Source organism: Tachypleus tridentatus, chromosome 13 (assembly GCF_004210375.1).
Source record: "Tachypleus tridentatus isolate NWPU-2018 chromosome 13, ASM421037v1, whole genome shotgun sequence".
Taxonomy (NCBI): domain Eukaryota; kingdom Metazoa; phylum Arthropoda; class Merostomata; order Xiphosura; family Limulidae; genus Tachypleus; species Tachypleus tridentatus.
The window spans coordinates 15,478,440-15,622,618 of NC_134837.1; the positions used below are offsets into that span (position 1 = coordinate 15,478,440).

The following is a 144,179-nucleotide window of genomic DNA, read 5'->3' on the forward strand; positions in this document are numbered from 1 at the left end:
CTTACATGTACTCATCATCCGTGCATGTTTTCAATTATAGATAATAGAGATAGTGTATATTATAAACATATATGTTATATTATAAAAAGATAATGCTTTGTACATTGTATTAAAATTTGAAAGAATATACGTCCAATAAAGTACTAATGATATTCATTTTCAGTCGTGCCAAGATAAATTATTTTGATAAACAAGGAAGCTAAACTATTTATAAAGAAAGAAATCAGACATATATATATAAATCCATAACTTGATCGATTGTTTACTTGTTTGGGAACAATATGTTTAGAAAAGATGCGGTGAACGTGAAGAAACAAACACATATATATTTATATTTTAACATCTCTAGTACAGTCTATTACAATTTTTAATGTGCTTCTAACTTTTCAGGCCTTCATATAACAGGTATATATTTATACTATAATCAACCACAAAGTAATTTCCAACTTTCAGATCAAAAACATCTATCAAGAATGTTTAATTCGACGAAGCGTCTAGTTCTCAAGTGACGGTCTGTTGAACACTATAACACATGTTTGTCCTTCATAATCAAGGTGAAAAAATCGGCCATGTAGGTTATAATAAACAGTTTTAAGAAAAATACGTATGCTTAAAGCAAATGCATGGTAGAAGGTACAGAACTATGAACAGAAACATCTTTTACAGCTTGCCAAACCTAGAGTGTAGCCTACAAATTAGGCCTAATTTAATACCTATGACTCAATAATAGTTGTAACGATTTTTTGTTTCTATGAAGCAAAAGTACAAACTAAATTATTCCAAATAACTTGATTTCTAAATTCTTAGAAGACGCTTGTTGTTTCCACTTTCAATTGAACGAATGAAACTATGTTATCCATTAAAAAAAAAATGAATACAGACGACGTTGAATGACGGGAAACATTAAACTGAGTGACTGTAAAAAGAATAATATGAAACTTAATAAAATTGTATTCTGATGCAATTTTCTCGTTCTTCTGAATATACATGGACGCTATTTTGTTGTCGAATATCATTATTTTAAAATGATATTCTGTCAAAGCTATGAAGCTGAATCAGTAATGTTTTTTTTTGGGAATTTCGCACAAAGCTACTCGAGGGCTATCTGTGCTAGCCGTCCCTAATTTAGCAGTGTAAGACTAGAGGGAAGGCAGCTAGTCATCACCACCCACCGCCAATTCTTGGGCTACTTTTTTACCAACGAATAGTGGGATTGACCGTCACATTATAACGCCTCCACGGCTGAAAGGGCGAGCATGTTTGGCGCGACCGGGATGCGAACCTGCGACCCTCAGATTACGAGTCGCACGCCTTATCACGCTTGGCCGTGCCGGGCCCAATAAAGGTGGAGACAGGTATCACATATCTGTTTATTGTCATGTGATATAAAATTAAAACTCATAATTAAACAACCACATACATATATATAACAATATCTTATTGCATTAAGCCTTTCTTGGTACACACGTGTGTTAAAGATAATATCAAATATAATTCCCTGTTGGCTAAGAAATAAACGTCAGTAATGGTGAAAATGTCTAACAAATATACACGGACAATGATTAAAATGTCTAAAAACATACATCGGCAATGATTAAAATGTCTAACAAATATATACGGACATGATTAAAATGTATAAAAACATACATCGGCAATGATAAAAATGTATAAAAACATATATCGGCAATGATTAAAATGTCTAACAAATATACACGGACAATGATGAAAATGTCTGACAAATATACACGGACAATGATGAAAATGTCTAACAAATATACATCGGCAATGATAAAAATGTTTAACAAACATATATTGGAAATGATTAAAATGTCTAACAAATATACACGGACAATGATTAAAATGTCTAACAAATATACACGGACAATATTGAAAACGTTTAACAAACATACATGAACAATGATGATGAAAATTTTAACAACCGGACACCAGTATTGATGAAAATGTCCAACAACCACATATGAATAGCCATAGATATGTTAACAAACAGTCATCAGTGATGATCAAAATGCCCAACATCACTTTTCATCATAGTTTCGATATGTACGAGATATTTCTTCAACTGTTTCGTGAACTTACTATATCGCTTAGTTAAAATGTAACTATGGTATTACTATTGTCATACGTAGCAACTGCTCTCCGATAAGTCAACGAAGTGTTCATTGTTTGTTTGTTTTGAATTTTCGCGCAAAGCTACACGAGGGATATCTGTGCTAGCTGTCTCTAATTTAGTAATGTAAAACTAGAAGGAAGGCAACTAGTCATCACCGCCCACCGTTAACTGTTAGGCTACTCTTTTTATCGACGAATAGTGGGATTAATCGTCACGTTATAACGCTCCCACGGATGAAAAGATGGACATGTTGGTGTGATGAGGATTCGAACACGCAACTCTTAGATTACGAGGCGAGCGACCTAGCCACTTGTCCATGCGGGGCCAGTATGGTGACACATTTGTAAAATATAGGCCAAACATTTACATCCGTTGTTGAAACGATAACATATTTACAGATGGGGTTTTCGTTGATTTCGGGTGATTTTGTAAATTTGGGGCGATTTTAATTGATTTTAGTCATTTACAATAGGGCGACTTTGGGTGATTTCACAATTTAAAATGCTCCAAATTCTCGTGCGAAACGCTTACCTCTCTCATTGTAACTGCCAATTGTTTCTGTTTATTTGTTTGTTTATTATTAACCACAAAGTTATACATAGCGCTATTTTTGCGCTGCCCACCATGAGTATCGGAACCTAGTTTCTTACCTGGAGTTTTCTCGAGTAACGTGTTTCTAGTTTCTTTTAGGGGAAGACTATACTGGCTAGCAGTCAAAAGTTATTTTGGACGACTAAAATTCGCAAAACAGGTGAACAGTCCAAAAACTTTAGGACCCTGGATTGTTCACCTGTTTTGTGAATTTTAGTTTTGAGTTAGTACAGTGAAAAACTCGTAAACAGTTCTTAACTAATTTTTGTAATGGACGACGATTTCGGTTCTTTACATTTTTGGTAGGCCGTTCTGGCCTTCATGGTTCTGAAAACTCGCCCTTTCAGCCGTGGGAGCATTATAAATATGATAATAAATCCTACTATTCAACTAGATCAGACCAAGAATTGACTGTTAGTGATGTGAACTAGCTGCTTTCCCTCTAGCCCTAAGCTAGGGACTGCTGTCACAGATAGCTGACAAGTAGCTTTGCGCGAAATTAAAAAAAACAGAGAAATTTTTTCAGTCGTTTTTTGTTTATATTTGACATAGCGATAGGATATTCAATTATAAATACAGTTATAAAGATAACAGAAACATAATAAATTGTTACATCAATTAGAATTGAAGTTGTTTTCTAAACATAACCTAGTTTTGCTTGAAAAGAAGCATTTTTATCTACAAAAATAATTATTTTCGATTACGAGTCGACCTGATTCTAAAGAACACACTGATACATGGATTTTGATGAGCGTTAGAACTCCGAGTAATACAACTTGACGTCATGAAACATGTATTTCAGTGAGTAAAGCTCCCACCGCTAAAAACCAGGTTTCGATATCTGTGGTGAGCAGATTTCAGATAGCCCATTCTGCAGCTTTGTGCTTAATTCTAAACAAACAAATAAACAAGTAAAGCACTTCCTCCAGTGTCACAACGGTATGTCTGCGGACTTAAAACGTTATAAACCAGGTTGCGATATCCGCGGTGGGTAATGTGAAGATAATGCAGTTTTGTGCTTAACTTTAAACAAACTTTCAAACAATAAGTAAATCCAAATAATAAAACTGAGTAAAATTTCATATTTCAATTCTCTCAACAGTTCGTGACTGTTCACCAATGGTGGCTAATTTTCGATGCATTTTTCATTTTGTTGGCAGTTAGATCATGTCATAATTGTTTCAACTGGTTGCAGAAAGTAGTAATGGATAATCCCCTCTGCAGACAACCATACTGTCACCATGACCTTTTGGGGTGCAAAGGCGGTTTCGACGCATGTTTTGGAAGTTCGTCTGCATCTAACCATTTTTCGTATAGGAACCACTTCTCGTGGCAGGTAAAGATTCGCTTCAACAATGACTACTTCTTGTTCTTAATCAGTTTCTGCTCTTCCGTCAATTCGTGCGGTACACATTTGTCCAATTGTTTAACCTTTCTGATTGCAGCCAGGTCACAAGAAACAGCTGTACTGGAAACTCCTAAGTCCACTATAAGTGTCCAAACTGTCGTATGCGAATTAGTTTCCACAATAGCTCCTAATCTTTCTCCATTCACAACATATTGAGGTTTTTCTCGGGGTACCTTCTCGTGGCTATATCACAAGGACGAAATTTCTGGAACCAATGCTAAATAGTCCGTTAAGAAGTAGTTCTTTGTCCAAACGCCATATTGATATTTTTAACGGCCTCAGTTTCATTTCTTTTACAACTTGAACCCATACAAAAAAAGTGACTCAATTCTTTTGAAGTCGTCATCTCGTATATGGTTCCAAAGAAACACAAAAATCATTATAATAGAACTTGGCACAACAAACAAGTGAAAAGCACAACACTGTCATCAGTACAGAATAATATACAAATTACTGTATCGAACTTGCAGTCACTCTTCAACTCAGCGAAGGTCGGCCATTTTGTATAAAACTAAAGTCGGCCATTTTGTATAAAACGAAAGTCGGCCATTTTGTATAAAACTAAAGTCAGCCATTTTGTATAAAACGACCTGAGAATTCAATTTTATTTCTTTGTTTTGAATTTCGCACAAAGTTACTCGAGGGATATTTTCGGTCATCCCTAATTTAGCTGTCAAAGACCAAAGTAAAAGCAGCTAATAAAGTTGACCATCACATATTAACGCCCCAACGACTGAAAGGGTGAGCGTGCGACGAGGGATTCGAACAAGCGACTCTCAGAATGAGTTAATGAAATTTATACGTCTATTCTTATTCGATATGAACATCAGACTTTTCGAATCCGCGCAATTAAAAAACATGTTAAAAGGAAAGACAACACAATCAAGGATGAAACTTGTTTTATGAAATCAAATAATTTGGTATAACTTGAAATATCACTAAATAGGTTGGCCCGGTATGGCCAGGTGGTTAAGGTAGTAGACATTCTCGTTACTCCAGACATGCTCTCTCTTTCAGCCGTGGGGGCGTTATAATGTGACGGTCAATACCATTATTCGTTGGTGAAAGAGTAGCCCAAGAGTTGGCGGTGGGTGGTGATGACTAGCTGCCTTCCCTCTAGTCTTACACTGCTAAATTAGGGACGGCTAACACAGATAGTCCTCGTGCAGCTTTGCACGAAATTCAAAACAAACCAAACCAAATAGGTTTAAGATTTTTTCCGAAAGTTGTATCAGTTTCGGTTATCTGTACAAAACACCGATAATAGGTAAATTATTGGGATATGGACAATGTCTCACCCAAATATTTTTCTATAGTCCGCTTTTTTATTTATTTTTTATTAGTCATTTCAAGAAATGAGTGTTTGTTTCCAAATGAGAATATAATTAGGAAGGTAATTTGGTGATTATATTTTGTATTTTTCAAGATGTGAATTATTGCATTGTTGTAAAAACTTCAACCCTTTGTTGCATAAAATTGGCGTTTCGTTAGAAAGAAATATTTCTGTTTCAATAAGACAATTGTCACGCACATTTTTGTTGAATACAAGAGACTAAATACTTTCAAAAAGTGGTTAGAAAATACAGAATACATACTTATACGAAAAGAACAATTGTCTGAACACAAAACAAAAATATGACCATTCAATTTATGTAAAGACAACTTAGAGTAATTGCTGACATTCGAAAAGTAAAAAAAAACAAAAAAAAATTCTTCTTGAATATTTATAAAAATTACAGAAATTCTGGTGGTCGACTTCATTTGATTACCGCATTCATGTCTTATAGTTTTAACTTTTCACAAAGTACGCATCTTATGCTTTATCAAAGTAACGCCAAATTTTTGTAACAGAGTATCAAATTTTTGCAAAACCCTCTATTTGTAATTAGGAATGCAACATAAAAAGTTTGTTTATTTTTTATTTCTCTAATTTTTTACTCCGGTGAGACATTGTCCTAAATTATTACTAGTATTTCCAGAATGTTTTTTTCTTGCCCAAAGCGCACTTCTTTACCTCCACAAGCGTTTGCGCACAGGATTGTGAACAATAAAACGCACATTATGAAGATGATTGCGTTACTGGAGGAACTGTTAGTAAGCCAAGTATAGTATTGTTTGTCACATTCTCTGTCTCTCTATTTTTATTGTAATTTTATAAGCCTGCCAATACCCTGATCTAATAGATGGTTTCTAAGTTGACAACGACCTTGGTTTTGGGAAAAACAAGGAAAACATTCACCAAAAATAACAGTATATGCTACCCTCTAGTGGACAATTTTTTCCCCTTTCAGAAAATTTCGAGAACGTAGTTTTAAGCAAGACAAACTACTTAGACTGTGAACTTATTACGTTGAAAAACAGCCTCACTCTATAATTACCTTTTGGACACCTTGTTTATTCAAAAATAATACCTAACAAAATACCATACTTACAAGGAAAACGATATAAGGCCGAATTCAAGTAATATATACAAATCCTTTATTTTAAAATTTCATTTTGCTTTGGTATTATCTTAAGTATAAACACACAACAACAATAACACATCAGCATGCACCTGACTCTCAGGAGGATTTGTTTCTTTTGAATTTCGCGCAAATCTACTCGAGGACTATCTGCGCTAGCCGTCCCTAACTTAGTAGTGCAAGACTAGAGGGAAGGCAGCTAGTCATCACCACCCACCGCCAACTCTTGAGCTACTCTTTTATCAACGAATAGTGGGATTGACCGTCACATTATAACGCCCCCATGGCTTATAGGGCGATCATGTTTGGTTCGACGGAGATTCGAACGTGTGACCCTCAGATTACGAATCGAACGCCTTAACTCATCTGGCCATGCCGGGTCTATTCTATCACGAAGAACTGTAAGTAGCTCCACCTATACATTTTTTTCGTCTGCACAGCTGAGTTAAGTTAGTTAGCTGCTTTTCGAGTACTAATTTTTAGTCGCAGCAAAACGGCTTAGAGAATGACTCTGAGCTTTTTTTTTTTTTTTTTTTCAAGAACAAACTTTAAACTCATAGCTCTGCCATTTCTTAAAAGATCTGAGATACGGTTTTGAGTTCAGCAAATATAATCCTTTCGATTCATGTCTCGTGGATTATCTTACTCTAAACCTTCCTGAAAGAATTTCAATTTAAGGGTAAACTGGATGAGTAGTAAGATTGAATGGGTTATAGGCTGTATCACGGTCCGTATTATTGGCTCACAAAAATATAACTACTAAAAGCGAAACAACAACAACAAAAGAGTCATAGATTAATTTGCTCTAATCCTGCCTGAAACAATTTCAAGTGTCGTGTCTATTGGAAATTCCATCTTGTTAAATTGTACACAAGTACTTCAATGAAAAACTCCTCAAAAAACATGATGTTTTGGCTGAAATTCAAAATTTAGAAGCGATAGGAATCAGAGAATAGCACAGTTCTAACAGGTAAATGGTATGAACATTTTCCGTGGCGAAAGATCAGTATTTCACTTTCACTCATTATTTTTACTCAAACAAATAAAGTTCTTGAAGTTTCTAATCGTATACTATTTTTAACAACTCCAGTGTTTCAGCGGTAAGTCCGAGGGCTTACGACGCTAAAATATTTGTTTTGATATTCATTGTGGGCACAGCAGAAATGGTTCATTATGTAGCTTTGCCCTTAACAACAATCGAACCATTATTATTTTTACCCAAGTCTATCATGGCCAGGTGATTAATGCATTCGACTCGTAATCTGAGGGTCGCGGGTTCGAATCCCTGTCACACCAAACATACTTGCTCTTTCATCGGTGGGGCGATATAAAGTTACAGTCGATCCCATCATTCGTTGGTAAAAGAGTAGCACAAGAATTGGCGGTGGGTGGTTATGACTAGCTGCCTTCCCTCTAGTCTTACACTGCTAAATTAGGGACCGATAACCCTCGAATAGCTTTGCGCGAAATTCAAACCAAACTATTTTACCCGAGACAGTTGTCAGAATAATTTGATTTTATTAATCTTAAAATATAATAACACAAAATATATATTTATGCTTTGGACCTTTCACAAAATCATCAAGATAATTGTTTATATTTGTAAGAAGGTATGTTATAGTAACTACATGGAATACTTAAACGGTTGATATGCAACAAAATCACTGCTGTATGAAAATATAAATAATCCGAACTCACTCATTATGTGGAAACAGATCAATAACAATCTCATTCACTGGCCAAACAGATGATGTCTGTAGGTTATCGCCTTTACTCGTGTTATACAAGCACGATGAAACTCATGGTGATGTATATCAATTAGTTGTATAACCTAGGTTGATTTCTAATAATAAACTTTATGTTTTATTATTCTTTTATAATTCACTCGTCCAGAAGAGGTGTAATTGTTGAACTTTTTTTTTTTTACTTTTAAACTAATATAAAATTTTTTGTTTACTTTACATACATAATCAGCTTGTTTATTCTTTTATCTTAGGCCTGACATGACCAGGTGTTTAAAACACTCGACTCGAAATCTGAGGGTCGCGGGTTCGAATCCCTGTCACCCCAAAAATGCTCGTCCTTTCAGTCATGGGGGCGTTATAATGTGACGGTCAACCCTATTATTCGTTGGTAAAAGAGTAGCCCAAGAGTTGGCGATGGGTGGTGATGACTATCTGCCTTCCCTCTAGTCTTACACTGCTAAATTAGGGACTGCTAGCGCAGATAACCCTCGCGTAATTTTGCGCGAAATTCCAAAACAAACAATTTTTATAATTTTTAATCCATCACATATATAAATACACAGACAATATGATTAATAAAAAACAACATTAGAGGAGACATCTATAAAGAATAACTAAAAAATGGTATTTAAACGAAGATTTTTGTAATGTTCAGCTACAGTTTCAAAAGTTCTTTAGATTACAATATGGTAAGATTAGTAGCCCGAAACTGTAGCATCCAATGTTAACTAAAGCTGGAGACTGTAAACAATATAATTTACAAGCTTTGTGCGAAAATAAAAACCAAACAAACAAACTTGTTCTATGGGTCTTCTCTCCTTTTTTAATTTATATACCACCCTTCTGCGAAATAGATACGTTAATGCAAATTACTTATTACAATACAAATTCTACTGAATATGTTTAATTTTATAACCTTGTTTATATCTGAAGTCATAAACTAAAAAATCGGACTCGCTTGGCACACCTATCTGGGACGTCTTCTTTGTAACAATAGCAAATAATTCTTCCTGGCATGTTATACTATATTATTCATGTCAAACAAAGTTCTAGTATCTTGAATTACGTATAATGCTGGACAGTTTTCTGTATAGGATATTAATGAATTTGCTTTCAACTATAAATTTATTTTGTAGTGTTATGATCTAACAGCTAAGTGGATTCATTTAAACCCCTTTTGTCTTAGTTAGAAAGTTATAATATTTATTTATATTGCCTTGTTTCCTTTGTGTTGGTTATTACTTTGTGCTCTTTTGCTATATTAAAGTATATCAAAAGTATTCAAAGATTTCAGTTAAAACATAAATATGTATATCCTTATTTATATATAATTATAAAAAATATTAAAATTCAGCAAATAATAAACTAGTTAGCTTATATAACGTTATATTAGGTGAGAAAAGAAAATATAACAATAAGCGTTTTTTCATGGGGTGTGTATCAGCAAGCATCTTGTTTGTTACGTCATTCAATATGGTAACGTGAACTGTGGGTCTGCCAAGTACTTTACAACTTGTAAGGTGAGATTATTAGTTAGACATAGTTGAAGGGTTATAAAATTGAGAGTAAACAGATGCAGACTGTTACTGTCTATTTATGATAAATAACTACAGCTCCCTGTCACAATCTGCAGGCATTCTAGAAGGAAAAGAAAATGTAACTTAGGTTTATCTTGCATTTTTATGACGGTCTACAAGGCCGGTCAAATTGGTCGAGTACATGTATAGTTAGAATTAAAAAAATATAAAATGCTAGCGAGAAAAACATTTCATATTTAGTAAGGAGGTTTTAGAGGTTATGCAAATGGAATTTGAAAATTTTCACATGAAGAAAAGTATTTTAACCTTAACAAGAAAACCACTTTACAGTTCGAGCAGTAACTCTATGACTTAATACGTTCATGGGCAAATCTTTAGTAAAAATACTTATTTAAAAAAGTATACTGTTTTATATACGAAATAATTCTAATGCTTAAAGTAAGCTTGCAAGATTTGGAGACGACAAATAAAACATACTAAAAGCTATAGAATAAGAATTCCGATAGTTATAGTGGTGGAAACATTTATTGTATCATCAATTTTTTGTTCTTTTCTTTTGAATAAACTTCTGTTTTAAGGTTCCTAAGGCATGAAGGTTTTGATTTGGTTTGTTTTGAGTTTCGCGCAAAGCTACACGAGATCTATCTGCGCGAGACGTCCCTAATTTAGCAGTGTAAGACTAGAGGGAGGACAGTCAGTCATCATCACCCACCGCCAACTCTTGGGTTACTCTTTTATCAACGAATAATAGGATTGACTGTCATATAATAACGCCCCCACGGCTGAAAGAGCGAGCATGTTTTGTGTTGACGGGGATTCGAACCCGGGATCCTCAACTTATGAGTAGAATGCCTTAACTACCTGGCGATGCCGGACCTGCATATAGATGCAAAGGTGTTTCATGGATGATGTAATACTGTCTAATTATCAGTTTGTCCATGATAAGACAGATGAAAAGCCACTCTCTAAATAGGTCATTTATTGACCTGAGCATCAATGTTGATGACTCAACTGGTATGGTTAGTAATTATTTACTTTTTGAAATAAAACAGTCATTAGTATAAGTTACCAGTAATTGAAAGGTCTTTGCAATTCTTCATTTCTGAGCTGTTAAGCAGTTTCACTAAATGAGTTCTCTACTATATGTTAGATGATATATAGCTGTTTGGTTAGCAGCTAGAAAAATCAGGAAATTGTGTTGACTGAAACGACAGGATATTTCTTGTTTTATAAACAATTGGATGGCATGGTAAGATACAAAATATGTGTTAAACTGTAAAACTGTCACTCCATTATTGGTATTTAGACCAGTTGTTTATTAGCATATCAATAGCTGAAATTGCTTTTATAACCTTTACTTTCTGAATTATCACGTGTGTTACGTATCATAATTTATCTCGGACGAGTCTCCGATTACTTATGTTATGTACACTACGTATTAACATAGCAAACAATTTTAATTTTAATTTATAACTTATTTGAATTTGGACATATATCAAATGTATGATATTTACAAGCATTGACAGATACTTACGCATAATTTTCTTTCTTAACACAAATATATTTTAATATACAAACAACAATACAATATATAATAATGGTCACTGAAAATAGTTATTAAAATATTCGTTTATATACAAACGTTTTACGAACTTACAAACTACTCTGAGTCTTCTATCTGGTCTGGAACTGAATATTTTATGTACGGCCTAAGTTGATATTGTCACACCTAACATAAGCTAACTAGCTGTCTTTTCTTGGCTGGCCTCACGGCGCTTACAAGTTTACTTTTTGCTGATGAGGATATTTAGTGTCCTTGTAGATTCAGGTTAAGTATTTAGCTCACAGAATAACCTAGAAAAAGTTGTAATATTTTCAAAACGATACCCAAAACTCGAAGTAGAATAGTCAACTATTCGAAAGCGTTTGAGTTTTGGTTCTCGTTTGAAAATATAATGTCCTTGTAGAAATATTAATATCCGAAGCTAATTCACTGAAGTTTGTGATGTTCAACATCTATAATGTTTCCAGTCAAATTCTTTATTTTTCCGATTAATAAGCGTTAATCACAATAATAGCTTTCGATGTTTATAGTATACTGACTGTAACGAACCAAAAAATATTCTATTACTATGTCTTGGCTATCTTTCATACCAATGAGGCGAGATTCTCGAACGTTCAACAATGTTGATTCTTGATCTCAAGAATCTCATACTTAAAGAATAGGTGGGTCTTGGACAATACTCATCCAACAATATACGTCACATGCATCAAACTGAAACAAATGTAGATATTCAAATAAATATGTTTACTAAATCCGTTAAACATTTTTACATTTACAATTTAATTTCCTTTATAATTTAAAACGATCATGAGAGTTTGAAAAATCAGTGAGAACACACTACAGCTCTTACTTTCTGGTTAATTGAGTGAAGATTCTCATGTGAAATATTAGGAGTTGATACGAATGAAGTTAATTGTGATAATTGACCAGAAAAGTATTATCATTATATTCTGTTTCCATTAATACCATTACAATAATGTTTTAATTCCAATGGTGAAATATTAAATAGTTAATGAATGTACATGGACGAGTTAGAAGTAACAAAGAGTCTAGTTTAAGATCCGTAAAAATGTTTTGTGACCAAAAGCTGTAGATTAGAGTCGGAATTACGTATTATGTCTGTACAATGCACTCGGAAGAATTTTTGACCAACTAAGATTCATCCAACATTTCAATTTAACCTGGACTTTTATTGATCAATTTCAAGTTTTATCCATGGTCAATCTTTTTTTTTACTTATCAGCCATAGGTTTTCCTTTATTTCCAGTATCACTATGTTAAAACCTTACATTTCTTCATCATCATGAATTATTCTTAACACTTTGAAGCTACCAGGTTCCTCAGAGATGCCGAAAACTTCCTGTTCAGCAAGATTCCTGATGATGCAGGTTCCTCAGAGATGCCGAAAACTTCCTGTTCAGTAAGATTCCTGATGATGCAGGTTCCTCAGAGATGCCGAAAACTTCCTGTTCAGTAAGATTCCTGATGATGCAGGTTCTTCAGAGATGCCGAAAACTTCCTGTTCAGTAAGATTTCTGATGATGCAGGTTCCTCAGAGATGCCGAAAACTTCCTGTTCAGTAAGGTTCCTGATGATATTTCTTTACCTATGACTTCCAAGACCTGTTTAGATGTTCCATTTGATGGTGCCCATAAACAACAAGAGATTGTGGCAGATGTGTTTCTATCTCTTATCCCACAGCCAAATAAAACCTTTCTGGATATTGGACCCTCTCGAAGATTGACTATTTCTCAAGATGATAAAGACGGGACAGGTACGTGTAAGACAAGAACGAAGCCAAATGTCCCCTTTATTATCACTAACATTATGAAGAAATTGAGCACATCCTGTAGGCCAGACTAAGTGAAACTGATACAAATGTTGTATATATGTTACAAATGTTATATATATATGTTACAAATATTGTACATATATGTTATAAATGTTATACTTACATATGTTACAAATGTTGTATATATATGTTACAAATGTTTATATATACATGTTACAAATGTTGTACATATATGTTATAAATGTTATACTTACATATGTTACAAATGTTATATATCTATGTTACAAATGTTGTATATATATGTTACAAATGTTGTATATATGCTACAAATTTTGTATGTATATGTTACAAATATTAAACATGTGTTACAAATGTTGTATATATATATGTTACAAATGTTTTATATATATGCTACAAATGTTGTAAATATACATGTTGCAAATGTTGTATATATATGTTACAAATGTTGTATATATATATATATATATATGTTACATGTTTCCTTTCCTTATCTAATTAATTTAATTTTCAATGGTAATTTTAATTTTTGATGTATGTATTTGTTTTTCTCCTTTTATTTAAAAGTGTTTATTTTCCGTTAGAATATTTAGGTATCGTTTTACAGATGTAAACGAAATTCGTTTTTCATGTAAAAAGTTTTATTTTTCTAATATTATAATTTTTTATTGATTGAGACATAATACTTTTAATGAATTTTAAGACTTCTTTTGTTTTCATTTTGTAAAAAGAGTTTATTTCTTATATAACCATTTTGTTATTTATCAATTCAAGGTTTCATTTTCGTCATTTTATACGTGCATGTATTTTTTAAATTTGTAATGTATCTTTTTGTGGTTTAAATGAGACATGTTTCATCTGGGTTGAAAGGATTTTCATGTTATTATTTTAATACGTAGTTTGTTTGACAATTTTCTCTTAAAATAGATAGGTTATCTGTATGAAAATTCGTCTAATACATACGAATATTAATTAAAGGATATTTTAACGAAATTAATTGTTAAAATGTTATCATAGCAGTTTACGTACATTGCTAATGTGTTATGTCCGTATTGCATGTATAATATATCTTTGTTAGAGGGTCATTCATATATCTTTCCATTTTAACAGTTTTTTTTATTGTATTGCATTGAAGTACATCCCAAAAATGATATGGATTGTAAGAGGTTCTCACTTTCTTATTATTTTGTTATGTATTTTGTTACACTGAAGGATTTTAGTTTTAGTTATCTCGACAGTGTATTACATTTTAAGATCAAATGTGTTATATGTTGTATTAAATTATAGTTGAAGGGTTTATGTTGTATAATTGTATAATGTATGTGATTACTCTAAGTTTTTTCTATTATTTTGTATTTTAAATTATTTCTATACTAATGTATTTAGGTGTGGTTCTTTGTTTGAAGGTTATATTATGTGGTATAGTAGTTTACATGGATAAGAAGTTAACGTACGTTTTAACCACATAGCGAGTATGAATTTTTTAGTTTTGTATTTACTTTATTTCGACGTTCCATGATTGAACTTTGAATTAGTAATTTTAAAATAATGTTTAACGCTAATTTACTATTATTATGACTTAATATGTATCTCACAAAAGGGTGGTCGATCAACAAAACTTCAATTTCTAACCTTAAAGAATACAATTTAGTGTTTAACCTGTACAAGAGAAGTTTGATGTTTATATAACACACGAGTAAAATAAAAAAAAACTTCACAATTTTAAAATATGTCATAACGTTGTTTATCGCATTTTGAAGTGAGTTAATTCCAATGTTAGACGTGAATCTTGAGTAAAACAAATAATAAATTAATTGTTAAGTACAACAAAATTTCATATACATTTTGAATATTTAGTGATGTTATGATGTAAGTACACGTAACAGGAACATGGCCTGGAGGATATCGAACGATCATAACTGTATATTATTAAAAGTCTAAAAGGTTTACTATTCTGTTTTTTACAAACACTTTACTCTCATTATTGTTGAAAGTTTCGTTTTATAGGTTTAAATTACATTAAGTCAAATCATTACAATTCTTTGTAAGAAGTGGCCCAGCATGACCAGGTGGGTTAATGCGTTCGACTCGTATGGCTAGCGCAGATAGCCCTTGAGTAGCTTTGGGCGAAATTAAAAAACAAACAAACTTGTAAGAAGAAAAGGTCCGTACTTTTGGAAAACAATCCTCAGGTACATTCAGTAATCATTATCGGCTGTATAAGAATATTACAATTGTTGTTGTTGTACGTAATGTCTGTAATAATAAAATATAAAGAATATTATAATGAGTGTAATAAACTCCAGATTATGATGAGGCAATAGATTTGTATAACAATTTCATTATACATTTAATAAGCAAGTAAGATAGTTTAGCTTTTAAACGTTAAAGTATGCGAACATTAGTTCTACACTTAAAGTCGTATTAATTGAAAGGACTGGATTAAAATGTCTGTCGCATCTAAGGCTAATTACACAATGTAACAAAATGTTTATTTTTTCTTGTTCCTGGGCAGAAAGTGTTATTTCCCAATTGCTTATGCCTAAAGTAAGTGGAAAAGACCTATTTTTTTTCTTTTCAAACTTTGTTTTTGTGACCTGGGAGCGTACAACGAAAACATGATTGTAGACTATATTTAGGGACTCATACGTCAAAGTGATTTACATTACAGTCGCAAATCTCGAAAACGACTCACTTCTAAACATTTTTTGTTCATTTTTGTATAATTTTAGTGTAAATACATGTAAATCTTAATTTGTATGTTGTTTTATTCAGACCTTATGTAAATGAAAATGTGCAAATTTGCCCGTTTTTACATAGAAAATAGTTAATTTCTAAATTTCATTATTCGGGTTACAAAAGCAAAATTTAAAGGGAATAATGGCCATTTTCTGTACTTTTACAACATAAGCAATTAAGAAATAACACATACTATCCAGGAACAAAATTTGTGTTACATAGTGTTATGGACGTAAGTACTTTTAGCATAATATGTAAAAGTGAGAGGTATTGGGTACAATATAAACTTATTAGTGTGTATTAGCAGGTACAATAGTTCCACAACCTTAGTACCTGTTCCAACAAGCCCGTGTAACGAAAATAGTTAGTGAATTTATCGAAACGTCATGTCTTTTTCTTAAGGCCCAGCATGGCCAAGTGGGTATAGGCATTCGACTCGTAGTTTGAGGGCCGCGGGTTCGAATCCCCGTCGCACCAAACATGCTCGCCCTTTCAGCCGTGGAGGCGTTATTATGTGACGGTCAATCCCACTATTCGTTGGTAAAAAAGTAGCCCAAGAGTTGGCGGTGGGTGGCGATGACTAGCTACCTTCGTTCTAGTCTTACATTGTTAAATTAGGGACGACTCGTGCAGATAGCCCTCGTGTAGCTTTGCGCTGAATTACAAAGAAATAAACAAACTGTTTCTCAAACATACGGCAACGTAACGTGTAAAAGAAAAAAGGAAACAGTTCCTTTATATTTAAACAAACTGATGTAGGCTATAAGTAAATTTACTCAAACAATGAATCAATCATTTATTCAGTCAAGTGTACAATTAAAATTCAGTATATTATCTCTACAGCCACGTAAAGGTGAATCAACAAACTTGTTCGTTTGTTTTTTAATTTAACGCAAAACTACATGAAGGCTGTCTGCGCTAACCGTCCATAATTTAGCAGTGTAAGACTAGAAGAAAGTCAGATAGTCATCACCACCCACCGCCAACTCTTGGGCTACTCTATTACCAACGAATAGTGGGATTGACCGTCACATCATAACGCACCCACGACTGAAAGGGCGAGCATGTTTGGTGCGACGGGGATTCGAACCCGCGACCCTCGGATTACGAGTCGAACGCCTTAACACACTTGGCCGTGCCAGGCCTATATGTACGTTTAAGGAAGTTTTTATGGTGAAGATGTGTAATCCTCGGATTACGAGTCGAGAATGAACAAGCTAATGTTCTTTTACAAGAATCTTTCCTCTCTTGCAGTAAGAATAGAAACAGTTTATCCTCTGATTCATATAGAAGAATTATTTATATAGAAGCATTATTTATATAGAAGCATTATTTATATAGAAGCATTATTTATATAGAAGAATTATTTATATAGAAGAATTATTCCCTAATTTCTAACAGAGTATCAGTAAAATAATCCATTTCTCATTGGTCAATCTGTGAGCCGTTTCAGTGGTCATGAAATACAACCACCAATAGGTTCTAAAAACCAAATAAAAATTAAAAAAAAAAAATACGAAATTGTACTGATATGTAAATTAAGTTAAAAATCCAAGGGTAAAATTTACCTATTTGCCCCTTGGTCTCCAAGGTAAGACTGAGGGCATATCAGACAAAAAACTTAAAGTTTGATACCCGACGTGGGCGGAGTACAGAGGTTGTACACTGTGTAGTTTTTTTGTTTCTGCTTAGCAAAAACGAACTAATTATGACCCATTGTATAGTCGCAGATTTAACGTATGGAAGCAGTGGTTTACAAGTGGCTTGCATTCCTTCACAGTCTGGTTTGTTTGCTTTTGGATTTCTTGTAAAGCCAGGTGAGTCAAGTGCCTTAACCACCTGGCCATGCCGGGTCAAGATGAAGTGAAAGTTACAAACACAACAATTCTCATAGCCATAGGAATACAGATCAGAAAATAATGTTAATTAATCCGTCAAACAAAATCACTAAGACAAAGTTGAAGCCATTGAAAGGCAAATTTAATCAGCTGTTTGAATATTGTGTCTTACGCTCATGAAAGAATAATAGAATCATTCGTATGTAATGATGTAAAGTTTGAGTATTCCTTACCATTACTTACGAAACCCCATAATAATAGAATCATTCGTATGTAATGATGTAAAGTTTGAGTATTCCTTACCATTACTTACGAAACCCCATAATATATTTCTCCAATAATTTGACACTATAACAACTTTAAAGAAAGCTTAAAATCCAAGTTCTTTGTTTCATAACAGAGATAAAAATATGTACTATTAATAGATAGATCATAGTTGAAATATGGTTTATACTTTTATAAACTAAGAAATTATCATTTCCTTATCATGGTACGTTTTGTTATTTTCATGAATAAAATTTTACTCCTGTAAGACAACTGACTCTGCAGATAAACCTTTGACTTGTTTTATTTACATATTCAGTCATGCGCACAAGAAACATCCCGTAGTTGTTTAATACTGGATTTGTTTAAACTTTGTATATAGCTTAACATATGACAGAAGTCTCATTCAGGAAACAGATATCATTTCAACGTTAAACGTAAACTGTACAAGTGAATATAGTTTGTGTTCATATCCTTTTACCGCGTCTGTCGTCATCAATGAACTGTAAACAACATTACTTGCCATCCGAATCAGAGACAGTCATATATTCTCGCATACTTTCTCTGCTGTGATACTAATATTACTTTCGTAACTTGAAACTTTACTGCTACAATGGGGGCTGTAACGCTAACTTCAGAAAGTAAGGTTTTCTTACTAAACCCCTCCTCATTGGTTGGTCAATGATATAGATGTGGGACGTGGTGGGCTCGAGCACCCACATCTTCCTCTTTTAATTTCTTTTACTTTACTCTCGTACTGTTTCTGTTTACACCTGAGGCTTTGTAAAAGGAGGTATATTCCAACCTCTATGTGGGTCGTACTTTTACAGTCACTTCCAAAAACCAGAAGACATCATATACTTTACATTACAGTAGGGTATATCATGCAGCGTTGTGCTTCAAACCTTGTTTTGTATAGTAAATATATATATATATATATATACGTGTGTGTTTGTGTACGTATGTACCGGTAATACTTGAGTAACTATTTGTGTTCGAAATATGTACAGTCACATTTTCATAAAAAAAAATGGGTCCATCGACAACTGAATACAACAGAAGTTATGATCGCAATATTGTTGTTTCATTCAAGTGAGAAATTATGTAAAAAAAAAACCTCAGCAAATAGTATCTTGTAATGGAGAAATATTCGACATGAGCGTACTACAAGGGACATGACCCAGCATGACCAAAATGAGCGTACTACAAGGGACATGATCCGGCATGGCCAGGTGGTTAAGGCACTCGACTCGTAATCCGAGGGTCGTGGGTTTGAAAAACCGTCACACCAAACATGCTCGCCCTTTCAGCCGTGGGCGTTATAATGTCACGGTCAATTCCACTATTCGTTGGTAATAGAGTAGCCCAACAGTTGGCGGTGGGTGGTGATGACTAGCTGACTTCCCTCTAGTCTTACACTGCTAAATTATGGACGGTTAGCGCAGATAGCCTTCATGTAGTTTTGCGTGAAATTAAAAACAAAAACACTCTCTTAATCCTTTGTTGCTTTGTCAAGCGACGCCTTCTGTTCCCAAGGGAATTTCAATATATTTTTAGACTACATTAAAACTTATAGTTGACCAATGTTGCTATGATACAGATATCAAAAACAGCAAATTGATATTTGAAATCCACATGTCCTTTTGGATCAGATTAGTTCGCATCTTCTACAGAATTCTGTATTTTCATGCGTTTACATTTTGTGACAGTTACTTTGGTAAAAAAAAACAACAAATTACTCTCTAAAGTAGAAATCAAAGTCATCTATCAGTTAATCTGTAAGTCACAGGTTCTAATCTTGTGAAATATACTCGCCCTTTAAGCTGTAAAGGCGTTATAATGTGTGGTCACTCCCATTTCTTAATGACAGCGGGTGGTGTTGTCTAGCTGCTTTCTTTCTATTCTATTACTGTTAAGTTATGTACAGCTAGTTCAGGTAGCCTTCAAGTAGGTTCGTATTACTGTTAAGCTATGTACAGCTAGTTCAGGTAGCCTTCAAGTAGGTTCGTATTATTCTTAAGTTATGTACAGCCAGTTCAGGTAGCCTTTAAGTAGTTTCGTACGAAATTCGTAACAAACCAAATAAATCCTTTCGTTTAATGTTATATCATTTTGTTTTCACCTCCCTACTAGAATTAGTAATTCTGAGTATCATATTTTGTAAATTAAAAATAATATGTTCTCCTAGAAGTATATCTGTCGTGGAAGGTGATAAGACGATTTGAACATTTTTTTATTATTATCATCAGTACATAATATAACTGACCAAGCATCAGTACATAATATAACTGACCAAGCATCAGTACATAATATAACTGACCAAGCCAAAGTAAGTTCGTTACATCCATCTACGCTTGGTGGCAGGGATTATGTTTTCACTTCAGTGTATCAGCGTTTGTTTGTGTATTTGTTAGTAATATTTATCAAAAACGGCTAAAACGATTTAAACAAAAGTGGATATATATCAACCAACATTTCTTAAGATAGCCGAAAAAATTTTAACGTGTTTTGAATTTAAATTAAATTTTGAATAAATGTAACATTTCTGTTTTACTTTGTGGTTTAGGAGTAGCTTAAATCTCTCAAAATGATGGACTTTTGGTATACATTTGGACTATGACCTAATAGGGAGCGATTGTTTTCACAGTTTTCATTCTATAAATCATTCAATAATAATCAAAGTTTGAAGAAACCTGGTAGACACATGTAGAATATTATTCGTATTGTCGTGTTGAAATTGTTCCGTGTCCTTTGATAATGACGGATATACGGACAGGTGTTCGTACTTTTTTAGAGTAAAATATAATCATCACTACGTGACCGAGGTATACTCTGTACAGAGTGCCCCCTGGTCTTTATGAAGTGCATATTCCGTGACTAACATCAAATGAATGAATATGTCTAAATAGAGTATCTCTTTACTTAAGTGGAAAACAAAATATTTATAAATGTGGTAGAGAAAACGAGTTTTTATCACAATGTTCTGAGAAGTGAAAATGTTGCTAATCATTCCAGTGAACTTGTACACGTAAGATGTTTATATTGAGTATCCGAACAAACGAGAATGGTAAGCGTCAGTCTGCTATAGGTACAAAGTGCAGTAAGGGTTAACATCTCTTTATTCTAAACGGTGGGAACACATAGGGAGAATGCTGGAGTTCATGAAGGAATTGTTTGTTTTACAAATAAATTGATTATATTTTTAAAGGATGATAAATGAGTAGCAACACTGACAAATGTATTTATAGCTTTATATATTTGTGTGAATGTACTTGGTCTCTTTAAGAACACTGGTACCTAATTTTCTTCTTTGTTTTAGGTTTAAACCCTGTATGTGATTGTATTACGTAACATCATAATAAACCGAACAGAAACATAAAGAACAAAAGAGTGGAAAGGTACATCAGATGTGACAAATACAGCACTTAAAGAAAAGTTCTAAAACAAGAAACACTACCTTGCTTAACGTTGTACAACACAATGTAACACAAATTATGTTCTTGTATAGCATGTGTTATTTCTGAATTGCTTATGTTGTAAAAGTACAGAAAATGACCATTATTCCCTTCAAACTTTGCTTTTGTGAGCTGGATAATGAAATTTAGAAGATAACCTATTTTCTACCTAAAAGCCTTCCGCTAGTACAGCGGTATGTCTCCGGATTAACAACGCTAAAATCAGGGGTTCGATTCCCCTCGGTGGGCTCAGCAGAGAGCCCGATGTGGCTTTGCTATAAGAAAACACACACACTCTACGTAAAAACGGGCAAATTTGCAAATTTTCATTTACATAAGGTCTGAATAAAACAACATATGAATCAAGATTTATATGTATTTATACTAAAGTTATACAACAAATATTTAGAAGTGAGTAGTTTTTCGATACTTGCGACTGTAATGTAAATCATTTTCACGTATCAGCCCCCGAATATAGTCTCCCATGATGTTTTTGTTATTCGCTCCCAGGTCGAAAAAGCAAAGTTTGAAGAGAAAAATAGGTTTTTTTACATTCACTTTAGGCATAAGCAATTGGGAAATAACACTTTCTGTCCAGGAACAATAAAAACTAAACATTGTGTTACATGTGTTATTTATTCCATTATTTGCGTCTCGTTGTTGCTAAATTTCACTCTGCACATTGACCCGTGTGTGCGTTATATGAGTGTTTGTTTGTTTAGAATTAAGCACAAAGCTACACAATGGACCATCCGTGCTCTGCCCACCACGGATATCGAAACCCGGTTTTTAGCTGTGTGAGTCCGCAAACATAGCGCTTTGTCACTGGAGTGACAATCAAATACCACTATTTCGTTAGGGTTGCACGAATGTTGCAGTAATTATATGTCTCTCTGTTGTCCTTCAGTTTAAAATCAGTGATCCACTGTGTGGCTTTAACGAATATTAGAAATCAACATATAGTTATTTTATATATATTTTTCTCTCTCTAGTGTGGATCATATCCCATTGTTTTAATATTTCCTATATGTTTTTTTTCTTCTTTGGCACTATGAATTATTGTAGGTAAATTGTTATTAAATCATTTTATATATCTATTATGTTTCTCAATTTACACTTTTGTTTATCTTTCTATTTCTAAAGATGGTGTAACTGGTGTTCACTATAGGTGTTTAGTTGTGTAATACCTGCAGTGGTATTGTTTTCGACTTACAGGTACTGTCATGACTCTATCCTCTTACATATCCTGTCTATGTCTTCACAGAGACTTCTCACAAATGAGAAAGGCCTTGTGTCTGTAATTTTCCTCCTCCTTATTCTAGGTGTCTCTTTCGTTATTTTCATTTTAACAAGTGTTCACTGTATCAGTTATGAAAGACGGTTGGAGCGATGTGCTTTTCATATTGGGACACAGAAAATTTAAAACGCCCGTAATTATAATTATAATATAGGTATTTAACCAATCTCCGTCAGTTTCTTGCAAATGTCTGTGATATATACTAGCTACATATATTAGTATTCATCACGACGAAGATCAGGGATTATTCTTTTATTTCAAATGTAAATTTTTCTCAGATGTTTTGTTTGTACAGGAGGTCTATTAATAATGGATTCTTGGCTGTAATGTGGTCATATTACAATCTATAGCCAACATATTTCAACCAAATTCCGGGTCTTAGAGTAACTACCTTGAAGATGTTATCTTTGAAGTGTTCCATTTAGAGGTTACTGAACGTAGATAATGAGGGTGACTCAATAGCTAAGGTCAGTTGGTAGTTGATAATAGTTACCTTCAACTTGGAAGTAAGTTGTGCTCATTTTCTTGCTATATAAAAATAGGCTTTTTAGGATGTTATAAAAATAATGTTAATATGTTTACGGACGTGTGAAACATAAAAGAGAGAAAGAAAGGCTTACATATCTGATCTTTGAGACCCCTCTTGAAGGCCCAATCAGAATGTTTCAGTAGGTAATACTGTTACCAGAATTGCATTACATTTCAAGTCGTATTTGGATATTTACTACCAAAGCAAACTATATCTCCATATTAAAGTAATATTGCTTTATCCATGTTCATTGTGTCACTTCCTTCTTTTGCCCAAAAGATTAATATATCTTGATTTAGATACATTCCAGTGTAAGTATTTGAAGGTAATAGATAGCTGCTACCAGTGGAATACATAAAAGTGATCGCCCTGTCTCCAGGTTCCAGTTTACCCACCTGAGTTCCATCTCGTGAAAGGTCCACTTATGAGACATATTAATTAATGTGTTTTGTGCCCAGGGTCCATCTGATGATACTATATTCGTCGTCGTTTCTGCCCTCTTATGAGATACATAAACTTAACACTAGAAAACCGTCTGATATATAGCTGTAAGTTGTGAAAGGTCCACATGTGAAGAGAGTCCAATGTTCATACACACACATACATGTTATAACATTACACAAAGCAATCGGAAACATTATTTTATTTTACCTAGACCCGGCATGACCAGGTGGTTAAGGCACTCGACTCATAATCCGAGAGTCGCGGGTTCGAATCCCTGTCACATAAAAAATGCTCGCCTTTTCAGCCGTGGGGTGTCATAATGTGACAGTCAATCCTACTATTCGTCGACAAAAGAGTAGCTCAAGAGTTGGCGGTGGGTAGCAATGACTAGCTGCCATCCCTCTTGTCTTACACTGCTAAATTATGGATGGTTATCGTCGATAGCCCCCGTGTAGCTTTGCGCGAAACTCAAAAAACAAACAGACAATTAATCGATTATTTTACGTAATTAACAGTACTGGGGTTGGGCTGTGAGGGATACTCTTGCCCCAATAACTTCAAAGTTTAAAGTACGCCACTGGGCTACAGCCAATAATTATGAATTAACTTTCAACTATTCATAACGCAGATAGTTCTCGTGTAGCTTTGCGCGAAACACAAAAAGAAACAAATCAATTACACTATGTAACAAAATGTTTACTTTTTCTTGTTCCAGGACAGAAAATGTTATTTCCCAATTGCTTATGCCTAAAGTAAGTGGAAAAGACCTATTTTTTTCTTTTCAAACTTTGTTTTTGTGACCTGGGAGCGTACAACGAAAACATGATTGTAGACTATATTTAGGGGCTCATACGTCAAAGTGATTTACATTACAGTCGCAAATCTGGAAAACTACTCACTTCTAAACATTTTTGTTCATTTTTGTATAATTTTAGTATAAATACATGTAAATCTTAATTTGTATGTTGTTTTATTCAGACCTTATGTAAATGAAAATGTGAAAATATGCCCGTTTTTACGTAGAAAATAGTTAATTTCTAAATTTCAATATCCAGGTAACAAAAGCAAAGTCTGAAGGGAATAATGGTTCATTTTTCGTAAAGTAGAGGAGTTGCTTTGAGTTCTTAGACGTGTATAATAGTGTAATACATATCATGCACTTTTTTAAAATTCTACCATTGCTTGAGAAATATGTTTCTTTAGTTCACAGTTAGGTCTACCAAAACCAGTATGTTTTCTCCAAGTTCCTTCAACGCCGAACTAGAATCATTATGTTTATAACTATCTGTATCTTTTTTTTTTAATTTCGCGCAAAGCTGCACGAGGGCTAACTGCGCTAGCCGTCCCTGATTTTGCAGTGTAAGACTAGAGGGAAAGCAGCTAGTCATCACCACCCACCGCCAAATCTTGGGCTACTCTTTAACCAACAAATAGTGGGATTAACCGTCACACTATAACGCCCCACGGCTAAAAAAAAAAAAAAAGGTGAGCAGGTCTGGTGCGACGGGGATTCGAACTCGCGACCATCAGATCAGGAGGCGAACGCCTTAACCACCTGGCATTCCAGACATGAATATCTGTTTTATTATATTTAATTTAGTAACTCACTTAATGTTACTAACAATATTCAAAAATATTTACAACTAAATAAACTCACATGATTGTCTGGATGGGAAAAAGCGAAAACTTCTGATTGGGATTAAACTATAACATTACTCGAGTTATAGGATCCTAGAATTAACATTATAATCAGCTGGGATTAAATGTATGTGATCGAATTACATGGTTATGGAGTTAGACGTTATATGTTACTTAAGCTATATGGTTCTGAGATTAAACTCATAATGTTACTTGATTTATAGAGCTTTGTTTCAAGTTTTATATTTTTTTCAAAGCCTTGGAAACCATCATTAAACATCACATTTCTGAATTAGGCAAGGTGTGATTTGTAACACGAAATTCATCACAGAAACGTAAGTTGGTTCACGAAAGTCATCACGACGATATGAATCATTACGTAAATGACCATACGAATTGATAAAGGTCAGCAGTGACATTTGTATTGATGGAATACCTAACAGTAGAAATAATTACAAACAACTACGACATTCAGTTGTTATAGTGATTTGGTATCAAACTGAAACAGATACAGGAAACGTAACGTACAGTTAGTTAACTGCAGGCTACAATATAATAAGATTTATGTTTACGTCGTACGCCACGTCATTGGAACTACTTGGATGTTACAATAATTGTTATCTGGTACAAATTAAGATCGATGTCATGATACGCCAGAGACATTTTACTTTCAGAAAATAGTTTTCTTAAAGAAGTGAATTTACTGTTTGACAGATTTCATATACATAGTATTTCATATATATAGTATATCATATACATTGTATTTCATATATATAGTATATCATATACATAGTATTTATATATATATATCATAGTATTTCATATATATAGTATATCATATACATTGTATTTCATATATATAGTATATCATATACATTGTATTTCATATATATAGTATATCATATACATAGTATTTCATATATATAGTATATCATATACATAGTATTTCATATATATAGTATATCATATACATTGTATTTCATATATATAGTATATCATATACATAGTATTTCATATATATAGTATATCATATACATTGTATTTCATATATATAGTATATCATATACATTGTATTTCGGTGTATTTTAAATAACAGGTTATTTTGGTGTCATAAAATATTATGACCATTATGCCATTTTATTTCAACTCGAACAAAGAGCAATCTGTTTAAACATATTTTAACCGTTATGCCATTTTATATCACCTCAAACAAAGAGCAAACTGTTTAAATATATTATAATTATTATGACATTTTATTTCAACTCGAACAAAGAGCAATCTGTTTAAAGATATTATGAACTTTATACTATTTTATTTTAAATCGGACAAAAGCAATCAGTTATATTATGTAGAACAGAACTGCAGTCCCTGTGTTCATTCATATTATGAAGAACAGAACTGCAGTTCCTGTGTTCACTCATATTATGAAGAAAAGAACTGCAGTTCCTGTGTTCACCATATTACGAAGAACAGAACTGCAGACCCTGTGTTTAGTCATATTATGAAAACAGAACTGCAGTTCCTGTGTTCACTCATATTATGTAGAACAGAACTGCAGTCCCTGTGTTCACTCATATTATGAAGAACAGAACTGCAGTTCCTGTGTTCAGTCATATTATGTAGAACAGAACTGCAGTCCCTGTGTTCACTCATATTATGCAGAACAAAACTGCAGTTCCTGTGTTCACTCATCTTATGAAGAACAGAACTGCAGTTCCTGTGTTTACTCAAAATATGTGGAACAGAACTGCAGTCTCTATGCTCAATCATATTATGTAGAACAGAACTGCAGTTTCTGTGTTAACTCTTATTATGAAGAACAGAACTGCAGTCCCTGTGTTCAGTCATATTATGAAGAACAGAACTGCAGTTCCTGTGTTCACTCATATTATGTAGAACAGAACTGCAGTTCCTGTGTTTACTCATAATATGTAGAACAGAACTGCAGTCCCTATGTTCAATCATATTATGTAGAACAGAACTGCAATTTCTGTGTTCACTCATATTATGTAGAACAGAACTGCAGTTCCTGTGTTCAGTCATATTATGTAGAACAGAACTGCAGTCCCTGTGTTCACTCATATTATGCAGAACAAAACTGCAGTTCCTGTGTTCACTCATCTTATGAAGAACAGAACTGCAGTTCCTGTGTTTACTCAAAATATGTGGAACAGAACTGCAGTCTCTATGCTCAATCATATTATGTAGAACAGAACTGCAGTTTCTGTGTTAACTCTTATTATGAAGAACAGAACTGCAGTCCCTGTGTTCAGTCATATTATGAAGAACAGAACTGCAGTTCCTGTGTTCACTCATATTATGTAGAACAGAACTGCAGTTCCTGTGTTTACTCATATTATGAAGAACAGAACTGCAGTCCCTGTGTTCAGTCATATTATGTAAAACAGAACTGCAGTTCCTGTGTTCACTCATCTTATGAAGAACAGAACTGCAGTTCCTGTGTTCAGTCACCGTGAACAAAATGTTTAGAGGGCCCCGCGTAGCTGGATGGGTGAGGTTCTTGACTCGTAAGATGAGGGTCCTGGGTTCGAATCCCCTCCACACCAAATATTTCCCCCTTCAGCAATGGGGGCCTTATAAGATGTCGATCAATTCCACTATTTTTCAATAAAAGAGTAGTTTAAACGTTAGCAGGGTGTGGTAATGACTAGTTGCCTTATCTTTCATCTTACGCTGCTCAATTAGGGACAGGTAGCGCAGATAGCCCTTGTGTAGCTTTGTGCGAAATTAAAAAAATAAAGAAACGAACACTCTACCTTAAAAGTTAAAAGCAAATTTAAAACTTCATCTTCATGCATCAGTGGTTTTTCTAACTTTTATTTCACTTTTCAAAGTTCCATAAAATAAACTCAGGTTTTTTAAAATTAAATTGAAATTTTCATGTTTTTGGAAAAAAATAATAAAAGTTTAAATGAAGTAAAAATGTTTACTTTTATATTAAACAATATTTTTGATCCATTGAAAGGAAAACGTTGATTACTCACTTTAATTAGATCAGTTTTTGCGATTGCATCACATACTCTCCAAGCATGTTCCTCATTGGTAGGGTTAGCAGTCTACGGATTTACAACACTAAAATTAGCGGTGCGTTTTCTATAGGGGAACTCAACAGATAGCCCGATGTGGCTTTGTTATAAGAAAACACTCACACACTTTCCAAACAAATATAAAGAATACATAAATATTCTATAAAATGAGATTTCATATGTTTTCACCAAGTAATAAATTTAAAAGGCCTAAAAATATCTTTCCTACACAGTTAAGTACTTTTATATTTTCTTCTCCAAACATATGAAAATTAAATAGAATTGTTTTCTAAAATAAATTTATTTATTAACAGTTGTTATTAAGGAGAAAGCTACAGATAGCGCTACCTTCTGCCAGTTCCACCACGAGTATTGAAACCTGATTTCTAGTGGTATTGGTTCGCAGACATACCACTGTGTCACTGGGAAGAAGTTATTAATAGTTATTTTAGTGTAATTCACTGATATCTTTACTTTATTAAAGATTTAATAAACTAATATGAAAAGCAATAGTAATTCTGTTTCAGTCTCGTAAAAATTCTGATTACCGATTCTATGAACAAATACCAAGACTGAAAAAATTCACTGCTTTGAAGTCAGAACAACTACATGAATCACTTATTTTAGGTCCTATTGTTAAGAATATGTTTAAATCTTTACTTATCTTTCAAATTTATCTTCTTGTATAGTTACTTCCACAGGTTTATTCTTTAATAAGACAACGTTGATACTGAAGAGGACGTATGAATGTGTTGAGACTATTTCCTCTAATATCAGGATTTCTGACGAGACTATTTCCTCTAATATCAGGATTTCTGACGAGATATTTCCTCTAATATCATGATTTCTGACGAGACTATTTCCTCTAATATCAGAATTTTTGACGACACTATTTCCTATAATATCAAGATTTTTGACGAGAATATTTCCTCTAGTATCAGGATTTCTGACGAGACTATTTCCTCTAATATCATGATTTGTGACGAGACATTTCCTCTAATATCTGGATTTTTGACGAGACTATTTATTCTAATATCAGAATTTCTGACGAGACTATTTATTCTAATATCAGAATTTCTGACGAGACTATTTTTCTAATATCAGGATTTCTGACGAGACATTTCCTCTAATATCATGATTTGTGACGAGACATTTCCTCTAATATCTGGATTTTTGACGAGACTATTTATTCTAATATCAGAATTTCTGACGAGACTATTTTTTCTAATATCAGGATTTCTGACGAGACATTTCCTCTAATATCAGGATTTCTGACGAGACTATTTCCTCTAATATCATAATATTAGAATAAATAGTCTTGTCAAAATCTGATCAGAAAATCTCGTCAAAATATTTCGCGAGACTATTTCCTCTAATATCAGGATTTCCGAGAGAAGTGTTCCGTTTTTTATTTCATTTTATTTTTTGCTATTCTCTTAACTGTTAGGAATAATATTGTGTTGTTTTATGATAATGCCTGCTTGTTCCATTCTAATCTATTGTATATAATGTGTATGGTATGTTACCATGTTGATTATTGTTGCTATATTACATAATAAGTATCAGTACTGGAACAAGGTAATAACTGGGACTATTATAAAGGTGGTAATGTTTTTATCAGTCATTATCCTATATATTTTTTCCCATTTTAATGTTTAAATGATGCTAATTAAATCACATATTTATAACAAATATTTGCTTAGAGAATTATACAAGTTTACCAGGGACTACTAGATTTAAAATTCCACCAGGCGATCATTTCTTCAAATGCATCATGAGAAACATAAAATAAAATGTTTAATTAAATATTTATTAGCAATATTTTTGTTTTAAACTCCAAAAGAATGACATTAATGAGACTTTCTCACGTGGATACCATAATTTGCAAGAATAGCATTAAATAGTTTTTATTGTCCGAAAATTATGAGATATAATAACCTTTTATTTGAAGGTAATTATATTCTTATGAAAGGCCATACAAAGCAGAAAATGAATTGATTGAAAAGAAATATATGTACAAGTGAATTGTAAACTCATCTCTGTTCTAAACTATTCTTCATATTTGTTGTTATGATGTTTGACAACTGTTAATACAAAGAAAGAGTACTGAATACACTGTTCGAAAAACCAGAAAAACCATAACTAAAGTTTGAACAGTGTATTCAGTACTCTTTCTTCATATTTGTTGTTATAACGTTTGACAACTGTTAATACAAAGAAATAGTACTGAATACACTGTTCGAACTTTAGTTGTGGTTTTTCTGGTTATTTTTAAAAGGTAAGAATGTTTTAAGTAAGAAGTACAAAATAAATAATCAAGTATTTTATTGGTGTAAACATTAGATTACAGGTTAAGTTGAGTTTGGTCAGGTTAGAATGTGATTGAAAATAATAGCAACTTGTATGAAGTTTGAACCAGTGCTTAAACTTTGTGAACAAATCAATCCCCGGGAAATATGATAATACAAAAAGGTGAATTAGATATATTAGTTATATCAGGTGTGGAATTTCGAAATTTAATTAATCAAAACTCAGTTTCAGCTCCTTAGACATGCAGTTCATGTTACTGAAATGACACATTTAATACACAGTTTGGCCACCTTGTTCTAATGATTATTCACTCTGCTACTTTGACAACACAGGCTGTCATTGTGGACATCAATGTTCTAATACACTCTCCATCTTTCAAATCCATTTTGGTACAGTGTTATGTCGATTTGATGCAACTCATCAAAAAGGTGCCATTTAAACTAATCTCACGTGATTTATTTTGCAATCATGTTTAGTAAAAGAGTCATTGTTTGTAATATAGTTTGTCACTTTAATGACGTATGTTTTCAGTGCAAATGATAAGGATAATAATTATGTAATCCATGAGACTGTTTTAATGACAAAAATAATTAACCTTTAAACTCAGCTTCTCAATTAATAGAGAAATTAAATAATTGTTTTTGAAATAATATAGTATTGTTATTATTTGATATTCCTTTTAATAAACCTTTGAATTTGGACATGATCAAGTGTTTATTTCGCCATCAGTTGCGGAGCTACTTGTGAAGAGGTAACACTATTCAGAGTGTACGTTTTTTAGTTACGTAAGAAATCAGTAAGTCTAAAACACATATGAATAAATAAATAAATAATAAAGCAAACATAAATTACTAGGCCAACGAGTTCAAGTACAACCAGATTGTTTGTTCATGATAACAGAGCAGAGTGACGTGACATTACTCACAGCCCGCTGGGTGTTAAATACAAATTGAACTAGTACACGCAATGCCTAAATTAGACCGAGTCTTCTATCTTATTAATGACAAATTAAACAAAATGCCAACTATTATTTAAACAAATAGTGATGAATGGCTATAAATAACATAACTTGCTATCCAGTGCAGCTTAAATCTTGTTGTAAATGTTTCTCAGACAGGCAGAGTAAAATAATATAAATGCGATAAAAACAACAATATTTTATAACTTGATAAATGAACAAATACATAATTAATTACCTACAAACTGGAATACTCTACTGATAATCACTATCTAAGTAAATGTTCCAGAATTGTGTCTGTATGTTTGAAGTTAAGCTCAAAGCTATTCAATAGACTATCTGTCAACCATATCTATCGAAACCTGGTTTCTAGCGTTGTGAGTCTGCAGACATACCACTATGTGAGAGGCTGTTCCAAGAAATTATAATTATTGTTAAATTATCACGATTATATCGAATACATTTGGCTGTTGGTTTTTTAGCTAAAGGTACACGGCATACTATCTACACATTGTGGGGAATCGAATCCCAGTTTATAGCATTGACATACCAGGTGACCAGCGAGCAAGATAAAGATTTTATCGGAATTTACGTTTATTTCAGTTTTAACATCGATTTTTAATGGCATGTGAAACATATATAAATAAAAGAGTAACGTGTGCGAGTGAGTGAAACGTTTAGTTTTTTTTAAACTTTATTTAATTAGACAACAGTGACCGAAGGAGAAGGGAATCCGTCACCACACGTGCGTGAAAAGCTTTTTAAAATTCTTTAACCCCTTCCGTAACGACTCGACATGGCCAGGTGGTTCGAGCTTTCGACTTGTAATCTGAGTGTCGCAGATTCGAATCACCTTCACACCAAACATGCTCGCTCTTTCAGTTATGAAGGCGTTAGAATTTAACAATCAATCCCACTATTCGTTGGTAAAAAAGTAGCCCAAAAGATGGTGATAGGTTGTGGTGACAAGCTGCCTTTTCTCTAGTCTTACACTGCTAATTTAGGAAGGGTTTGTTTGTTTGTTTTGAAATTTCGCACAAAGCTACTCGAGGGCCATCTGTGCTAGGCGTCCCTAATATAGCAGTGTAAGACTAGAGAGAAGGCAGCTAGTCATCACCACCCACCACCAACTCTTGGGCTACTCTTTTACCAGCGAATAGTGGGATTGACCGTAACATTATAACGCCCCACGGCTGAAAGGACGAGCATGTTTGGCGCGACTGGGATGCAAACCCGCGACCCTCAGATTACGAGTTGCACGCCTTAACACGCTTGGACATGCCGGGCCAAATTAGGGAAGGCTAGAGCAGGTAGCCCTCGTGTAGCTTTATGCGAAATTCAAAACAAATAAACTTTCCGTGACTTATCAGAGACAACTCGAGCGTCCTCCAGTTTCAAAAAGATATTTGTCCGAGTTAATATGAACAAACAATTTGTCACCGTACTTTTAATTTTCTCAAATTTATTTGCATGTATCGTTTATTATAATTAGTTCTTGCTATATGGCATCATAAATATGTGGTTTTCTCTGTTGGACTTGTTCTAAATAATTCCATAAACATACAACTTCTTACAATTTTTATTAGCTGCAATCATCCAACCGTAATAGACTGGAATGCGATTAAAAATAAAAACAACTTGCATGATGTATCCTTCACCTTGAATTCAAATATCTTGATTAGACACAATACCAGTTCTTGTGTGTGAGTCAAAATTGCCATTAGTACCAACCAGCCGACTACCCATGGCGCCAGTACATTAGATCCGCGTGTGACGTATTCATGACGTCATATCTGCACCCTGAGAATGGAAAAAAATAAAGTTCTCAGTTACGGAAAACGGAGGCAAAACGGGAAAATCGTGACCCCTATTGCAAGTCTACATAAACATAAGATAAAACTTTTGTGAAGTTGGGAGTTACACATAGCGTAATTAAAACGTTTTTCGAGTATCATTTAAGCAAGAATTACATTATGGTATGATATCCAATATTTATTGAATATTAGTTTGTATATATAAAAGTAAAATCTAGTCATTTGCTTTGTTAAATTCATGACTATAGAATAATGTGAAAGAAAAATCAATAAAGCGTACAACAAGGACGCAAAAGTCAATTTATTACATAATTACTCAAGAACTAGAAATTTGTTCCTACATTCAATTGAAAGAAGTTAATTCACACCTTAACGTATACGACTCGTATCATTAAACGATGCTTTACCTCAACAAGCACCATGTTACTTCTAGTCGTTTTTGTTGTAATTACTTTTCTTAAATGTTAGTAAGCACGAGAACTAATCAAAATTTTGCTATTTTACAAAAAAAGCGGGATGTGTATTAGCTTCTAAAAGCCGAACATTTCAATTATTAAGAGTTTAATAGAACTATAATAAACATAACATTTTTATACAATGATGAGCTCCCATATGTTTCACCTCAAATCATTGGTTCATTATGCAGGTCAAAGGTTAGTTATGCAGATTAAAAGATTATCTGATGAACATCAAAGGCATCTACATAAAGTATTAATGAATTTTTGAGGCCGTCATTAACATGGATATCAAATTTTTTGTTGTAATGACGAAAATACCCTATCTTATCTTCTGTGGGTCTTGTACTTATTGTATCTAGTAACTTGTACTTATTGTATCTAGTAACTTGTACTCATTGTATCTAGTAACTTGTACTTATTGTATCTAGTAACTTGTACTTATTGTATATAGTAACTTGTACTCATTGTATCTAGTAACTTGTCCTCATTGTATCTAGTAACTTGTCCTTATTGTATCTAGTAACTTGTCCTTATTGTATCTAGTAACTTGTCCTTATTGTATCTAGTAACTTGTACTCATTGTATCTAGTAACTTGTGCTTATCATGTAATCATAAAAATATCAAAACTAGAAGTTGTTACTCGTAAAATGATGACATCACACATGTCATAATATTGTCCAATTCATAATTATCCTAATGATATTTTACTTTAACATATCAGTTATCCTCATTATTTTTATCATTACCCCTCAACCACTCGTTTAACATTATCACCAAAGGCAATGTGGACATGAAGTTCCGCACAAACAACAATTTTTTTTCTCGCAGAAGACACCTTCCTTCACATATTGTACTTTTTTCACCCACAATTCACATAACGGAGAATATGTTCAGTTGAAAGTTTACAAGCCCTCCAGTAATGAACATGTCACTGTGTTACTAGTAAAGCAGAAAACAACGCTTCGACCTTCTGAGGCCATCTTCAGGTTAACAGGTTTTTTTTTGTTAACCTGAAGATGACCAAAGAAGGTCGAAACATTGTTCTATGCTTTGTTAGTAAAAGTGTTAATACCAATACCAGCCGTTATGAGATACATTTCTTCTTCAAGTGGGTTTCTCGTTATCACGAAAAGGTCACTCTATTGCATTGTCCAAACAAATCTATTTGAAATTGGTGTATTTATAACATTCGCTACAGGACGACACTGATTAACGCCTTTTTCGAATGGACCAGAAGCGAACATAATGTCTTAGGCATAAGTTTTTCGTTAGTATGCTGAAACCATAAAAGCTTCTATCTTCCTTCATTAAATAATCTCACAATAAAATCAGTATTAACACAACTAAACACATAAAGTTGGCCAAAAATTAATAAGTCAGTACAATCTACATTAGAATGTTTTAATTCGTATCAATAAACCTCCTGTAGTAATCAGGATGGTACATAATGTGGGATGTTTCAGTATTCTTACAATGAATGTCTAGATTTAATGAACAAACTTTGGCGAAACTCTGGTCTACAACCCCTAAATACTGACAATTTTTGTTAGCTTAGCAAAATGTACCCAATTATGTTTTTGTAAACTTTTTGTTTTCAATAATTCCTCACATATGGGCAATCAATACACTTGAACCTGTTTTTTTATGACATTTTGAGTAGTTATGAGTTTGGAAATACAGGGTACTCACTGAAAAAAAATTAAAAAAGCGTATTTCTATGCGGAGTATTTACCTTATGTCACAGTTCTAAAACGTGAGAGCTACTCGAATTACAAGGTAAGAATGTTTGTTTTTAATTAGATCTAATTACGTACCCTTCAACACGTTTAAAGTTTCGAAAGTCTATCTCTACCACTATAATTTCTACAAATGAGAGATTTCTATAGTTACTAAATGGCCAATCAACTCACATATCTTACAACGACATTAAACCGGATTAGGCCCAGCATGGCTAGTTGGATGAGGCACTCGACTCGTAATCAGAGAGTCGCGGGTTCGAACCCCCGTCACACCAAACATGTTCACCCTTTCAGCCGTGGGGCATTATAATGTGGCAGTCGATTCCACTATTCGTTAACAAAAGAGTGGCCCAAGAGTTAGTTGGTAAGTCGTGATGACTAGTTGCCTTCCCTCTTGTCTTACACTGCTAAATTAGGGACGGCTAGCGCAGATAGCCCTCAAGTAACTTTGTGCGAAATTAAAAGACATAAAGATTTCATTAAAGAATTAAAATTTATTACCGTGTTTCGTATTCTAAATTACAAGTTGAATATAGTTCATAGGTTATACAAAATGTTTATTGCATTATGGAACAGAAGTAACGGAGTTATTCAATCGGAGATATTTTAATAGTACATACATGACACCATGATAGATGTTAAGAAATAATAACGAACTGGTTAGTAAGAAACTAAGCACTAAATGGGCGTAGCATTTCGCCTACTAACTCCCATTAATATAAAGAGAGATATTAATTTCATAATGTCAAATTCAAAGCATGTGGTTAATAAAATTGATAAAATCCTAATTTTAAGGTAAAAAGTCAATCGATAATAAAAAAAACTCATAAGCTTGAAACTGCGTTTTCTGCCTTTATTAAAAAAACATTCTTGAAGTTAATAAAGAGGAATTTGAAAATTTAGGTTTTGGAAACACATTAAGAAAAGGATAAGATTCATCCATCTTAAAGGAACATGATAAAAATTATCAAATTCATCCAACAGTTCACTGTTTAGTTCTACACTTCAAATGCATACAAGGTTTTCCTGACACACCTGGATGGCTGGGCGCAGTATCTCGTTATCAGTAACAAGAAGTGTGACCTTGTATATTCAAGGGAAAAGGACAAGACGCATATTCTCAGAAAATTTAAAAAGACATAACTACCAGGTAAATAATCATCGACATAAATTTATATATAATTTCAAAAAAACAATTTTAATTGGTTCTGTGACTTTTTTTTAATTAAAAGGTGAGGCTTAAATTCGGAGAAATAAAATATTCATTTACTTAAAGAAACGCAAACCAGGGTGAAAAAAATCACATTTTAACTTCCAGTGTACTGGTGAAAAAAAAAAGACAGATGATATATATATATATATATGTTGTGTGGTCTGTGAATAATGTGGTATATATATGTTGTGTGGTCTGTGAATAATGCGGTGTATATATCTTGTGTGGTCTGTGAATAATGTGATATATATATATGTTGTGTGGTCTATGAATAATGTGATATATATATATTGTGTGGCCTGTGAATAATGTGGTATATATATGTTGTGTGGTCTGTGAATAATGCGGTGTATATATATTGTGTGGTCTGTGAATAATGTGATATATATATGTTGTGTGGTCTGTGAATAATGTTGTATATATATGTTGTGTGGTCTGTGAATAATGTGGTATATATATATTGTGTGGTCTGTGAATAATGTGGTATATATATATTGTGTGGTCTGTGAACAATGTGATATATATATCTTGTGTGGTCTGTGAATAATGTGGTATATATATATTGTGTGGTCTGTGAATAATGCGGTGTATATATGTTGTGTGGTCTGTGAATAATGTGATATATATATGTTGTGTGGTCTGTGAATAATGTGATATATATATGTTGTGTGGTCTGTGAATAATGTGATATACATATATGTTGTGTGGTCTGTGAATAATGTTGTATATATATGTTGTGTGGTCTGTGAATAATGTGGTATATATATATTGTGTGGTCTGTGAATAATGTGGTATATATATATTGTGTGGTCTGTGAATAATGTGGTATATATATATTGTGTGGTCTGTGAATAATGTGATATATATATGTTGTGTGGTCTGTGAATAATGTGATATATATATGTTGTGTGGTCTGTGAATAATGTGATACATATATGTTGTGTGGTCTGTGAATAATGTGATATATATATGTTGTGTGGTCTGTGAATAATGTGATATACATATATGTTGTGTGGTCTGTGAATAATGTTGTATATATATGTTGTGTGGTCTGTGAATAATGTGGTATATATATATTGTGTGGTCTGTGAATAATGTGGTATATATATATTGTGTGGTCTGTGAATAATGTGGTATATATATATTGTGTGGTCTGTGAATAATGTGATATATATATGTTGTGTGGTCTGTGAACAATGTGATATACATATATGTTGTGTGGTCTGTGAATAATGTGATATATATATGTTGTGTGGTCTGTGAATAATGTGATATATATATATTGTGTGGTCTGTGAATAATTTTACATATATATATGTTGTGTGGTCTGTGAATAATGTGGTATATATATGTTGTGTGGTCTGTGAATAATCTGGTATATATATGTTGTGTGGTCTGTGAACAATGTGATATACATATATGTTGTGTGGTCTGTGAATAATGTGATATATATATGTTGTGTGGTCTGTGAATAATGTGATATATATATATTGTGTGGTCTGTGAATAATTTTACATATATATATGTTGTGTGGTCTGTGAATAATGTGGTATATATATGTTGTGTGGTCTGTGAATAATCTGGTATATATATGTTGTGTGGTCTGTGAATAATGTGATATATATATATATGTTGTGTGGTCTGTGAATAATGTGATATATATATATATATGTTGTGTAGTCTGTGAATAACGTGGCACTGGTCAAAGAGGTCGCCGTTTGTGATATTTCTCACGTGAACATCTCTCCTGTATTATAAATTATTACATTACGAAATATACAGATAGACAAATATTTCATTAACCTTATCAGCTCCTTCTATAAACTTAGGTTCATGGTTGCTCACTCTACTTTAATTCAAAGAAAATACTAAACAAGTGTTGTTTTTTTAATTACCATTGTGTTACTGTAGTTAATAAATCTGTTACAATTACTATTTATTTAAAAACACTAAGAATATGTAGCCGATAGTTTTGCTTACGTAGCTAACTCGAAGAAGTTCAGAAATGAAACTGCCCCAAGTGGCACAGCGGACTCACGCCGCTAAATATCGGGTTTCGATACCCGGGGGGCAGAGCATATATAGCCCATTGTGCAGCTTTTGAGCTAAATTCTAAACAAACCAAACCAGATGTGAAACAAAAAGACAGAGACAAGACACATAAAAAAATCTCTTAATGTTTCAACACATTTTTCATTACAGTTTTATATGTATACAGGATTTATAACTTAAACGTAGGAAATTACATACATTACTATCCGTTATTGTCATAATTCTGTTGTTCTCTACCAATAAAGGAACGTTTCTTGCAGCAGAACTAAATTTTCTTAACTTATAAAAGGATCACTTACATTTAAACTGAATCTGGATCCAAGATGAAGGGAGTGTGCTGAATGTGAGTGAAGGTAAGCGTAGTAGAGTTAATTCACTGATTATTTCCATAAAGAGCTTGGTTTATCTATTTTTTTTTTCGATAGGGTTAAACCAGTTCTCTCTGGCGTGCGGTGATGCATAATATAGCCGGAAAGATGTTCGTGGAATTTGCACGAGAAATCGTGATAGTTGATATGCGAAAATGTCCTTATTAGATGTTGACAGCAACCAAACTTTGCCTTTTCATCTAATGAAGGGTTGTTTGTTCGAATTTTGCTCAAAGCTACACGAGGGCTATTTGCTCTAGCCGTCCATAATCTCTCAGTGTAAGGATAAAGGGAAGGCAGATAGTCATCACCACTCATCATCAACTCTTGGGATACTCTTTTATCACCAAATAGTGGGATTGAATGAAACATAATAAAGCCCCCACGGCTAAAAGGGGCGAGCATGTTCGGTGTGACAGGATTCAAACCCGCGATCCTCAGATTACGAGTTCATCGTTCTAACCACCTGGCCATAACTGTCCGTTTGTCTATTAACCATAACAAGCAGTAGTTAAATATTTGTCTTATTTTCTTGCTAAAGCAATTCATCGATTACTTTTTCAGAAGGTCGTTTGTGCCATGACCTAAGGTTAACACACTGTATTTCTTCCTATCAATAGTATACATCGTTAGCTAACTATACTGATTTTAAAAAATCTTCCAGCTTGCCTCTAAGAAAAATGTTAATAGAAGCATCATTTTAAAAATTCCTCACACAGAAGTTCTTCGAAACCTAGCTAACCGTGAAAGTTTCTTCAGTTTTAACCTTCTACTTAACCCTTCTTATCTAAAGTGGGAGAGATGCGTATTTTTAGTTCATACAGACCTTTACTAAAGTGTTTATTTGTTATGAAATTCGCGCAAAGCTACCAGAGGACTATCTGCGCTCACAGTCCTTAATTTAGCCAGTGTAAGACCAGAGGGAAGTCAATTATTGATCACCACTTACTGCTAACTCTTGAGCTACTAAATTTCCAGCAAATATTGGATTGACTGTAACATTATAACATCCCCAAGGCTGAAAGGGCGAGTATGTTCGGTGTGACGGGATTCGAACCCGCTCCTCGCAGATTGCGAGTCAAGCGCTCTCAGCCACCCATCGAAAAGTAATTCCAATAGGAGATACAGTTTTTAACAGGTATTATTTTTAATATAACTAATTCAGATCTTATAGAAATTAAAGTTTTCCGGAATATGTGTCTCGAGAAATGAGTTTAAACAGTAACATAATATTAAGCAGAAATCAAGCAAAGCTTTGGTATACAAATGTTCTAGAGGATGACTCGGTCCATAAACTTTACAATAGAAAATCCTTCAAAATAGAATAACTCGTTAAAACTAAACTATACCTAGAAAATCTATAAGTGTCGAAATTGCACAAGTTTATTTCACAATATATCTTGTCAACCTTTTCATAACTCAAGGAGCTCGGGAAGAAACTTGGTATTCATGTTATTCAGTGAAGTCGCTTAGCTAATCTACGATTGAACTGTTGAAATGGACGCTGGGAAATCGTCGTTCTCGTGTAATTACTGAAGTCATAATGAACTGTAATTTTTAGTAAGTATGTGTTACTCACAGGTAAATGCAACGTGCTGCAGCTCTTGACCTTTAACCTTAAGCTAGCATGTGTGTGTTTCAGTACGGATTTCTTGGAAAGCAGTTTATTCCAACTGGTAATACAGAAACGTGTACAGTTGGCTTAACATACGGCTGTATACAGTACACTGGATGAATCATGTAACCCATGGACTTGTTTCATGGATGAATCATGTAATCCATGGACTTGTGTCATGAATGATTTTTTTTACTCACTCCGTTGTGTGAGTCAGGTGTTTCCGTAGTTTTATATCTAACCATACATTTTTTATTGTATTAAACAGCAAGACAACTTATCTGTTAAGATAACATGTCGCTGTATTTATGTGTCAAATTATGAGTTTTATGATAGAAACTACATTCGTGGTTGTTCATTTTCCTTTTTTCTTTATACATGTCTAATTCATTCGTCATTTAATGATCCTGAACGTTTTGGCTTTTTGCTCGATACAGTGAACCTGAATATTTAATACATGCACTACATGCGTTACGAAAATCAAACACAACAAAGTTGTGTGTTTTCAACATGAAAAAGAACAAAATTTTTATACACTTGCAACAAAATACAAATGAAAAAAACGCTATCATAAAACAATGGAACATGCAAAAGGAGATATATAAAAAAATAAAGAATTGTTATATAGATTTTATTCTCTAGAAAATCAATATTAAGAAATATATAAATTAATTAATTTTAAAATATAAATTCAATTTGTTCACTTTCTTATTATCTCTTATATTATTAGTATTTATTCCATATTTTCCACGCCTTCATAACTTATTCATTATTTGATTGTATGATTAGTGGTATACATAATTTCGTGTCAGTTTTATAAATATAAATTTCTTTATTTCTCAAAAGGCCCTCCAGTGGCACAACGGTATGTCTGCGGATATACAGCGTTGAAAAACGAATTTCGATACCCCTGGTGGGCAGAGCACAAATAGCTGCTTGTTTATTTTTGTGCTTAATTCTAAATAATCTAATTTATCAATAACTTTAGAAATTTACGTATACTAATTATTATTTTTTTTTATATAAAAATATCCATAAGTTATTTATTTATTTCATAAATGTTTAATATATTAATAATATGGAACAATTGCTGAACAGAATAATATATAATGTAGACCTAAAATTATTCTTATAATTTGTTTTTGTAAGATCCACAAGGAATATAAATTGTTTTCAGAATTTCTCCAAGAAATATTACCATATAATAAATAAATGTATATAAAACTGTAATATTACTACAAAATATTAGGTTAGAGTTTTTTAACAGTTAACTTTTTCATTAATAAATATATCTAAATACTTTGCTGTGGAACATCTCTCAAGTTTTACTCCATTCCTGTTTATATTCATATCACTGTTATTTTATTTTTATAATAAAAAAGATAAATTTATCTTATCATGACACACATACGTTATTATCAATAAGCCAAAACTTTAATTTATCACGATATAAGTCAACTCTTTCTTCTAATAAATTAAGTCGTTATTATGAGCAATAATTACATTATCAACAAAACAAAAATATTTTTTAATATAGCATAACGCTTTGGAACAACATGGGACCTATTGGTCCATCTCAGCTATTCCATCTTCTAAATTAAAACTATTAATTAATAAATTGAAAAAAAAATATTATAGCCAGCGCTTATCGTCCACGTACTTAGCAAGCTTTCTCTTAAGCCTACATTACGGCTTCCTCAACATCCGAAGGCAACTTATTCTAAAGGCCAACCATCTTGTTAAAAAACTAAAACTGTCTTAATTGAATATGACTCTTACCCTGCAAATATTTACGTTTCCTAGTCCTACGATTCTCACTGTTAAGTATGAAAAGAGATAATTCATTGACACTATCAATTCACTTAACAATTTTAAATACCTTAGAGAGATGCCCCTAACTATTGCTTTCGCAAAATAAAACAACTTCAGAAAATTCAACCTCTCATATGACAACCCCTCTATCTAGACACCATTCTGGTAACCCTTTTTTAAAACCTTTCCAATGACTCATCCGCCAACTCTTGAGATGCTCTTTTACCAACGAATAGTAGGATTGACAGTTACATTATAACGCCACCACGCCTGAAAGGGCGAACATGTTTGGTGTGATGTTGTAAGGAAGCAACAATATCACAAATGATTGTTTTCATAACATCTACTGAAGCATTATTATCAATACCAATTATTCTGATATTTTTCAAGTGTTTACAATACAAATAAATCTATTTATGTATTTTGGTGTCACAAATATACTTGTTGTATTACCTACATAACTTTGAAATTCATACTTGTTACAAGTGTGGTTAATTTTCTCACACATTGTTTAATATGCATTTTATCCAGTTAAGCTATTATTTATAATAGCATTATTCATAACATTGTTATTAGTAGGTTGTTTTTGTTGATGTATTTAATATTTTATTAATACAATTCAATTTACTTTTGATATCATGCTGAGATAAAAGGATATTGTTATTATAAATTTTCTTTATGTGTCTAACTATAATTGTTAATCTATTGGCCATTTAGATACGTTAAATTAGACTATCGAAAAATCAAATGAATTCAGTCTATCTCTTTGCATCAGATGCATTGACTATAAAAAGGCATTTGACTCAGTCGAGAATTATAACATCTTTGAAGCCCTGCAAAAAGATGGAATAAACAAAGTATATTTAAATATTCTTAAAGGCATCTACACTGACGCAACAGCAGGAATCTACCTGGACAATCACGAATCACACAATTTCTTGATTGTCACGGGTATGGGATAAAAAGCCATTACGTGACCTAAACTGTTTATAGTAACACTGCAGATGTACTAAGCCTCACGGAAGGGAGAGATCAAGGGGTAGACCACACAGAAGATGGCATGATGACATCATTTAAAAGAGGGCGTTGCATGGTTGAGGAAAGCAACGGATATACAGACTTGGACATTTTTGGCAGAGGGCTACACCATGTTGTGGGAAGACACAGCCTGGGATGAACGACTGATGAATATACACACCTTGCTACACAGCAAGGCAGACAAGTCCAAGAGTTTTGTCTGAACAACAACAAAACCACCAGGGCACACAATGTAATGTGGGGTACATAATGTATTTTGGTTTTTGGAAGTGACAAAAATAGTAGGAGAGTAAAGTAAGAAAAATTAAAAGAACAACATGTGGGTGCTCAAGCTCACAACATCCCACATCTATGGCACTCTTCACTGCCTGTAGACAGTTGTGGGAAGGTGACTGCTTTCAAAAGAATAAAAGTAAACAGTTAATAAGTTATGAGATAGACATTACCAGGAATGGAATGCTACTGTTACAGCTCTGAGAAACTATAAGAGAGAAAGTTGAATTTGGTTACCATCTAGCGGGATTGCAACAAATAACTTACACATGAAACTGTGGTAACCAATGTGAGTTGAATAACGTTACACTGATACAAGTGATTCTCATTCAATTGAACATCTAGAGCACTAGGGATGTATCCAGTGCTAATTTACAGTGATTTTTAGAGGATGAAATCATAAAGTCTTTCAAAATCTAATGAAACCTGCAATGAGAAAAGTGGCTGATTGAAGTCAGGAATATCTTATATTTGGTTGCACATTTCAATCTTTAGTTGAAAGCCTGAAAATGATATTCGAGCAAATAAAAATGGCAGAATTCAATTAAAAACCATACAAATAATCCCTTTATAAACTTAAATGTGGAATTTATCAATAATATTGTGGGTAAAAAAAGAATTTTGTGATATTGCTGAAATAGCAGCAGTGTGAAATTGCTTATAGCCTATGACGAAAGAAAGTTCACAATTATTTTTTTTGTTACATTACAAAAAGACCTGTGGCCAAGTTCTTGAAGATTACCTCGCCATTAAAGGTGTTGCAATGGAGTGAGGAATACGAAATATGCACAGTAGCCCATAACGTGCACTTTAGTACAATTATTAGCGTTAGTATATCTGTGAAGGATTTTAACTTCCTGTTAGACACTAATGACAGTGATAGCGTATTCAGAGCAATGTTGTCATCATTGCAGTACAAAGTAGCACGTGCAGTCCCATATTGTAATTTCATTTGAATACAGATGTTGTGCAAGTACACAACTGCTTATAGTTTAGTTTTGTGTTTTGTTTAATCTTCGTTTTCACCGCTTCTATAGGCCATTTTTGTTGCTTGGAATGAGCAGATACCATTATTATACCTGCTCATCTCAGGTCTTTTGATCTTTTCCAGGATATTGTGAGATCATATCTAACAATGTTTGATTGAATCTTTCTACCAAGTTGTTAGCAGCGAGATGATAAACTGTGGTTTCAGTTTTGTCACTTCCAAGGCCTCCTCGCTAGTACAGCTGTAAGTCTACGGATTTACAACGCTAAAATCAGGTGTTCGATTACCTTCAGATAGCCTGATGTGGCTTTGTTGTAAGAAAAACACACACACTCCCAGGGTTTGATAAATTCCCTTCATTAAGTGAGAAATAAAGTTACTACCTCGACATGTTAAAAGATACTGAAGCAGTTATTTGATTTACAAATACGTTATTGATTTTCTCAGCTTTCTGATCTGGTAAGCATATAGTTTCCGGATATTCTAGTTAACTAGTCTGCTAGTGCTAATATATACTTATTTCCAACAGAGAATGTTGATAGAGGACCTAAAATATCCATATCTACTAACTGGAAGTCTTTGGTTAAATTTGGCATTCTTTTTAAGAGAACCTTTTTTAACTGTGGGCTTGTTCTTTGTTTTCGAATTCAATAAAAAATTCACAATAAATTTTAATATTTTTTCTTGTGTTTCTGCAGCTATCACGCGACTCAAACATTCTGCTTCGTTTCTTTAAAAGTGGTATTTGTTTGGTTTAAGCTTTAGATTACAATTACACAATCTGTTGAATATGTGTTTCAGTCTCTCTGAATGGTCTTCAAAGATTGCTGCAAAAGCAATAACGTTCATTGTCTAAATAATAGAAACATTCTAAGTCCCGATATCCTGATAACAAAATACCCATCAATCCCTGAACTATGGAGAAAGTATTGCATCATTCAAATGACATTCTCTTTGATTGGTGTTTACCTGAAGGTAATACGAAGCCGTTTTTCCCTTGTCTTCTTCTTCCAATGTACATGCCAGAAACCACTTTACAAGTCTATAGATGAAAAATATTTACTATTACCTAATCTATGTAACGTCTTCTCAATATTGGATAATGGATACCAGTTTTTATACCAGTTTTAATTTTCAAAAGTTCACGCAAAACCTCATACCACCATCTTTCTTTGGTACTAGTACCACTGGCGATTCATAAGGACTGGTATTATATTCTATTACACCTTGATCAAACATGTCTTTCACACATGCTTTTAATTCAATTCTGTGCTTCTCTTGCATTCTATAGGAACTTTGGTATAGCTTTAACCTACTTCTTCTAGTTTTAATATTCTTAAAACTATTCTTAGTTTTCTCACTATTACTGTCTCTTTTGCCTAGATTTCTCAACTAACTGTTTATCTTTTTACCTGCCTAACTTTATCGTGTATTACTGCATGAAAGCACATTGGTGCTACTTGAAGACTTCTTTAGATCCATAGCCTTGTTACAAGCAGTTGGTGTCTGACTATACGTGGTTAGCGAAGACGAATATGTTTGCTTCAGTTACAGCACATAAGTTGAAAGGTGTAAATCTCTCAAAACGTAAGATCTCTTTTGGAACATGCAACTTACCCAAACTAAGTGAAATATTGGTATCATAATCAAACAAAAAATATTGCCTCAAAATACCATTTGTACCTACATATACTTTTTTTACACATGTAAAAGGAGTGACCAATTTCATTTTTCCTTTTGTCAGCTGTTTCCTATATTTACCTAATGTCTTCACAGGATATTCTGTGATAAAATGTAACATACTATGAATTACATCTTTTCATGTATTATCAAGAACTGTCGGATTTCTTTTAACAATATCTTCACGTAGCAAAGAAGAACGAGTGCCTTTATTCACCAATAACTGACATACCATGTTTTCTATCTCTACTACTACAACTGGAGACACTTTATTAATGTACCTTATGTTCGCTCTTTTGTTCTACATTGCCGAACTACTTCTGACGTGTAATTCTGACAGAGTCTACGTCCTTTTGTTTGTCTTCAACGAACTGCTGAGTTAGTACTTTCTGGTAACTTTCACGAATACATTACAGCCTTCTGGGATTCGTGTTTATTCATTTTCGTTCTTGCCATGTAGGTTCTTTAGATATAACACTGGAGAACATGGGATCTTCATTTGGGTTTTCTAATGACAATTTTGTTCACATTTCCTAATGTACCGCAGTAAAAGAATTTAGGTAATCGTCTTTAAGTTGAACTGGGTGTTGGTAGTCAGTGTTATTAAACTTCTGCTTTCTAATCATGCTTACAGTTAAATATTGCTTCTTAAATATTCGTTGTTTTTTTTTTGTAATTCTTCCCTGGTAGAATATTGCAGAAGTTCCACTTCTGTCAGATCTAATAATGTAACATCGGGTGTGGTTTTCGTAATTCTTCCCTGGTAGAATATTGCAAAAGTTCTACTTCTGTCAGATCTAATAATGTAACATCGGGTGTGGTTTCCTCATTTACGTTTCTTTTTGTTACATTACTAATTAGCCCATTCTTATAATTTAATTTCAGGGTATACTGAGCCATCTCTTTACCGGATAGATATCTGTATGCTATCACTCTCTGATCTGCTTCCTAAATTCTGCAGCTTGTGTGTAAATTTTCAGACCAATTCGCCTTTTACTTGGACTACTGCTTGTATTATTTTCATTATTGTTTTAGGTCTTTCATCGAATACTATATTCTTCTGAGAACTTACGAGCTACATACCCGAAATCTGTGGATTTTCTCATTTGTGAATAAGCCCTGATAAAAGGCTGAGCGTTAGTGGTTGCTCTTAATTTCAGTATATTTGTTATTTTTTTACTAGCTATGTTTTATGCCAAGCTTATTCATATATATATATATATTAATAATAAAGTAGTTTAATTACATTTTTAATGTAACTCTAACCAACACGTCATGAGAGCAGTTAAGAGTACAGAAAGATGTACTCTACCAAAGTTATAAGTCTATGAACAGTAGCTTTAAGCTTGAGTTACAGCTAGTGGCATTCAGAACTTTGGGACATAGTATTATTCAACAAAACTTTCGAGGACACTCAGATATTAATGTATTTGTGTTAACGTTCTATTGTGGTTCTTCTAGCTGTATTTGAGTCGAGACATTCAGTGTTTTTGTGTGCTATGAAGAAACAATCAGCTTAAACAGAGTAAATTCCAATAACGAATTGTCAGTTCTCCTCAATACAAAATATCCTTGATAATTACTGGTTCATTCTCAGAAATAGAACAAGGTCATCTGTATATAGTCATTATTATCTGCTTTTTCACAAAGTGGGCCAACGCTTTTCTGTTGGTTAATACTTCTGAAGTTTATAGTGATTGCACTGATGGAGCAATGGATAGCTCATTTCAAGACACTTGAAGCGATCTACACAGATAAGGGAGCTAAATACAACAACCAACTGTTTCCTGAGATGTGTAAAGTGTTAGGTAAGGTGAATGTACTTTACTTAACATTTCAGTCTAATGGTTTAGAGAAATTGATGATATCGACTGTCAAACTTATGGTTATTAAGTTTGTTAAACTCAACTTAACCCATCATAATGATGATGTCTCTAAACAGAAACAAACAAGTTTTTCATAAATTTACTCATGTGTAGTGAAAACCTCTTTTGCCCTGTAAATATGATGTATGGTTCAAAATGTCCCTAAGAAGATATGGAGGTTAAAATCTGCATCAGTAGTTTGCACGTTGATAACTAGGTAAGGCTGCCATGTGGTTAAATAGATGCTATAATAAACCAGCAGATATTGTGTATAGCTTTGATACACGCGAGCAGAACATAGTCCTCTTGGCTTTATCTGAAATGACCTCAATTTGTCTTCTGATAAGTTGATTATTAGTGCATAAGTCACAGCAGCCAAGGGGCATATGGACATATGTATTACACATAGATCAACTGTGTCTGTCCATTACTGTTGAACTGGACGAACCAAGAGCTACAAAAGGAAATAGATGAATCAGATGAGGAAAAACCTACATTTTATCCAAATCCATTACTGAAGATGTGGAAGAAATAGCTGAGAATCCTTGTCTGACTGTTCAGCATGATTCAGATGGAGAAGTGCCAGATCTAGATTTAAGACTCAGTTCTGACTGTCTGTATTGATAATGACCTACCAGTCAATATGGCTGGAAAAATCAGCAGCTATAATAACAGTCACTGACTGTAGGATCAGTGAATAAAATAATTGCAACCCTTGAGTTTCAAGCTATCAAGTAATTTTTAACATGTAATGTATTTACTCCATTGTGTACTCTTTCACCTGATTACCAAAATCGACGATAGTTGGCGCCAGTAGATGTAATGCCTCATGCATTAACACTTTGGACAGCTGTAAATAATAGTTGGAAGTTTAAAAATTGGTTGAAAGTATTGTGTGACATTTGCTTTATGAGTTAATTTTTGAATAGAAATAGCCAACAGTGATAAGGTTAGTGCACGCACTGTGACAAGGAAATCTGTTATCATTATGCCTACTTAATACGATATTTTCTAAGCGTGGAACAAAATACCACAAAGGTAATTTAATTCTGTTAACCTTAAGATGACCTAAGAAGGTCGAAACGTAAACGTTGTTCTGTACTTTATTTTAATTAAAGTTTTAATACCCGTCTTGAGAATTCAGGTTTCAACAGCTTTTCAAAACGCTTCTTCTACTTAATTGAAAGTCTCAAACCCCAGTAAAGTCTCCTCATTTTATCTTCACTCGTTTGAAACATAAACAAAGATTGTTTTTGTGTCTGATCACCTTCTTTGCCAAATCCAGTTAAACATAAGAAAAATCAGATTTTGTCCTTCAGAAAAATCTTAAATTTTGACCACTTTCCAGATGAGGCCCACATACTGTGTTATGTTAGGTTATTCAGTGATTTTGCCTAAATAACTGACAAATAAATTGAATGAGATCACTTATTTGTTATATAATAATACATAGAGTAATCTATCAGTGACAAGTGGGAACAATAGAAATATTGATCGCATTTTTTACACATTTTTGTATGATTTGGATGTTATTACGGACCATGAAATCCATTACAATACAAATAATACACCCTTCTGCAAATTAATTGAAACAAGACGAAAAATTACTATTTTTTTATTTTTGCGTTTTATTTCTGAGAATTCAAAAATTACTCACAAATTAATACATGATATGACCGCCTTTATTTTTAGGAAGATCATTAATTCGCTTTGACATCGAGTCCACGAGTTGACTGCAATCTTTACTAATTTTTGGATCTCGGTACCACACCTCAATTATGCCCTCAATTAGCTTACCTTTTGTAGTACAGACTTTTCCCCGAAGTCTTTCTTTACAAATCGCCCAAAGATTTTCAATAGGATTTAAGTCCGGAGAGTTTCCAGGCCAGTCCAGCACCTTTTTTCTCGTTGTAGTCATAAAATGCTTCACAAGTTTCGATGTGTGGCACGGAGCCAGATCTTGATGAAAAATGCCAGATCCATCTGGAAAACTCTTTTTCAATTCTGGAACGACTCTTCTCTGCAAACCTTCGATATATTGTGGTCCTCGCATCATACCTTCTACGATATGTAAGCCTCCGACGCCATAGCAGCTGACAAAGCCCCAAAACATTTTCTTCAAGGGATGTTTTACGAACTGATTGATGTGAGATTCTCGAAGTTTCTTACCTGGAGATCTGCAAACATGCAGACTTCTTTGACCCTGTACGAAGAAATGAGTCTCGTCACTGAATAACACCTTCCTCCATTGTTCTTGTGTCCAGTTCTTGTATTTCAGACCCCATTGATACCGTTTTTTCTTCATTGAGTTGATAAGAAATTGTTTTTTGATTGGTCACCTTGCTCTTCTAACGCAATTTTGAATGACGTAATATTCCTCAAAACTTCGTCATATATCCCAAAAATAGATCGACCGTACTGCAAAACACAGCTAATGACGCCGTCTGTGTGAAAAAAATGACTATTAAAGGAAATCAGCTGGTCCAGCGAGCCTACACCGGCCGCCATGCTGAAAATATTGTAAAATGACTATTTGTTTCAATTAATTTGCACAAGGATGTAAGCTGCATAAGTTAAAAGGCCGATGAAATCCTATCTTTACTTCTCGGATAGGTATAGTTAGCTAGACATATAACTGCAGTAAATGTTTGGAATTCTAATGATAAGTTTTTATTAGCATCCAATAAATTAAAAATACTTGCTGATGGATATCTTTACAAATTTACGAACATAAAGTTCATACAACTACATACAACATATACACACGAAATAATCAATTTTTAAATCGGCCGTCAAGCTGTAGAATGTTTAATAAAATAAATGTTTATATTACCAAATCACTGTCTGTAAACTCTCAACTACTTTTTTACTCAATAACTTATGGAATCCGAATTCAATGACACCTACATTTTAATTTTTATACTTTTGGCTGGATATTGGATTAGATGTGTTGCCAACGTTTTGGTATTGTTACAACTTTAAACCACTAGTTACAATCAGAACGTAGTGTTTTCTTTGTAAACTTCAGGCGGATACACAGTTTTATTAATTAGGCTTAACATAACTATATTTCAGTAGTGTTATTAAAATAATAATTAAAGAACATAAAATAATAATTAAATAACATAAAATAATAATTAAATAACATAAAATAATAATTAAATAACATAAAATAATAATTAAAGAACACAAAATAATAACTAAAGAACATAAAATAATAATAACACTGCATGTGTTAATTCATTAAAAATATAATCTAAAACTTAACGTTGAGATAGTGATGGTGAATAAAGATTATTCTAGGTTAAATAGGGTTTGAAAATAACTGTCACAGTATATATAACTAGATAAGGTTTAGTTTTGAAAATAATTATGTGAAATTTAAAGACAAGAATATGGCCCGGCATGGCCAAGCGCGTAAGGCGTGCGACTCGTAATTCGCGGGTTCGCGCCCGCATCGCTCCAAACATGCTCGTCCTCCCAGCCGTAGGGGCGTTATAATGTGACGGTCAATCCCATTATTTGGTGGTAAAAGAGTAGCCCAAGAGTTGGCGGTGGATGGTGATGACTAGCTGCCTTCCCTCTAGCCTTACACTACTAAATTAGGGACGGCTCGGTGGAGTGGGCTAACAACCTTCTCACATAAATACCTGTTGAAAAATCCGCAAGCGATTGCGGCCCTATGTTCCTTGATGGAATCGAGAGGTGAATGAATGATGAATGAATGAATGAAAGATAAGAATAGTTGAGAAAATAATAGGCTTTCTTATTACGACGTTATGAGTTTTAGAAATAAAATGGATGAGCTCACGGTTACAGTTGCAATGAAACAGTATTGTATCAGAGGGTGTGGAAGTTTTAAAAACTTCTGGCCCAATGGACAAAGTGCTAGAAAAATATATTTGACTTTCTTAAAAATCGACTTACCCGCTCCCAGTCTCATTAAACGCACACAAAACGTAGAATGGAACTTTTAGGATTTTTCCCTCCTACTATAATAATGATCTATTATATGTGTATATGTATCTTAGCAACCATCACCCAGAGATGGCTGTTTTGAGTACCGTAATTAATGATATGGTAACTGGAAACTCTCTGACGGTGTGTATGATCTTGTTTTTTTAGGACATTTGCCCGAGGGAAAGGGGGAAGGGATAAAAACCTGAAAAAGGGCACATTTTAACTTTTTTATAAACCTTTAACTTTGAATTTAAAGACACGAGTGGTTACTCAGTAAAGTGAGTCGATTATTATCTTCCACAAAGTAGGCAAACAATTAGAATTTAATTATTGTCTTTATGTAATTTTTGTTTGTTTAAAGGGTATCTCGTTAAATATGAGGCCAGTTAACTGCTCAGTTTTGTCAAATTTACGCTAAAACCTTGAAATCATTGCATTGATTTAGATGTAGATTTGTGAGTTAAATAGATAACTATATAAGTGTGACCCGGCATGGCCAGGTGGTAAAGGTCCTGGACTCGTAATCCGAGGGTTGCGAGTTAGAAACCTCGTCACACCAAACATGCTCGCCCTTTCAGCCGTAGAAGCGTTATATTGTGCGGTCGATCCCACTATTCGTTGGTAAAAGAGCAGCTCAAGAGTTGGCGGTGGGTGTTGACGACTAGCTGCATTCTCTCTAGTCTTACACTGCTAAATTAGGAACGGCTAGTGCAGATAGCTCTCGTGTAGCTTTGCGCAAAAATCAAAACAAACAAACAAACAATATATGTGCAAATACTTTTGGTTTGATGTTTATAGATACACGTTTTGAATATTCCGCAGTTCAAAATTTCAAGATTAATTTTCTACAACAAACTATGCGAAAAAAAAAACACACACACAAAATCTTTATTTACTTGTCAAGCAAAGTATAACTTGTTGTCCCGGGCGTTGGGCAATTGGAATTCTCCACCCTGTATACATCATGGTAATTACTGGTTAGATTTGTAGAACAACGTTTATGAGTTATTTAATAGAGGTATGCTTTTAAGAGAGGCGGTGGAGTGACTTTATACAGTGGATGAACTGCTGCATGGTAAGATTGAAGACAAGAAAGAATGAATTGAAGAGGTTCGGTTTATATGAATTACCACCAGAAGTTTCATGGGTAAAAAAAAAGTTTCTAATTGGCATTTATTACAGGGTATCCGATAATACAAATGGAGTCAATGAACAAATTGTATAATGAAATACGAGCTGTTATTATTGATGATAATGCTGAAGCAAAAATAATGGAAGACTTATTTTGAACATACTAATTTAGACTATATGGAGTAAAGTATTAGAGGGATTGTTTGTTTCGTTTTTCGCGCAAAACTACACGAGAGCTATCTGCGCTAGCCATCCCTAACTTAGCAGTGTAAGACTAATATGAAGGTAGCTAGTTATCACCTTCTTCCACCAACGAATAGTGGGATTGACCGTCATATTGTAACGCCCCAACGGCTGAAAGGGCGAGAATATTTGGTGTAACGGGTATTTGAACTCGCGAACCTCAGATTACGAGTCACGTGTTTTATTTAGCCACCTAATCATGCTAAGTGTTTAGGGAAAGAGATTTCTGGAAGTGATTTAGGATAGTTTTCTGCATTACAATGTTATAAATGTGATTTTAGTTTTATTGTTCAACTACTAATGAGGGTATGGTTATAATAATGGACGTAGGGAAATGTTTGACGAAAGTGGTAATTGCATAATTAGATCTGACGCTTTACGTCCACAAGTAAGTACAACAAAATGAAATTTATTTCATAATTTTGGGAAAGGGCCTAAAAGAAGAAGAAACATTTACCAGAGAATGTCACATCGAACTGGCTTATTAAAAGAGAAGATGGCAGGTAAATATTGTAAGTTTGAATCTACAAATGAATTGAAAGATTTATAGTAATGTAAAGGTTGGAGATTTGGTTAGAAAAAATAAATTAGAAAATCCAAAACTTTACTAGAAATGGATGGATGACAATATTAAAACAACGATTACTTTGCAATGTTTTTATGTAAGAAAAATTTCAGAACATGTAACATGATGTGAACGGCAAGGATTTTGATCAATACTATGATATGACTCAGATATTAAATGTTTTGTTCTTTAATGTTCGGTCCGGCATGGCCAGGTGGTTAAGACACTCGACTCGTAATCCGTGTGTCGCAAGTTCGAATCGCCATCACACCAAACATGCTCGCCCTTTCAGCCGTAGGGGCCTTATATTGTGACGGTAAATCCCACTATTCGTTGGTAAAAGAGTAGCTCGAGAGTTGGCGGTGGGTGGTGATGACTAGCTGCCGTCCCTCTAGTCTTACACTACTAAATTAAGGACGGCTAGAGCAGATCGCCCTCGTGTAGCTTTGCGCGAAATTCCAAAAACAAAACAATCTTTAACCTGTTGACTGCCAAGTATTTCAGCTGCTACGTCAACTCCGAACCAAGTTCAAAATACAACTCCAATGCTTCCTCATTTTGTAACTTTTTTGTGGCTCCATTTTGAATTGAAAGTGAAACAATTTGTAAGTAGTTCAAATGCATGTATGATTGTGACATCTAGCGTTGATGTTAGGTATTATTGAGAACGAATTAATTCGTCCGTGGCACTGTGTTACCGATCAGCTTGGACGAGTTATCTCTTCTTCGGCACTGAACGGGTTAATGTTTTCACAAGAGAATACATTAATAATATTTCTTGAGACTAATGGTACTATATGAGATATTGAAAGTGCCCAAGTCAAGTAGATACTAATTATTAAGTGTCAAATAAAAGTACTGATAAATTAAAAACACACATAACACGAAAATCCGAGAAAATATTTTCCAGGGTTTAGAAAAAATAAAAACATCATATATCTGACTCTCTATCTTTCATTTTTTATGGACCAGTAGACAATGAGTAAATAAATACCTGTGAACTAAAGATTTATTCGTGTTATTCCTATTTTCAAACGGAATAAAAACTGCACTGATTTTAGTGTTGTTGCTCTTGATTTGTGGGAAAACTGTACAGAGTCTGTTACAACTAGCTTCACGAGGTTCGATTCCCCTCGGTGGACACAGCAGATATCCCATTGTGGCTTTTCTGTAAGAAAGCACACACATTTTTTTCAGGATGCTGATTATTGTTTGTTTGTTTTTTGGTGGGGAGGGTGATATGTAAAGAGTGTAAAAGTGACTAAAGTATTTATAAAACGTATTACAAAGTTTGTTTATGCGCCCCAAAATATAGTAACTAAAGAAATCGCACTGGTTAGTTTGTAAAATAAGACGGTTTATCGTATCGTAGGGTAGTTGGATCAGAGAAAGTAGTAGGTTGTTATTAGTATACTGAGATTAAATTTCACTCTTGTGATGCACCTCAAGGATCGGTACTTGTACCTTAATAGCATAGATGTATGATATTAATAGGGACCACAATGTGTAAATTAACCAAGCTTCCTGATGACGTTAAGCTCTTGAGTTTTTCAATTGAATTGAGAATTCTGAGGAATTACAGAATGGCTTGGATCAAGTGCTAAATTGGTTTGCTTAGGGTTTGAATTTCGCACAAAACTACACGAGGGCTATCTGCACTAGACGTCCCTAATTTAGCAGTGTAAGACTAGAGGATATGTAGCTAGTCATCACCACCCGCCACCAACTCTTGGGCTTCTCGTTTACTAACGAATAGTGGGATTGACCGTCACAGTATAACACCCCACGGCTGAAAAGGTGAGCATGTTTGGTGGTACAGAGATTCGAAGCCACGACCATCAGGTTACTAGTCGAGTGCCTTAACCACCTGGCCGTGACGAGCCTTGATAAATTGGACAAATATTTGGCAAGCTGAATTTTTATTATAGTAAACATGAGGTAACGCAATTCGATCATCATAAATTGGATCACATGGGACTAAAACAGAGATCTTGACATTGTAATGGATAAGACACTCAAGTCACAGAAACGGTGGTCCAATGAGTAGCAGTACTAATAGTTTTTTATGGTGTGTTTATAGATATTTCGATATAAAAAAACAAATATCTCTGTAAAAGTAACTTGTTCGACTTTATTTGGAATGCTATATACACAGTTAGACTCTACTTCTTTAAGTTTGGAATTGACATGTTGGAAAACATTCAGGGAAGCCCTGTCAGAATGATTCATGAGATAAGAGAAATATCTGACATAGACAGGATAAGATATTTTAGTTTCTCTTCAAACGTGTGTGTGTGTGTGATTTATTTTCGCACAGCCACATCGACCTATCTGCTGTGTCTTCCTAGGGGAATCGACCCCCTGATTTTAGCGTTGTAAATCAATAGACTTGCCGCTGTTCCTGAGGGGGAATTCTCTTCAAAAAGAGGTCACGTTATTGACGTTTACAAGAATTATCGGAACATCGAAATAATCGAGGCCTCTGGTTGATGAATGTTATATTTCGAAAATAAAAGAGCGAAAAAATCAAAGCTTAATATACGAAGAAGACAAACTAAGTTTCTGTAAAAGTCAGTTTCATTTCCTTAACGTGTTGATTTACCTGTAGAATGAGTTCCATTGGAAGAAATGGAAACGTGTTGATTTACCTGTAGAATGAGTTCCATTGGAAGAAATGGAAACGAGTTGATTTACCTGTAGAATGAGTTCCATTGGAAGAAATGGAAACGTGTTGATTTACCTGTGGAATGAGTTCCATTGGAAGAAATGGAAACGTGTTGATTTACCTGTAGAATGAGTTCCATTGGAAGAAATGGAAACGTGTGGATTTACCTGTAGAATAAGTTCCATTGGAAGAAATGGAAACGAGTGCTTTAACGAAGAAGTGTAAGAGGTAAATCGATTATCTCGTGAAGAAATGTTTTGTTTTAGTTCTTCAAAGGTCGGTACGCAAGGGCAACTTTAATGGACTAAATGGTTCATTTGTCGTACGTATGATGTTGGACAGCCTTGAAGAACCAAATGGGTTGTTGTTAACTAAACCAGTATATTGGCATCATAGTTTCTCTTTATCATTTTGATGTTTGTTACAGTTTATTAATTCTTGAGTCTTGTGCTATAACTTATAGTACTAAGTATTTCATCATTTTTATGCACTAATTAACGTAAAATACCCCATCTCTGTCGTGGAGTTCAAAGCCCTCACTTCACAAGATTCACAATGTATCGATCAGGCTCCTTCATTATTCTCAGTTACTTTTATAGCTATCTGAAGGGGGAAGAAACACATACCGTTAAACAAATCCTGTTAAAATACTCGCTCCCAGAACCTGAGCATGTTGCCGTGTTTGGTCTCTCTAGTTTGTAAATGGGGTCCAAAATCTGCTGCCGGGTTGAGATCCATCAACCCTGGAAACCTACTCGTAGACCCTCATCAGGTCTGGATGACCTTCCGGATACGCTATAAAGACAGGGATAATTCCAAACCACCTCGATCCCATCTATGAAGTTTGGTCCCGCAAGCTCTAACACTGTGAGAGGATTTTCCAGAATAACAAAGAAATTTAACACAGAAGGTAAATTGAAATAGAACATCAAACTCTTGTATAGTTTTATGAGGTTAGTGACTTTTAAACTTAACTTAGAATCATGTAACAGTTTTTATTCATTGCTTTCTCTTCATATTTTTCTGCCATAGGTCATATAAATATATATACACACAAATATATGCTCTAATCACTCGCATATACGTATGTTTGATTCACCTATGCGCAATATATTTATAAACTATATTTTCCAACCTAGTTCACCTTGAAGCTGTTACCATGGTTAGAGCTCAGTGTGTTTGATTTTTGTGTCACCGCCGTAAGAGCAAGTCATTGGCCTCTTTCTATATATACACATCATGTTGTGTTGAACTTGTACCACTACTTAGGTTCTCACTCACACACGAAAGCGTCATAACACCTACTAAAACATAGTAAGACGAAGGACTTGAGGTACCAGTGCTGCAAACCTGTTTCTATAATGGTTATCAGTGGTTAGTCTTCAATACACAACTTTGAATATGTGTCTCCACGTGTATACACAATGAATAGTTTTTAAAACGTTGTGAACGTATTGATGATTACGTTATCTCTAACGGCTTTATTTATGGTGAGGCACTATTTTTCATTTTATGATTCGTGTGTTTTTAATAAAATTATATCAAAGAATTTAAATACATATATAGGTACATCAACACTCGCATACCCGATAACAGGCGTGGACTGGTAGTTGGGATGTTTGGCTTCCAATCTGCGGGTCCCAACCTCGAATTCAGTAGTCACACCAACTCTCCCTTTCAGATGTAATGGCGATATAATGTTACGGTGAATTCCATTACTCGATTGGAGCAGCCCCGGAGTGAGCAATGGGTGGTGTTGACTAGCCGTCTTCCATTTAGTTAGCCCGGCATGGCTAGGTTGTTAAGGCGCTCGACTTGTAATCTGAGGGTCACGGGTTCGAATTCCAGTCGCACCAAACATGTTCGCCCTTTCAGCCGTGGGTCAATCCCATTATTCATTGATAAAAGAGTAGTCCAAGAGTTGGCGGTGGGTTGTGATTACCAGCTGCTCTCCCTCTAGTCTTACATTGCTAAATTAGGAATGGATAGCGCAGATAGCCCTCGAGTAGCTTTGCGCGAAAATCAAAAACATAACAAACAAATATAACAGAAAATAGTTTAACGTAGACAGTAATTAAGTTTAAAATTGAATCAATATTTTCACTACCATTATATATATTATGCATTTTGCTTTAAGCTGGGTATCTCACATTATGTCTTTATTTTAGGTTTACTATACCAACACTCACTACACTTACAAGGTTTCACGGCTCTCTTGAACCCTTGCTACTGAAATCGTAATAGGCAGACAGTAATCGATCATTCTTGCTTGTTTGTTTTGGAATTGCACGCAAAGTTACACACGAAATGTCTGCGCTAGCCGTTTGTAATTTAGATATTTAAGACTGGAGGGAGAGCAGCTAGTCAGTACTACCCACCGCCATCTCTTGGGCTACTCTTTTACCAACGAATTGTTGGATTGACTGCTGAATTACATCGCCCTCATGGCTAAACAGGCGAGTATGTTTGGTATGTCGGAGATTCGATCCCGCGACCCTCAGATTACGAGTCAAACGCCGTTAATCACTTGACTATGACGGGCCGGATCTATTCTATCTGAATAAATGCATTTTGGCTTTTATGACTCCTCCAATTTCGAGAAATCAAGAGAAATGAAGCGTGACGTGACACATACTGGCTCTTATATAGGTTAGAATATATGTGTCAAGGATAAATACGCCTCTTCCTTAAAGTTCTGACTGAGAGTACGCAATATACTAGAACTGTAGTCTGGCAAATGACAGTGATAATTGTAAGTTTTCTTCCAGAAAGTTGGGGCATTGTGCATTACTTAACAAGTACTTTCTGCCAATTATAATCAGCTTATCAACCCGCGTTTTAAATGAAACTACAACAAGTACCATCTATTCTGAACATTGTTATTTTAACCTGAGAATATCTTGTTTTTTATTAGCTATTTTGTCAAGCCACGATCTCGTATTGTCAACGGAAGAACAACATAAACAGTACCAGTTTGTGAGGACCCTGATCTGAGTATGAAGCGGAGCACGGTTCTGAAACAACATGTAACAAATCAAATATTTCACGAATAAAAACTTGTGTTTCTCATTGTGACTCTGGCGGAAATTTGTTCCCTTAGGACATGTAGTTTTTAAGATATAAACAATTTGAATTTTTTTATATTAAAATTATTGGATAAAAATAGAGCAAAAGTCAATATAGTTACAAGATCAAATAGTCTGTAGCTACATACACGACTTGTCGTGACTGGCGAAACTAAAGTAACTCACGCGTAAAGAATTTTCGTCAAAATCATTACTTATAACGAAACAAAAAATATGTCAAATTAAAGCGATGTTGACAGCAAATTTAAGCTTAAGTCTACGTTTTATCCAAAATCCTTTCGGTTTAATTAATTTTAACTGGCATAGGTTATAAAAATAAAAACCGGTTTTCGACACCCGTGGTGGACACGTCACAAGTAGCTCTGTGCTTACCTACGATTAAACAAATCCATATAATTAAAAGCGTCGTATATTAACTAATGAAATTATATACAGCGACTTAAGAAATGTGTTTGATTCCTGTCAAAATAGATATTTTTGTATTTTTTCTTTTAATAATATCTAGTACGTAATGGGAGATGAAACGAAAAGAGTGGTACATGAAGTGTCCTGAAACCCACTTCTGGTGAAAAATAGACCCGAAACGCTAAAGTGAAAAATGAAATATTATAACTCTAAAAGTAACGCGTTCATAGCGCGTATATATATATATATATATATATTTATATATACTAAAATATTGCAGAAATCTCAACGTATAGCTTTGTTCATAACAAGAAAACAACCAAAACTAGCATTTATTTTAATGTATATTTTCAAATTTATTGTTAAACATTTCCTCATAAACTTAAGGTTATTTGTTAAGAACAAAGCTACACGTTGAGCTATCTGAGCTTTGTCCTACTACGGGTATGAAAACACAGGTCTTAGTTTTATAAGTTTTCGGACTTACTACTGACGAGCATAAATATTAATAGAATTCCGTTTCTGTTTGCTACGTTGCGTCAGATGCTTCCAAAAGTAGATTTGCTTGTTTGATTTCGAAATTCGCGCAAAGTTACACGAGGGCTACCTACGCTAGCCATTACTAATTTAGCAATATAAGACTAGAGGGAAGGCAGCTAGTCATCACCACCCACCGTCAACTCTTGTGCTACTCTTTTACCAACGAATAGTGGGATTTACCGTCACTTTATAACACCTCCACGGCAGAAAGGGCGAGAATGTTTGGTGTGACGGGGATTCGAACGTCATATTACGAGTCGAGTGCCTTAACCACCTGGCCATGCCTTTCCAACCAGGTTTAAAATAAATAACATCCATAGCTTTAGAATGTAATTTAGAACACACAATACGCATGTATGTATAATACAGTATTCAAAACGTATTAATAAACTCCCTTTATTCTATATGTAACTAATATAAATTTACTTCCAAAAACCCTACAACTTGACTTTTCGAGAAACAACATGCAACAGTCAAACAACCATTTTATTTAAATAGTTAGTGTTTATTTTCAGTGCAGAGTAAGTAATTAAAACATTACTTGAAAGAGACGACAAACAACTTGTCTTCAGTGCAGATTGAAAATTGAAACATTACTTGAAAGAAACGACAAACAACGTGTTTTCAGTGCAGATTAAATAATTGAAACATTACTTGAAAGAGACGACAAACAACTTGTTTTCAGTGCAGATTGAATAATTGAAACATTAGTTGAAAGAGACGACAAACAACTTGTTTTCAGTGCAGATTGAATAATTGAAACATTAGTTGAAAGAGACGACAAACAACTTGTTTTCGGTGGAGATTGAATAATTGAAACATTACTTGAAGGAAACGACAAACAACTTGTTTTCAGTGCAGATTAAATAATTGAAACATCACTTGGAAGAGACGACAAACAACTTGTTTTCAGTGCAGATTAAATAATTGAAACATTAGTTGAAAGAGACGACAAACAACTTGTTTTCAGTACAGATTGAATAATTGAAACATTAGTTGAAAGAGACGTCAAACAACTTGTTTTCAGTGCAAATTGAATAATTGAAACATTAGTTGAAAGAGACGACAAACAACTTGACTTTCGTGCAAATTGAATAATTGAAACATTACTTGAAAGAAACGACAAACAACTTGTCTTCAGTGCAGATTGAAAATTGAAACATTACTTGAAAGAAACGACAAACAACGTGTTTTCAGTGAAGATTAAATAATTGAAACATTACTTGAAAGAGACGACAAACAACTTGTTTTCAGTGCAGATTGAATAATTGAAACATTAGTTGAAAGAGACGACAAACAACTTGTTTTCAGTGCAGATTGAATAATTGAAACATTAGTTGAAAGAGACGACAAACAACTTGTTTTCAGTGCAGATTGAATAATTGAAACATTAGTTGAAAGATACGACAAACAACTTGTTTCAGTGCAGATTAAATAATTGAAACATTACCTGAAAGAGACGACAAACAACTTGTTTTCAGTGCAGATTAAATAATTGAAACATTACTTGAAATAGACGACAAACAACTTCAGAAAAGTAAAAGAAAAAATAAATCGAAGTTTCGGATTATTCCTTTTTTTACAAGTTTTGTAACAAACCTAATTATTTAAATTAACACCAACCGAAAAACATACAAGATTTTAATAATATTCTAAAACCGTGAATATTGAGTCATGCTATAGGTTTTGTGTAATAGGGTTGCTATGCAAAGCAATAAACTAAGGCAAATCATTATCAGAATACGTGTATATATATAACAAATATTTGACGTATGTTGAAGTGATAGGTGTAGTTGAGCTGTTCAGAATACTGACTTCCTATTGGTTATAATTAATAATATGCAGGCTAAGCTGTCTCCAAACAAAACAATAGGAAATTAAATGAAATAGAGGCATGGTTTTCACATGTATATAAAGATTTATTGTTTCTCAGCTCCACAAAGGGATTGAACTTGAGACCTAGTAAAGGAAAGTAACGTAAAGGTTTTCAGCACTCAACTTCAGTTGGTAATGTTGAATTAGTACGATTTTCTTAATTCGTGGAGTTGAATTTTCCGAACTGCAGCTGTTATGGAGAACTTTGGAAGCTATTAGATATTTTATTTTAGTTTATGTGCGAACTTCTTGATTTTCTGTAATTCATGACTTAAGACTTCAACAGCATCCAATCATTTGTACGACTGATTTATTTATTATCATTATCCATTACTTCACTGACTGAGCCAGAGCTTAAATACTGGTTGGCACTTCAGCACAGTTCAAGGCTAATGTAATGGCGGAGCACTGGATAGATCGATTCTGCACACATGAAGAAATTCATATGGAGGAGTGAACGTATTTCAATATTCAGCCATTGCCTGAATTGTGCAAAGTGTTGTGTATGGTGAAGACGTACACTTCCCACCTTATCTTCCATACTGTGGCAGAGCGTGTGATGCAAGATTTGAAGTGGATACTTGTGAAGTTTGTTACTTACAGCAACATAATTCAAATCAACACTTGTCGTACTTCGTGATGGTGCCTCAAGCATTAGAACAGTGACATAGTTATCGTTTCCTAGGAAATTTTGGTCCCTGTGAATTTTATGAAGGCCATCACATTGCAGAACAGGCTATAACAAAACAGAAACAGCCAAGGAACATAAGTTCTAGAATATGGACCAGTTATGATTTTGTTATGTGCCACCAGTACAGAAGCAACTCAGCTAGATGTGCCTATACCTAGTATTCTGACACATTGGTTTATTGACATACAGGATATAGCAGTCATATTGACAAGCTTTCTCTCTTTATATATATTATTACTGAATCTCTGGCATATGCTTGACCAGAATCAAATGTCGAAACTGATAATACAGAGGATGACGAGCTTTTATCAACTGAAGAAGAGGAAGGTGTTGAAAGTACTTATCTCTGCAACATATTTCAAACAAAGAAACACCTGAAAGAAAAGTGTAACTGAAATACTATCCACAATCTCTTTATTATAGTTATAGTATAACTGAGATCAACTGCTGGACCAGCAGCTAGGGCAGTCATCTGACTATAAGAAAGTAGTAATCTTGTACTTTCAGTTATCGAGTGGCATATTGTAACGGAAGTCATGCACTATATTTAGTGAATTCTGCTCTATTGTCACATACTGCAATGGTTGTTGATTGCAAAATTAACAAGACCAAAAGGGCGTTGCGACCCTCACTGTTCAACCTGACAAACAGAATTTCACTACGATATATCTGTAAGATATTTGAAAATAATTGCTCTGTTATCGCATTATTAAGATGACTGGTAAAAATAGATGTAATTTTGTAAGATTAACAGTTTGAATGACAGAAGATGAATAATAGAAGTTTTGAAAGTCAGCTAAAGTGATATTGTGAACCTTACTTTCCAAATGATAGAGTGAATTTCCATAGTATATTGGTCGTCTGACATTTCAATCACCCATGGATTGAAATCCATGGAATCACCCATCCTCTCTGGCAAGTCATGTGATACTCCCTGGACCCTCCTCAGTACACTTGAGTGTTAATGAGTTAAATAGTTTTTGTTTCACTGTATTTAATCTTATATGATGACAAACTGAAGCAAATGGATCATCTCACATACAGCACCGCATGATTTAATTATGGCCCATTTAGAAAAGTAAACACATTTTACTGCGAATTATTGTATATATCCTAGGCTGATTTGAATAATTACCAACATATAATGTAGAAAACCCACATACCGTAATATCTGGCTGCAATCATTCTGGTTAAAGTTGCCTGAATTCTATCAGTGGTTAGGCTTTGATGCAAAAAAATATTGTTTTGTTTAACGGCTCACAGATGACAGCACATTACTTTACCATAGCTATAGAGACAAAGCTGGTGAAGCGGACTTCTTAGGTCAAAATGGTATTGGTATGTGAATCGGAGACACTCTGTCGACAGCTACCAGTGTATTCGACAGTGTTTAATGTTGAAGTCTATGTATGCATTTATGTGGGGTGGTGTTGCAAATTTGCATGAATATCAAAAAGTTATTCCTGGGTATTATATATCAGTAATGAAATAATGACGGTAAACACAACTACCAGACAACCTACACATGCAAACAATATATTTGAAGTACATATTAAGTACCTGCAACAGGTATGAAGTTAACCATGATTACTTGCTTGCAAAGTATTATTTGAAATACGTTGACAAACATCTAGTGTTCCAGAATAGTTTCGTAAAATAAATCCAGTACAAGGTACGGTTGAAATACAGACTCTAAGCGTATGTTGCTAGTACACACGTATGAAAGGGAGCTGTACTATGAGCGTGATAGGTGTGTAATACTTAAGCTTGTAGAAGTGTTATTTGGCCACTAAAATATGTTTAGTACTCTTTGTTAAGGAAAATATTAGGATTCTTGTAACCAGGTTATTACAACTCTGACCTACACTTTTAGTCAAATGTTTGACCAAGCAGAATTAAATTGTCATTACATTTTAACCCTGACTTTCTATACTTAAAATCCCACTATTGACCTTTCTAGTTATTTTGTTTTAAACTAGTCAGTTGTTTTTCATAATAATTGCATAGCTAAGCCTAAAGGAAAAGGTAGTGAAAGTTTGTTCTTTACATGTTCTTCAGCACTTAGTCATATTACAAACTCCATAGACTGGCCTAATCTGATGCCTCCAGAAAAAAATCACAATCTAATTTGGTAAAAGTAAACTAGAACATGGCTCACATGTAACGGTAAAAGTTGAAGGAGCTCTCTGTACCCAAGCAAAAATTAAAAAGCATATCATGCTTCTGCATATATTAGTCCAAAGCGTCATTACCAAAAACATGCAACCAGATAGTTGGAGCCCTGGGTATTTTATAACGAGGCAGAAAACAGGACGTTGAAACACCATCATTCTTATTTACATCTGTAAGTGTCTCTTGGACAAGCTGGCTCAGACAAGCATGACTCATGTAGATCGACTGTTACATTAGAGAACTTGCTTTTGGGTGTTCAGTAAGTAAGAGGCTTCAGTCTTCTTGCAACATTATGTATTTGTTTTGATTGGTTTATTTTTGTATAATCATGCGCATTCACTATAATATTATATTGTAATCTGTTTATGAATAATCATCGAATTTCATTTTGTAATGTTCTCTGTCAGTATATCTTAATATTGCACTTTATATATACGTACATTTTGTTTTATATAACTTTAGGATTTGGTTTGTTTTGAATTTTCGCGCAAAGCTACACGAAGGCTATCTGCGCTAGCCGTCCTTAATTTAGCAGTGTAAGACTAAACAACTAGACATCACCACCTCCCGCCAACTCTCGGGCTACTCTTTTACCAACGAATAGTGGGACTCTTCGTTCCATTATAACGCCTCCACAGCTTAAAGGGTGAGCACGTTTGGTGTGACGGGGATTCGAACCCGCGATCCTTAGATCACAAGTTGGGTGACTTAACCACGTGGCCATGGCGGGCCGATGATTCAGGAGCTTTTGAAAACACTTTCCTTGATTTTGTATTTGTTTTCGTAGAATAATTTGTAATATTTTGTTCTCTCAGTGTTGCACGAAATCTTGTTATGAAGTTATAATTAGTTTTCAGTGCAATTTTATTTTATTTTCCACTGTTTATTTGTAGCGTTGATGAAGTGATTGTATGTTTTTGTAGTTCTTACTTTAATCTATTTTTGCTAATAATGTTTTGTTTTCCGTTCTACTTATTTGTAGTGTGGTGTAAGTGTTATACAAGGGAGAGGCTAAATTGCAGAAGTGGGTTTTAATTTGTTATTAAGGTTTAACGTTGGGGTGTACGAAGGTATGAAAGGGAGAGATCAAGTGTGTAAGGTAAAATAAGTTGTGTTCCTTAACCTCTTTGTTTGTATATTTAAATTTAAAAATTATGTTCAGAGCGAACGTATGTTTCTAACTCTTTTTCGGTTTAACATGATAGTAACGTAACACCCATTTTGTTTGCTTTTGAATTTCACGCAAAGCTCCACGAAGGCTATCTGCGCTAGCACGATTTCTAATTTAGCAGTGTAAGACTAGAGGGAAGGCAGCTAGGCACCACCACCCACCGCCAACTCTTTGGCTACTCTTTGACCAATTAATAGAGAAATTTATAACACTATTACGTCTGAAAGGGCGAGCGTATTTGGTGTGAAGGGGATTTTATTCTCACGACTCTCGGGTTACGACTCGAGCGCCCTAACAACAAGATTGTTTGAAACAGAAAAGGGAAGAAAATACAGACATGGATATCGTGAAATAATAAAAGTAAAATGAACAGAAACTGTCTAGTTTATGGCGAAACTTGTAGAGAAGAGAATCTTTGTAGACAAATTTACAGCTGTAGTTCAAATAATAATAAAAGCTGTTTGAAAATACTTTTATCGTGTATCTTGAGGACAACTTGTACTGTGTGATAGAGAAGTTTATATGGTACTGTGGGGGATTGAAGTAGACATGATTTGGTGGATCTCGTTAAATAAATGATGATTCGACTAACGATAGCCACAAACTACTGGTTTTTGAGGTCAAAGTTCCACAATGGCAACTATTAGTTATCGTTCATAACAATCAAATACGTCCTTATCAAAACTAACTAATGTGTAATTATCAACAATCTTACACAACAATCAATTATGTCCTTATCAAAATTAAGTTCATGTGCGATTCACAACAATCTTAAACAACAATGAAATATGTCCTTATCAAAATTAAGTCACGTGTAATTCACACCAATCAATAAGTCACGTATAATTTACAACAAACTCAACAACCCCATTAAAAATATCAAACTAATGTAAACAGAACTATATCGGACAACCTGAATGATAGCTTGGGCAAAAATTAGAAGAATACAAACTGCACAAGAGTGATGAAAACCCAAAATTAGGGAGTGAAATCACATGACATGTCGAACTGGAGTTGGGCACTTACAGGCAAATGGACTCAGCTAAATTCTGGAGAATTATAAAAATCAAAGGACATTGTTAGTTCAATATGAAGACACCGTAGCTAAACAGAAGCTCATATCTGTAAATCAGCAGCTTGTAACTGTCATTGGAGAAAATCATCATGTGTTCTATCAGTTACATTACTTTCCAGAACTACCAGTAATGGCGACACAACACTAAAAGAAATCATAAACCCTCCTGCATAAACAGGTTTACTTTTACCTCCTCCTGCATAAACAGGTTTACTTTTACCTCCTCCTGCATAAACAGGTTTACTTTTACCTGAAGGTGAAAGATGGAAATGTTTCAAAAAGTAAGTCTCTTCGTCTGGTTTGTTTCTTTGTTTTTGAATTTGATGCAAAGTTCTACGAGGGCTACCTGCGCTCGTAGATTCCTAATTTTGCACTGTAAGACTACAGGAAAGGCAGCTAGTCCTCACCACCCACTGCCAACTATTGAGCTATTCGTTTGCCAATTCATGTTATAACACCCCAACGGATGAAAGGGCAAACATGTTTGGTGTGACGAAAATTCGAATCCGCGACCCTCAGATAACGAGTCAAACGCCTTAACCATCTGGCTATGCCAGAGCCTTTCTATATGGACTATTTTTTATACATTAGTTCTCTGTGACGTTTTCTATAAGAGTCACCTTAAAATGTTCTGTTGCTAATTATTTATCTTTATTTTGTCATAATTAATATTCTCTTTAAATCATCTATAAAAATATTGATAAGTTTACTTCTAATAAATGAACGTTTTTGAGTAAATACAAACCTTACTTTTGAATGGGTAGAAATTTTAAAAGTAATTATAAGGGTATTGGTTACAGGCAATCCTATCAGTGCTGTGTATAAATCAAATTTCGAATATTAATAAGTTATTTGCAAATTACACAGTGTAAATTTTACAATATATTAATTTTTAAATATTTCTGAGTCAAGAGTTTCTTAAAATAAAGTTAGAATTACTATTTCATTTATACTGCAATCCATTCAGAACAATGTTAATACGAAAGCTTATCAATGGAACCACTATGAGGCCCGGCATGGCCAAGCGCGTAAGGCGCGCGACTCGTAATCCGAGGGTAGCGGGTTCGCGCCCGCATCGCGCCAAACGTGCTCGCCCTCCCAGCCGTGGGGGCGTTATAATGTGACGGTTAATCCCACTTTTCGTTGGTAAAAGAGTAGCCCAAGAGTTGGCGGTGGGTGGTGATGACTAGGTGCCTTCCCTCTAGTCTTACACTGCTAAATTAGGGACGGCTAGCACAGATAGCCCTCGAGTAGCTTTGTGCGAAATTCCAAAACAAACAAACAAACAGGAATCACTATGTTCCTGTAGTACTAGTTACTTAAAGAACTAAGCCAACCAGTAAGATATCACACGTACTTTCTTCTTGTACACGTGAATAATATGATGTTTTATTTCTAGGGCATATCACTGGAAAATATCAATGCCAATTTCTGTAGAAAATGTTTAACGTTACGGCAGAATAATGACAAGTTAGTTTTTTATTCTGACGTACGTCCATGTTCTTGGCCTGCATCATTTTAAAAACTTAAGTATATTTTCATAAGCCACAGAAATTGCATACAATCACTCAATATATACATACATCACCAGCGATAATACGAATACTTTGTCTATGATCGTTTACAGTGTACTTAACGCCATATGTACACATTCAATATCCAATATCCATTTACTTATTGTAAATGCAAAGCATGCAAACCGTAAAATTAATTGGTATGTCAAGATCGTGTTCATCACCACAGCTGTATTCACCAGTCCGGTTCTAGTTACTTTTACTATGGAAGATGCTTCAGTAATGCACATAGAGGGTGGAAAACGAACTTTTTTCCATTTTTATCGACCCGGCATGACCAGGTGGGTAAGGCACTCGACTCGTAATCTGAGGGTCGCGGGTTCGAATCCTCATCACACCAAACATGCTCGCCCTTTCAGCCACTGGGGCATTATAATGTGACTGTCAATCTCACTCTTCGTTGCTAAAAGAGTAGCCCAAGAGTTGGCGGTGGGTGGTGATCAGTAGCTGCCTTCCTTCTAGTCTTACACTGCTAAATTAGGGACGGCTAACGCAGATAGCCCTCGTGTAGCTTTGAGTGAAATTAAAAACAAACAAAGCCATTTTTACCAGTATTTATAAAATCTAGAGGAAACCACAGGTGTATAACTTTCAACGTTTTTTTTTTTCGATCATTTTTATTTTCAGATTGAATCAGATTCTGATTCAGATTAATATGACATGAATTTCTACAAATAGATTTTATCATCTACAGAATTATCTACTTATTCTCATTTATATAAACTTACACAAACTGTGATGACAAGAAACCCACTTGAGGTAAAAATGTATCTCACATGGACTGGTATGGGTATTAACACTTTTATTGATAAGGAGAGAACAACGTTTCAACCTTCGCAGGTCATCTCTAGGTTAATACCCATACCAGCTGTCCTGATATACATTTGTACACGAACTGTGTTGTAAATCTATTTACGAGAGACAGTAACAGATGGTTTAAGTGTGGTACGTTTTTATTTTTCTTTGGAGGGGTTGCTTTTAGTATCATGTTATTCATTTATGAATAATATTTTACCAAAAGGAATCATCCGTTTACATACTAACTAACTGCCAGCGACAGCCTAGGGCTGAAAATCGATCAATGGAAGTAGTCGTAATTTACGTATTACCTTAAGTACCTATGAACTACGGTGGTAGAATTCGCTTTAAATGTTTTCGTGTCATTTTAGTCATGTGAAAATATTATCCTCTCGTGTTTGTTTGTTACATGTGGTTTAATACGAAACAAACACATTTTTAACAAACTGCTTATGGAGGTTCGTTTTTTGTGCCCAAACACGACCTTTGGTAATGAGAAATTACAAAGAGTTTGCTCTAATTATAGGCAAAGGGAAACCAACAGTGACATATACTTGGAACACAATATACATCAAGTGCTGTTATTTATTTCAACTCACAAACGTAAGTTTATTAATCTAGATTTATTTTAACAGTTAATGATGTGGTGGGCTGTGAGTTGCTTACAAATAATAAACGTATAAATAAAAACATTTCATTTAACCGATATCTGTATGTGTAACGTGGCTGGAGAAACTCAGTTTTAACGTTTAATTTTAACCCATCGTTTGCGGCTTGAGTAAAGTTGCATATGATTTCACGAGTAAGAATTCACGAGTTTTTGCGGCTAGCCATTCATGATGTTGGGAGTGAAATGCTTTCGCTATATAATGTCAAGAGGTTGTAGGATTAATAAAAATACACCGATTTTTACGTGTTTTATCATTCACAAAACTGGAATTTTGCTTGTTACCTAAATGAATTATTGTATGCATGTTTTCTGTTCTTTTAGCAAAGCTATATCGTGCTATCTGCTGTACCAACCAAAAGGAATCGAACCCGTGCTTTTAGCGTCGTAAATCTAACAACTCACCGCCGTCTCACCGGGAAGCAAATAAATGATCAGACTTCACAAAAAGCTGTTTGTTATTGAGATTAGTAAACTCAATAAATATCTGGTCTTACATTTCCACCTTCGTTACTGACTGACTGTAAAACCACATACTTCCATATAAGCAATAAGCACACAAAAATAATAAAATACTGGTGAACTATTTAACAAGATGATCCATAACTCTGTCGATCACTCCAACCAAGTCAATTTATAACAACATTTTTTTTGTTGTCATTAGCATGAAGAACACCAGATGCTCCTCGGATAAACTGTTCCACAGTGAGATCTTGTTTGTTTTTGAATTTTGCGCAAAGCTGCACGAGGACTATCTATGCCAACCGTCCCTAATTGGGCAGTGTAAGACTAGACGGAAGATAGCTAGTCGTTACCACCAACCGCCAACTGTTGGGCTACTATTTTACCAATGAATAGTGAGATTGACCGCAACATTATAAGACCACCACAGCTGAAAGGGCGATCCTGATGTGTGTTATGAGAACGTCCTAGTTTATTTAATCTTTACAACAAAATATGTCAAGAAATGGATATAATAATTCTCTAGTCTTAGATGTTGACGTTAATAACGGTATGCGTTCTTTCCAGACATTCAGAAAATCGTTTTATAGTGACAACAGTAGATCAACTCATGTCCCATTTTAGGTTCAGAAAAAATAGAAAGAATTTCAAACGCTTTTAATGTTATTTAATCAGTAATGTATGTTTCATTATTATTAATTACTTCTTGCCAAGCTTCTGAATGCCACTTCTATAAAATTCTTGGAGTTTGGAGGAAAATAATGTAGATAGGTTAGTTTTGACATCTTCATGTGTTCCAAACTCTTTTCCATCAGGATAGTTCTGCAAACTTCGGAATAGATGATAATCTGATGGGGCAAGGTCTGGAGAATAAGGAGGATGTGGAAGTTTATCCCAGTTTAGCTCTTCAATCTTTCCAGATGTGATCCTTGTTATATGGAGCCGAGCATTATCCTGGTGTAACACACCTTTACGATTGATCAAAGCAGGCCTCTTTTCTTCCGGTGCAACATTCAAGCACTCTAACTGTTGACAATAGAAGTCTGTTGTAATAGTCACATTGAGTGGCAGCAACTTAAAGTGGATCACATCAACAATGTCCCACCAAACGCTTAACAAGACTTTCCTAGGGTGGAGATCCATTTTGGGCTTGCTTTAGCCAGTTTACCTGTACTGAGCCATTGTTTGCGGCGCTGAACATTTTTATAATATATCCATTTTTCATCTTCAGCCACTAACTTGCCCAAAAAAGATGAGTTACGTACACGAGAGTGCAGATAAGTGCAAATATCCACTCTACTTTAAGAATGGTTTCCATCAAATCGTAGGGAACCAATTTTCCAAGTTTTGACATCTTTCCAAGCTGTTGCAGATAACGGTGAACTGTTGAATGGGTTGAATTAAGTTTCTGTGCTAGTTCTTCAACTGTTACAACACAATTTTCAACAAGTGCAGCTATCAACAAGTCATCATTTAACTCAAGGGGACGACCTGAACGTGGTGCATCACTTAGGCTGTGGTCATCTGAGCTGAACTTCTGAAACCACCTTCGACATTTTCTTTCACTGAGAGACTCCGCACCATAAACACCTTGAATGTTTCGTGTAGTTTCTACTGCACTATTGCCTTTGTTAAACTCGTAAAGCATTTTATGCTTAATGTGCTCCTCAGACACGTCCACCTTTATAAGGGTCTATTTTTATTAATGATCTAAGAAAGTGGAGTTGGGTTAGTTTCTTTCATTTGTCACAACTTTGTTGTTTTGAATTAAGCACAAAGCTACACAATGGGCTATCTGTTCTCTGCCCACCAGGGGTATCAAAACCCGGATTTTAGCGTTTTAAGTCCGCAGACATACCGCTGACCCACTGGGGGGGGGGGCTTGTCACAACATGTTTATACACGTCCTACTACATACTTTAACCATTAAAGCCTTCTACAAATACAGAAATAATGATGCACTTTCTGTATTAAATTTTCGGACACTACTTATGGGATGACCTGATACATATTTCGTCAAGAAATCCAATATTTCGCAAATATGCCGCTTACCATTGTTCGTTATTCAGACTTATCGATCTATCTTTATCATCTGAATATTGTGTAAGTGAACTAAAAACAATAAATCAAATTATTGTCAGTAATAATTATATAAATAAATTAATTATTATTTGAAAAATTGAAACCAATATACTTAAAATCAATATACCAACACACTGGGCCCGGCCATATCCAGGTGGTTAAGGCAGTTGACTCGTAATCTAAGGGTCACGGGTTCACGTTCCCGTCACAACAAATAAACTCACCCATTTCAGCCGTGGATGATTATAATGTGACGGTCAATCCAATTATTCGTTCGTAAAAGAGTAGCCCAAAATTATCGGTAGATGGTGATGACTGATTGGCTGCCTTCGCTCTAGCCTTACACTACTAAATTAGGAGCAGCTAGCGCAGATAGCCCTCGTGTAGCTTTGCGCTAAATTGAAAAACAAACCAACTCACATACTGTACCCCATTACAAAACAAACTTAAAGAAATGGCGTAAAAGAAATTACACTGAGAAACTAAACAAATATATTTGTCGAGTGGCTTTCTACTGTACAAACAATCTCAGGCATGATATTGCGTAATTACAAGAGAAAAAAAATTCAGCTACAGCGATGATTAACAATTAACGTGTCAAGACCCATAATGCGTTTATAGGTCAAACACGATGTCAAAGAATATTCCGGAAACGGAACATTGGGAAATATTGGCTCAACTCTCGCATCACACTTTATATAAACACTAATTTCATGTGAAAAGACAGCAAAATTTAACATGACTGTGAAAGTAAATATAAGAACAATCTAAATATCTGGACAATTCAAAAATAAATGGAAGTATAAAACCAAATCCAGAAAAAGGTTCTTTGGTTAAACAGAAACACACACACACACACATATATATATGTGCTTACAAACTAGTCCAATCTGTACTCGATAGTGTCTCCACTGACATATTTGTGATTCTGATAAACGAATATTTGTGAAACGTGAAACTGTGTTAGTTTTATCTAGTTTCTGTAATAAGGAGTTTCACCCTGTAACAACAGTTTAAATAATTGTATATTTTATTATTACATACTCACATATCGTGTGATTTAGGAGATAATTAGAAAAGAAAGAGATCTGATCTGTATTAGGACAAACAAAGTAGGCTTCTGTTTGTGGAATTTCGCGCCGATCTCCCCTAAGGCCATACATGTTGTCTGACCCTAATTTTTAATTGATAGACTAAAAGAAAAAGAGTTAGCAAACACCACAAATCGCCAACTTGTTGTCTACTATAATTGAATAGTAGGACATGACGGTCATTCTTGTAATGATCAAAACACGACTTTAATTTGGGAAGTGTGATTTTTTTTCTCACTACGATAATAGGGCGCAATCTACGAAACCTCGGATCAACAGTCTGGTATGCTAACCATTGTCTATACTTGTGAATTTGTAGTAGTAAGCTAATCAGTTAAGTTTTTGGTTTTGTTTTCAATGATTTCATATTAGGTGGTAACCTGACGCAACATCATGCACTGTGATTGGTCCAGAATTAATAAGAAAGTTCTGGCGTAGACACGCGCTTTTGTAGTCTTTTAATTAGAGTAGCAGAAAGTGAAAACTGCTCGGTTTTCTTTGAGTTTAACCGTTTAATACATGAATTCTTTTAGTGTAGTGAATTGTACAAAGTGTGTGTTATTTGATGAACCTAAATAAATACAAGAGATAAAACTTACGAAAGTATCAAACGCATGGTTATTTTACTTTCTTTTTCATGAGCCCATGAACTGATGAGGTCACCGACCCCTCTGGCATTTTACAGAGTTGGTAGTTGACCGTTACGGGCCTGAAATAGCTAATATCAATTACACATAGAAAGATGAAATATGCGTATATGGAAAATCTCAAGGCTTAGTAGCCCGGTTCACGGCTTGGTGGTCAGGATGCTCCTTGGAATCCCCGTCCCACCAAACATGCTCGCCCTTTCAGTCGCGTGGACGTAATAATGTGACAGTCAATTCCGCTATTAATTGGTAAAAGAGTAATCCAAGTGTTGGTTGTGAGTGGTGGTGACTAGCTGCCTTCCATCTATCTAGTCTTACACTGCTAAATTAGGGACGGCTAGAGTGCAGAGCCCTCGTGTAGCTTTGCGCGAAATTGAAAACAAGCAAACAATTTAGGTTTAGCTGTCGTAAAAAAAATCATAAACAATTTAGGTTTAGCTGTCGTAACAAAGATCATAAACAATTTAGGTTTAGCTGTCGTAACAAAGATCATAAACAATTTAGGTTTAGCTGTCGTAAAAAAGATCATAAACAATTTAGGTTTAGCTGTCGTAACAAAGATCATAAATGTGTGATAACCGAAATTTCTCCTCAAAAACCTATAATTCTGACTGCACAGTGTTGCGTGAAGTGGTATTACTGAACGTTCATGTTGATTAAGTTAACAATACCAGCGAACCACTACGGGTTAACGGAACCAGAAAGAAACAAGATATATTTTAACAACAGAGTACATTTCTGAATTGAAAATATATTTGATTTTCAAGCGAAGTGTTTTCTTCCAAAGTATAAGACACATAGATATTTTATAAATTGATGTAAACTATTTAGATTTTACTATTCAATTGATTGTTTAGCAATTTTTTCCTGTCAGTTTATTCTTGACCTAACTAATAGCAGACCAATCGAGGGTTTTGCTCTCTATTTAACCAAGTAAAATAAGAAAACTGGAACAGTTAGATATAAATGGTGCGTAAGAAGACAAGAAGAAAATGACATGGTTGTAAACTATATGTAAGTTTACCTGAGACAATATCATGCTGTTGGTAAATAATGGATACTGGGAGTACTTCAATATACAATAAGTGATTTAACTGGTTAGGGGATAACTTTACCATCCTGTGGGTAAATGATACTGTACACATTTAGTTTGAGGAAAGTCATTTTGATCAGAATTGTTTGGTTGAATCCACATGTCATAGAAGTTCAATAATCGATCAACTGAGTAAAATACCTTGTGTAACTGTATGACTGGCATAGAGAGAAAATCATAAACATACCATTTTGATTAATAAAACTTTGCTAAACATACTAGATGCAAATGTTTTAAATGGACTTAGAAACAAAGTTTATCTGAAAGTAATGAAAATTATGAAGTGTGAGAATAATGAAACGTTTTCAGTGATTGGAAGCGAAGTGATAAAGATGGAAGGAGGAAAGATAGAAACGTTACTACTGAAGCAACTATGACAGTATCATTGGTTTGGGTGAAATTACACTACTTATAAGAGCAGGTTGGAAACAAATCCATGTCCAGAGCGGAAGTGTTTAACATGGAAATACCAGATCTCACTGTTTTATTAAGTTCAGTTTAAACCAAAGAGTAATACTTAATTAGCCTAAACTAGGAAGTTTTAGAATACGTTGGAAATTCCCTGCCACTTCACTACTGAAGGTAGATTAGAATACATCTGCAAAACACGTGAGTTACTCAATACTCCAGATTGTGTAAACAAAGTAAGAAAGTAGAGAAAGAAGAAAACAGAAATATGAAAGAAAATAAAAATCAACAGCTTTCATTCTCAAATAATCCATTACAATCATTACGATCATTGCGAACATTACAATCATTACGATCATTACAATCATTTCAATCAATTCGATCATTACAATCATTACAATCAATACAATCAATACAATCATTACAATCAATACGATCATTACAATCATTACAATCAATACGATCATTACAATCATTACGATCATTACAATCATTACGATCACTACAATCATTACGATCATTGCGAACATTACAATCATTACGATCATTACAATCAATTCGATCATTACAATCATTTCAATCAATTCGATCATTACAATCATTTCAATCAATTCGATCATTACAATCATTACAATCAATACAATCATTACAATCATTACAATCAATACAATCATTACAATCATTACAATCAATACGATCATTACAATCATTACAATCAATACGATCATTACAATCATTACGATCACTACAATCATTACGATCATTACAATCATTACAATCAATACAATCATTACAATCAATACGATCATTACAATCATTACGATCACTACAATCATTACGATCATTACAATCATTACAATCAATACGATCATTACAATCATTACAATTAATACGATCATTACAATCATTACGATCATTACGATCACTACAATCAATATGATCATTACAATCATTACAATAAATACGATCATTACAATCATTACAATCAATACGATCACTACAATCATTACGATCATTACAATCATTACAATCAATACGATCATTACAATCATTACGATCATTACAATCATTACAATCAATACGATCATTACAATCATTACAATCATTACGATCATTACAATCATTACAATCATTACAATCAATACGATCATTGCAATCATTACAATCATTACGATCATTACGATCACTACAATCAATACGATCATTACAATCATTACAATCAATACGATCATTACAACCATTACGATCATTACGATCACTACAATCATTACGATCATTACAATCATTACGATCATTACAATCATTACGATCATTACAATCAATTTGATCATTACAATCATTACGATCATTACGATCATTACAATCATTGCAATCATTACAATCAATTCGATCATTACAATCAATACGATCATTACGATCATTACAATCAATACGATCATTACAATCATTACAATCCTTCAACACTTTTCTAATATAAGAAAACAAGTATTTTTTTTTTAAATGTAGTTTAAGTGCAAATAGTTTAATTTGTCCTTTTTGGAATGAAAGTCAGAAGAATGTAAAAGTAAGATTTGAAATCCATCTTTTGTCTGTCACGAGCCACTCGCTGTCCAATATTCCTTTTCTTAAATACCAGAACTCTTCAGTTGAGCCGGACAATGGAAGACAAAAGAATTTTGATTTTTTAAAATATTATTTCACTAAGTCTCCCTAAATTAGTGGCAAGTGAAAGAGAGAAAATGTTGTTCCTTCTCTTTGGTCAAAATAATGAGAAGAATTGTCAAAATATATCTGAAATGATATTGTTTACATGTTAGTGATTTCGAATACAAAATGGACAAATTAAGGCAGATGTGGGTGTTCGAGCCCACAACGTCCCACATCTGTATCACCCTTCAGTGTTTGCACACAGTTGTGGGAAGGTGACAGCCCTTTAAAGTAAAAAAGAAAAAAAAAGAAAGATTAATTGAAAAATAAGAATAAGATGCTACCATATGTGAGTAAGTAAGTTAAATAAACTTACCTCTTGAAGTTAGCATTCCAGCCTCCATTGTGGTAGAAAGGCACTAATTGGTAGACCAGTAAACGAATTCTTTGCTAGTATGAAGGATCCCATTCAGTTATCTAAATTAACAAGTATATCTCCCAACCACCACCCGTTAAGTCTACTGTAACTTGCTGTTGTTGTTTTGAATTAAGCACAAAGCTACACAATAGGTTATCTGTGCTCTGCCCACCACGGGTATCGAAACCCGGATTTTAACGTTGTAAGTCCGCAGACATACCGCTGAGCCACTGAATGGGGCGCTCTACTGTAACTATCATGCTCTAAACAAGCCTTTATATGCGGCAAGATATTCATCCGCCTAAAGTAGTGCCAAGTTTTTAAATGACCTTATTTATAACTAGAAATAGTTATTAGAAATTTTAAGTAAAATTTCCCTAATTTTTATTTCTTTGTATTTATTTAATACATTCTTATATTTGTCAGAGAATAGTTTAATAAATTTATAATTCTTTTACTGGTCTATCAGTTAGCGCTTTTCTACCATAATGGGGGCTGGGATGGGGGCTAATATAATTAGTCAGAGATTTGGATTCGCTGTTTTTAATGCAGTTTTTCCTTTTAATGTTGTTTACATCACTTTATTAGTATTAATTTTCTCTAAAAATTCATATACATTTATGTACATTATTTAAGCGCCTTATTCTGTATATTCTTCCGCGGGGGCGTAAGAGTTTGGTTTGAATTTCACGCAAAGCTACACGAGAGCTATCTGCACTGGCTGTATCTAATTTACCAGTGCTAGAACACAGGAAAGGCAGCTCTTTGGCTATTGTTTAATCAACGAATAATGGGATCGATTGTCACATAATAACGACCCAACGGCAATTTGTTGCTCGAGCTCCCTTACAAGGACCTGGTATACGCTCATCACTGAATTAACAATATTATGGAAAATACATTTTTTTTGTTGTTTGCCCACACGTAAACAAAAATGAAAGACTTCCCAGTCGATTTTTTTTCAGTAAAAGGTACATTCATTTAATATTATACACATATTTTAAAATATAGTAAATTGTGATATTTGGTCAATTTCAGAATGAAACTAATGAAATCATTAGAGGTTGTGAATTTTTTACCGATTTTTTTATTAGTATATAATATTACACCAGCAGTCATTATAATTTAGCTTCCATGTAGCTTGATTGTAAGTGCAGTTTTATTGATTTTAAGTCAATCACCTGGATTGTCATTAGTTACCAATATTTCAGTTTCGAGAAGCCATGGTTATTGATCGATACACTCGCTTTTTGTAACTGTACAAGGCATTAGGCTTCCAGTTTAGCGGATAATTTGGTATAGATTGAAACAAAGTGACAAAACTTTAACAGAATGATACATTACTCGGAAAAAAACATTTCCTAACAACTTCAGCAGCAATTAATGTATTGATTCTTTTAAACCTCCAGTTAGAATTAAACTTCTATTTAATTGTGATGTTGAAATATGATAGAAATATTTGTGTGAAACAAGACAATGTAGGCTTAGTTAAACCACTTTGTTCTTTACCATATAAAGTTTCTGTTTCATTATGCCTTATTTGGAATTAGATTATTGTTTGTTTTGAATTTCGCACAAAGTTACACGAGGGGTATCTGCGATAGCCGTTCCTAATTTAGCAATGTAAGACTAGAGGGAAGGCAGCTACTCATCACCACCCACCGTCAACTCTTGGGCTACACTTTTACCAACGAATAGTGGGATTGACCGCCACATATAACGCCCCTACGGTTGAAAGGATGAGCATGTTTGGTGCGACGGGGATTTATCTTTGTCTTAATTTCACAAACAACACACGCGGTGTCTCTGTGTTTACTACCACTGGTATGCAATGGAAACAGCCCGACATGGCCAGGTAGATTAAGACGTTCGACTCGTAATCCGAGGATGGCGAGTTTGAATCCAGGTTGCACCAAACATGCTCGCATTTTCAGCCGTGGGGGCATTATAATGTGACGGTTAATCCCACTATTCGTTGGTAAAAGAGTAGCCCAAGAGTTGGTGGTGGGTGGTGATGACTAGTAATCCCACTATTCGTTGGTAAAAGAGTAGCCCAAGAGTTGGCGGTGGGTGGTGATGACTAGCTGCCTTCCCTCTAGTCTTACATTGCTAAATTAGGGACGGCTAGCACAGATAGCCCTCGAGTAAGTTTGTGCGATATTCAAAAAAACAAAAACAAAAAACTTCTTATCTAAGCTCAGCAAGATTGTAGTACATATTGATTCCACTTTTTAAAGGTAATTCCACTTTCTTGCGAATAATTAAATTAGATCTAAACTTAAATATTAGTTTCTACACCTAACAAACTCAATACGAATCACTATATACTTTTTAAACATGGAGTGGGTCTCGTCATCATAATTATATTTTTGGTTGAAACTTTACCGCCTGTGAAATATTTCGAAGTCAGAAGTGAAAAAATTAATCATTACTCTTAATGAACATATCAGATACAATGTATTACTGAGTAATTATGTGTCACAGGCTGGTAGTTACAGCTAACATCATATCTCGAAGTATTAACTTCCATTAAAATGCTGTATTTTCATTCACACTTTGTTTGATGGTTGTGTTTTCTGTACAATTAGTCCATTCTTGTTATAAAAAAATTAATAAAAACAATTCACCTGTGCAATACACACACACATATATATTGCCAGATAAATAAATCTAAATCTTACACACAATATATACTAGGTGTAGATTGGTTACGTTACATTTCTGGTCGTTTTAGCAGTTTTGACAGCTGTGGTACAGTAATGTTCTGCCATCTAGTGGTAATTAAATTTAACATATTTTAGCGTTACTGGCGTAATTCGGTCAAACTAAAATTTTTCAGCAGGGATTGATAACCTTGTGTATTTATCGGTAAACATTCACACCAGTCCAGGTTAAATACAGAAACTCAAGGGAAATATACTTGCTGTTCTTGTCAGCCTCTAAATATGTCATATGAACCATGAAAATGTTGTACCTCTGTGCGTGAGTTGATCTATTGGCTTCATCTATTATAACACAAAAATTAACACAGCTAAAAACTATTCCGTTCAGGTTCACAGTAACGCGATTTCCATTTTGTTGCAAAAAAAATAACACAACTTCCTGACTGCAAATTAAGAAGCTATATTTATTTTTTATAACCTTCAAGGGAGCGTATAATGATTTATGGTTTACTTCACCGAAATAGGATTAGCGATTTTCCGAAAACGTCAAATAATAATTTTATTATATAAAATAATTCGGTACCTTAGTTTAACGGCTTTAACACCTTTTCATCTGAATCTTTGAACTCTTAGAGATCATCTTCAGTCCTGCAAACTTCTGATGTTTCAGACATTACTAGTCATCCAACAATGGGATAATCAGACGGCCATTATTCTGTAGATACTTCTTACCTAAACTCAGACAGCCAACTCAGAAAGTAAGGTTTGCAACGATCTTGCGGTTCCATTAATCTAACGATCCACAAACCACCATAATTTTATGACAATAATTTGACAAATACAAAAAGTGGTACATACGTTTCATAGCTTGAAAAGCAAGTAACGCCACGAAAATGTAGTTGAAACTTTGTAGAATGGACATCAACTGTCTGTTGTGGAGACATAACTGTAGAACTGTAGAACCGGAAAAGAAGACTTCCGAAACGTCAACCTCTACAGTTGTGTCTCCCCAACAGACAGTTGCCGTCCATTCTACAAAGTTTGATCATGAATATTCTGCCTAAACAATCTATCAAAGAATACATTGTGGTTGTTAATTCCACTTTCTATCAGTACCTATCTTAACCGTTTGCTCATCAGTTAACCCCAAGCACATTAATCTGACGATCACTGCTATCGTCTCAGTCAACCAGTAAGTCTATGGAGATCACTGCTAACGTCTCAGTCAACCAGTAAGTTTGTGGAGATCACTGCTAACGTCTCAGTCAACCAGTAAATCTATGCAGTGATTCTTCTCCAGGTACTTTCTGATCTTTCTGGCACATTCACTTTCATCTTATCACGCATGTCAGTAAAGCCAATCTTATACAAATCAACATCATCTTATCACGCATGTCAGTAAAGCCAATCTTATACAAATCAACATCATCTTATCACGCATGTCAGTAAAGCCAATCTTATACAAATCAACATCATCTTATCACGCATGTCAGTAAAGCCAATCTTATACAAATCAACATCATCTTATCACGCATGTCAGTAAAGCCAATCTTATACAAATCAACATCATCTTATCACGCATGTCAGTAAAGCCAATCTTATATAAATCAACATCATCTTATCACGCATGTCAGTAAAGCCAATCTTATACAAATCAACATCATCTTATCACGCATGTCAGTAAAGCCAATCTTATACAAATCAACATCATCTTATCACGCATGTCAGTAAAGCTAATCTTATACAAATCAACATCATCTTATCACGCTTGTCAGTAAAGCCAATCTTATACAAATCAACATCATCTTATCACGCATGTCAGTAAAGCCAATCTTATACAAATCAACATCATCTTATCACGCATGTCAGTAAAGCCAATCTTATACAAATCAACATCATCTTATCACGCATGTCAGTAAAGCCAATCTTATACAAATCAACATCATCTTATCACGCATGTCAGTAAAGCCAATCTTATACAAATCAACATCATCTTATCACGCATGTCAGTAAAGCCAATCTTATACAAATCAACATCATCTTATCACGCATGTCAGTAAAGCCAATCTTATACAAATCAACATCATCTTATCACGCATGTCAGTAAAGCCAATCTTATACAAATCAACATCATCTTATCACGCTTGTCAGTAAAGCCAATCTTATACAAATCAACATCATCTTATCACGCATGTCAGTAAAGCCAATCTTATACAAATCAACATCATCTTATCACGCATGTCAGTAAAGCCAATCTTATACAAATCAACATCATCTTATCACGCATGTCAGTAAAGCCAATCTTATACAAATCAACATCATCTTATCACGCTTGTCAGTAAAGCCAATCTTATATAAATCAACATCATCTTATCACGCATGTCAGTAAAGCTAATCTTATAAAATCAACATCATCTTATCACGCTTGTCAGTAAAGCCAATCTTATACAAATCAACATCATCTTATCACGCATGTCAGTAAAGCCAATCTTATACAAATCAACATCATCTTATCACGCATGTCAGTAAAGCCAATCTTATACAAATCAACATCATCTTATCACGCATGTCAGTAAAGCTAATCTTATACAAATCAACATCATCTTATCACGCTTGTCAGTAAAGCCAATCTTATACAAATCAACATCATCTTATCACGCATGTCAGTAAAGCCAATCTTATACAAATCAACATCATCTTATCACGCATGTCAGTAAAGCCAATCTTATACAAATCAACATCATCTTATCACGCATGTCAGTAAAGCCAATCTTATACAAATCAACATCATCTTATCACGCATGTCAGTAAAGCCAATCTTATACAAATCAACATCATCTTATCACGCTTGTCAGTAAAGCCAATCTTATATAAATCAACATCATCTTATCACGCATGTCAGTAAAGCTAATCTTATATAAATCAACATCATCTTATCACGCTTGTCAGTAAAGCCAATCTTATACAAATCAACATCATCTTATCACGCATGTCAGTAAAGCCAATCTTATACAAATCAACATCATCTTATCACGCATGTCAGTAAAGCCAATCTTATACAAATCAACATCATCTTATCACGCTTGTCAGTAAAGCCAATCTTATACAAATCAACATCATCTTATCACGCATGTCAGTAAAGCCAATCTTATACAAATCAACATCATCTTATCACGCATGTCAGTAAAGCCAATCTTATACAAATCAACATCATCTTATCACGCATGTCAGTAAAGCCAATCTTATACAAATCAACATCATCTTATCACGCATGTCAGTAAAGCCAATCTTATACAAATCAACATCATCTTATCGCGCATGTCAGTAAAGCCAATCTTATACAAATCAACATCATCTTATCACGCTTGTCAGTAAAGCCAATCTTATACAAATCAACATCATCTTATCGCGCATGTCAGTAAAGCCAATCTTATACAAATCAACATCATCTTATCACGCTTGTCAGTAAAGCCAATCTTATACAAATCAACATCATCTTATCACGCTTGTCAGTAAAGCCAATCTTATACAAATCAACATCATCTTATCACGCATGTCAGTAAAGCCAATCTTATACAAATCAACATCATCTTATCACGCATGTCAGTAAAGCCAATCTTATACAAATCAACATCATCTTATCACGCTTGTCAGTAAAGCCAATCTTATACAAATCAACATCATCTTATCACGCTTGTCAGTAAAGCCAATCTTATACAAATCAACATCATCTTATCACGCATGTCAGTAAAGCCAATCTTATACAAATCAACATCATCTTATCACGCATGTCAGTAAAGCCAATCTTATACAAATCAACATCATCTTATCACGCTTGTCAGTAAAGCCAATCTTATACAAATCAACATCATCTTATCACGCATGTCAGTAAAGCTAATCTTATACAAATCAACATCATCTTATCACGCATGTCAGTAAAGCCAATCTTATACAAATCAACACTCTTTGTTTACTGGCTCATCATTCTCGATCTCTGGTCACACCAGTGCACCAGAAGTTTATTAGTAACACTAAAGACATAGCCAGTATTTATGAATATGAGAGAAGTTAACAATAAATGATTTTTTCTGTTAACATCCACTGTAAGCTTTTTCCAATCAATAAGAGTTAGCTAATGTAACCAATAATTCATGACAGAAGAACCAATACTTCATATTTTAATAAAAAAAGAGCTTGACACATAGTAGAAGCCGTAAACAACAGAGTATTTGCTTAGGCCTAAACATCACTTTTCATTTCATCTTTATCTATGATCTTGGAAACAAAATAACCTTAATGTCAATGATCTAATGACATTAATAATTTCTCTCATAATATTACTTTGTAAATGAATTTGATCATTCAGGAAATTAGTATTTTACCACCTAGGTGTCATAATATTGTTTGTTTCTTAAAGCAGTAACTGTAAATGTATTTTATTATTATTATTACCTGATGTTTGTTTGTTTTTTTGAAATCGCACAAAGTTACTCGAGAGCTATCTGTGCTAGCCGTTCCTAATTTAGCATTGTAAGACTAGAGGGAAGGCAACTAGTCATCACTACCCACCGCCAATTCTTGGGCTATTACTGCGCTAACGCGTAGTGGGATTGACCGTGACATTATAATGCCCCCACGGCTGAAAGGACGAGCATGTTTGGTGCGAAGGGGATGCGAACCCGCGATCCTCAGATTACGAGTCGCTCGTCTTAACACGCTTGGCCATGCCAGGCCCATTATTACCTGAAAATAAGGCAGAATTGGGCTGTTATATGGTAAACGTTTTTATTGTGAAAAAACCATAATGAATGGAACGGAAAATTTTGTGTATTTTAAAACAACGTAGTAAAGTGCTTGTAGATGTGTCGCCAGGAAGGTCAGCAGTAAATTTACGGAATTACGACACTAAAATGGGGGGTTTGATCCCCCTCGGTGCACACAGCAGATAGTTTTCAGTGATTTTGATTTAAAACACACCCACACTTTTGTCGAAATATCCATAAATCATTTCTTGTGATGAGTATCACGGGAAGTTTATTCATTATTATAATTATATTAAATATCATTTGTTTTGTGTCAAACGTAGTCTTAATAGATACGTTACGATCCTTTCAAACTTAAAGTGTTATGTCTATCAAAAAGTTCAAGTTTTATCATTTAAGACTCGTTGAAACGATTGCATATAAAAAAAAGCCAATTGAGGTCAGTTATATGCTGGTGTGACATGATTTAGTTTGTTTTGTTTTGTATTTTCGCGCAAAGCCAAACAACCTTGGGAGTGTTATATGTGAGAGTGAATCCCCCTATTCGTTGGTAAAAGAGTAGCCCAAAAGTTGGCGGTGGGTAGTGATGACTAACTGCTTTCCATTTAGTCTTACATTGGTAAACTAGGGACAGCTAGCGCAGTAGTTCTCATGTAGCTTTGCGCGAAATTTAAACCAAAAGTGACTGAGAAATGATGAAACTGCACCTGACTCTTCCAGGTCTATATGACATAAAGTCCGATGTCAGCAAGAGGACAAGAGAATTTGACCTAACAATGTTTAAAACCTGGTTAAGCTAAGAAGCAGCTTGTTAGTTTTACAGTAACTGAAAATCACTGGGTGGTGATGACTAGCTGCTTTCCAGTTAGTCTTACACTGATAAATTAGGGACGACAAGCGAAGACAGTCCTTTTGTAGATTTACGCGAAATTCAAAAATAAAATAAAAGGTTTATACTTATGTTCTGCTTTGTTTACCATATGCTTAAAGAACATCAGTAATCTCGTCATATTTTTCGGAATATAAAACAGATATTACGTCATTGTTTCTAAAGAGACGCAAGTATTTTTGGAGTTGCTCACCTATATAGGTAGAGTAGCATTGGGGAAAACTGTGGTGATACCTCAAATATGGCTGAAATTCAGTCCTACGTATATGGTTACTTGCTTGGAATCACTACTATGCCTTAAACATGTAAAATAACTTGTATGTGTTGAACTAGTTTTTAAGACTAATCCACACTTGTTGACCACCAATAAATGTGTTTTGAGTTTATATACCTTTTGTCGGCCCGTCATAGTCAGGTGGTTAAGGCACTCGACTCGTAATCCGAGGGTCCCATATGCACTCAACAGATAGCCCGATGTGGCCTTGCTGTAAGAAAACAGAAAACACACACACATGTCCGACTGCTGTTTATATTTTCTAGATTATTTTAAAACCCCAGTGTAGACAATTCACCTCTTTTATCAAAGAATATTTACAACGATTTCTAATATTGCAATACATTTTTAACAGCTTAAAGATACTCGATTTTCTTCAGTGTATCATCGGTGTATAGAAAACGATAAAGAAAACGTATGACAACAACATCTGTTTCTATTTTATTATTCGGCTCACACTGTGATCAAACGTCAGAGAAACATCGTTTGGTTTTACTACTTTCTCACTTCTAGCTTGTCTGGCAGGTAAAACTCTGTCTTTTGTTTTCAGATGACAGTAAATACATATTGTAATTTATTATTCTGTAATAAAGGGTCAGCATATTCTAGTGGTATGGCGACTGGATTCGCAATTTGCGGGTCATGGGCTGAAATTTTATGATCAGTTTCTCTCTTTGGAAAAATAGTAGCTCAAGGACGGACAATAGGTGATATCCATTAAGGACGGCTAACCCAGAAAGACCTCGAGTATTGGTGCGCAAAATTCAAAACAAATCAATCTCTAATAAGCTCGTTACTCTAAACATTTTATCTTTAATTACACTGGTTAGGTGGTCATTACTTTCTAGATTTGGATTGTATGACATAACATGATGAGGAATGTATGTCATAACATGATGACGAACGTATGACATAACATAATGAGGAACGTAAGACATAACATGATAAGGAATGTATGACATAACATGATGAGAAACGTATAATATAACATGATGAGGAACGTATGACATAACATAATGAGGAACGTAAGACATAACATGATAAGGAATGTATGACATAACATGATGAGAAACGTATAATATAACATGATGAGGAACGTATGACATAACATGATGAGGAACGTATGACATAACATGATGAGGAATGTATGTATTGACATAACATGATGAGGAACGTATGACATAACATAATGAGGAAAGTATGACATAACATGATGAGGAACGTATGACATAACATGATGAGGAAAGTATGACATAACATAATGAGGAAAGTATGACATAACATGATGAGGAACGTATGACATAACATGATGAGGAACGTATGACATAACACTATGAGGAACGTATGACATAACATAATGAGGAAAGTATGACATAACATAATGAGGAACGTATGACATAACATGATGAGGAATGTATGACATAACATGATGAGGAATGTATAATATAACGTGATGTTTTATGAATGAACGGAAGTTTTTGTTTTAACTACACTGGTGTGTAGGTTAGTAAGTACACAAGGAAGTTGTGATATTTTCTGTTTTAATTATGTTAACAAGGATATTACTTTATATAACAAAATAATTGTGTTATTTAACATACCCATCTATTTTCTATTAAGATAGATACTTCCTTATGAATACTTGCCATGATATTTTTGCTATGTCCTACTGCTGGGACAACGGTAAGTCTACGGATTTACAACGTTAAAATCAGGGGTTCGATTTTCCTCGGTGGACACGGCAAACAACCTAATGTAGTTTTGCTATAAGAAAAATAAATCATAAACACTTTTGCCATATGTATTTTCTATTAATCCAAATAACTTTATAATATTTGTTATTTTACATTTTTCTAAATATTCCTTACTGAATATTTGGCTTCTAATGTTTATTACGTCTTTGCACGTTTTATCAAACTAGATATTTCTTGGTGCATATTCGTTATGTTATATTTTCTATATTGTGTAGTTTCTCTTTAACTAGACATTTCCTGGTGGATATTCGTTATGTTATATTTTATATATTGTGTAGTTTCTGTTTAACTAGACATTTCTTGATGGATATTTATAATCTGATATTCCCAGTATGCTGTACTTTCCATTAAACTACGCACCTTTTGTTGTGTATTTGTCATATTATATTTCCTATGTCATAATCTTCACATTTGTTTATAAATCCAAATATTTTAAATTAAAACGAGAACTTCTAAAGATATGAAACTCGTGTTAGTTTATAAGATATAAAAGTTAAGAAAATAAAAAGTCTTTGTTAACTATTTATAATTGTAATATATTCGCACGTTCCTAGTTTCTAAATTTGGTGAAGCTATTTTTAGTATTACAATTTTAAATACCACAATTCCCTGTACAATACTTACAATTGTAGCTTGCAAGTTTTACAAGATGAATGTCCTTCATATATTACCTTTTCTTGTCAATATAAATGTTTACAAACACGGTTTATTTTAAATTAATTAGAATTTACTAACAATATACGTTTGGAAAATGACTATCCTATTTCAAGTATTCACAAAAACGACATTTTAAACCCATGCGAACCCGGCATGGGTAGTAGGTGATTAGGGTCACTCGACTCGTAGAAGTCTGGAAAAAAATATAGAAAGAAAACCTTGCTTGCCACGACAGAAAGTGTTATCGTTTCGTATAAGTTACTTGTAGATTACCATAACGGCCGAGATATCGGCTTGACAAACGGACGACTTAAGGTCTTTATATAGTAATTCACTAATATTTAAAAACTTCGATCAGTTTGTGTGCCAAAAAATGTTAAGGTTCCATGAATGAATACAGAAATATGCACTTAATGACAGATAAATCCATGAATAAAAGTGGAAAGTCATTACAGAGCTTCATGAATGAAACATCATTATTGAAACATACATATATTTATTTACATACATAAGACATATACATGTATAACCTCCTAAAATAAAACTAATTTATAGTGAAATACAAATTTTTGTCACTGTCTCTGTAATTTCAGAATTTATCACGTTAAGGTGTCAGTTAAAATCGTTCTGTTTATAATTTAAGTTTATATGTGATGTTTCATTTTGTTGAATGGTATTGTTTTTCTGTTTATAATTTAAGTTTCTGTGTGATGTTTCATTTTGTTGAATGGTATTGTTTTTCTGTTTATAATTTAAGTTTATATGTGATGTTTCATTTTGTTGAATGGTATTGTTTTTGTTTTATATTATATTGGTTATCGATCCGATCTTCAGAATACACCTATTTTACATACATTTTCAATTACTGCCATTTATAAAATTAAAATAAGTGAAAAAACGATAGTGGGAACATAAAAAACTTGTCCCTCGCTGGTATAGCGGTAAGTCTATGGATTTACAGCGCTAAAATAAGGGGTTCGATTCCCCTCGGTGGACTCAGCAGATAGCCCAATGTGGCTTTGTTATAAGAAAACGCACGTAAGTATAAATCCCCGATCTGAATACATCTTTGAAATCTGGATGTATGAAAAGAGCAATTACATACTCTTCCAAAACCAACGAACTTTCGGACGCACACACTATCTATGTGACAAAAAACAAGGGACCCGGTATGGTCCGAATCCCTGTCCAACTAAACATGCTCGCCCTTTCAGCGCTTTAATTTGACGGTCAATCCAACCATTCGTTGATAAAACGAGTAGCCCAAGAGTTGACAGCGGGTGATGATAACTAGCTGCCCGTTTTTTAACCTTTCACAGCTGAAGTATGGACAGATGACAAAGATAGTCCTCGTGTAACTTTGCTCAAAATTTGAACCAAACCACAAAACAGTGTAAAATGAATCTCAGTGAAAATGCTGTTTGTCATATATTCAAAATCGTTTTAATATAACCAATGGAAACCACTCTATACGATTCTGAAGCTCTGACAACCAAAGTAAGTACGAGTAGCTTTCATAAATTCTGTTTTACTATATTTCAAAACGTCTAAGTATTGATAACTTACAAGTTTCATTGTACAGTGTTTGTCTTTTAAAATGTGCATTATATAAGTGAATTTGGGTTTTGAAGCTGATTTCCAAAAAAAAATACTACAATAATAAAGCTTCAAATCTTTATTTAGTGTCTAAACACTCAGTACATAAAAATTTGACCCAAGAGTTTCATGTAAAATGAAAAGTATGATCCACAAACCTGTTAGTTTCATGAAATTAACAAAACACATCATGAATCATTAACATTAGAAAACCTACACAGAATTTGTAGTTCATGAAAAATAACATTTATAAAGTTTGAAAATGTTATCTTCAGAAGATATTTTGGGTGATGAGGACACGAAGCTTGACGTCGTTCTTATATTACTGTTGATTTTTCTAGTTTGATAGCGGTATTAATAGCAAATACTGTTTATTTTTAATCATACATGGATAACAAGTGATCTATTGAAGCAGATGAAACTAACGTAACAGGCTTTGTTATAACACGTAGTAGGATTCGTAAGAATAGCCAATAATGAGTATTGTAAGTAGCATGTGCAACAAACTACGTGTAGCACGTGCTGTAGATAACACGTTTTAAACATTTAACTTAACCAGCCAATGAGGAAAGCTGTACATGTCACGTGTAACACGAATCACAATAACCTGCAATAAGCATAGCTTAGGTAGCAGCTATAGAGTGCTCTACAATAATAACCCATAACACATAAGTATTTCAATACACCAGGTTTTTATTTCTTTCGTTATTCGAAAAACTATTGAGGAAGAAACGTGTGATACCATTGAAAAATACTTAGCTGATACGTTAACTCTGTTGTTGGTTTTTTTCACTGCTTCGTGTTATTTGAAGATGATAGCAACTGTATTATGGCACGTGATTAGCCAATGAGATGTTTCGTAATGGCCCCACTGTGTTTGTTTCTATGAAGATGCTTACAGTTCAATGTAAGGTGCTTGACATATGTGATGGTTTGTTTGAATTAGAGACACAAGGTGAGTAATTCACAAAAAGCAGAAACTATCTTATTATTATTCAGCTATCTAATCAGATCGTTAAGCATTAGAATAAATAAATAAATATTTCTAAGTTCAAAGTTTCCACCATGTTTAATACCACATAAGTGTAATACGTAAGAATACGTTTTCTAATAGGTTCATGCTTTTGACTCAATTTCATTGACTGATTAACAGTTTAGGTCATTTTTAAAGTGTGTCTGTTATCAGCTGTTAACTCATTCACTCAATATGTTATTCATTGAAAAAATCAAATCTGTTAAATAATTAATGTTGTGAAATATCAGCTGTGAACTGATAATTCACTTCTGAATGGGAAGAGAGTTGATATGCAATAGAAGTACAGTCACAATAATATGGATCCATCTAGAAAATGATTCATAATTTCATAAAGAACAACTTGATAGTATTGACAGCTACAACTTGGATGTTGTTTGAAAGTTCATTTTTTCAATAGCGAGGCTGTAAAGGAAAATTAAACACGACAAAAATCCCATTTCTCTTAGATAAAAGGTTTATAAAGAGTCTTAAACCGCAGTTTTTCTGGACAGAGCAACCAGAAGTCACAAGAAGAAAGTAGGACAAACGTCTTCTTTCAGTGAAGGTTTTATACACCAATAACAGGACAGAATCCACAGCATTAGGGCTCGTCTTTGTTAGTCCGAAGTTTGTCAAACACCTAATTGTTTGGAAGACCTCCTTTTTGTCTTTGGAGGAACTGGTGGCTCTTTGGGTTCCTTACCGATCCCTTTTGGGGGCAGTGGAGGCTTCATCCGTGGATCTGGAATCTTACCCAGTTTTACATCATCATACATATCAGCATATAACATATCATCACTTATGTCTGGTCTGAAAGGCTAAAAAATAAAAATAAAACGGTAAAAAAAAACGAATGTCACGAATTATATTCAATAGCAAATAAAAAGATTTCTTTAAAAGGCTTGAAATAATGGAGACAAATAAGAAAATTGTATGGTATTACAAGTTAAAATCCATGACAAATCAAAACAAGTAGTTATTTGAAGGGTTTGGAATAATGGAATTGAACATTATAATTGTAAATCGAATGCCAAAAGTCAAAGTACATGTTAAATAAAGGTGTTTTGAATAACAGAGCAAAACAAAATATATTTGAAACAACGAAACGAGTTAAAATATGTGACAAATCAAAATAAACTTACGTGGATTTTAAGAGGTTACATATACTCTAACATTCTAGGCTCACGCGAGTCTAGAATGTTAGCGTAATGTAAAACCTGTTAACACTCCCGTGAGTCTAGAATGTTAGAGTAATGCAAAATCTGTTAAAACTCACGGGTGTCTGTAATGTTAGAATAACGTGAAATCTGTTAAAACTCACAGGTGTCTGTAATGTTAGAATAACATGGAACCTGTTAAAACTCTCAGTAGTCTGGAATGTTAGAGTAACATGGAACCTGTTAAAACTCACAGTAGTCTGGAATGTTAGAGTAACATGGAACCTGTTAAAACTCACAGTAGTCTGGAATGTTAGAGTAACATGGAACCTGTTAAAACTCACAGTAGTCTGGAATGTTAGAGTAACATGGAACCTGTTAAAACTCACAGTAGTCTGGAATGTTAGAGTAACATGGAACCTGTTAAAACTCACAGTAGTCTGGAATGTTAGAGTAACATGGAACCTGTTAAAACTCACAGTAGTCTGGAATGTTAGAGTAACATGGAACCTGTTAAAACTCACAGTAGTCTGGAATGTTAGAGTAACATGGAACCTGTTAAAACTCACAGTAGTCTGGAATGTTAGAGTAACATGAAACCTGTTAAAACTCACAACAGTCTGGAATGTTAGAGTAATGTTGTAGTTTTTAGAAATTTCGTGAGATCAACATTTCACCCAACAGATAAAATTTTGTCATAAATATGTTACTTTAAGAAAATCAGAAACTAAAATTATTCACCAATCAAACAACGTAAGTTACTTTGTTTTGGTTTTATTGGAACCAGAATAATTATCAGACTACATTGGATGGGATATCTTAAAAAAATTCAAACACAGTTATTCTTACAAGGTTTCTTATACAAGAATATTTATAATAATTATTACATTAGAAAGATTTGGCTTTCGAACTGAAAACCGGTCGTGTTGTTTGCAAAAAGGTAACTAACATTGGCTGACAAATATTACGCTCAAAGTCAAATAATGTTGTTTAATATATGTTATGTTAAGAAGTTATATGGCTTTGGTTAACAAGTATTATATTAGAAAGTTAGCTAACGTTGACTGACAAATGTTACTTTAAGAAAGTAGATAACTTCTTGCTTATTTGTTTTGAATTTTCGTGTAAAGGTGCACGAAGGCGATCTTTACTAGATGTCTCTAATTTAGTAGTGAAAGGCTATAGCGAAGATACTTAGTCATCATCACCCATCGTAAACTCTTGGGTTACTCTTTTGCCAACGAATAGTAGGCTTAACCGCACATTATAACATCCTGACGGGCAAAAGGTCGAGAATGTTTGGTGAAATGAGAATTCGAATTCACGAATTATTACGAGTCGTGCGCCCTAACCACACGACCATACCAGGCTCAGGTAACATTGGCTGACAAGTGTTGCATTAATCATACTATAATAGAACACTTGCTTATATGATACTGGAAAAATATTTTTAATACGCAATGTACATCCCCCAGCTTCGCGAAATATTTATCTGTGTCATGTAGTTTTGTAATTAGAGGGTCACGATTTTTCTCGTTCACCTCCGTTTTTCGTCACGAAGAACTTTAATTTTCTCCATTATCAAGGTGTAGACATGACGTCATGATCACTTCACACGCGGAGCTAATTCACTGGTGCCACTGGAAATCCACTAGTGTTAACTAATTCATATTAACTTCCCAATAGAACATTAGATCAAAAATAAAAACCAAGACGATATTCAGTATAGTAAACTTATTATATTTTCTTACACCCCAATTTACAAAAAACACTATGGAGCGCATTGTTAAATTATGCGGGTGTTGTCGCTGTTAACAATGTTTGCTGACGCAAAACTAATAATATTTCACAAGGTTAGGCCAACTTAGAACTAACTACAATGTTCTAAATCCCTCTATTGAGCTAGCAATGAAAAATAATCTCTGTGATAAAATGTTAATAAAGAATAAGTTAGATATCCTAAAACTAGATATATTAAACATTCTAACCAATACTGTTAATGACAGTAACATTAAAGTAGCAATAGATTATACCTTACTATTGGAACTTGTAAAGTCCAACTCTTATTTTCATGCGTGTCGTAAATCGATCTTTGTTGAACAACATAATGTACGAGTGAAAGTAAAAAACGAATATTTTATAATATGTCAAACAATCTACATCTTCTATAACCAATGCCGATAAGACCTGCCACATAATACCAAGCCTCGTCAGGCCGGCTGAGATACGAGAGGCATAGTAGTTATTGATCTAAGCGTCACTTATCACACCATAAGAGTCGTTGTTAATGAAAAGTGAGTATATAGAAAACTACAACACCCGTATTAATCCCGTCCAGCCTGGTGAAATCTGATGTTGTTATTGATCTAAGCGTCACTTATCACACCATAACAGTCGTTGTTAATGAAAAGTGAGTATATATAAAACTACTACACCCGTCTTAATCCCGTCCAGCCTGGTGAGATCTGATGTTGTTATTGATCTAAGCGTCACTTATCACACCATAAGAGTCGTTGTTAATGAAAAGTGAGTATATATAAAACTACTACACCCGTCTTAATCCCGTCCAGCCTGGTGAGATCTGATGTTGTTATTGATCTAAGCGTCACTTATCACACCATAAGAGTCGTTGTTAATGAAAAGTGAGTATATATAAAACTACTACACCTGTCTTAATCCCGTCCAGCCTGGTGAGATCTGATGTTGTTATTGATCTAAGCGTCACTTATCACACCATAACAGTCGTTGTTAATGAAAAGTGAGTATATATAAAACTACTACACCCGTCTTAATCCCGTCCAGCCTGGTGAGATCTGATGTTGTTATTGATCTAAGCGTCACTTATCACACCATAAGAGTCGTTGTTAATGAAAAGTGAGTATATATAAAACTACTACACCCGTCTTAATCCCGTCCAGCCTGGTGAGATCTGATGTTGTTATTGATCTAAGCGTCACTTATCACACCATAACAGTCGTTGTTAATGAAAAGTGAGTATATATAAAACTACTACACCCGTCTTAATCCCGTCCAGCCTGGTGAGATCTGATGTTGTTATTGATCTAAGCGTCACTTATCACACCATAACAGTCGTTGTTAATGAAAAGTAAGTATATAAAAAACTACTACACCCGTCTTAATCCCGTCCAGCCTGGTGAGATCTGATGTTGAGCGAGAGACCTCGTCGGCACATAATACGAGAGGTGTAATGTGATTGACATACTATGGTATATTCTCCTTTACTTCTAATTTATGGATTGGTAGTATACATTTTCATGAACAATGACAGTTATGTGTGATTGGTTTGGTTTGAATTTTGCGCAAAGCTACACTAGGACTATTTGCGCTAGCCATTCTTAATTTTGCACTGTAAGACTAGAGTGAAGGCAGCTAGTCATAAGCACCGACCGCCAACTCTTGGGCTACTGTTTTACCAAAGAATAATGGGGATTGACCGTCATATTATAACGCCCCCATAGCTGAAAGGGCGAACATGTTTGGTGAGACAGGGATTCTAACTCGCCACCCTCATATTACGAGTTGAGTGCCTTAACCGGGTCAGCTATGTGTGAGCTAGATTAACTTTATTATTATTATTATGTAAGTAATTTAGAAATCATCTGTTTAAAGTAAGGATAAATTATTCAATATTATTTACACGTTTTATTCCGAGTTCCTCCTATTTATTTTTGTTATTCTATTTTAATTTTAATATTATTATCATTCTTGAAAACTGGTGAACCAGCGGATCAACAAACTACACGGATAACTCGAGTAAACTACATTAGTAATTAAAAAACAACCAAACTGTTAACCAGAAGTAAAGAAGAATATATTATCATGTTTGTGTGTTTCTTATAGCAAAGCCACATCAGGCTATCTGCCACCGAGGGGAATCGAATCCCTGATTGTAGCGTTCTAAATCGGTAAACGTACCGGTGTACTAGCGGGGAACATTGTCGTATGTCAACCACACTAAATCTGCTGTATCCAGTTCAGACGAGGTATTTCATCAATACCAAGAATCATCAGGTCAACTGGGATACGACATTATTAACAATCTGTTTTTCTTGTACAAAACTACACAATGGGTTATCCGCACTTTGCCCATCACGGGTATCAAAACCCGTTTTATAGCATTGTAAGTCCGAAGACATACCACTGTGCCACTGGAGGGCGCTTTGTAAACAAAAGGTTACAGATTCCTTCATAATAACCTTCTGTGACAAATGAAACTATTAAACAGCTGAGACAGTGTAATTTAGAAAAGGCTGACATCTGAGACAAATTACTCCGACACAAGTTACTGTTTAAGTGTGGAATTAGGTACCAGGACATTACCAATGTTACAAGCAAAAACTAATGTTCACGAAGAAAGAATATAAGAAATAAGAAATTAATAAAACACCTTAATCATAAAATGAATAGCTGTGAAATTAGTACTGTCGTTGAAATATAACTATATTAAATATAATTAAAAGAAAAACAAGATATTAAAGATACTATGACGTATGTTTAATACAACCAATCCGACGCTGACTAATCTCTGTCACTTAACAAACCAATTGTGTTACGTAGTATGAAGTAATGAACAAATGTTATGTTAAAGCTGAAATAGACTTATGATAAGATTGCAGAAAATTAAGCACTGAAATTTATAAATGGAAGTTAACAGGAATGGTAGACATGATATTTAAAGTAATTAGACCGTATATGGAACAGGTACACAAGAGGTAAAGATAATACAGTTCAGTATTACCTCCAACAATTTATATAAAAGTAAACTGTATACATGAAAGCTTTTTAAGGGTTGTAGTATTCTCTAAGGCATTTTAAACCCATAACTTGTAGCAATATTAATGTTGAAATTTCAGCACAATTGAATAAATCTAGTATTAAAATTGTCATATGAAAAACCTCGTTTGCAAAAAAGAAAATTATATCAGTAAGTTTACTGTCTAAGAAGTATTGTAATGTAGAATAGAAACTTTGCTATCTAATAAACTTTGAGTAGTAAACATTGTAACATAATTACTTGACATGATTTTTTTTGTTTGTATTTTGAATTTCGCGCAAAGCTACTCGAGGGCTATCTGCGCAAGCCGTCCCTAGTTTAGCAGCTAAAGAAGGGACTAGAGGGAAGGCCGCTATTCATCACTACCCACCGCCAACTCTTGGACTATTCTTTTACTAACGAATAGTGGGATTGACCGCTACATTATAACGCCGCCACGGCTGAAAGGGTGAGCATGTTTTGGTGTAACGGGGATTCGAACCCGCGACCCTCAGACATGTCTGAATACAGAAGTGAGAATTTGTACAAGTTCAAACCCTCAGACATGTCTGAATACAGAAATGAGAATTTGTACAAGTTGAAACCCTCAGACATATCTGAATACAGAAGTGAGAATTTGTACAAGTTCAAACCCTCAGACATGTCTGAATACAGAAGCGAGAATTTGTACAAGTTCAAACCCTCAGACATGTCTGAATGCAGAAGCGAGAATTTGTACAAGTTCAAACCCTCAGACATGTCTGAATACAGAAGTGAGAATTTGTACAAGTTCAAACCCTCAGACATGTCTGAATACAGAAAGGAGAATTTGTACAAGTTCAAACCCTCAGACATGTCTGAATACAGAAGTGAGAATTTGTAGAAGTTCAAACCCTCAGACATGTCTGAATACAGAAGCGAGAATTTGTACAAGTTCAAACCCTCAGACATGTCTGAATACAGAAGCGAGAATTTGTACAAGTTCAAACCCTCAGACATGTCTGAATACAGAAGCGAGAATTTGTACAAGTTCAAACCCTCAGACATGTCTGAATACAGAAGCGAGAATTTGTACAAGTTCAAACCCTCAGACATGTCTGAATACAGAAGTGAGAATTTGTACAAGTTCAAACCCTCAGACATGTCTGAATACAGAAAGGAGAATTTGTACAAGTTCAAACCCTCAGACATGTCTGAATACAGAAGTGAGAATTTGTAGAAGTTCAAACCCTCAGACATGTCTGAATACAGAAGCGAGAATTTGTACAAGTTCAAACCCTCAGACATGTCTGAATACAGAAGCGAGAATTTGTACAAGTTCAAACCCTCAGACATGTCTGAATACAGAAGCGAGAATTTGTACAAGTTCAAACCCTCAGACATGTCTGAATACAGAAGCGAGAATTTGTACAAGTTCAAACCCTCAGACATGTCTGAATACAGAAGCGAGAATTTGTACAAGTTCAAACCCTCAGACATGTCTGAATACAGAAGCGAGAATTTGTACAAGTTCAACCCCTCAGACATGCCTGAATACAGAAGCGAGAATTTGTACAAGTTCAAACCCTCAGAAATGTCTGAATACAGAAATGAGAATTTGTACAAGTTCAAACCCTCAGACATGTCTGAATACAGAAGTGAGAATTTGTACAAGTTCAAACCCTCAGACATGTCTGAATACAGAAGCGAGAATTTGTACAAGTTCAAACCCTCAGACATGTCTGAATACAGAAGTGAGAATTTGTACAAGTTCAAACCCTCAGACATGTCTGAATACAGAAAGGAGAATTTGTACAAGTTCAAACCCTCGGACATGTCTGAATACAGAAGCGAGAATTTGTACAAGTTCAAACCCTCAGATATGTCTGAATACAGAAGTGAGAATTTGTACAAGTTCAAACCCTCAGACATGTATGAATACAGAAGTGAGAATTTGTACAAGTTCAAACCCTCAGACATGTCTGATTACAGCAATGAGAATTTGTAGAAGTTAAAACCCTCAGACATATCTGAATACAGAAGTGAGAATTTGTACAAGTTCAAACCCTCAGACATGTCTGAATACAGAAAGGAGAATTTGTACAAGTTCAAACCCTCAGACATGTCTGAATACAGAAGCGAGAATTTGTACAAGTTCAAACCCTCAGACATGTCTGAATACAGAAGTGAGAATTTGTACAAGTTCAAACCGTCAGACATGTCTGAATACAGAAGTGAGAATTTGTACAAGTTCAAATCCTCAGACATGTCTGAATACAGAAGCGAGAATTTGTACAAAATTAAAAATTTCTTCTTTTTATTAAACTTTTAATTTAAGAAATTGATTAACGATTTTCATACGTAAGAGTAAATATTTTTTTTTCTAGTGGAAAACTATTGAAACTAAGTGATATCACATGAGTACATTTGTGTGTGTCAAAAACGGCTGATAGTTAGAAAAAAAATATCATTAATACACCTGTTGTTTTTTTTTAATTTCGCGCAAAGCTGCACAAGGGATATCTGCGCTAGTCGTCCCTAAATTTGCAGTGTAAGACAAGAGGGAAGACAGCTAGTCATCTCCACCTACCATCAAATCTTGGGATACACTTTTAACCAAGGAATAGTGGGATTGACCGTAACATAATAACGCCCCTTTGGCTGAAAGGGCGAGCGTGTTTTGGTGTAACGGGGATTCGAAGCCGCGGCCCACGGATTACGAGTCAAATGCCTTAACCATTTGGCCATGCCGCGTCCGACTTACGTCAAAAACTTTATAATGGTCTTTTTTACCAATATTTGTAATGGATGAAGATTTTAGTTCGAATACATTTAAATCTTTATCTTGTAGGCTAAAGCGACCTCACATTAGAATTCTTTGTGTTTCTTATAAAATACCTTGGCCTAATTGTACAAATGTGCTATCAAATAAAAAATACACGGTTTGTAAATTGTGGTTGGTGTAAAATAGTGGTAATCTTCCTCAAACTGTTACAGAATGTAGGACCCCTCAAACTGTCACAGAATGTAGGACCCCTCAAACTTTTACAGAATGTAAGACCCATCAAACTGTTATAGAATGTAGGACCTCTCAAACTGTTACAGAATGTAGGACCTTTCAAACTGTTACAGAATGTAGGACAGGACGTTTTGTTACGGCCATTTAGTTACTGGACATTTCGTTACCGCTACGTTGTTACTTGAACTACTTGTAACAGATGCATGCTTGTTACATCATTTTGTGACATGGTATTTTTTATTAAGTACACAGGTAGATTTCATGTAAAAATTGATTGGGAATAATAATGAAAAAAATTATACAATAGGTCGTAAACTGTAGAATTATTTGGAACCCTATCAAAAATTACGTAACGCTGTAGAGTGAGAGTATATTTAAGACTGGATTAATGTCATTCACGATGACCTTCTGACCATACCTTAAAGTAGATATGAACTGAGTTGTCAGGTATACCATATACATCAGTAGGGACAAATAAAATTTGTTGGCTTTACAACTGTTGTTTCCTATCTGCAAGTGGAGGGTTGGATAGTGTTCTACGGTACTGGAATTAGGTAGTTGTGAATCTAGTAATATAATTAGTCAAAACACTTGTAACGAAACCTTCGATAACGACGTCATGGTAACTTGTATGCTAAAATAAAATGTTTGTCGTAAAACAAGTCCAAGTCACAAGCTGTACCTAACAAAATTTTCAGTACTCACAGAATCATGATTGTTTTTACTGCACAAAATACTAATTTACCAAAACAACTGAAATAACCTGAAACGGGTGATAAACGGTTTTAATTTTATCAATAACATGATTAGTGAACGATTACTGACACTGAATGATTCAATTGTTTTAGCCTCAACTAAATTTTCTCTTTACATTCAACAAATTATAATGAAAGTATTAAGTCTAGTTCTGTCTTTTGAAATATTACAGAATTTGTTTGTACTTCCCACAATCTGTTTCATTCCGTTATCAATTTATTTCACAGATCTCTACTCGTAGCTTTGTTTAGCAAAGCTTATGTTGGTTAACGTAATTTGGGAATCCAAAATAATTTATTTTTACGTTGTAAGATATAACACAATGTACTCCAAAATCTGATAACACGTAATGTGTTTCTATGCAATAGACTTTTGTGAGTAACATGTGTATACACCTCGTTACCCGAAGGTTTTAACGTTTTTAGGTTGAACCTTTGTTGTTGTTTTTTTACATGGTCTTGTAATATATATATATATGTATATATGTATTAAACCATATATATATATATATATATATGTATTAAACCGAAGTTGCTTCTTGCTTTATCGGTGGAAATAATGAAGTATCTATTATATATATATAATCTAGAAACTTCGTAACTTGTCTTTTAATCGTTATACGTTTATTATTATTCAATGTTTAAAGATTACAGATCTTTAAATCTGTTTAACAATATTCAGAATGTGTTTAACTTAAGCTCTCTTTTCCACTCCATTTAAGTAAAAGTTTACTGGGTAATTTATTAATTATTTGTTCACTGAGTTTCGGATTAATTTCAGGACATTTCCAGAGTTACTGCAGATACAAAAATTTGAAAAAAAACAACAACTAACTTTGAATGCAAAATGTCACGTTAATAAGCAATAGTTATGCTATGAAGAAAATTTAAAGTGGACAAGAATTATGTTGTCAAGGTTACGCCAAAAACTCAACTAACTGACTGAAAAGCGTTATGTTAACAAGTTAACTAATGTTGACTGAAACATATCACGATAAATAGTTAGCTAAAAATAACCTACGAGATATTGTGTTAAAATTCCTAGGGTTAACTAACGAATATTAAAAATAACAGTTTAACCAATGGCCTAAACTGGGCAAATGTCTTTTGTGTTTATTTTAAAGCCCAAAGCTGCACAATGGATGATTCGCGTTATGCTACTATACGGACTTAAGCCCGAATACTACAATGATTAACCCTAAAGTTCACGACTCATCAACAAATTACCTTTCATCGACAACGTGACTAGCCACACAAATAAATATAATCTAACGCACCTTTATAACTGTTGTCATTATTATTAAAGTTGGTCACATCTTAACGTGTAGGCCAGGTAGGTTAAGGCGTTCGACTCGTAATCTGAGGGTCGCAGGTTCGAATCCCTGTCACACCAAACATGCTTGCACTTTCAGCTGTGGAAATGTTATAATGTGACGGTCAATCCCACTATTCGTTGGTAAATGAGTAGCCAGGAGTTAGCGTGGGTGGTGATGACTAGCTGCCTTCCCTCTAGTCTTACACTGCTAAATTAGGGACGGCTAGCACAGGTAGCCCTCATGTAGCTTTTCAAAACAATTCAAAACAAACAAACACTTCTTTACTTCACGCTCAAACAGTAAAGCGTTGGCAAGTGATGTTAGGTATATATCATCTCCGTTTATAATGTCATGTTAGAGTGAAAACAGTCCGCTCACATCGGCTATTTAACGTGTATTTAACAAGTTCAAAACACAATATAGTACTAATGTATGGATTCAATTACTTTTATTCTAAGCTGTGCAGTTATTGGTTGTTTATTATTTTTTGTTTCTTGTTTAAAATTTCGCTTAAAGCTACTCGAGGGCTGTCTGCGCTAGCCGTCCCTAATTTAGCAAGGTAAGAGTAGAGGAAAGGCAGCTAGTCATCACCACCCACTGCCAACTCTTGGACTACACTTTTACCAACGAATAGAGGGGTTTACCGTAACATTACAACGCTCTCAGGGATAAAAGGGCAAACATGTTTGATGCGACGTGGATTCGAACCCTCGACCTTCGGATTACGAGTCGAACACCTTAACCCACCTGGTCATAGAACCCTTGGTTATAGCGTTGCAAATCCTTAGCCTTACTACTGGTGAATTTTAATAAGGGATAATCAGTAGTTGAAAAAAAAAAAAAAGGCTTAAGATTTTTTTTTCCGCAGCCAAAGATCGTACATGATAATAATGAGGTTCAACGTTTTCCTGGTTTACATTCTTGTCATACAAATTAAAATTTTATACGAACAATTTGTTAAAGGTTTACCAGATACCCTGAGCTTTCAACGTTAAAACAGTATATATTAGCATTAATGAGATTACATATGAATGTTTCTATGTAGTATCTAGCCTGTTTATTTGAGAGCATGGCGTAACAGTATCCAGGGTATACCGTAATGTCATTAATATTATGCTACGTTGGTTCTACGTCTTATTTTTGGATGAAAGATAGGTCAGAAAAAACTGCAAATTGAATTTTAAAATGAACTTTCTAAATATACAAGTAAAATCGATTGCTTCGAATTATTCATAAAATGATTTAGTGTCTTGAAAGCTCGTCTTGAAACATATTCCGTTACTATAATAACGTTTCCGAAAGTACAAGCAGGAGATTGCGATCTCTGTTACGGCCGCTTTCTGTCATGTTTCTCACACATCGCTAAACAAACATCGACATGAACACTGGATAGTTGGGGCGCTGCCAAACCTCCGTAACGTGTCCGAACAGTTTGGCCCAGCATGGCCAGGTGGTTAAGGTATTTGCCTCGTAATCTGAGGGTCTCGAGTTCGAATCCCCGTCGCACCAAGCATGTTCGCCCTTTCAGCCGTGGGTCAATCCCATTATTCATTGATAAAAGAGTAGTCCAAGAGTTGGTGGTGGGTGGTGATGACTAGTTGCTTTCCCTCTAGCCTTACACTGCTAAATTAGGGACGGCTAGCGCAGATAACCCTCGTGTAGCTTTGAGCTAATTATAAACAAACAAACCTAACAGTTTACCTTCATTGTCGTTACAGGTTCCGGTTAATGGGTTTTCATTGGTTGGAAGTTTTGCTTGTATACGGTTATACTAATGTTATGTTGTTTAATGAATATTACGATTCTTAAATATAAGACAGTACTTAAAGATAACAACTTATCTGTGTGTGTTCGTGAGTAAGATATAACCTGTTATTTCTTTAACGTTATATTAATTATTAGTACTGTTTACGCTGTTTAAAATATTTAGTTATATTTTTTAATATTGTACTTTTTTTATTACAGAGATTGTTTGTATTATTGGCTTAGTACACGAACTTAAAACTAACCTGCTTCTTCTGAAGTTGTTAAATCTCGTGAGATATTGTTTGTAAGCACAGTTAACAGCGAGGCTATCCAAAATGCTAATCATTATAACTGACACAGTGGGAACACGATACTTTGTTAGCAATATGCACTAAGAGGTTGGTTTCAGTTTTGCTTTAATCGAAGTAAGTTTCAAGGTTTCTAAACATACAAGGTATAAATAACACGTTTCCTGTGAACAACGTGGTAAATTAAAACATAAAAATTTGATTCTTGTGTTCAAAGTGACTAAAAACAGCCTAAAAACGTGTTTCTTGTCAATAATGTATTTAAAGAGTCAGTCTAAAACGTATTGTTGTCAACAATGTGTGTACAAAGACACAGTTCAAAAAACGTATTTCTTGTTGGTAAAGACTCTGAAACACAGGGTAAAAATATGTAAACAACGTGGCAAGCATTTTCATTTTGTTACATTAGTTTAGGGAAGTATGTTCTACAAGTTCTCATTCGAAATACTTAGGAGTTAGTCTAATAAATAATCTTAGATTTGCAGAAGCCAAGGACTGTTAGCCACAAACTACAAGGTTCTCAATGTCTTCGTATTTGCACAAATGGACCTAAAGCTTCATCACGTTGTACTTACTTTCATTTGTTCGAGTCCCTTCTTTGGCGAACGTCAAGGTGGACGTATGTTTCCTATATACAGGTTTTGTATCACTATTTGGCAAAGACAAATCAGCACAGGCCACACTTTCATTGTTAGTAAGGAAAGAGGGATTCTGCAATCAAAGTAGCACATGCAAATAGTCAAACATTTCTTGTGGGTTATATTGTTAGTTTTAGAATCGTAAATTTACTGAACTAGTTGTTCTTGTTTGATTTTTTTTGTAAAAAATAGATATAAATGCTTGTTACTTATAAATTATAGCAAAACATGTCTGTTGCACATAAGGCAGAACATGAAATGGATTCATTTTGCTTGAGGAACATATTTTTGTGAACGTAAATTAGCTCCACTATAGTAGATATATTTGTATGTCATTCAAGACTATTCAATTTGATAATATCAGATATGTTCATCAATCTTTTGAGATACATATTCCAGAGCAATAGACACTTCTGCAGATCTTTCAGTATTACCCTATTTCACAGTAATAAGTATGTTGTGTTTCTTCTTCAGAACTTGTAGTGCATACCTATGAAAATTCGACATTTTGGCAATAGAACAACAACTTTGACTCTGCAGATAATAACAAAATACTTATTTATTTCAGCTAGCGTTTCGCCGCTGCGTTTTCTCAAGTTTAGTAATACGAGAACTGTTTGACTTGAAAATATTCTGAGCATTGTCAAAAGCACGTTACGAAAGTAATAAGAAATAGGAGAAACATAAGCCGTCTAATAAGCCAATGTGTATTTTTATATCAAACAATGCTTTGAGTACTAGCCCAGGTAAAGCTGCAACGGCGAAACGTTAACTGAAATAAAAAAATTCTGGACGTATTCCCTCTAGCCTTATTGCCGAAAAGGACGTGTTAGAAACACATAATTAAGATTAATAGATATATTCACAGATGATTCAAGACTTCCAGTACTCGTAATAATACACATGTTCACAAATTATTCTAATATTAGCCAAGGATAATTAGCTATGGCTGCAATAATTAAAAGAATAGTCAACATTTATTGAATTCATATAATAGACAAGTAACCTAAAAAAAAACTACTGTATATTTACTCATTTTAACATAATCCCCTAAGTGGTTTAGCTGTTTATTTACAATGCTTTTTGACTTAACTTTACCTTGACTATTTACAATGCTCAAAATCAAAGATGGATCCAACTTAGAAACTCCTTTGTATAGTTTTGAGCTTAACAACAAACATCCCATTTTTACTAATATTGTTTTATCACCGAAGCTTTCCTAATGATCCAAATATTAATACATTTTATCTTTGATAATTATTATTTGATTGTCTGTACGTGAGTGTCTAGTTAACGTAAACGTGAGAAGTGGATTTTTTATTCTCAAGTTTCAGTAAAAACTTACCTTTGTTATGAGTGATTAGTTAACGTAAACATGAGAAGGAGATTTTTCATTCTCATGTTTCAGTAAAACCTTACCTTTGTTATGAGTGACTAGTTAACATAAACATGAGAAGAGGATTTTTCATTCTCATGTTTCAGTAAAAACTTACCTTTGTTATGAGTGACTAGTTAAGGTAAACAAGAGAATGGGATTTTTCATTCTCATGTTTCAGTAAAAACTTACCTTTGTTATGAGTGACTAGTTAACATAAACGTGAGAAGAGGATTTTTCATTCTCATGTTTCAGTAAAACTTACCTTTGTTATGAGTGGCTAGTTAACGTAAACATAAGAAGGAGATTTTTCATTCTCATGTTTCAGTAAAAACTTACCTTTGTTATGAGTGACTAGTTAACATAAACGTGAGAAGAGGATTTTTCATTCTCATGTTTCAGTAAAAACTTACCTTTGTTATGAGTGACTAGTTAAGGTAAACAAGAGAATGGGATTTTTCATTCTCATGTTTCAGTGAAATCTTACCTTTGTTATGAGTGACTAGTTAAGGTAAACGCGAGAATGGGATTTTTCATTCTCATGTTTCAGTAAAAACTTACCTTTGTTATGAGTGACTAGTTAACATAAACGTGAGAAGAAAATTTTTCATTCTCATGTTTCAGTAAAACTTACCTTTGTTATGAGTGGCTAGTTAACGTAAACATAAGAAGGAGATTTTTCATTCTCATGTTTCAGTAAAAACTTACCTTTGTTATGAGTGACTAGTTAACATAAACGTGAGAAGAGGATTTTTCATTCTCATGTTTCAGTAAAAACTTACCTTTGTTATGAGTGACTAGTTAACGTAAACGCGAGAAGGGGATTTTTCACTCTCATGTTTCAGTAAAAACATTCCTTTGTTCTGAGTGACTAGTTAACATAAACGTAAGAAGGGGATTTTTCATTCTCATGTTTCAGTAAAAACTTACCTTTGTTATGAGTGACTAGTTTAACTTAAAGGGGATTTTTCATTCTCATGTTTCAGTAAAAACGTACTTTGTTATGAGTTATTAGTTAACGTAAACATGAGAAAGGAATTTTTTATTCTCATGTTTCAGTAAAACTTACCTTTTTTATGAGTGACTAGTTAACGTAAACATGAGAAGGGAATTTTTCATTCTCATGTTTCAGTAAAAACTTACCTTTGTTATGAGTGACTAGTTAACGTAAACGCGAGAAGGGGATTTTTCATTCTCCTGTTTCAGTAAAAACTTACCTTGGTTATGAGTGACTAGTTAACGTAAACGCGAGAAGGGGATTTTTCATTCTCATGTTTCAGTAAAAACTTACCTTTGTTATGAGTGACTAGTTAACGTAAACGTGAGAATGGGATTTTTCATTCTCATGTTTCAGTAAAAATTTACCTTTGTTATGGGTGACAAGTTAACGTAAACGCGAGAAGAGGATTTTTCATTCATCATGTTTCAGTAAAAACTTACCTTTGTTATGAGTGACTAGTTAACGTAAACGTGAGAAAGGGATTTTTCGTTTTCTTTCAGTAAAAAATTATTTTTGTTATGATGACTAGTTAACGTAAACGCGAGAAGGGGATTTTTCATTCTCATGTTTCAGTAAAAACTTACCTTTGTTATGAGTGACTAGTTAACATAAACGTGAGAAGGGGATTTTTCGTTTTCTTTCAGTAAAAAATTATTTTTGTTATGATAACTAGTTAACGTAAACGCGAGAAGGAGATTTTTCATTCTCATGTTTCAGTAAAAACTTACCTTTGTTATGAGTGACTAGTTAACATAAACGTGAGAAGGGGATTTTTCATTCTCATGTTTCAGTAAAAACTTACCTTTGTTATGAGTGACTAGTTAACATAAACGTGAGAAGGGGATTTTTCATTCTCATGTTTCAGTAAAATCTTACCTTTGTTATGAGTGACTAGTTAACGTAAACGTAAGAATGGGATTTTTCATTCTCATGTTTCAGTAAAAACTTACCTTTGTTATGAGTGACTAGTTAACGTAAACATGAGAAGGGGATTTTTCATTCTCATGTTTCAGTAAAAACTTACCTTTGTTATGAGTGACTAGTTAACATAAACGTGAGAAGAGGATTTTTCATTCTCATATTTCAGTGAAATCTTACCTTTGTTATGAGTGACTAGTTAACGTAAACGTAAGAATGGGATTTTTCATTCTCATGTTTCAGTGAAATCTTACCTTTGTTATGAGTGACTAGTTAAAGTAAACATGAGAGGGTATTTTACCTTTTATTTCAGTTAAAACGTACCTTTATTGTATAGACTAATAAACGATTCACAAGTTTCACATCGGTAGATAAAGAAAACGATAGATAAAGGTGTTTTGTTTAATAAAACATATTTTCCTTATATTTCTACTTGAAAAACACAAGGAATTAGACAGATGAATATTTTTAAAGCTTTTTAGGCAAATTCTGTCAATTAGAACGGACAGAATAGGAAGGTTTGCGGATGTAAGAATGTGTAACGTTATAAATCAGTTTAACTGGTCATGCCATGAAACACTTTATCAATAACGAAACTTCCCTGATAAAACAGTATAAACCATTAATATCTATAACTTTATATGTGTATTTTTGACTCTATTTTAAATCCAACCACAAATCAAAACTTGAAAATTTACGTTGTATTATGTTGAAAAATCCATTGTAGCTTTACTTGTTGTAGCCACGAACTAATGATGACGTCAGAATAACTTGGTTATAAGTTTTTCTTTTTGTTTTTTCATTCTGTTTTATTAAAAATGAACACATTTTCATGTACCACAGAATAATTCGTAATATGGTTCAAAGAATGGTAGGTAAGACAGAAGACAACTTGTAAGGCCAGATGTCCGTGATGTTTATCACATTACTTTCTTATGGTTAGTTTTCTGTTATTTGTAAGTAGAAATTAAGAGACTCGATATATTAGAGACTTAACAACTCATTACATTTTTCCAATCAAAGATTCAGCAAATTGGAGCAACACCTTACATTTTACAGTTTCCTTGTTCTGTTTAGAATGGTTCACAAACTGAGTGAAATTAATGAAACACGTCAATAACAACTTACATGTGCTTGAATTCCAGACAGTTCGTCATTAAATCGTATAACGTCTTACACGTGCATATGTTCCGTGGAGCTCGTGACTGATAATGTGACAACAACAAGTTCCATTTCAATATATTCAAGAGTGATCGTAAGTGAATTGTATCAATAACAATTTCCACGTAACTGTGTTCTGGACAGTTTGCGACTGGTAGTTTGATAATACGTTTACGGTAAATGTTTCTTGGTATATTCTTCTGCCAGATAAGTTTTACAATAACAGTGCTGGAAGGTCTGATGAAAATTATCAAGTTCATTAGAATTAACTGAAGTAAGAATAACTTTAATATGAAATGTCGTCTATAGCGTCTATGCAAAAGTGGATTACAGTAGAAGTTAATTTGATAAGCACTGATTGAGTTGATGGATATCCAGCGACTGCTGAAAATATTGAAGTTTCGTGACTAGATGAATAAGACAGTCTGAAAGCTAATTACTGAAGTGGAAGAAATAGCAATCATGTCTCTGGTTACAAAAACTGAAGACAATGGGAGCCAAGTAGTTTAAAATATGAGTTAGTTAAAAATTATTCTGCTATCCATAGTGTTAATTATTACTGTAATTGTGTTGTTCTGAATTACAAACATTGAAAACTTTCAAGAGGTGATAAAATTTAGGTAAAGACAGGGAGAATAGAAATAACACACACATGGATTATTGAACAGAAATAACACACACACACATGGACTAGTGAACAGAAATAACACACACACACACATGAACTAGAGAAAAGAAATAACACACACAAATGGACTAGTGAACAGAAATAACACACACACATGGACTACTGACCAGAAATAACACACACATGGACTATTGAACAGAAATAACACACACACATGGACTAGTGAACAGAAATAACACACACACATGGACTAGTGAACAGAAATAACACACACATGGACTATTGAACAGAAATAACAACACACATGGACTATTGAACAGAAATAACACACACACACATGGACTAGTGAACAGAAATAACACACACATGGACTAGTGAACAGAAATAACACACACATGGACTATTGAACAGAAATAACGCACACACACATGGACTAGTGAACAAAAATAACAAACACACATGGACTAGTGAACAGAAATAACACACACACACATGAACAAGTGGTCTGAACTTAAAGGAAATATCAGCATCACAAGTGTGAAAAAAATGTTCTGTGCGTACAGAAAACAAAAACAACACAGCAAAGAGTAAGTGTTCTCTACGTACAGAAAACAAAAACAACACAGTAGAGACTAAGTGTTCTGTACGTACAGGAAACAAAGACAACACAGTAGATACTAAGTGTTCTGTACGTACAGGAAACAAAAACAATACAGTAGAGTCTAGGTGTTCTGTAAGTACAGGAAACAAAACAACACAGTAGAGTCTAGGTGCTCTGTACGTACAGGAAACAAAAACAACACAGGATAGACTAAGTGTTCTGTACGTAATGGAAACAAAAACAACACAGTAGAGACTAAGTGTTCTGTACGTACAGGAAACAAAGACAACACAGTAGATACTAAGTGTTCTGTACGTACAGGAAACAAAAACAATACAGTAGAGTCTAGGTGTTCTGTAAGTACAGGAAACAAAACAACACAGTAGAGTCTAGGTGCTCTGTACGTACAGGAAACAAAAACAACACAGGATAGACTAAGTGTTCTGTACGTAATGGAAACAAAAACAACACAGTAGAGACTAAGTGTTCTGTACGTATAGGAAACAAAGACAACACAGTAGATATTAAGTGTTCTGTACGTACAGGAAACAAAAACAATACAGTAGAGTCTAGGTGTTCTGTAAAGTACAGGAAACAAAACAACACAGTAGATATTAAGTGTTCTGTACGTACAGGAAACAAAAACAATACAGTAGAGTCTAGGTGTTCTGTAAAGTACAGGAAACAAAACAACACACTAGAGTCTAGGTGCTCTGTACGTACAGGAAACAAAAACAACACAGGATAGACTAAGTGTTCTGTACGTAATGGAAACAAAAACAACACAGTAGAGACTAAGTGTTCTGTACGTACAGGAAACAAAGACAACACAGTAGAGACTAAGTGTTCTCTACGTACAGAAAACAAAAACAACACAGTAGAGACTAAGTGTTCTCTACGTACAGAAAACAAAAACAACACAGTAGAGACTAAGTGTTTTGTACGTACAGAAAACAAAAACAACACAGTAGGAACTAGGTGCTCTGTAAGTACAGGAAACAAAACAACACAGTAGAGTCTAGGTGCTCTGTACGAACAGAAAACAAAAACAACACAGTATAGACTAAGTGTTCTGCACGTAATGGAAACAAAAACAACACAGTATAGACTAAGTGTTCTGCACGTAATGAAAACAAAAAGAACACAGTAGAGTCTAGGTGCTCTCTACGTACAGAAAACAAAAACAACACAGTAGAGACTAAGTGTTCTGTACGTACAGGAAACAAAGACAACACAGTAGATACTAAGTGTTCTGTACGTACAGGAAACAAAAACAATACAGTAGAGTCTAGGTGTTCTGTAAATACAGGAAACAAAACAACACAGTAGAGTCTAGGTGCTCTGTACGTACAGGAAACAAAAACAACACAGGATAGACTAAGTGTTCTGTACGTACAGGAAACAAAGACAACACAGTAGATACTAAGTGTTCTGTACGTACAGGAAACAAAAACAATACAGTAGAGTCTAGGTGTTCTGTAAGTACAGGAAACAAAACAACACAGTAGAGTCTAGGTGCTCTGTACGTACAGGAAACAAAAACAACACAGGATAGACTAAGTGTTCTGTACGTAATGGAAACAAAAACAACACAGTAGAGACTAAGTGTTCTGTACGTACAGGAAACAAAGACAACACAGTAGATACTAAGTGTTCTGTACGTACAGGAAACAAAAACAATACAGTAGAGTCTAGGTGTTCTGTAAGTACAGGAAACAAAACAACACAGTAGAGACTAGGTGATCTGTACGTATAGGAATCAAAAACAACACAGGATAGACTAAGTGTTCTGTAAGTAATGGAAACAAAAATAACACAGTAGGGACTAGGTGTTCTGTACGTACAATAAACAAAAACAACACAGTAGAGACTAGGTGTTCTCTACGTACAGGAAATATTATCGTACGAATGGTTTAGTAGTTTCAGAAACACATTAGGTAGAAAGTAAAAAGTAAGAACTAACTTTTATGTAACAAAAAAAGGTAAAGCTGGCACAAGTGTTGTATAACAAATATTTACACGTAGAAAGTAAAAAATAATATTATGAATTCTGAGTTTTGTGATTTTGCGTAATTTACTCAATTCGTTGAGAAATATAATATGCTTTAGAAATAGATATCATTGTCAATACATTTTCACCAAAGATTAACTGTTATTTTAGTAAGGAAAGACCATGAAACAACTTACCCCTTTGGGTCTTTTCTGGTGAAAGGTCATATTCTCGTACATCGGCTTGTTTTCTGTTTCAGCCACCGGTGATCCGTTCTCCTTTCTATTTGCGTTTTGGTACACAGGGTCACAATCGTAAGTTTTCTTTTTTGGACTGCCAGAGCCTGATACAAAAAACAAAAGTCACACTAGTTTTGAAATAAAACACATTTTACATTAGTATTTCAGGAATACGCGTCTTCTTCATCAGAAATCCGTTAGAAAATTCCAAAACTATGTTATAGTTTGTTTAGAAGCCACATTGGCTTTTTTAAACAAGAGTACTTTACGAAATTAGTACTAGAATCCTGTGTCTATGGACTGGCCACTAAACCATGCCACAGGGAACTTCCTTCCCATTAAAATACAAGAACCATATGTCTAGATACCAAGTTACAAGGATTTTGTGATACATTAATTTATAGCACTTATATTAATGTCGCTAATTCAGTTACCTAATGTGATAAGAGAGTTAATATAAATATGTTTGTATTAGAGATGACTGTTAACACAGCCATTTTCCAATTGGAATATGGCAGCTGTCACTTTGCGGTAAGATTAATAATGCACATGTTCTCATTAAAAAGTGACGTTTGTCACTAAACAAGAAAATTAACGTAAACAAATTTTCATTAACATACGACAACTACTATTATGAGTGAGAACTGAGACAGCTACATATGTATTAACATATGTTAGCTGTTACTACATGTTTGGTTCGTTTTGACTTTCGCGCAAAGCTACACGATGGCTATCTGCGCTGGACGTCCCTAATTTAGCAGTGTAAGACTAGAAGGAAGGCAGCTAGTCATCACCACCCACCGCCAACTCTTGGGCAACCATTTTACCGACGAATAGTGGGATTGACCATCGCATTATAACGTCCTTACGGTTGAAAGGGGCGAGCACGTTTGGTGTGACGGGAATTCGAACCCGCGACCCTCAGGTGACGAGTCGATTGCCTTAACCCATCTGGCCATGCCGGGCCTCTTACTATATATGATGAATAAAACAGCATATTAAGTTGTTATTTCAAATGAAATTAACTGGTTTTCCTCATACTGATTAATGAAAAATAATTTCGGTAAGTGAAGTATGTCTTACACATGCAAACCAGAATTACAAAAACAAGTATTAAGTCATCATATCTGAAACTTTATATTTTTTCAAATCTGAAGAGAAATAATTATTAAAAACAGAGAAGTGTTCTAATATTCACATGATAACAAGACCATATTTTACTAAGATCACGACATTAATATATTATAGTCTCTTAACAAACCCACGATATGAATAACACTGCAAGTTTTTACCAAACCCATGATGTGAATAATATGACAAATGTTCACAATCTAAATAAAATTGTAATTTTTAATAAACTCGTGTTGTAAATAACATAAGATATTTATATAGATCTATAAAAATATTATACTTCTGTCTATTGTATAACCATGTAACTATTTCGCAGAGTGTGGACGGATCTTCACCATAATTGGTGTAGATGTTCATTAGGTCCATTCAGAGATATATACAAATCAGTTTTTACTTATAAACATTTTTACCGCTATTTCTCTCTCTTTAGCTGTTTCCTTACTAAATTTCGGATAGAGGTCAATGGGTCCATGGAGAAATACACACAAATTATCAGCTTTTGATTTTGTGTGTTACAGTTTATACTGGCGTTTCTTACAATTACAAGTAAGGGAAGCAGCTTAAGTTCTAAGACAACCTTTCATTAACCATGAATTCTCCTGAACGATGGCTACACCACCTGGTAGTATAATAATTTTATAATAAATACACAGTGTGATTAAGGTTAAACTTTCGCAAGCTCACGATGTGGACAATATTAAATTAATTTACTGAACCCATGTTATGAATAACACAAAAATGTTTACTAAACCTATGAAGTGAATAACATGGCAATTTCTACTAAACCCGCTATGTGAATAGTAGACAACTTGGAAAATATTAAATATATCTTACTCGAGTCTAGACGGAGATATTGATTGATTATTAAGTCAGTTAATCAGTTAGTTCAGCACTACACATTTTGGAAGTTCTGTTATCAAAAATGTAATGAAAATGTGAGAATTGCTGTACCTATGACAAAATTAGCAAGTGGATATTTATTTATAATGTTAGTTCAATTTTTAATTACATAGAGCTTGTGAAACTTGTGGTACTTATACTTGAATAAATAAATCGCTTTCATTATAATTAAGTGAACTAAATTTTCCATTGTATTTTTTATTGAATAATCCAAACAACTCGCCTAACAATAAAATTGTATTTCCTCGTCAGGATACAAATAGCACAAGATAAAAGGACTGAACTCTCAAAGAACTATCACGATAAAGGAAAACAAAGACCCAAAGTAAACACAGAGTAATGTCAGGTCTTTAATTAAAGACTATTGTATTTATTACACGTGCGGTGCATATACTTTATACAAAATGGCGTTTCAGACAAGGTCTTATACTCTGTAAATAACTGTTAACATGCCTATAAACGAATCCTATTTCTAATTACAGAGTATTAGGTTCTTGTTTGTAATACAGTCTAATGAAAATAAAATATGTTTTTAATGAAGAATAAAAAAACTTGAGAATTTGGCTTCTGTACATAAGGAATTTTGCTTTACCGCGACCATTTGTATAAAATTCATTTCAAAATCATATTGCGGAGGTGTAATAGTTATATTGTTTGGTGTCATGTTACAGCTCTCGTCATATGCTTTTCCTAATAAACACACACTCATAGTTATTTAATTATACGCATATAGTTCAGTCATTAGTATTACGACCTGGCATGACCAGATGGCTCTGAGGGAAAAGGGCAAATGCGAAGAGTTGAAAGAAATAAACAGAAATTACAGTTTGAAATAGGGTACATAAAGACATATTATGTTCTTTAATGATACTATTTATCAGTAAGTCACAACGACCAGTCAGTTAGTGACTAAAGGGACTACATGTGAGATTTGGAGATTTTTCAAAGAAAGCCGGCCCATGGACAGGTGGTTATGGTGCTCTCAGAGTAGAGAGTTCGCTTTTCCTTCAAACCAAACATGCTCGCCTTTTCAGCCGTGGGAGCGTTATAATGTTACAGTCAATCCTACTATCCGTTGGTAAAAGAGTAAACTAGCACAGATAGTTCTCGTGTAGCTTTGCGCGATTTAAAGAAAAACAACAGACGAACATAAGTATTATGTTCAGAACTGAAATAAGAACACAGGATAATGTGTCCATTCTCCTGATATCAATGAACAAGAATGTCCAATATGGCGTACACAAAACAATAGTTAATAAGGGTGCATTACACAGTGCTGCGTAAAGCTTACATAAAAAACGTTAAGACCTGCATACGATAATGGAGTTTCCTTCAAGTTGATAGTTGAAGTAATATACTGTGAGTTTATATCTGATTATACTCTACAAGTAATCTATATCTGATTATACTCTAAAAGTAATCTTGACATACACTTCAGATTCTCCAGACGTTGGTTTACCTTAGTCGAAGTTTTCTTTTAATCTACCAGTTCCAATCAGCCGTTCTCTTTCCAACATGATTAATGACATTTAATATGTAATATCTTATTCTATAAATTCATCTCTGTTAACTTTCTCGTTGGCTTTTCTTTGTTTCGTGCTCTTTGTTCCAAGAAGTTCAAGTTCTGATGCTAAATTGCCGTCTTGTGGACAATAATTCCGTAGTTATAGACTGTGAATCTATTTGAAACTGGTTTAGCCTTCCATCTGTATTTTAATTTGAAGCCCGTTATTATTATATATTCTACTTCAGTTCATCTATTCTCAAATCATGTACAGAGAAGGTTATTTCCAATACTATTGTTGCTGAAACTTTATGACGACCCATTTTTTTGCATCAATCCGTCATTGTGTTTCGTCTTTTGAAACGAATTTCCTGTTTTCATCACCAGATCAAGTCAAACAAGTTGTAAACTGCTTTCTTTGGATGAAGTACTTCTTGTTTCAACTGAAACAGATAGAGTAGTTTTCTTTATGATACTGTATTATTGGTTTCATATCAATATTTGATCCGCCAATCTCATACATAATGTCCATGTTTCCTACATAGAGTTGTTTTGTTGATATCCTTTGGAGACTATTTGTATATTTATTAATATTTTTTTTGCAGTTATGGACTGTATGCTCTTTTAAGTTGCAAATGATTTCATGTGATTTAATTATTTCATTCTGAATAAATAATTGTTTTTTCTTCTTGTTACTCCAAGTTCCGCTACATTCCATCAAAGGAAGTTCATGTTTCTACATTATTTGGTGTGAAAATCTCATAATTATTAGATAGTGTCTTTAGTTGTTTATGTGCAACGTTAAAAAAAATTACCTCCATTTTCTAACTGAATAAACTTCTCTAAGTATTTGAGCCTAATTTTCATATCCTGGTTCACTCTGGTATTTATAAATTGGATACATACCAACAAATCCATCTTTTTACGTAAAGCATTAGGATAGGATAACTGGGTGCATAATTTTACATATTCAGTCCAAGTATCATTCATTCATCCCAAGTCTGCTCCTAAACACTTATTTACATTTTTTTAAGAGTCCAAATCTATTTCATAAGGTGGCCACCAATTCCTGAAATTTTTATGGTTTTTTGCTGGAATATTGCGTATTTTTGGTAAAGCTGGTCCTTTCCGATATACAACAAGATGAATAGCATGTTTCTCACTGCTCCATCCATTCACTTTTGAAATTATTTTAAACTGGGCCCAATAATTCTCCCATGGCAATTTTCTAAAATAATTTAATGGTTTCATCACTGTGCAATGTTTTTTAACTGGGCTGCTATATTTCGTAATCTGGTGAATAAACAGAGTAGCTGGAGTGGTTCATGAAGGCCCTAAAGTTACAAGTGGCAAAACAGTAATGGTGTAGACCAGAATGGTTATCCAATTTAATATTGTGTAGCTAATGATGTTTACAGTTAAAGTTATTGAGCAGATGGCTAGAGACCACACCTGGTTTGAACTATGCATATGACAGTTAAGTTTTCAGAGGTTTCATACTGATATTTATGTCTTTTTTTTTGTTTCTGTGGCTTCTTCAGTTTTATTGTTATAATCCGTCAGCACATCTTCAGTCCTCTTTCCATTATTCTTCTGTACACACCCTATAGTTTTATCCAGTTTTAATCTGTACACTTTCTAAAGTTTTTCAACTTCAGCACGTGCATTTTATATATTATCCTTCATCAAACTGATCTGGCTTCACAATTTTGGCAAGTCTTGTATCATGTTATTTTATTTACTCCCAAATACATGTTTCCTTGTTCATTATTTTATTGTAATAATTTACTCTTTAATTTTGATTTTTTTTGCGTGATTATATCATTTTAATTAGAGTTTAAATATCTCATTTCTTGCATGTCGTTTGTTTCCTTTGAGTCAGGATTCTACTTTGTCTTCACCAAATTAACTCCGCTTCTGACACCAGTGTTGTATAATGGTTTTTATTGTTTGATGGGTTACCTTGGATTGTTTGGTAAAATGTATAGTGCTAAGTTTAGTGTAGATATGATTAAATAATATTTATTTCTTGTTTAACATATTTTACAATCATTTTAATCAAAGTTCAACAGTGAATGCTAATACAACAAGTTCACTTACATGCTGATTTCTCGTGTTCTATTTAACATATTGCGTATTCCTTATTATTTCATTAATTTTTGTTAAGCAAAAATCAACACAACTAGCTATCAGTGCTGTGTCTAGAGTCATTATTAAAATCCAATTTTAACCATTATAGATCCTCTAGAGTTCAACTAAGCCACCAGGGGATTACTTCATTGAGACTAAACATTTAATTTCCCAAAATTGAACTAATTGACAAACAACTCGCTATAACAGTCTCTATGTAACTTACTGAAATACCCAAAAATCTGTAATAGTCTTTTGTCTTGCATTTTCTACTTTTCAAACTATTCTAATATTTGGAAAATCCACTTGCCTAATTTTGGTTTAAATCTCATTTCAGTCAAGTAAAAATATAAATGTCTAAACTTTTAACTAAATAACTAAAACCATAGCCTACAATAATATATCATAACTAAATAATATATTGACAAGCGAAATGATAAAAGTGTCTTAATTATCGAAAATAATAATTCCTATATAAAAAATACTGTGCTCAATGTTTCCTTCTCCTCCACTGAGGTTTTGGAACTAACAAATATTCTCGCCTCAGTGTTTATGTGAATTATTATCAAATCAAAACTGTCGTGTAATCTAGTGTATGCAATAAAACGTTTTTGTTTGTCGAACGCTTCCTTATCTTTGGGAGGCCTGAACTAATTTTGATTAATCAACCATAATAATGCTGCATCTGTGAATAACGTCAGGAAAGATCCCATATATGAATAAAGGAAATGTGGTATTAGTATTTTATAAAATACGTATGATATGAACAAACGTATTTAAAATGAGTGAATGTATATTTCTTGTCTTTCACTCAAGTAGTTAAGCCTGAATAATAGTTGATTGTACAAAATGTAGCGCAAAGATAAAGAACTGAATGCGATCCCAAGTATATCAGACGAACAAGGACAAGCAGAACATTGGAGAAGAAATAACACATAACACTTAATTATGCTGATATGCTGTAAAAACCAATTGATTAAATCTTTAACGAGAGAATACCCAGTGTCTTTATTAATAAGGCCCAGCATCTAATCTTGGCCAACACCAACATACAAATTGACCCTCTTAGGAATCCCCTGCAAACAACAGGAAATTAGCGATGAAAACAAATGAGTAAATACTAACTAGATTTTATATAGAGTAAAGAGGAAATACTGAGTAATAATTAATTGTATATAATTGTATAATCAACTAAAACTTAGCAAAGAGTAGCATCCTATCGCCACATTTACCACAGCAAATCAAAATCTGCTTTCTATGGAAATGCCTAGTTATCCAAAGTGAAAATCAGTTTTCTATAAGAATTTCAAGCAATTTAACGTCTTTTATTTAAGAATTCTTAGTTACAGAAAGTGAAAATCAATTTTCTATAGGAATGTATTCAGGAAAGAATAGTTAATTTAGCATCATGACTTTATATAAATTCAACAAAGGTGTGATAAAATCAAGATATGTTTAAGTCTTAAAAATCGAAGAACGAGCTGACAGTAAGATGTGGCATTAAAGTACCATTAAGGTTAGGCCTAGTCAGGTGGTCAAGTCACTCGAATCGTAAAATGAGAGTTAGAATCCTAGTCATATCAAACATGCTCGCCTTTTCACCCCTGGAGCGATATAAACTAATGGTCAATCCCACTATTCGTTCGTAAAAGAGTAGCCCAAAATTTGGCAGTGGGTGGTGATGATTAGCGGCCTTTCTTCAAGCCTTGCACTGCTAAATTAGGGATTGCTAGCGCAGATAGCCCTTGTGTAGCTTTGCGCGAAATTAAAAAAAATTCAAACATCCTCAAAAACAAAATTAACATTAGATTTAAACTTCTAATGTTTTTGTCTCAGAAAAAAAAAAGAATCACTGTCGGTTGTTTATCTTACTTCCGGCATAAAATTTAACATAAAGAAATCGACTTATACTACTGTCGCTTTCAGCGGTATGAGTAACACATTGAATATCGTTCACTTGAAATAATCTGAAGAAAACATTACTTATGGAGGTTTTAATAATCAAGGACTACTGTTTTAGCTTGGGTAAAAATTATATTTACGAAAGAGCATCCATAATGCAAACTGGGCGCACTGGGAACACATCAGATAAAGTTTCATCTCACATTCATTATTTACATGCTTTAACACTACGTTTCGTATTTTCTAAACATTATTACGCTTTTTAAATACGTTATGGTCCACATAACTAAAAATGTACATACTGTATATTTGTTTTTCTGGTTATTCTGTACTAACGTAATACTACAGACAAGCACCACACGATAAAATATCATTTTAACAAATAACTCGTTTAATACTAGCTTTCAAACAGAGCAAGCTACTCACTAAGATCAAAACTAATTAACTCAATCCTGTAACACGTAATTAGATATATTGCTCTTACAGTGTTGACTTTAAAGTCAGGCTTGTCATGGCTAGGTGGTTAAGACCCTCGACTCGTAATATGAGGGTCGCGGGTTCGAATCCCCGTTATATAAAACATGCTTGCCCCCTTCAGCCGTTGGAGCGTTATAAAGTGACGGTCAATCTCAATATTCATTGGCAGAAGAGTAGCCCAAGTGTTGGCGGTGGGTGGTGATGAGTAGCTGCCTTCCCTCTAGTCTTACACTGCTAAATTAAGAACAGATAGCACCTCGTGTAGCTTGGCGCGAAATTCGAACAAATATAAAACTATAACGTCTAACATGCCCTTGTGATCAAGACACTCGATTCGTAACCTACACATTGCGGGTTCGCATCCTGTCAATAAACATGCTTTCAATTATGGGAGAGTTATAAACTGGCCGTCAATCACACTATGTTTTGGTAAAAGAGTAGCCCAAGAGTTAGTGATGCGTAGTGTTGACGACTTACTTTACTTCTAGTATCTCACTTTAAAATGTATCTCACGTAGGTAGCCCTCGTGCAGCTTTGCACAAAAATTAAACACGCAGAGAAAGTTTTAAGTTAGTCCTAAACCCTGTAATAAGCTATCAGTGCAAAATTGATCTGTATAAGAAAATAGAACACTAGCGATATAATAATAAAACAAACAACCAATGAAGGTAACATTCACGAAGTTATAGAATATACCGAAGTATGGAACACATAAAAACTTGATGTGGCTTTGCTATAACAAAACACACAACACACTCACATAAAAACTAGTTATTTATTTCATGTACTGTTAGATAATAGAGAGCGCTCTACGCAGGGATAACACGAGCGCCCGCATTAAAGTAATACAAAATTCATCTGTTTTTTTACTCTGTAATAATTCACCAGAAACTAGATATGAAGAACTATCTGCACAGACGTTCTATCTCCGATGAATACGCCACCTGTTAGCCGTGTAGAGCATTCCAAGGTCGACAATTGGCTCATAGCCAAAACAAATATTTCTTATTTTCATTCGTCATCCCCTTTCTTTTAAAGGCTCAGCAGCTACCTGGTTCTAACAGTTTGTTTTTGTATTTCTTTGTTTTTTGTATTTCGTGCAAAGCTACACGAGGACTATATGCGCTAGCCGTCCCCAATTTAGAAATGTAAGACTAAATGAAGGCACCCACCCCCCATCCCAACTCTTGAGGAGCTCTTCTACCAACGAATAGTGGGATTGAGCGTCATATTATAACGCCTCCACGAATGAAAGGACGAGCATGTTTGGTGCGACAGGGATTCGAACCCACGATCCTCAGATTACGAGTCGAGTACCCTAACCACCTGATCATGACAGGCATTTCTAATAGTAATTACAATTATATCAACATTTGATTGAACAAAATATTCTTCACGATCCATAACTACTTATTTGATTATTGTTCTATGCAAAATATATAAAACTTCAGAATACACTTTATAAACTAGTAACCCAAGTCCGCCAACAAACGCACCTATACAGACAAGTATAAGGGAAAAAAAATTATCGCTGAATAAAAAAGCTGTGTGGAGCTGACTAATGAAAAGGAACCAATCAAGTCAGGGACGGAAGTGGACATATTTATTGATTGGTTAATGATCATATACTAGAATAAGACATTTAAACTTTACCTAAACAACAAAATTCCCACATTACTGGCTTCCTCACTGGTAAAACAAACAGAACGAAAAGTGTTACTCTATTGTAAAGTGGTCATAAAACTAGAATTATAAAACTAACTAAAGGAAAAGGTATAATGATGAAAGTTGAGTTTACATTGAAACTTACTATAAACAAAGTGGGGAAGCCAGTAAGTTATATATGTTATTCTCCATGTAAAGTCGAGACAACTTGGTCTGCTAAGTAATCGTTAACTGTTCAAGTAATAAGCCTACTTACATCTCTACCTTGTTTGGTTCTTTTTTCTTAAGTTTATTCGTCACCCCTACATAGTTTTTTGAATTGTTTCTTACACTTGTTTAGTTTTTACTGAATGACGTCACCTTAGTTCAACCAGATCATTACACACTAATCTTTAACAATGTCTTATGAGCAATAAATATCCATTAAATGGCCCCTATAGTGCAACAAAATTAGCTGTAGATCCATTTAACAGGAAGATTCAAATGATATCTCAAACACTAATGTTTATGAGTATACAAATTAATAATAGATAACTAATGAAATTAATTAAAGAACCATTCAATAAATAGCAGAAATAACAATGTTCTTATTATAATCAATTTAAACGTATCAGAAATGAAATTAATATACTAAACGTACTAAGACGTGTTAATCAAACACAACTAATCCGACTGTAATTGACTTATATCAATTCTAAAAACACACGGAACGATTTAAGTTAAATTACTGGTAATGACCGAAAGCTACATCAAGGATACGACAAGGCTTAACAAATAATAATAGTCGTAAAAGGAAGTATTTTGTTTTAATACATGTGGTTATATTAAGTAACATCATAATCCAAGGCTGACTCTATGAATGCTTTTGACTAGTTATTTAGATCAGAACCGTCAACTCAAATACGGGTCCTATATAAGTTACTACATCTTTAAACTGCATCAAAAATGGCAGCACTGTTTGATGTAACTAGAAAACCAATTGTTTCGCCCTTGTAAAATGAATTTTAAATTCTATTGGCTTGAACTGAAAGTTAATAGACCTACAATTTGAGGCTCGATCAACGTGGCTGTCAAGATTTAGAAGGCATGTTAAGCAGCTCTGCGTTTAAAGAAATAAAGAAACCTTAAATTCAACAATTCGAATCCTCAGGGCCCGTCATGGCTAGGTGGTTAAGGCACTCGACTCGTAATCTGAGGGTTGCGAGTTCAAATTCCAGTCACATCAAACATGCTTGCCCCATTCAGCCGTGGGGGCGTTATAATGTTATGGTCAATCCCACTACTCGTTAGCGCAGTAATAGCCCAAGAATTGGCGGTGGGTGGTGATGAGTAGCTGCCTTCCCTCTTGTCTTACACCACCTAATCAGGGACGGCTACCGCAGATAACCCTCGTGTAGCTTTGCGTGAAATTCAAAACAAACCAATCTATGAGCTAAAAGTTTTAACTTGAAAAAAAACAACAAAAAATAAATAAAACAATGAGCCGATCTACGAGCCGTTCACCCGACGATGAAAGTTCCCAAAGCCATTTGATGTGTTTCATCGAATAGTATTACAACTTAATATTACCAAGCATATTTCAGTCTTTGTGTTTACCTAAACTAGGGTCTCATCCCTAACAGAAACATTCTGTAGAAGGATATTTCTTTAATGCACCAGCTTGTAACACAATATAACAATGCACTGCTGAATGATATTTTTAATACTTTGATTTATAGTACAGATGTTCATTGTAAAAATATATTGCTTGATAGATTTCGTTTCTCTACAATACGTAAATATAACGTAGAAGAATGTTGTTTAATATACCTCATTGTTCAACAGTACAGTAGTCTGCTGCACAAGTATGTTGTTTAATATGTCACATTGTTTTTCAGTTTACAAACATCCTGTATACTGATACTGTTTAATATATCACATTGTTCCACAGTACAAGTATATTGTTTAATATGTCACATTGTTCCACAGTACAAGTATATTGTTTAAGATATCACATTGTTCCATAGTACAAGTATATTGTTTAAGATATCACATTGTTCCACAGTACAAGGATCTATTGTAGAATAATATTCTTTCATATACTACGTTGTCCTACAGTACAGAAATGTGTCGCAGAAGAATTTTGTTTTTATTACAAATTGTTCCACAGTACAGTAATTTACTGTGGAAGGATATCATTTAGTACACCAAGTGACTCCTCTATACTGAAACATACAATAGAATGATATCATTTAACATATCCTGTGACGTCACGAGATAGAAATCTCCCGTAGGTGAACAGCATTTTATCCACCACATGATTTCAGCATATTGAAGTATACAGTAATACAGTAGCTCATCCATACGGAAGTTTTTGTTATCCTTTAAAAATATCAAATAAATGCTAGAAATGTCTACTGTTTACTGAATTCTTTTCAGCACGAAATTGTGTTTCGATATCAAAACATTCAAAATAATGTTGAAGATTTTTACATCAATACAAACTGGAAATAAATTACTGTATCATAACCAGCCAATGTGGTTTCATAATGTTTTCATATTTTGTAATGTATAAGATATTAAAATACCAGCTTGGTTAAAAGAGTACTAAAGGCCAGTGAATTCCAGCATATGGTACGTAAGTTTAGTCGAGGTTGTAATTTAAAGACCCGAGCCTGACCGAAGTAATGTTCTAAAGTGTCTATTAATGGATGAATTTATTTTATAATGTAATTACTTTGCATCGATGTACATAGAAAACTTTGTTTATGTCAGGTGGTACACGGGTTAAAAAGATTGATACCCCTTTGAAGTAGACAGGATAAGTAACACATTCCTTGTTATTTCCTCACACAAAATGGTTACATAGTGGCATTCTTGCATGATAAATCGTTATGTGTTCAACCGTCTTATATGAGCAGAACTACGCATTTTTAACCGCTCCAACTATAGAAAATACGGATTACTTTGACACCAAACAAGTGCAAAGTTAAATTAATATTGTATGTTAAAAAGTGACAGCATAAAGCTTGTAGGTACTTGTGTTTTTAGAAGATAACAATTAAAATATGTCTTAAGATGTTGATAATGTTCAAAAATATTACTCGTAAAACAAAGTATTCTTTGTATCTAAATATATTTAACGAATTCGAAAATCTAAAATAATAGCGATTTTAAAAACAGTGTATTAGGTTTTAACAGCATAAATGTCGGTATGTTTACAGCCTACTCCGAGCTCTCTTTCAGACATAAATACATACAGATATTTATTGAAAAAAACTGTGATTGATCGTAGCAGGTAGAAAGGGGCTGAATACGCGAAGTTCGAAATTCAGTTTCTCAGCTGAACGTGGTGTGGGATTTCAGAGCTAACGATCGCAAGTCTGTTTCGTCTAACATCTGCGCTACCACAACGATGAAAAAACAAACAAACGTAGAACAAATTTGATAAAGTAAACAACAAAGCTTTTTCACAAAGAAAGTGTAAGCATGTATTTTATATAGACAACGTGAAACCCAAGTAAATCTTAATATAAACGAGCCCTTGTCTCAAGGTTTTTATGTTAACGGATTATTCGAATGTTCTAAATCAAAACTGTAAACTAAGTTAATCGACTAAGCACCTTCATGTTAACAGGTAACGTTTTAAAATGAAACGATATAATAACTTACTATATCTTACTTGGTTAAGTTCTTCACGTTAACGGGCTATCCGAACTTCCTAAACCAAAACGATAAATTACTTCATTTCTGTCTTTTTTCAGTGAGTTAAGTCTCCTAACAACAGATCACCGAAACGTTGCTGTCGAGTTAGATCAAATCACATTGAGTGGAAATTTGGTCGGATGTCGTTTTTCTTACTAGAATTAATTTAGTCAGCCCTTTCTTTCTATCTGTATGTAGATGAATGGAATTTCATTGTGTAGAAATAGTTAGATCAAATCACATTGAGTGGAAATTTGGTCGGATGTCGTTTTTCTTACTAGAATTAATTTAATCATCACTTTCTTTCTATCTGTATGTAGATGAATGGAATTTCATTGTGTAGAAATAGTTAGATCAAATCACATTGAGTGGAAATTTGATCGGATGTCGTTTTTCTTACTAGAATTAATTTAGTCATCCCTTTCTTTCTATCTGTATGTAGATGAATGAAATTTCATTGTGTAGAAATATTATTTAAGTCTCACTGAGTAAAAAAATCAAAATGAATTAAACCGTACGTAGTGGACATTAGTTATAAAGATAATTCTGAAAATAATTATTTCATTTTTAGTTTGTATCTACAAGTATATGAGTGTGTGAGATAAAAGAAAACCTGTACATACCATGAGTCCTTCTTCTTACTATCATTAGAATGATAGTAACTACGATTATAAATACAACAATAATAGCAGCAACAACAGCGACTATAATCAGGAGACTTTCATCAACAAACCCTGGACCCCAGCCTGCAGTACCTATGAAATACAAGACATCATCACATTGAACCATTACATAAAAATAAAATATAATCTAGCAATAAGTCTGTTATTACAACACTGAGAATGTTTTGTTTTGCACATATTGAGTTAATGTTAACAGTATCTCAATACAATTATCCATAGAAACTGAGTAAGGACTTTCGAAAAAAAAATGAAACAAGGTAACAAGATATTAAACATGTGAAAATTTGACTAGCTGCATGAATCGCATTCAGTAAATTGTAGAAGTTGGATCAAAACAACATAATTTTAACAGAAGACTTGCACTTAAATGTTATCAGAAATAAATTATACATATATTAACAGAAAAACAGTGCACTGTGATGTTAACAGAACAGTACTACTCTGAGAAAATAACAAAAGGAACATTACACTCAGATGATAACAAGAGAAGACAGGTAGGTTATCTATAAAAGAGCATCCAGAATAACTTGACATGTTCAGGTGAATACATCCTAATGTGTAAAACCATTTTATAACTTATATACTTTATGGAGCTTGTTCTATTTTGTTTTTATCTGTTTCCTTCATCTTGTTCGCACTTTACAAATCTTCAACATATTTTCAAATTGAAATACTTTCTCCTTGAAGTTTATTTATAATTTATGTAAATTCTAACACTATTTCCTTGAACTATTTTTATAAGATAATAAATGTTAACTTTTTATCAGATACATATTAGTGAATTATTAGGGATTTATTAGGTGTCAGGCAATCATTGTGGAAATATGTGAAATCAATAACTCCGATTTGTTTCGTAGGTGACTTAAGGATGTTTCTCTGGTTCTGCTCAGTTTGTGAACCAGTTTCTTAATCCTCTTATAAAGTTGTACTCCAAATATGATCAGTAACCATCTTATATTAAAGACTCCACATCTAAACGTCTTCTTTCACGATCTAGTGACATGTCCTTACAACTTTCTTGAACTAGTAACAAGTTCTTACAACTTTCTCGAACTAGTAACAAGTTCTTACAACTTTCTTGAACTAGTGACAAGTTCCTACAACTTTCTTGAACTAGTGACAAGTTCTTACAACTTTCTTGAACTAGTGACAAGTTCTTACAACTTTCTTGAACTAGTGACATGTCCTTACAGCTTTCTTGAACTAGTGACAAGTTCTTACAACTTTCTTGAACTAGTGACAAGTTCTTACAACTTTCTTGAACTAGTGACATGTCCTTACAACTTTCTTGAACTAGTGACAAGTTTTTACAACTTTCTTGAACTAATAACAAGTTCTTACAACTTTCTTGAACTAATAACAAGTTCTTACAACTTTCTTGAACTACAAACAAATTGTTATAACTTTCTTGAACTAGTGACAAGTTCCTACAACTTTCTTTAACTAGTGACAAGTTCTTACAACTTTCTTGAACTAGTGACATGTCCTTACAACTTTCTTGAACTAGTGACAAGTTCTTACAACTTTCTTGAACTAGTGACATGTCCTTACAACTTTCTTGAACTAGTGACAAGTTTTTACAACTTTCTTGAACTAGTAACAAGTTGTTACAACTTTCTTGAACTACTAACAAATTGTTATAACTTTCTTGAACTAGTAACAAGTTCTTACAACTTTCTTGAACTAGTGACATGTCCTTAGAACTTTCTTGAACTAGTAACAAGTTGTTACAACTTTCTTGAACTACTAACAAATTGTTATAACTTTCTTGAACTAGTGACAAGTTCTTACAACTTTCTTGAACTAGTGACATGTCCTTAGAACTTTCTTGAACTAGTGACATGTCCTTACAACTTTCTTGAACTAATGACATGTCCTTACAACTTTCTTGAACTAGTGACAAGTTCTTAGACCTTTCTTGAACTAGTAACAAGTTCTTACAACTTTTTTGAACTACTAACAAGTTTTTACAACTTTCTTGAACTAGTACCAAATTGTTACAACTTTCTTGAACTAGTAACAAGTTCTTACAACTTTCTTGAACTAGTGACATGTCCTTAGAACTTTCTTGAACTAGTGACATGTCCTTACAACTTTCTTGAACTAGTGACAAGTTCTTAGAACTTTCTTGAACTAATGACATGTCCTTACAACTTTCTTGAACTAGTGACATGTCCTTACAACTTTCTTGAACTAGTGACATGTTCTTAGACCTTTCTTGAACTAGTAACAAGTTCTTACAACTTTCTTGAACTACTAACAAGTTGTTACAACTTTCTTGAACTAGTAACAAGTTCTTACAACTTTCTTGAACTAGTAACAAGTTCTTACAACTTTCTTGAACTACTAACAAATTGTTATAACTTTCTTGAACTAGTGACAAGTTCCTACAACTTTCTTTAACTAGTGACAAGTTCTTACAACTTTCTTGAACTAGTGACATGTCCTTACAACTTTCTTGAACTAGTGACAAGTTTTTACAACTTTCTTGAACTAGTAACAAGTTGTTACAACTTTCTTGAACTAGTAACAAGTTGTTACAACTTTCTTGAACTAGTAACAAGTTCTTACAACTTTCTTGAACTACTAACAAATTGTTATAACTTTCTTGAACTAGTAACAAGTTCTTACAACTTTCTTGAACTAGTGACATGTCCTTAGAACTTTCTTGAACTAGTAACAAGTTCTTACAACTTTCTTGGACTAGTGACATGTCCTTAGAACTTTCTTGAACTAGTGACAAGTTCTTAGAACTTTCTTGAACTAATGACATGTCCTTACAACTTTCTTGAACTAGTGACAAGTTCTTAGACCTTTCTTGAACTAGTAACAAGTTCTTACAACTTTTTTGAACTACTAACAAGTTTTTACAACTTTCTTGAACTAGTAACAAATTGTTACAACTTTCTTGAACTAGTAACAAGTTCTTACAACTTTCTTGAACTAGTGACATGTCCTTAGAACTTTCTTGAACTAGTGACATGTCCTTACAACTTTCTTGAACTAGTGACAAGTTCTTAGAACTTTCTTGAACTAATGACATGTCCTTACAACTTTCTTGAACTAGTGACATGTCCGTACAACTTTCTTGAACTAGTGACATGTTCTTAGACCTTTCTTGAACTAGTAACAAGTTCTTACAACTTTCTTGAACTACTAACAAGTTGTTACAACTTTCTTGAACTAGTAACAAGTTGTTACAACTTTCTTGAACTAGTAACAAGTTCTTACGACTTTCTTGAACTAGTGACATGTCGTTACAACTTTCTTGAACTAATGACAAGTTTTTACAACTTTCTTGAACTAGTAACAAGTTCTTACAACTTTCTTGAACTAGTAACAAGTTCTTACAACTTTCTTGAACTACTAACAAATTGTTACAAATTTCTTGAACTAGTAACAAGTTCTTACAAACTTCTCGATCTAGTGACAAGTTGTTACAACTTTCTTGAACTAGTAACAAGTTCTTACAACTTTCTTGAACTAGTGACATGTCCTTACAACTTTCTTGAACTAGTGACAAGTTCTTACAACATTCTTGAACTAGTAACAAGTTTATACAACTTTCTTGAACTAGTAACATGTCCTAAGAACTTTCTTGAACTAGTGACATGTCCTTACAACTTTCTTGAACTAGTAACAAGTTCTTAGAACTTTCTTGAACTAGTGACATGTCCTTACAACTTTCTTGAACTAGTAACAAGTTCTTAGAACTTTCTTGAACTAGTGACATGTCCTTACAACTTTCTTGAACTAGTAACAAGTTCTTACAACATTCTTGAACTACTAACATGTTTTTACAACTTTCTTGAACTAGTGACAAGTTTTTACAACTTTCTTGAACTAGTAACAAGTTGTTACAACTTTCTTGAACTAGTGACAAGTTCTTACAACTTTCTTGAACTAGTAACAAGTTCTTACAACTTTCTTGAACTACTAACAAATTGTTACAACTTTCTTGAACTAGTAACAAGTTGTTACAACTTTCTTGAACTAGTGACAAGTTCTTACAACTTTCTTGAACTAGTAACAAGTTCTTACAACTTTCTTGAACTACTAACAAATTGTTACAACTTTCTTGAACTAGTAACAAGTTCTTACAAACTTCTCGATTTGGGGCCAGTTGTTACAACTTTCTTGAACTAATAACAAGTTCTTACAACTTTTTACAACTTTCTTGAACTAGTAACAAGTTCTTACAACTTTCTTGAACTAGTAACAAGTTCTTACAACTTTCTTGAACTACTAACAAATTGTTATAACTTTCTTGAACTAGTAACAAGTTCTTACAACTTTCTTGAACTAGTGACAAGTTCCTACAACTTTCTTTAACTAGTGACAAGTTCTTACAACTTTCTTGAACTAGTGACATGTCCTTACAACTTTCTTGAACTAGTGACAAGTTCTTACAACTTTCTTGAACTAGTGACATGTCCTTACAACTTTCTTGAACTAGTGACAAGTTTTTACAACTTTCTTGAACTAGTAACAAGTTCTTACAACTTTCTTGAACTAGTAACAAGTTCTTACAACTTTCTTGAACTAGTAACAAGTTCTTACAACTTTCTTGAACTACTAACAAATTGTTATAACTTTCTTGAACTAGTAACAAGTTCTTACAACTTTCTTGAACTAGTGACATGTCCTTAGAACTTTCTTGAACTAGTAACAAGTTCTTACAACTTTCTTGAACTAATGACATGTCCTTACAACTTTCTTGAACTAGTGACAAGTTCTTAGACCTTTCTTGAACTAGTAACAAGTTCTTACAACTTTTTTGAACTACTAACAAGTTTTTACAACTTTCTTGAACTAGTAACAAATTGTTACAACTTTCTTGAACTAGTAACAAGTTCTTACAACTTTCTTGAACTAGTGACATGTCCTTAGAACTTTCTTGAACTAGTGACATGTCCTTACAACTTTCTTGAACTAGTAACAAGTTCTTAGAACTTTCTTGAACTAATGACATGTCCTTACAACTTTCTTGAACTAGTGACATGTCCTTACAACTTTCTTGAACTAGTGACAAGTTCTTAGACCTTTCTTGAACTAGTAACAAGTTCTTAGACCTTTCTTGAACTAGTAACAAGTTCTTACAACTTTCTTGAACTAGTAACAAGTTGTTACAACTTTCTTGAACTAGTAACAAGTTCTTACGACTTTCTTGAACTAGTGACATGTCGTTACAACTTTCTTGAACTAATGACAAGTTTTTACAACTTTCTTGAACTAGTAACAAGTTCTTACAACTTTCTTGAACTAGTAACAAGTTCTTACAACTTTCTTGAACTACTAACAAATTGTTACAAATTTCTTGAACTAGTAACAAGTTCTTACAAACTTCTCGATCTAGTGACAAGTTGTTACAACTTTCTTGAACTAGTAACAAGTTGTTACAACTTTCTTGAACTAGTAACAAGTTTTTACAACTTTCTTGAACTAGTAACATGTCCTTAGAACTTTCTTGAACTAGTGACATGTCCTTACAACTTTCTTGAACTAGTAACAAGTTGTTAGAACTTTCTTGAACTAGTGACATGTCCTTACAACTTTCTTGAACTAGTAACAAGATCTTAGAACTTTCTTGAACTAGTGACATGTCCTTACAACTTTCTTGAACTAGTAACAAGTTCTTACAACATTCTTGAACTACTAACATGTTTTTACAACTTTCTTGAACTAGTGACAAGTTTTTACAACTTTCTTGAACTAGTAACAAGTTCTTACAACTTTCTTGAACTAGTGACAAGTTCTTACAACTTTCTTGAACTAGTAACAAGTTCTTACAACTTTCTTGAACTACTAACAAATTGTTACAACTTTCTTGAACTAGTAACAAGTTTTTACAACTTTCTTGAACTAGTGACAAGTTTTTACAACTTTCTTGAACTAGTAACAAGTTGTTACAACTTTCTTGAACTAGTGACAAGTTCTTACAACTTTCTTGAACTAGTAACAAGTTCTTACAACTTTCTCGATCTAGTGACAAGTTATTTCTACGTCCTTATTCACCGAACTCTGTTATAATCGCTATATTCTAGACTATGCATGGTCACACATACCTCCTTCTATTCATATATGGTACTAGACTATGCATGGTCGCACATATCTCTTTCTCTTCATATATGGTACTAGACTATGCATGGTCACACATACCTCCTTCTATTCATATATGGTATTAGACTATGCATGGTCACACATACCTCTTTCTCTTCATATATGGTACTAGACTATGCATGGTCGCACATATCTCTTTCTATTCATATATGGTACTAGACTATGCATGGTCACACATACCTCCTTTTATTCATATATGGTACTAGACTATGCATGGTCCCACATATCTTTTTCTCTTCATATATGGTACTAGACTATGCATGGTCACACATACCTCCTTCTATTCATATATGGTACTAGACTATGCATGGTCGCACATATCTTTTTTTTCTCTTCATATATGGTACTAGACTATGCATGGTCACACATACCTCCTTCTATTCATATATGGTATTAGACTATGCATGGTCACACATACCTCTTTCTCTTCATATATGGTACTAGACTATGCATGGTCACACATACCTCCTTCTATTCATATATGGTATTAGACTATGCATGGTCACACATACCTCCTTCTATTCATATATGGTACTAGACTATGCATGGTCGCACATATCTCTTTCTCTTCATATATGGTACTAGACTATGCATGGTCACACATACCTCCTTCTATTCATATATGGTATTAGACTATGCATGGTCACACATACCTCTTTCTCTTCATATATGGTACTAGACTATGCATGGTCGCACATATCTCTTTCTATTCATATATGGTACTAGACTATGCATGGTCACACATACCTCCTTCTATTCATATATGGTACTAGACTATGCATGGTCACACATATCTTTTTCTCTTCATATATGGTACTAGACTATGCATGGTCACACATACCTCCTTCTATTCATATATGGTACTAGACTATGCATGGTCACACATACCTCCTTCTATTCATATATGGTATTAGACTATGCATGGTCACACATACCTCTTTCTCTTCATATATGGTACTAGACTATGCATGGTCACACATACCTTCTTCTATTCATATATGGTATTATACTATGCATGGTCACACATACCTCCTTCTATTCATATATGGTACTAGACTATGCATGGTCACACATACCTCCTTCTATTCATATATGGTACTAGACTATGCATGGTCGCACATATCTTTTTCTCTTCATATATGGTACTAGACTATGCATGGTCACACATACCTCCTTCTATTCATATATGGTATTAGACTATGCATGGTCACACATACCTCTTTCTCTTCATATATGGTACTAGACTATGCATGGTCACACATACCTTCTTCTATTCATATATGGTATTATACTATGGATGGTCACAAATACCTCTTTCTCTTCATATTTGTTCAATATGTACTCACGAATAGTAACAGGTAAAATATGCAACCCCACACACACTGGCAGTGGTATGTTTGCGGACTGATGCTGCTAAAAACCAGATTTTGATACCCGTAGTGGGCAGGACATAAATAGTCCTTTGTTTAACTTTGTGCATATTAACAAACAAAAACACGGGTGAACTGTATCAGAGAATGGTTTTATAACTTTCCCAATAATTAATTCGTAATAATTAATCAAAAAGGTAAGCACGTACACAACAAAGTGGTTTCATGACTTGTCCAATATATAGTCATGAAATCTAATGGTTATATGCACAAGAATAAGAAAGTAGTAATTCTGTGTATTGTCTAATACATACCACTGGACTCGGACAAGTAATCACGTACATCAGAAGTTAGTTTTGAGACTTGTTTGATATGTATTGGTAAACACTGATAAGTGAGTAAATGTAAAGGAAAAAACGTTTCATGAATTATTCAATATTTATTAATGAAACCAAACAGATACAAGTCGATACATTAAAGAGTAGTTTCGTATGTTGTCGAAGATACATTAATGAAGTCTGACATGTAATCATATGTATCATAAAGTAGTTTTGTGTGTTGGTCTGGTATGTATCAATAAAGCCACGAATAAGTAGTGTATTTGAAAGTGGTTTTCTGATTTGTTCAGTATATACTAATGAATCCAAAAATGTCTTGTTCGTAAATTGCACCAGAAAGTAATTTCATAACCTGTCCAGTTCGTATAAATGAAACGAGACGTGAAACATGTGGAATAAATTGATATTTGAAATGATGAAGTTTACAAACTATCGTAGATTTCTTTGTGCATGTTTCTTATGATATTTAATTTAATTATGACCTGTTAAAACAAAGCTTGAGCATCTAATTAATATAATAATGCTACTCAGATATACGACTGGCACTTACGTTTATGTGTAACTCTACAGTAGTTTTAACTTATTTTGGCAAAAGCTTCCGTGTATTCGTCATAGTTATGTTTTTATCTTGTTTTACTCAGTCGCAACGTAATATAGATTCTCGAGTCATTAACACTGCCCTGATCTAGGTTTTCACTTACCAACCACACCCGTGAGTTCTAACATACACGGGACCGATTCACCGATACTGTTGTTAACAATACAGTAATATTTCCCAAAGTGTTCTAGTCTAGAATCTCCCAGCTCCAGGACACTTCTAGTTGTGTCCTCAACAGAATAATCCAGAGTATCATTATTCTTCATCCAAGTAAAATTGACAGTATTAGGGTTAGCTTGAGCTTGACACACTATAACAGTTTCTCCATCTTGGTAAATTGTGCATTCGGGATTATCTACAAAGAAAGTTTGAAATTAATGGTACAACTTTCTCAATTACAAATTACATTTTATTACAACTAGAGTTTGTTTATTCTTTTATCGAGAATATTCAAATACCAATGTCTGTTTGTTTGGTCAAAATTAATTAAAACATTGTATGTAATCCTCTAGTAGTCAGTTCTGGCACCTCTATGTTCAACCTGATGTGAATGATGTTTGATGTACTTATTTCTTTTATTTTTCTTCATGGACTTCTTGTTAAGCTAAGAAACTAATTAAAAAATATAATGAACCTAATAATATTTCGCTTTTTGATCTGGTTGGTCGAGATATTTACGATGCTTAAACTGCTACGAGGAATACAAATATAAATAGATGAATTTAACCTCATCAGTTTTTGCTGTGACGAAGAGCAAAGGAAAACCAACTACTATCCACAAATGACTCATATTTTATTCTTTTCTCGTGTCTATAATTGGTTTAAATGTAATACATTTATTTCCAACAACAGTTATATAGTTTCATTTTTTTTTCGTGAAAGTTAAATCAGCACGTGACAAAATATTTTGTTTTCCCACGAAGTTCCTTTGAAGCTTTACTTCTAATACTTACATCAAGAGATGTTGATGAGAAAGAAGTAAGAAAGCTCAAGATTACATTCCACCATAATAAAGAGACTAATCTGTCAGACCACTTTCTGATTATATAATTAGTTTGAAATACATTGAATATAAACTAAAAAAAAATCTTTCAGATAATTACGAAGCAAAATAGCTAGCCTTGAGGCAAATATGACACTAATTAGAAACCAGTTCAATCCATGTTTTTTAATGGTCACTCGCATCACCAATAATGCCAGAAAAATATATTTTTCTATCCATCAGTAATTAACTTCTGCTCTAAAATTACCAGTAACAGAGTGTGTTCTTAATATTTTTCAAATCACGTTCTGCCTAAAAGCAAAATGCATTTCCAGGGAATGTAGTCATTATTTTATTCTTACTCGAAACGACAATCGCAGTAAATTAGTTGGAAATCTCAGTTACTTTAGTTAATAGTGTCCACATTTAAGATGAAGGCTTAGTATACTTTAAGTATAGTGGTTAGTTTTAGTTTCTGTAATTATAATGCACTATTATACGGTTGCTATGGAAATATATCTTGTTTATTTGGTTTTTTTTCAATTTTATTCAAAGCTACACGAGGGCTATCTACGCTAGCCGTACCTAATTTCGCAGTGTGAGACTAGAGGGAAGGCAGCTAGTTATCAACACCCACCGTCAACTCTTGGGCTACTCGTTTACCAACGAATAGTGGGATTGACTGTCACATTATAACACCCCCACGGCTGAAAGATGGAGCATGTTTAGTGCGACCGGGATTCGAGCCCCCGACCTACAGATTACCTGTCGGTGCCTTAACCATCTGGCCATGCTGGGCCTGGAAATAGATCTCTGTCATTCAGTGCACACAGAGTCAGTTTTGAAAGAATTCATTAGCAAATGAAAGGCCTAATACTTATATACTTGTAACAACGATTAATTATCGCAACTGATACAAAATAATATTGTTAATTTCCATGTTATTTCAATAAATTCACTGTCTACAGAGTATATCGAGGTAGTGGTAGTTTGTGTGCGTTTGATTTGTTAGAGAGATGAGGTTTAAGAAAAACAAAATTAAAATGTGTTAAAATAAATTACACTTGACTGTAAGTGTTTCTTAAATTTACTTACACATAACATTAATCACAGTGTTGGCCACCGCTTTGCCATGTCGGTTACTTGCTACACATTCGTAGGTCCCCGCCCTCTCTCGGGAAATAGAGTAATTAAGAGACAGTTGAGAAGAATATCCAATAATTTTACCGGAGAACTTCCATTTGTACTCGCTAGGAGGCCAGGATATTGCTGAGCAGTTAATATCACCTGGAACATTTCCTTCCAAAATGTCTAAATGTTCCACAGATACTGTAACATTATCAGGAGGATCTGGAACGAAAGAGTGAATACACTGTAAAACACATTAAATTAAAGACTAGCTTCTTTAAAAAGGTAAGATCTGATAGAGAGAAAGAGTCGTGTTTAACTTACAGGTGTGTACTTTAAAATTAGAGACTTTTATTTTGCTTTCAGCAAGAATTTCAGTTAAAGCTACATAAGGGCTATCTGTGCATAGACGTTCCTAATCTTGAGATGATACACTAAATGGAAAATAACTATTCAACAGGACCCATCGCCAATAATCGGTCTACGTTAATAGAATAACGTGTGTTTACTGTTACTCTTAAAGCATATTCACAACTTCAAATCACTGAAAAGGATTATTTTTTATGCCAACAAGATGAGAACCATGGACACTCGGATACATAATCCGATACGCTAAAACTTGGCCACGCCTACTCCAAAACAGTAACTAATGAATTTAGAGAAAATTATCCAATCGTGATTGCTCTACTATACACATCCTTCGACTACAAATTCTGCGTTGATACCAACAAAATGCTGTACTTCTTTAGCTAATAAAAAATACCAAACTGACTTATTAGTGACGAAACTCACGATAAACGCTAGATTTAATTCGCATATTCTACATCATTTGTACAATTAAAGAAATTTGAAAGATTACCTTGCCGGCAAATATTTCTTCATTATTGTTAAGCCTCGTGGTACGATTGCTTTTTCAGCTCTCAACATTTAACAGCGTGGTATAAAAAAGTATAAGTATTTTGAAGACATAGAGGGGCAGTATTAATCATAACCAAGGCACAACTGCCATAATAATGAAGGATCGTTGAAAGAATATTTAACACATTGTAATCTCAGCTACGTACAACCTTCTAAAATGTGAACTTCTTTGTCTCTAAGAGTAACTAATTAATTAAATACTGGCATTCAAAACATGATCTTAATCAGGCTTCAATCTTTACTTAGTAACGTACGAACTTCATCAAGCCTAAGACGTCTTTTTACGTACTATTTTTCAAAATGCGAACTTCATTGAAACTCAGTGTAACTAACTGTATACCACCTTTCAACATGAAACTACGTTAGGCCTAATCTTTTTAACTATATTCCATTTTTTAGCATTATTCTATAATTTAGGTTTAAAACAACAGAGAAATTTAAGCAAAACATACGTTAAACAAAAGTAAGAAGTTTCAATATTAAACATTATTCGCTGCTAATTTGTCTAAAGTTCTTAACACTGTGACATTTGTAAACAAATATTACTGTTATTATTTACGCCTAACTTTATAAAGCTATTCATGTGTCTCTAAAATCTCCTTTTTTAATAAATAATAAAACAATTGAAATCTGAATAAAACAAAATATTGTATTTTGCTCAAATATATTACGTGTATAATTAACAAACGACTATTTTTCGTGCTGTAAATTAAAGAAATTTGAAAATGTCACTCATCGAAGTGAATTTCAGTCCATAATATTTTAACTATTTGATTCTGATTAAAATATGTGAATGTAATATATGCGAAATATTTATATATCGATTCTCAGCTTCCTTCGTTACTCGGAGTTTCCTAGTCGAGGGTGAATCAAACAAAAGTAATAAATTCCACACTAACTATATGCTCACATTCTACCCTAAATTCTGAGGATGTACTGACTCCAGGCCCTGCATTATTTTCACTACTAGCACACGTGTAGTTGGCGTTGTCGAGTTCATGGTCAAGGACACCCCCTGGCCAAGCTGTCATATTCCATTCGAGGGTACTGATAATAGATGTGAAATAGCCCGTTTCCTTGTCTCCAGGCACGATCGACTTTTCAATTGAATATAAATAAGAATCCTTGAGTCTTTCTTCGTTTTTAAACCATTCTACCTCACAAAGTGGCTCGCACTCAATTCTACAAAACAAGCTGATAGTTTTGGCGTCATAGGGCGCTCCATGCATCTTTGGTAAATAATGAATAATTGCAGGAGGTGCTAGAAAAAATAAAATCACATGTTAAATGAGGATAATTATTTTAATTGAGTTTTTTCTTGAAAATTTCTATCTTTAATATTTTTCATTAATAGTATTAGAGTATTTAAGAGTCTAATCACTAATGTTAACCCAGTCTAAGAAAGAAACTCATTCTTATCACAAGTTAGTTCAAAGGAATAAAACTAAGATTATAGCAATTATAAACCTATTATAAAACTTCAAAACACTTTTTCAATTAGATTCTGAATTCTTTGGTGCAGTCTGTTCGAAGGCTAGATAATTTCTGAAAGCAGCCACATGTCAACTGCACGTTGAGAGAGCTTTTGGGTTTGACACTTTGATGACAAGAACCCTACTTTAGAGGATTTAAAGCGGCTGTTGCTAGGCAACTATAATGGTTGAAGGAAAGAATCCACAATCACGAGGTTATAATATATTATCTACTTATTTCTAATGGATAAGAATTGCGAAACATGAAACATATTGCAAAACCTATCGGTTTAAAAGAGTAATTAGGTTGGCTTAACCATCTGTTTATGATGTGATCGTTGTACTAATTTAATCTACGTTTGTGGACTACATGAATTTGTCGTTTGTTGTAACATTTTAACGGATCAATTAGAATAAAAACTAAAACACGTGCATCTGATAAGAATAGATAAACTAAAAACCACATGATTTAAACAGCATTAACATTATTATAATTTTTCTTACACATTGAAAAACAAACGACGCCACAAAACTCTAGTTTACTTGTAGCTACGTACAAAGTTACACAAATGACTATCTGTGTCCTGCCCATCACGGATATAGGGACCCGGTTTCGAGAGTTGTAAGTCCGTAGGCATGCCACTGTGCTACTTGGGGGTACCAGAACTCTTTAAATGACATGTTTGTTATTTCATTATTACTAATTTTGTTTCCCTTACTTTTTAAGGTTACTATATTTTGAGCATTTTAAGATCTGCCAGGTAGAATGCAATCTAAAATAAATACTTCATGTAAAAGAAAGTGATATTCTGTACATGTATGTAAAATGTTCAGATTGGCTCCACAAATACTGACCTTGTACAGAGAGATAGAATTTTCCCGCTGGACCAGCGCCAACAGCATTCACTGCTGAACACGTGTAATCTCCAATGGTGTTGATATCCATTGACTCAATAGTCAGTTTCTGGCTCGTAACGGGAAGAACTTGGCTGGAGTGCTCCCAGTGAAAAGCATTAGCCGGAGGACGACCCATATCTTCCACTGTACATTTTAAAGTAGCGGGATTACCTTTAACTGCCGGAGGACTTTGTTCTATCACAGCTGTAGGGCCCGGAAGATCTAGAGCGTATAGTAATGACATCAAATTAACTTTAACATTATAAAAAAAAACAGGAGTTTTCGAGTCCCAATTACAAAGTCAGTTTATCATTATAATGATGTAAACTATCTTAGTTTCAACTATAATAAAATAAATGTCACGTTTTAATGAAGCAAGTCTGCTACTTCCAACAGCAACTGCAATAAAACTGATTAGGTTTCTAATTTAATGGAAGGGAAAAAAAACTTGTATTATTCTCAAAATACAGAATGTCTTAAACATCTTGATACAGAAAGAATTTCATCAAGGTGGCAATAGTAGCACATTTGAAGATAAAATAATATTATAATTTTCAAATAATTAATATATTAATTAACAAACAAGTTTAGCGTAATTAATGCCTTTAATATTTAAGTAGTTTTGTGAGAGAAAGAGAGATTTTTTAATCATACTATGTAAATCTATATATAAAGCCAAATGCTTAAAAATATGGCAAATGATAAAGATACTTTTTTCAAAACGTTTCATAAGCCGTTTCGCTTGCATATTTATTTGTTTTCTGATTATAAATGCATTATCAACATTTCATATTTTATCTAAAGATTAAGATATAATATATCTTATATATATATATATATATATATATATATATATATATTTGTTCTTGATTTTGTTCTATAAGTTCTTGCATATAATAATTAATCCAGGACTAGTCTCCGGTTTATTATGTTACATATGCTACATATTAAGATTAAAAAAAAAACGGAATTTTAATTTTAATTTACAAACAAATTAAATGTTAATATTCATCAAATTTATAACATTTACCAACAAGACTGATACTCATAATTTTCCTTTTTTAACATAAATATACAAACGACAATACAATTACAAATAATGTTTTATATACAAGAGTTTTACAAGCTTACAAACTATACTGAGTCTTATACCTGGTCTGGAACTGAATATTTTATTGACGATCCAGGTCCACGAGGTGCAAATTACTTTTATGTTGATACACAGATATACTTCACTTGACCGGAATGCTAGCTCGCTCTGTTCGTATTTGAACACATACCGATTGCAAGTTGACTTTTTACGGCGAAGATATTTAATGTTCTCATAGTAATAATAACGTCCGAAGTAATTCATTGAGCTGAACGGTTTTTAAAGTTAGCAACCTATAAATGTTCCTGTTCAAGTTATATGGTTTTCTGATTAATAAACATTGATCACAGTTATACCTTCCGAGGCCTATACCACACTGACTATATATAGCTAGACCAGTAATAACTTAAAAGTGTTTCTTGCCGCGTTGGTTTGTATAGTTTAAGGCGAAATTCTAGAACGTTTAACAATGTATGAAAACACGCTAGCGTTTACGTAAAACAAATATTGATGATTCTTATTCTCTAGAATATTCTACAACTTTAGAGAAGAGGCGATACTTGCGCATTAGAACCCAATAATATACGTCACATACATAAAAACACTACAATAAAACAAACGTAGATATTAAACTAAACCTATAATGATAAATCCGTTACAAGTTTTAGCAACAATTATTCTTATATATGAACAATTTTTATATATAGATAAATAACTATATACTATGAACATTTCATATTTACCAAAAATCACTCCTGTAAATTAATAAATTAATATAATACTAATGATAACGTTTCTACTTTATCAAAGCTTATACCTGATCTG

At 33.9% G+C, this 144,179-nt stretch overlaps 1 protein-coding gene and 1 long non-coding RNA gene across 3 annotated transcripts in view; both read right to left on the bottom strand.

Moving 5' to 3' along the window:
* Positions 1-33,329: 33,329 nt before the first annotated feature.
* Positions 33,330-79,390, bottom strand: LOC143239468 (uncharacterized). The gene is made up of 2 exons (XR_013021193.1): positions 79,109-79,390; positions 33,330-33,568 (listed from the first exon to the last, which is right to left on the bottom strand). It is a non-coding gene; the product is annotated as an uncharacterized LOC143239468 (long non-coding RNA).
* Positions 79,391-91,810: 12,420 nt separating this feature from the next.
* The window catches only part of LOC143240531 (hemicentin-1-like), a 173,883-nt gene continuing 121,514 nt past the window's right edge, over positions 91,811-144,179 (bottom strand). For both annotated transcript variants that reach the window (XM_076483116.1, XM_076483117.1), the window contains 7 exons: positions 142,223-142,486; positions 140,806-141,156; positions 138,945-139,199; positions 136,971-137,222; positions 128,382-128,513; positions 114,324-114,469; positions 91,811-93,579 (listed from right to left, as the gene is read on the bottom strand). In XM_076483116.1, coding sequence (XP_076339231.1) covers positions 93,394-93,579; positions 114,324-114,469; positions 128,382-128,513; positions 136,971-137,222; positions 138,945-139,199; positions 140,806-141,156; positions 142,223-142,486 — 1,586 coding nt within the window. In that variant the 3' untranslated portion in view covers positions 91,811-93,393. The remainder of the gene's footprint in view (positions 93,580-114,323; positions 114,470-128,381; positions 128,514-136,970; positions 137,223-138,944; positions 139,200-140,805; positions 141,157-142,222; positions 142,487-144,179) is intronic.